Source organism: Arctopsyche grandis, chromosome 13 (genome assembly GCF_051622035.1).
Source record: "Arctopsyche grandis isolate Sample6627 chromosome 13, ASM5162203v2, whole genome shotgun sequence".
NCBI classification, from domain to species: Eukaryota; Metazoa; Arthropoda; class Insecta; order Trichoptera; family Hydropsychidae; genus Arctopsyche; species Arctopsyche grandis.
Genome location: NC_135367.1, coordinates 19,255,904 through 19,400,082, shown reverse-complemented (window position 1 = coordinate 19,400,082; position 144,179 = coordinate 19,255,904). Strand labels below are relative to the sequence as shown.

Sequence of the window (144,179 nt, the reverse complement as noted above, 5' to 3'; positions counted from 1 at the left end):
TAGTCGAAAGATCAAAATAAAATGGGTGCATGGTAAACGGTACATACTCACTTAATTTGCGCGAGCAGGATATAACAGGAACAAGAGGAACAGGCTTTTCCTCCCGTATTCTGCGCGCGCACATTAATAGTGAGTATGTACTTGAGTATTTACGGTTTACCATGCACCCTTTTTTTTTGATCTTTCGACTTAAGATCTATCGATTTTCGATCTTGGCCTTCCGATATTTGTGTTTTCTGTAATTTAACATTCTGGCTCGTCACGAAGACCGATATAATACATATTTAAATTGTATCAGTTTTTCATTTTTCAAAATGGTATTTACATATATTGATCGTTTCAATAAAATCAACGACTTTTCTTTTTAATGCATACATAATTTTCACTTTATTTACTATATACGTAGTAAGAGATTTTGACTGATTCGAACTCAGAATCGATCACTGATCATGTTTTCATGATCTAGAAAAAATGTTTGTGTGTGTGTGTGTATAGCTGTGTATTTTGGGGATATTTTGAACACCGTTAGTCCTATCGAACTGAAACTTAGTATCGGTTTTTGAAATGCTAATCGATATTACGTAATTTTTTTTAAATATTTAAGTTGCCCGGAAATGGTACCTCCCCTTATAGGTGTCCTCTTTTTTTTAAGATTTTGGAATCAATTATCTCCCAAGCCACTGAACGAATTCGACTGAAATTTTTTTACGTGTAATAGAAATTTTAAATTTTATACAATAATATTTTTTAATTATTTTTACGCCAACTAGGAGTAGTGCGTTTTCGTTAGAGAATCAAGGTTTTTTTTATGTTTTTCTCAAAAACCTTTGGGTGTATTGAAATAAAATTTAATATCTAGAGTTTAAGCTTAATACCAAGTTAGTATATACATTTGGGGAACACCCATCAACCGGAAGGGGCAGTTTACTCTTGTTCCATTTTTATTAATAACAATTATAAATATTAATAAATAAATATTAATAACAATTACAAATTTGAAGATGATTGCTCTCATCCGAATTCCAAGACAGTTCGATTATTGGAAAATACTAAAAAAAATCATTTTACGAGACATTCACTTTTATCCATCCGAACATATCCAAATAATAATATGAACATTTATTTTTATTTTATTTTATTGCTACAATCAATTTACACTCGTCATTACAGATCGCTCCAATGTGACGAGTGTACGATAACGGTCAGAAATACAATAATACATATACAATCAGAATACATAGCATATAACAATTAATCGGTACAGAAATAATAATCAAAGAGACATCTATGGATTATTTTTAGATTTTTGTGTACAATTATTATTACAATTTTTATACATATAATAAACACGAAATTATAGAGATGTCTATAGATTTCAGATTACTATGCATAATTTTTACAAATTATACACACAGATTTTGTGACAACAGGAAATTATCTAATACCAATTTTCAGGAACCGTTTCAACAATGATCAGATAAAATTGGCAAACTCTGATAGAGAAACGATCGATTTGGAGTCACAAAACCCCCAAACCTAACCAGCAGTTTGACGAGGACTCGAACCTTCGACCTCAGTGGTGCTAAATATATACGCTACCATTAAGCCTAACTGCTGGCTATATGATATACATGAGATATATATACATGAGATATATATACATGAGATATATATACATGATATATATACATGAGATCTATGTATTGAGGAAAATAAGTAAATTTTTCGACTATCTCTAGTATACATATGTAATACGCATGAATATGTATCCGAACAAATTTCCACGAACACGTTACATTGCATATATTATTTCAAATGTGACACACAATTACTTGAGCATAATATAATAATCCGAGTAAGCATCATTATTATGGTTATTTTAGATGGCCTACAGCACGCGACGCAATTCAACGACACTCTTTAAACGAATCACATAATAAAGTCGACACTCATACGAATTTATATGCATTTCCATTGAGAGAGATTTGCATTCATTCATACTGAAAATCCATTTGTATGCAAACGAGTCGACACTACGCCTTGTACCACACTGCAGGGCAATCCATTCTTCGGTTTGGGAAACTGGTTCGGCGTCAAATCGACAATCAGCCGACTGCCCCAGGGCGCGCTCAGCTAACTAAAAGCCGTACAAACCTACCGAAAAAGCCGCCCGTTCGGACACTGCATTAAGTTCTCGCCCTCGAGGGATATTTAACGTTGTTTATCGCGAACAAACAAACAGTGTCTCGTTTTCCGTGTGTGTAGTATATATCAATTTTCGTGTTGCGTATCGATTTTTCTTCCGGCCTAATTGCCACATCCGGTTACAAATGGATCTATATGGCAATTTTCTCGGGGCGGCAATTAAGGCATCTGAAACGTTTCGTAGTTGTTGATCTATGACAGGAATTGTTGTTTGCTTTGCCCACGTATTTATTGTGCCCTCGTATTTATCTCATCATTATTTATTAGACGCTTTGTCTTGTTGTACAATCGTGTGCACTGCTTCATATAAACGGATGTTGATGTAATGTACCTACGCGAGGAAAAATTATTCTGGGATGATATAGAAATAAAGTATGACATATAAATAAATCAAGTAGTTTCACCTGGAGGGGTGTTACTAATTTAATTTTTTATTGGTTTCTTAAGTCTGATATCGTATTGATGAATGTTTCAGCGTCCGAAAAAATATATAAAACTTTTAAGCATTTTGTAACAAGCTTCAAGACTCACAGACTCAAAGAGTGGTATGTGGCATGTGTTTTTTTAGGTAGTTTTGCACATATTAAAAAAAATGCTAGCATGTCTAGTCTGTACCGTCGCAATCCTTCCCAAAACTCACCCCTTGGAGTGATTTTGGTGATATTTTCTCATTATATTGACGTTGTAGGTGATCGATAACGTTGATTCCCACATTTGAAGAAATGTTTGTCGAAATGTAATAATGACATGAAGATACGCCTCTCACCGCTGGAGTCCACGTACGCGTCCCTTGTCGCACTTTTGAGTGTGTTCTTACTATTATAGTCACAAGAACAGTATATCGTATTGGAATCTCTAGTATGTAACATTTTAAACAGACTAATTTCAATATCAAACGTTAATTTATTTTAAAATAATGTGACAATGAACCCATTAACTGTCAAATAATCATTAGGAGTACTGAGTCACCAAAGCTTACCTATATATTAGCCATTATATTTGAAAGTGGTGGAAGTCTAATTTTCAGTTCCAAAAACACAATTTCTGTTTGATTCAATTCACAAATTGTTATCACTTATTTTATTTCGACGTGTCCAGAATATTGAAAAAGCAAAATAAACGTATTATTATATATTGTGAAACGCAAAACATTATATTTAATGTTTTTTCGAGATATTTCTCGAAATGAAGAAGAGTGGACTTATGCCATTTTCAATTATAATGGCTCATATGTACATATAATATAACCAGCGGCGTGGACTAGTGGTTACAATTTAATGCTTTCGAGCAGAGTGGTCACGAGTTTCAGTCCCACTAGAGTCCCACTGCTGGCCAGACCTTGGTTTGTGACACCACGTTTCTTATCAGAGTTTGCCAATTTTTCTAATTTTCATTGAAAAGGTTCCTGTAAAATTGGCTTCTCCTTCATATCTCTCTTACTTAAAATGCTGCAAAAATTTCTCCATATATGTCACTGTAGATCAGTGGTTCTCAAGTGCGGCCACGGTGGCCGCATGCGGCCACTAGTGGATTTTACTGCGGCCACCAGCGACAGTAGTAAATAATACTAATATTTAAAAAATATATATATATTTTAAAAACTACGAAAAAGTAACTTAACAATAGTAGAAACCAACCTCATCATTGACAAATTAAAAAATATAGCGAAAAGCCTTGTGACAGAAGTTGAAAATGACAATTTTTCAATTTTATCTTCTGTTAGTGATTTGATAGATAAGATGACAGACACAACCTCAAAATTAAAATTAAAACTTAAAATAATAGAGTGTCTTAAATCTCTGAATCTGGAACTTGATAAAAGGTTCGAAGAATTGAATTTTCTTAAAACTGTTTCTTTTGTATCTTCCCCTTTTATTATCATGACAAATGAAAATTTCATAGTACTACAAAATAGATTAAAATCATTTTCAGTATAGAGATTAATTAACTGGGCTAACGTAAAATATGCATTATTAGAAATTAGTCATGATCAAGTACTTAATAACCATTTTAATAATATTTCGGTTCAAAAATTTTGGTCCGAAATATACGTTGACAATGAAACAAACTAATATAAAGATTTAGCAACAATTGCTTTATTAATATTGTCTATTTTTCCCACTACCGTATATTTCGAAAGATCATTAAGTGTAATGCACTTTAATAAAAACAAATTTAGAAATCAGCTGAAAGACGCAAAATTAGAAGCAGGAATGCGGCTTGCATTGGAAGAAAGGAGTACTGAGCAATTTCCATTTGCATTATTATTAAATAAATAGATACCAAAATGTTAAAATTTATTTTATTTTATGAATAAAATTGATCCAATTTTTTTGTAACTTTAATTTATTTGATTAAATTTGGTGCGGCCACCAGACATTTCCATGGGACCACTATTATCACCTGTGCGGCCACGGTAAAATTTCACCTGAGAACCACTGCTGTAGATGTTTGTATGAATTCGCATTGTATAAAATGTAATTATATAATTATAACACACGTTGTTTAATTGGGTCAAAGTGATCGTGCTTCAAAATGTCACAAGTAATCGGAATCGATTACATACATACAAATATCAACCCCCATTTTCCAGCCAGCTGTTACAAGTCCACCGCACACACACGTTTTGAACAAATTAAGCTATCGAAGCTTTTATATTATCATACTACACACTTCAATCCCCATCATAATCCACAAGAATCACACGTTCATACAATAAGGAAAGATTCGATCGGACGAGGTGTGAGGATTAGCGGGTTTTCACGGTTGTCTTCGCCGATCGAACACAAGGCATCGCCTGTATCGTCATCATTGTGTCATCGTTGGCGACAACCAACGCCCCGAAAGCCCCATGACTGATCCCCCATGATGATGCGGGGTGAATGCACCTCTCATTGATTGCGCTTTCGTAACGCGGCGATGATCTAAAGCCGGATGGCGTGCCGCCTTCATCGTGAAATGTTTACCATCGAACACAGATAAATATCGGAAATAAAGCGTATGCAAATGAACCGGCCGAGACCGGTCTCTGACCGGACAAAAAAAAAAGAAGATAAACAAAATGAAGAGCAATCGCGCAAATGCAATTAATTATTATCTTTCGGCGCGACGCGACCCACTGACGTAACCTTTCATCGCGCGTTGCATTTTTAATCGTCGATGTGTTGACGCGACGAATGCACTTTTGATCGGATTTGATTGCACGTATCAAATTAAAGCTTGATGCACTGAGCAGATGCTTAACGCGATGACCGACATGCAATTTGTTAGTAATAAATCTTGAAGTGCGATTTTTATTTATTTTTTTAAAAATACTCTGGGATAACCATCCAGATCTTGCCAACTACAAATCTTGTTTATTAAATCCAGATCGACCGTATCTTGTTGGAGTTTGCCATTCATCATCACATCATCATATTCATATTCATAAACAACCGTCTCGTTCTTCGACGTATTCGTTGGGGGGGTGGTGGCCTCATGTTGAGGGCTTTAAGGGTAAAATTCCTTGACCTTTAAAGCGGGCTTAGATATCACATCATCATTTACAGCTACTCACCATCCACTTTTGGATGAAGGTATCTCCAATAAGCGTCTATTCGTCTCTCATCCATCTCACCCCATACATTTTTCAAATTTCATCCACCCATCTTCCCTGCGGCCTTCTTTTCACCTTTTTACATTCTCTCGGGTACCATTCCACCACTTCTCTTGTCCAACTTTTGTCTATTTTTCTAACCACATTGCCATTTCAATATCTTCATTCTCTACATCATTATTAACTACCCTTTTCATACTTTTCACCCACGTATTCCGTTTCCTATCTCTTTTTTTAGGCCTTACAGGTAAACCCCAATGCGCCTTCCTGGCCAATTGTGTACAAACAATACAGCATTTTTTATTACACAAGACACTGAAAACTCATAATTAAGGAGACATCTATGAATTGTATTGACATAATAGGTAGGATGGTTTTTAACCAATTTAATGGAGGCACCGTTTCAACAATGAAATCAGAGAAATTGGCAAAGTCTGATAGGAAGCGATCAACCTGGAGTCACAAATATCCAGGTCTGACCAGCAGCTCATCTCATGGGATCGGCTCATGGGATCGAACCCGGTGCCTACAGCTTCACATACTTTCCATACATAATGTACTGGACTTTGTGTAACATTTAGCGTTCAATGCTGGAACGTTTCCTATAAAATCAGAATGCTCTCCTTGTCTCGCAAATTCGGCTCATCCGAATTTGTTGATTTTTGATCCAGTTTGTAAATAAATTGTGTTTAAATAAATAAATAAATATATATATGTATATGTATGGTTATATACCGTATGCCAGACCTTGGATATGTGACTTGTGTGATTTCATTGAAACGGTTCCAATGAATTGGCATACCTGTCCTATCTATATCGTCAAAATTCGAGAAAATTTTTTGAAATCATATTCAAATAATGGTGACATAGTGTGTAGGATAATTTTTGCCAATTTGATGGAGGAACCGCTACAACAGTGAAATTAGATAAATTATCAAATTCTGATAGGAAACGATCGATTTGGAGTCACAAATATCCAAGTCTAATCAGCAGAAATAAAGATTATACTCGGAATAAATTCTTTACAATCGAGGTCAGCTCATGGGATCGAACCCGGTGACCTCTCGGTGCTTAGTATCAACACAACCACCGAGCCATACTGCTGGCATATATGAAATATATTTGATTTCAAGCTTCTTTATAATTTAATTTCAGATTATCGAAATGCACTATTGTTGAAACGTAAATATAATGGAGTATTATTAGTACGAGTAACAATGGAAAATTGTAGGTACAGTTGGCTCATTAAAAGATTAGTGAGCTTTGTCACAGCGTGTATGTACTTACATATAGAATAGTACAAAGCACTCTACTGACCACTGTTGTTAATCCTCAATAAAAGAATTGTGATTCATCCATATTAGTAAGCAAAGTAAATGCTGTTTTGTAGATCAGATTAAATGTGTCTCGCGTTCGATACGACCAGTGTATCAATCAATCAACCGTCAAATAAGTATTCATGATACGTTGTACAAACACGGATAAGTCTCTGCCAAAAAAATCACGTGCGTGATATATTATACGTCTTTGTACAAAGCAGGTGTTCGATTTTGTCTGAAAAAAATAGCACATGTCCTCTCGGGAATATCGATGACTCAACGTCATTCAATCGATTGAAGCTTTTATAACCAAAATCCATACCAAATGCTATTTACAACATGTCCTCTATGATTATGAAATGAAATCCTCATCATAGATGTATAGGTATACACAAGCTCCGTTATAATCCTGATTTGCATAAACGTGTGTTATTAATTGGGGCGTGTCTTTCTGCTGCATTTTTTCGTCCATATCTCGAGATAAAGCTTTTGCCTGCGATGCAGTCATCGTATCTCTCGTGTTTATTTACATTTTGATCGGAAACTCGACGCTTTTATCCGGTGTTCTTCTTTTGTGTAGAGTTGCCTCAATGAAAGTTGACCCAAAACCACATTCGAAAAGTCATAAACGACTCTCAGGCTTCTTGTCGATTTATAGTTTCACTTAAAATTGTTATTGTTCGATCTTTTCTGTGTAGATTGATATATTGTTGGGTATATTTTTACACACCCTACAATAGTATCGTTAAATATGTAGCACACTGAGGGATTGTCAGTCTGCTTTTATTTTCAATGAAATCAATTGAATATCATTTTTCAACCGTATTTACTTATTCTGCCTGTATAATTTGGATCAAACTCCTCTAGAAGAGCAGATCTTCTGGAATCCGAATTTGGTACAACTCGCTAATACCCAACTTAACTGTTTGATTCTTCTTTTGTAGCTTTTTAAGCCGTTTGAAATTGATGACTTTCATTAGAACATTCTCTAGTAGTCATTTTTACAAGGTTTTTATTAGTTAGTCTGACAAACTTCCTACACTCTTCCAATCGCTTTGAAACTTTGCCAATTTGCAAGGTTTGGCCGCCGATAGAGTTTTCAATTGCGTCCGCTAAGTCGATGGTGATATATAGTCGTTATAAACACGTTCAAGAATCCGAAAATTTTGGAGACGGTGACAGCTAACCCATTATTTGCCAGTAGCCTTGTTTGTTTGACTTTCCGCCCCCAACTCGTTCTGTCAGATTTTAATTGTTTATTTTAATTTAAACTCCTAAATAAACAAGCTTTGTTCATCAGAAAAACTAGCAACCGATTTAAAGAACGGACCTCACAAAAAATGCAACCGTAAGTATAATGACCCTTATGGAAAGAACACGTTTAAAAGTACGGCACGGGACGCGTATGTAGAATTCAGCAGTGAAATGCGTAATTTTCATGTCTTTCTTATTAATTTACACGATCTTATTTCGACAAGTTTCACCTTTTCTTCAAATATTGAAATCGTCACTATCGATGACTGTCAAAACTGTCAATACAAGAGAAAAATATCACCGAAAACACTCCAGGGGCTAAGATTTGCTAAGGGACGTGACGGTACTGATTTGGCGTATCGGAGTATGTTTATCGTTTCTCTTTCATTTGCAAAACTATCTAAAAAAAAAAAACACGTGCCGCTTGCCCCTCTACGTGTCTTTCTCTTTACTGTTCACCCTATCCAGAAAAATCATCTGAATTTGCTTCTAAAACGAAATAAAGCATCTTCTTAGTCCTCTTTATTATATTAGTTGGTTCCTTTAGGATGAAGAAGCTTAGTATTAAAATACTTACTTAGGATATCTCAATGCTGAAACTTTAAGGAGAGGCAATTTACTTAATCCGCTATTGCTCTAAGTAAATCAAGTCTTGAAGTAATTTTTCAGATCAGAGTAATATCCTAATAGATAATAGTAATATCCCAAGTAGCCCACATTTCTGAATAACATCTTAATTGTCTTCAAAACTTAATCTTCTCAGTGATTTGTCGAACAATCGATCGAGAATGCAACATTCCAAGACCTCGTTATTTGTTTCCGCGCGCCTTGAACTGATTTGTTTTGGGGGAATCGTTTTACGAGCCGAGTCCCTAGCCATATTTTTTCTGTGTAAATATGTATGTGTAATTTCAACAACAACAAAAAATAGTTCACAATGATGCGAACGGAACAGAATTTAAACGGCGAGTCCGTGCAAGCGAACGACGCGGCGGACCATACTATAACAATCCACTACTAATACCACTACCTCAGATAGGGCCGATTCCGGTTTCTAAACTTCTCTATCCAAGTGAACAATATCTTGAATTGTTGATTTTTTTTCAATTTTAGTCTAGTCTAGTCCCTCTAGTCCAATGACGACACGCCACTGACGACATCAACCTATCCAAAGATTAATTTGTAGATCATTTTACTGATCTTTCTAACCAAAGTAATGTACATGCATTCTACTCTCAAGTAGAAATTCTCGATTTTTCGATAAAAGGTACCAACAAAAGGTTCAAATGCACTCAAGCAAGTGCATATGTGCACAATGCGTCTCTTGAATATGGTCAACACTTCTCAATCGAGCTGTGGAGCAAACCTGAATGCTCCCGTGTTCCACCACGTGCCTCCGAGCCACGATCAATCGCGTGCCGCACAATCATTAATGTGTGACGCGAAGGAATCAATCAGTATCACACGAACAAATACCCACTCCACTAGTAATGTACCGTAAGCCGATTTATTATATTAAGTGCTTCGCGGGGCTACGGTACGTGCTTCTGGCCTCTCCACATCCCAAATCCAATTGTTCTTCCATTGTGATGATAAAACGCTGTTTGAAATCGATACACGCGAGTTGGCTCTTTTATACTTTTGTAATAGAGACACTACCGTGCTCGTTAACCTTATCGATGCTCGAAACTATAATACATACATAAACTGTGCATGTCATTTACCTAATTGTAGTTTTCAGTGCAATTCAATTACGATCTCGGGTTGATTCTCTTGGGTATAGTCGACACGTGAGAGAATGCCACTATTAAAGTCCTACTAGGCTAGGGCTGCCATACGTCCCTGTAGACCAGGACATGTCCCGGTTTATAAATCTGTGTCCCCTTGTTCCGGTTCATGAGTTGTCCCTGTGTTCTATCTAACAATGAGTTAGGACACACTGAGTGGTATGGGACGTCACGTGTTCTTAGCTTCCCACTGTGACCGTACATAGTGGGTGTTCCCCAAACCGAATTCGGGTGTACTTGCACGTGCAGAATGCACGTGTATGCATATCCATATACAACCCATAAGTTTATTCAAAAATTAGATTCACCGTTAACGATCACTGTCAAGCAAGGATAAATTATTATTTAATCACTCCAGGAGATGATTTCTGGGACTGTGTATCATGCATATGGGCTGCGCTTTTTTGCATTTTTAAAAGTATCTAAAAAAAAAACACGTACCACGTACCACTTTATTTTCGCCCTTAATCAGACAAAAAAACTAAAGAAAAACAGATAAATGTGAGAATGTATAAGGAGAAATGTACATATATAAGGGCGGCAAGGGGCCAAGGACAAGTGCTAATGCGAGTCGCCAGAACTAATCATATTCTCATCCATGCGCTAGTTTCACGGTCATTTCACCATGTGACCTTTTCACCGTGGGACGAATTCATCGGATGCTCTGCAATTACTTAATCGTATACACAAAGCCGTGCGAAGGGAGCGACAGTCCCGCGCTTAAAATCTGGGGCGTCAAAACCGTCATCAAACATTTGCTCATCCACTCGTCATTGCTCATCTTACCTCAGACATTTTTTTTATAATTTTGTCCACACATCTTCCTCGCGGCCTTCCTTTCACCCTTTTTTATTTTATTTCTTACACATATATACCAGGAAGGCATAATAGCTAAACCCCAATGCGCCTTCCTGGTCAATTACAAACAATGCAGCATTTTAATTTCATAATTACAAGACACTGAAAAACTGGAAATCAACGAGACATCTATGAATTTTAAACTTGTACATAAATTTTATTCGACATTAATCATACGCAAATAGTAGTGACATAATAGGTAGGATGGTTTTTAACCAATTTAATAGAGGAACCGTTTCAACAATGAAATCAGATAAATTGGCAAACTCTGATAGGAAACGATTGACTTGGAGTCACAAATATCCAAGTCTGACCAGCAGCATTACAGATATTCTCAGAATTATTTTTTTTTAATCGAGATCGAATCCGGCGCCTCTCGGTGCTAGGCAAAAGCCAACTACCGAGCCATGCTGCTGGCATTTTCTCGGGTACCTTTCCAGCACTCCCTTTCAAAATGAAAATACAAAAATCGATTCCATAGTTTAGTCTAAATAGCTCGCGAGCTAAGATAATTGAAATAAAACTGCAAGTTTATTGATTATATGTAGTTGAAATCATGAGTCAATTTCCAAACGTCCCTGTTGGCATCTTGACTACTACTATGGCAGCCCTATACAAGGCTTGTATCTTCAGGTAGATAGATTATCCCTGAAGGGAATTAGCCTAGCCAGCCTGCCGAGCAGCTACCGGTTCTTAGTCGAGCGCCACTTACTGACATCAATCACTGCTTTTTATTTGTTTTGATAAGAGCTGAATGCGAGCTGTTATTTAAAACCATCTCCACTACCCACAAGCCAGATGGCCACGGTGTTTACTATTTATACGCACCGCAATCAATCGACCCATTCAACCGTATTTCCCCAATAAAAATTATCTCATTAAAAACTTGTGGATTTTATTGTATTTAATCTCGGATTTGAATCGCATAAAATAAAATAGATAAAAGATTTTATTATAAAATCGTGATGGTATATATATTGTTTACAGTTCATTAGTTAAAGTCATTTCAAGGGGTACAATAAGTCGATGCCTGCTCTTTTATTGTATGTATCTATGTATGTATGTACATAGATCCGATCGTAAGGGTTCAGTTAATAAATCGTACATATCTTTTGTTTGCTGCAATTACGAAAGATTCTTTACCTCCTGGGAGGTCTTTTGATTGCCTGATTAATTTTGAACCCTCATTGTAATATCGCGTTATAATCTTATATTGCTTTTTGATTGTGTTTCGTTTCTGTACGCTACGGAATGAAATCAGTTCATGGGACAGATAATAAATTATTTCATTCAAATGATTGAATGAATGCATATGGAAGAAAATCTAAATTTTAATTCAAATATGTACCTTTTTATTTTATTTATACAGGTTTTTATTTTATTTATACCCATTTTTATTTTATTAACGCGACATATATGGTCAACATTGTACATAAGTATTATTCAAGGCCAATTACAAACATATGTAGTTCATCAAACATTACAATCATTATAGAGATATCTATGGACAAATTTTTGCAGCATTTTTAAAAATCAACAAATTATTTTGTGAGAAATGGGACAGGATTGACAATTTGCTATAACCGTTCCCAATTAAATCAGATAAATAGGCAAACACTGAAAGCAGACGATCGACTTTGCAGTCACAAATCCGAGATCTGGCCAGCAGCAAAGCCAGGAATAGAACCCGTGACCATACAATCGAAAGCATTACATGCTAATCACTGATCTATGAATTGAATATGTACAAGTAATATAACTAAGCTTTTACCATAACCAGTAGTATAATTCGGTGGTTGCGTGAACGCTAACCACCGAGAGGTCCCAAGCTCGAACCCTGGTTTGACATCGATTGAAAACAATTTATTCCAAGTATTTCTGCAGTGCTGCTGGTCAGACTTGTATATTTGTAACTCCAGGTGGATCGTTTCCTTTCAAAGTTTGTCAATTTATCAGATTTTCATTGAAGTGGTTCCAACAAATTGGCAACCTAACCCATTTTCTCGCAAATTTCAAGTTTTCAGCATCTCAAATTTCGCTAAATTTTACAAAATGCTGCAAATTTGACCATAGATGTCTCTGTAGATTTAATTGATATTAGTGTTTGTTTTGTATAATGCTTACAATACTTTGTACAATGCTTGACTATTTATGTAAAAAAATATAAATGGGTGCACACCTTTTAAATAAATAAATAAATTTAACTATGCTTTTCTGCAATTGGATCATATTGTAATGCCACTGTGGTATAATAAATAAATAATAAAATTACTATATGTAGGTATGTAAAATTCGAATAAACCCTCAAATTGTTATTGTTAAACTTTTTTGGAATTACTGTGCTTTTTAGTGAGAATTTTTTCATTTGAAACGCTAAACATGTGCGCCATTTTGAACGTCTGCAAACTCATGAAATAAATTTGAATAAAATAAGTAATCGGTTAAAAATAACACTCGGAATGAATGTATCTGTTGAATTTCAAACATTGATTCCAAAATTTGCCATATGGCACGTTATGTTATTTACACAAAAATAAATATTCAATATTAACGGTGACTTTATTTACAATTTTATATCAAACATTATTTATTATACTGCTTCATATTCGTACTGTGTATTAAAAATAAATTTCTAATATTCTTAATCGCACTATTTTTGTTACAGGTTGCAAATGTAATGATTTCGGCTCGGCGAGTAAAAGCTGTCATATTATAACCGGTCAATGTAAATGTTTGCCCTATGTCGTCGGTCTCACTTGTGACCAATGCGAGGTATTTATTTACATCAATATGTCTTACTATATATACTAAAAGAAATGCTAATTTAAATTATTGACAATTCAAGGTAGGCTACTGGAATTTGGAGACCAGATTAGGATGTGAAAAATGCCCTTGTGATCCAATAGGAACAGATAATAACGTTTGTGATTTTCGTACCGGGGCTTGCCGTTGTCGACCGGGTATTGGAGGAGTTGCTTGTGATACTTGCTTACCGGGATATTACGGCTTCAGCAACAATGGCTGTTTACGTTAGTATAGTCTTACATTTATTGTAAGTTTGTTTTCTATTTCGTTGTGTGTAATTTTTTACAAAATTTCTAGGTTGCGAAGAATGCTCTCCGGGTAAAATTTGTGATCCCGATACAGGAAGATGTATATGTCCTCAGTTGGCTCAAGGAGCTACTTGTACAGAGTGTCGTCCTGGATCTTGGGGATTAGATCCAATCAAAGGATGCAAGGTTTCATTCGATTCATTAATTTTGTAACATATGTACAAATATTATATTTAAAAATTAAATACATGTTTTGATCGTTTTAGTATTGTAACTGTTCTCTCGTTGGTTCGGTGAAATCTCAATGTGATCCTATCAACGGGCATTGCTTATGTCGAGAAGGTTTTACTGGACCGAGGTGTGATAAATGCGCTTCTAAGTACTTCGACTATCCTCGGTGTCGTCCGTGTGCTTGTCACTATCCTGGTACTATTCCAGAAGCTTGTGATAGTAGCAATCATTGTTATTGCGATGAAACAGGACAGTGTCCTTGTAAAGTAAGCATTGTTTTCAATATACAATTTTATTTATTTTAAATGTTTTGGAATTAATTTTAATGTTGCACATTTTAGGCTAATGTTATTGGTCAGAAATGTAACGAATGTAAAGATGGTACATTTGGACTTTCGATTGACAGTCCTTCGGGATGCACTCAATGCTTCTGCTTCGGACGAACATCTCACTGTACACAAGCAGGACTCACTTGGGGACATGTACGACTCAATACACGGAGAACTCTCTCTATAAAACCATCAGTTCAACCTAATACATATGGTTCTGCTATCAATCATATCTCGGTATAAAATGAACTATTTTTCACATATATATATATATGTATATATTTTGATTTTTTGATTTTCGAATGCTTTTTATTATTACGAAATTAGGTTCAAAATACATGTTATATCTACTTTAATAGCTACTGATCTACTGATCATTTTCTATTTTACAATTTAATTTAATTTGGTTAGTAATCATAGTATTATATTATTCTAATGTTAATGTACAGCATAATAGGAAAAAAAGCTCAAAAACCTATTTACAATTCTTATAAATGCTCATAATACATATAATACATAATATTAATTAAAGACTCTCTAAAGTCGATGACCTAAAGCAGATTGTGTTTAGGTAATCTGTGTCTATATAAATATATATTTTAATAGCATTATTATTCTTCAGATAAATAAAATTGGAGATAATAATTTGGATCTATACGCTGAAGATATGAACTTGGATTTAAATGTGACCGGTGGTATCACTTTAATACCCGACACAGAAGGAAACGTAACTATTGAAACCAATTATGAACTACCAGCTCCGTTGTATTGGTCCTTGCCGAAGAAATTTCTCGGCGATAGAGTCACATCTTACGGGGGATTTTTGAAATTTACAATTGAGAACTCCGGCACTTCTGATAGAATTTCAAATATGATTCTAAAACAGTATCCTCTGGTCCAATTGCACGCTCAAGGTCTACTAGTACTAGAGTATCATGAAGTATGTTGAATTTTAACTAGAATCTTTAACCTCCGGTCGTAATCAATTTGATTCATGTTCCAAAATTTATTACAGATTTTCCCTTCACCGAGTGGAGAGTATGAAATCCGCTTTCATGAGTCATTATGGACATTCAGGAATACAAGGGTGGCTTCAATGCGACCGCTCGACGTTGACAGATCAACTCTAATGATTGCGCTACAACATCTCGATGGTATATTTATCAGAGGGACACATTTCACAAATCTGACACTAGCTACGTATGCCTATTTACATAAATATATTGTACATACACGCATGTTTTTATTTATTTCATTATACTTTAATAATTTTACTTCCGTAGATTGTCTGATGTTTCTATGGACACTGCGATACCTATACGCGGTCAACCGGCACCATTGGCTAGTAGCGTAGAGCTTTGCACTTGTCCTTATCAATACAATTCAACGTCATGTCAGGATGCTTCCATAGGATTTTACATACCTCCACATCGGTCTTTCTCAAATGCAAGCGGAACTATCATCATTCAACTCATCAGCAAAGCTCAACCTTGTGATTGCAATGGACGTTCTGATTCTTGCGACAAATATACAGGACATTGCACAGTATGTCTTCAATTCAAACCTTTCATAAGCCAAATCAACTAATGCCAGTTATTATATATTGATTTATAACATAACCAGCAACATAGCTCAGTGGTTAGCGTATAATACTAACAACTGAGGGGTCATGGGTTCGAGCCCTGGCTCAACAGTGTTGCTGGCCAGATCTTGAATATATGTGACTCCAGGTCGATCGTTTCCTATCAGAGTTTGCCAAATTATCTGATTTTATTGTTGAAACGGTTCCTCGCCAAATTGGCCACCTACCTTATATTTGTCATCTCTATATAGTACATAGTTACAACTTTGACCATAAATATATTTTTAAAAATTATCGAATACAAGATATACAAGGGTAAGAATACAAGGGTAATTTTGTATGTGAGAATATTTTGCATATAATACAAGTTGATATGCAACCTGTCTTAGCTTGTCTGTGACGTTTTTAGTTTATGAGCATTTTTTGAATCGCTCATATCTCGTAAACGATCACCAACCAACAAAAATCATTATCATATTCGAATTCAGTGGGTCAAAGTTAGTAAAGATTGGTTAGTCTCCGCTCTGGTAATTTTTTTTGTTGCTCAGTGTTATTAATTTCGCGTCTTGTTGATTTGGTATCTAAAATAATCACACAACTACATATGTGTATTATTTCAAGCATTACTTTACATTTTGTATAGAATTGTAGATTCAATTCTGGAGGTCAGTATTGTGAACAGTGTGCTGAAGGATATTATGGAAATCCAAGGGATGACAATGGATGTATATCTTGCCCGTGTCCTCATTCTGCACGTAATAATGCTGCATCATGCCAAATCAGATCTAACAGATTTGTCTGCTATTGTAAAGAAGGTATTTGTAGCACTTCATATGTATATATGTACACATCAGTGAATGAATCAAATGACAAACTCACACTGTTTAATAATTTCAAGGATATACCGGTGAAGATTGTTCAATGTGTGATCATGGATGGTGGATGGGCAACGATGGCAAGTGCCGTCCTTGTGAATGTAACGGAGGTGGTACTATGTGGCCTTTGAGTGGAAGTCAGCTAAATTGTCACCCGGCAACTGGACAGTGCACTTGTCATCCTCACGTTACCGGTATGAGGTGTGATCTATGTGTCACACCTAGACATTATCTGGATAATTCTATTTGTCTTCGTAAGTTTCAACTAGTTTATATCATGATTTTGAACCAATCATACCATATAAATTTAATGCATTGTCTTTTCAGCTTGTGACAATTGCAGTCAAACTCTCTTGGATAAAGTTGAGCTGATGTCATACGAGTTAGAGAAAGACACTGAACATGTAAAAACAGATGAAATTCCAAAACCGTGGATCGCCCTTTACAAAATATCGAATACCAGTGCTAGTTTGAGAGACGATCTCGGCGATATGTTTAAAGCTATTGATAAAATTAATTCACTGCCTGACGAATATTTTTATGGTATTGGCAGAAAGGCAAAGTCCATCGCTAAACAGCTTCAGACGATGGAAAACAGTTGGAATGGTACCCGTGATTCTTTAGTTGTGCTTAATAAAAATGGTAAATCGTTGTTTGATGATTTGATTGAGATACGAAAACGACTCGAGTTAAAAATTCAAGAGTTGGAAGACTTCAGCCGACATGATAAACATTTAAATATAAATAAGGCATTAAAAGAAGGCCGTAATATGATGCATAAAATAAGAGAACTCAATTTAAAACACCATACAGAAAAGGCAAACAATATTTCATATAAGGTAATAGATTTAAATTTAAATGATTTTTTTTTATATATGTATATATAAATTATCTTATTAAATTAAATTTGATTTCAGTCTAATTTACAATCAACTGTCATTAAAGAAAATGCTTACAAACTTACCGATCACGACAATAAAGTCTCTGAACTAATAAATGATTTCGATCTTTGGCATAATAAGACGGATGACATCATGCGATTTGCCAATTATGCATCTGATTTGGTCGTTAAAGTTTCCGGAATGAATTCTTTACACAATTTGAAAATAAAACATTTGGAAAGTATTTCTCCCGATACAGAAATTACATTTGATGGTGTGATAAAAAAGAGCAGTCATTTGAATGAGCAATCAATGGTTCTGTTGAACGAATGTAAAGACAATATCCTTAATCTTCAAGCTCTGGCTCCGATATTAGCAAATCAATTGAATCATACCATGATGCGAGAAAGTATATTATCGCGACTGAACCCAGAGTATAAAGAAAAATATCTGATTCCAGCCAAAGAACATGTCGATAATCTTACGAGAGTGACTTCCAGATATATAGAGTATGATTAAATTTTAAATATTATTTTTATTTTTATATATATATATATATATATATATGGTATTAAATATGTATTTCTTTAGTCTCTTTACAGAAATAATGCTAAACGCTCGTGATCCATCAAAAGCCTCTACGGCATATGAAAATATTGTTAACAGTATTGAATCGGCCGAATATGCGGGTCAGGAGGCTGTAAAAGCTGCAGAGCTTGCTAGCATAACTGCAGTCGGTGAACCAATATACGGAAATTCGACGAGTTCTCTGCTTTCGAAATCGAAACATTCTAAAAATAGGTCTAATAAACTTCTTCAAAATGCTATAAAACATGAATCCCGTCTTAAAGGTATTATTTTTGAGCTTTTATTAATTTAACATTGATTAGACTAAATATGAAAATGTTTATTCCATTTTATATTACAGACACGAATACAGATTTAGAAAAATTAAAACGCATCGTTGAAAATATTAACTATTTCATTAGAAATATCGCATGGAAAGACAATGAATTGCAAGTAAATACAGCCAATTTGAACAATCAAGATTTCAGGGAAAATCTTGAAATCGCCAATAACAAATCTCGCAGAGTCTTCGAAAGTGTAAAAGCTCTGTATAGTGAAGCTAGCAGTATCAATAATGATATTAAATATAAATTAAAAAAGAAGTTACAAGATTTACAAAGCCACGGAGATGACAAAATTGGCGGAGCAGAAGAAAATGGTACGTTTATATAATTCATCATCTTATTTCACATATTTACAACGACTAGAGTGTTTTAATAACCATAAATCGTCTATATTGAAGTGTCTCAATTGAGAGGTAACATCAGAAAAGCAAATGAGCTTTTGGATAATTTAAAAAAGGCAAACGACTTGAGAGAGATGGAAATAAAATTTGCTAATTCATCGATAGCTGCCAAATTACAATTGTTGAAAGATCAAATTCAAAGAGCTAAGCATGTTGCTGATGGGGTAAATTATCTTTTGAACTATTATAATGCCAATTTATTGTTTATATGTAAGTAACAAAATCTGACTGATACATTTCTATATTACAGATTAAAATTCCACTGCAATCTACCGAAGGCAAAGGATGCTCACGCTCCTATCATCTTTCAAATTTAGCTCCATCTACAATAACCAGCCTTACGGCAACGATATCTGTCACTTCGCTGAATCCGAAAGACTTTACATTGTTTCATTTGGCTAGCTCTAGTACTGGGGATTTCATTCGACTTGAAATCATCAACAGAAAAGTAATGTTTTCGTGGAATCTCGGAGGAAATACTGCATCCATTGTTCATCCTGAAACTTTACAAACATACGATGATTTATCAACGGAATACCGTTGGTATTCAATTGACGTCAGAAGGTATTCATTCTAACATTTATTTTATTTTAAAAGTAGTTTCACAAGATGTTATGGTATTGTTGCTATTTTTAGAATCTGGAACGTCGCAAAACTTTGGGTGTACAAAGTTCCATCAGACGACGGCAATTATTATACAGAATCTAGAGCAGAAACCAATTCAAGCCATTCATCATGGGGAGTTATAAATGTCAAAGCAGGTGATTTGATATGGGTGGGTAGTATTGGGAATCAATTCCAAAAAGGAGTAGGACTATCAGGATCTTTACATAAATTGAGCTATAATGGAAAACAAATTCGACTGTGGAACTTCCATTCACAGCCTGAAAATAGTGTTTGTGAAAGTGGAATAGATGAGTATGTACATATATTTCATTTTTCTATACCATATTTTATTTTTGATTTTAATCATAATGTTTTGTGATTCTGTAGAGCTGAAGAATTCAAAGTTTCTGAACAAAACATGTATAGTTGGAACGGTGCCGGATATTCTGTTCTGCAACGCTCTGATGGACGTCTTTATAATAAAAATCAATTCAGTATTCTTTTAACATTTAGAACCTTCGATGAAAATGCTCTATTATTTTTAGCAGTGGATGAAGCCAATGTAAGCCTAATTATTGTATATAAATAAGTTTTTCAAAATAGGGAAGAAACACTTAGACCATTAGTTTTTGAACTTCCATTTGGATGTTATCCTTCAACTCCTGGATAGTTTGAAATCGATAAACATACGAAAAATATAAAATGTGTCCTATCCTCTTTGAACCAAACCATTCCAGAATTTAAAATTGGTCGTTGCATACGGCTCATTCTTTCGTAGAGGCCATTTTGGCGGGAACGAGAGATCAAGTGATCTGCGCTAGTAAACCATCGGTCCACGAGCGCCACTCACCTAATATCTACGTTACAATATCATCTGTAATCCGGTGGACGATCTGCATCTACTCTTCCCGGTCCTATGCCAAGTTTAAAGCAACATTTAGGGACGATGCCGTCAGTTCTTTAATTTGGTCTGACCATCTTATGCGAGACCATTATCTTGCTCGCCTTCCCTCTAGTGTTCTGGTAACTAGCAGTTTTTTTAGACTTTCAATACTCTTCCTGGTAATTTGATCAAAGTTGGAAAGAATCATTTTCTTATATGTTGTGAAGAGTCTCTCTGAAACTGTCAACTTTTTTAGTTCAGTTATTCTTATACGTTTGCGCGTTTTGGATCGCTTTACGCGTGTCTAGAGGTTGTTGTCTGGAGCTGTGCGATTCTTGTTTTCCTCCAGGTGCCCAAAGGTCACTCAAACTCAGTGTTATAAATGTATTCCTACAAGATCCAGGCACCTAGGTAGATAAAATCGATGACTTCCTTATAGTCTTTTAAACCATTAGACTTTGTGAGAGACTCGAATCAATCAACGAAGAGGGTGTTTTTTTATCACTAGACCCAAGTATTTACTCTCTATTTATATTCTACGAAACATCCATATCATCCTCATTGCTCGCCATTAATGTTGTGTCGTCCGTGAATCTTATATTAGAAATCTTTCTGCCTCCTATTTTTATACCACCTTCCCATCCACCGATTACTCTTCTCATTATGTATTCCCCATACACTATATATTAAAAAGATTAGAAGAGAGTATATAGATTATATGGCTTATTATATGGATTATATTATGTACATATAAAGATACTCAATATTTGCATTTCAGTTGTAATTTTCAAGATACTGGTAATCTAATTGTTTCCACCCAAGCCCGGTTTTTTTGAGTAAAAAATTGATTCTTCTTATAACTAAATAAAATCTTTTCAGAGTCGGTCTGTATCCCTTCAGTTGCGAGATGGTCGTATAGTTTTCAGAATAGATTATGCTGGTGAATCGAAACTCGAAATAAACACCACTGAAAAATATAACACTGGAAAATATGTGAAAGTGCAAGCTGCCAGAGTATTCAATTTAAGAAGGAAAATTGAAAATGGTACATTTTCTATCTGAGTACTGATCGTATTATATTTTTATTATTGATATTAATATTCGTATGTCATTGAAATTGTGTACAGGAAGCCTTAAGGTGGATGACTTGGAACAATTTGGTTCACCGAATCCCCCCGTCGTTGGATCAAGCTCCCTTCCGGATTTAACCAACAGTAAATACATGTTTGGTGGAATACAACCACTTTGGAAACCACCTTCTTTCATAAGATCACTTCCACCTCCGTTTTTGGGATGTCTAGGTGATCTCACGGTAGACGCCGTAGGTTTTAACCCCACAGATACTGCAGTATACTACGGAGTAGAAAGCTCATGCTCAGACAAGGTATAAACAGTATTTTTTTTTAACTATCGTATTGGGCCATTAGGATAATACAAAATGTGAATATTGATCATACATATTTTTAGCCTTTGACATCAGTTGGATTCTACGGTGATGGTTTCCTTGAACTGCCGTCTCATACGCTGCGTAAAGCTAGTAGTTTTGGATTTATGTTCCGGACGCTCCAATTGAAAACATTCTTACTACTGTCAGCACCTCATCACTACTATTTGAGAAACAGCGATGAATTAGACTTTGAACCAGACAATGATGTGCTAAATCAAAGTGAAGGATATTACTCGCTATCAATCGTTGATGGTAATTTACTCTATTATATACTTTTGGGAATAAACTTTGGACTTCTTCTTTGTTGTCGCTTTCTTCATATCTGAAAGCCGGGACCTTCTCATCTTCTGTCGTCCATAATGGTCCTCTAGCCTTCTCGACATCTTACAGCTCACGGTGACTCAACTACCAGTCCCACTCCATCTTGTTGGGAATCTTAGCTTAGCCCATTCATTATCCAAAATTTTATTCAAATGAGTTTGAATTTAATTAAAATGTATATTTCTAGAACTTCTTTGCAAACAGTTTTGTTTTTTTTTTCACTTCTTCTCTATTTTACTTTTACAAATTAGAATCTAATTTTCTCCTCCGAGTCATGTACTGATTTTGAAATATCAACCAATGAGTTTTCATCCTTTCCCTATTAAATTTCACTAATCAAACTTCTGAATTTCTTTTAAGTTCCAGTAGATTTTTCTGTTCAATCAAAAATTCTTTCATTTATCCATATAATATACCCCAAAAAAAGGACATATCTCAAGAAGGCAGAAAGTGGTTAAGAATGTGTGTAATTAGAATCTTTGGCTTTGTTATTTTATCTTATACATGCTTATTTAGGTAAAATACATCTACTGATGAACGCCGGCAAAGGTGATTTAAAGCTAGTGTCTAACGCGAGCACTCTGAACGATGGACACTTCCATTCGGTGAATGTAGTCAAGAGTGGAAGGAAAATAGAATTGCTAATCGACGAGATTGTTCAAGCGAAAGGAACTCTTCCACAAAAAGCTGTAGTGCTTCATTCAATGCCTCTATCAATTGAAGGAAACGCAACCAAAGGACTATTTTTAGGTGGTTTTCCGAGTGATTTGAACGATACCGATATAACAAATCAGCACATCGCTTGTGCGATTCCACTGAGAGGTGCTATCAAAGAACTCGTATTCGACGGAGAGTGAGTAAATTTATTAACATCATTTATAAATCATCATTCTGGATTTTTTCAATGTTTATTCTTTATAATATTAGGATCGTGCCTATGAGTGACGTTGTTCAGACAAATCACGCATCGATCGGTAGATTGGGACCTCCGATGGGTGAAGAGTTTGACATCGGAGCCAATCTACTCAATACACAGGAATCGGAATTCAATCCCACTCTTAAAGGTTGCCGAAAGGTATATTGATCATGTATTTTTCTAAGATACACTTTAAAAATTAAACAATAATGTAGTTGTAACACGCTTTAGATGCATATGTTAATTTTATAGTTCTTATATTGTAATGGTCAAATGGTTTATTGGTATTTCTTTCCTCTGCTTTTGATATCTATCTTCCTCATAATAATTAAATTTTACATTAAACAATTATTACATAATACTTTTACTAAGTTTAAAACTATCCAAAATTTGTTGTGAATATTCCCAAGTTTTTACTTTGTTGTTTTTTTTTCTATGTACACAATTTCAATAACACTGAAAGATAAATATATTTTATTTTGAAATAGCCAAACTGTCAACAGCACGGGGAAAATTGATCGATTTCCAAGAAGATACAAATGGATTCAAGATTGTATTTATAACGATCTCAGATCTTCACCAAGATTTAGCATTTATTATGATAATATTATATACATATTTTTCGAGTCAACTTATTTCATATTTTTAGTCATTTTGTTACCAATCAAAGTCAAAGAAAATTATAAATTATTTTAATTTAATGTGTAGAAAAATAAAATTATGTTACCATGTAGAAGTATACATACATATGTATGTCATTTTTCAGTCGTCTTCCTCCTCTTATCAAATTCGTTGCAAATTAAACTATTAATCAACATTAACCAACGCACAAAAAGTATTTATTATCATAAATACAAACTATTTAATTAAATGTATATTACACGCTCTCTTTACTACGGGAAATATCACTTTCTATGAACATGCTTAATTTAGTGACTAAAATGGTGTTGGTTAAATTTTTTCTTCACTAGATGCATGCTTTATAATGAATCTTCCCTTACAAAAATTATAAATAATATCTAAACATATAAGTAAGTTAATCTTATATATTATATATAATAAGATTTTATTTTATTATTTCGCATTTTACACCATTATACATGTGTACTAATTATTTTTCCGGAGCAGTTGTACAGTTATAGTCTTGAATTTGGTGCTGCCAAATTTGGAGACAAACCCAATAGTTACGCACAAGTACAATTCGTCGGAAGGAACATATGGCATAGAAATCTAGCAATTAAATTCGATTTCAGAACTTTCTATCCTAACGGACTGTTGATTGTTTCATTGGTAATTGATTGCAATTGATACGCAATATTTTTAATACATACTAAAATATTAACAACTCATCAATTCCGATTCTAGGGTAATAGGGATACACCTAATCATGTCGTTTCGTTGTTCTTACGGAACGGAAAAGTTACTCTGTTGGTGAAAGGTAACAAAAAGAGAGAGAAAACAGTTCCTCTTCAGACCAATGATGGACTGTGGCATCACGTACAGTTGACTTCCTACAATAAAAAGGTTTCTATCAGTGTTGGAACTGTCACCGAATTTATAAGAATGCCGAGGAAAGTATCTGTCAATAATATGTTCTACGTTGGCGGTCTACCGAAAAAGCCTTCATTCAACATACCACATCAGGTTTGTCATAGCTTTTAATTTTATGTTGTGCATTACCAACACATTTGTGCATTACAACACAGTTGTGCATTACCAACACAGTCGTCTCACTCGCCCTACCCCCATATTATAAACTAGTATTGTGTCCGTTGATTTCAATGGGTGCTTTCGGAAAGGAATTGATAGACGAATAAAACTAAAGTTATATGTTATATATAAATATAATGGTAGTTTATAGGTGCGCGCATTACACGCTCGTCGATGCAACCCGTTCGAAATGATGAATGAACGTGTGTGTCGCTATATGTGTACGCTTCCGTGCATACTTAGGCGCATCTGACGCTGACGTCACCCGTCGCTCGACGCTCAATATCAGGAGCACATGTCCACACCCCCCACTTATCCGCGTCTCCTCGACACGATCTCACGCTAGATCCCTATAGCAGATGCTTAAAATGCACCCATTGGTCAGAATGATGATACGTTCCTCTAATTGGTCAAAGATTTTAGTTCACGTGGACCACTTGACTCTGATTGGCTGTGCGCCTTGTTCGCGTGTACTTATTTTATTAAATATCTCCATACTTGTCCACGCGTCCGCCACAAACATACATACATCGCGTCTGTTTTTATATTATTTTTAATTAAATTCTAATTATGCTGACAAATGAGGGTAGGTGGCCAATTTAGTAAGAACCATTTCAACAATGAAATCAGATAAATTGGCAAACTCTGATAAGAAACGATCGACCTGAAGTCATATATATTCAAGGTCTGGCCAGCAACACCCATTCAGAGATCGAACCCGTGATCCCTCGGTTGTTAGCATTATACGCTAACCACTGAGCCATGTTTCTGGTTATGAAATAGTACTAAAAAAATAGTACATTTCAATAAAACTCCATTTAATCGTAGCCTCGTTCGATCATATTGCTTTGATACATGTTCAAAATGTATGTTGAAATTTTCCAGATATCCAAGATTGAAGGGTTGAAAGGTTGCATCAGAAAACTGAACGTTGATAACAAATCTGAGGATCTGGTCAAGGATGCGAACCTCCACCAGAACATCGGACAGTGTTTCCCGACGATCGAAAAGGGATCATATTTCGCCGGAGACGCGTACGCAATCTACAACAACAAATTCGAAATTGGCGAACACTTGGAATTGCACATGGAGTTCAAAACCGTCGAAACCAACGGTGTACTATTGAGCGTTGCACATTCAAATTCCAACTCGCCTGCCTTATCTCTGGAACTTCACAATGCTAAGGTAGACAAAACTTCTCATTGTCGATGTGTATACCGTGTGATGAATAGAAAATTAAACATTTCTTTTTTTTTTAGATTGTGATGTCCGTATTGACGACGTCTGGTCGCCATTTTAAAGTTCATACAAGTTTGCCGTCTAAATACGGCCTGTGCGATAATACTTGGCATAATATATCAGCACTGTTCTCTGCCGATGGACTCACAATCCGTGTAGATCAACAGCCGGAGAAGAATGACGTGGGTTTCGGAACTGCTTTCGGTCACACTACGCCTCCGAGCATCAATCAATTTGTGCCGTATGCTCCTCTCTACATCGGAGGATTGCCTGGTATATTATATTAACGACTTAACGAAGTGGAGTGGAAGCAATCAGACTATTAGTATCTTGAAAATGAACTTTCAATCGAAAAAAAATCGTTAGCTGAATAACTTAAGGTTGTGGCTATTTGCAGGTACTATATCTGCAAATTATTGGCTATTTGCAGGTACTATATATGCGAATTATTGGCTATTTGCAGGTACTATATCTGCGACAGGCGCAAAGCCTTCTGCGCATGCGCGTGAACTGTCACTGTTGGCGTGTTTACTGTTAAAATTTTGTTTTAAACCTTTTAAAAATTTTGTTCGAACTCGTTAAGTGACGTAGAGTAAAAAATATAATCCAAATTAGTTAATATTATTAATTGTTAGAAAATTATTATCATATACAACGTATAATACCTGCATACAAGAACAAGCCGCGAACTAACTTAATGATATAAATATATTATAATAACGTGCGAAATTTATTTGCCTCATGTATAATGAACGATTGATTAAACAAGTCTAGCATACATTAAATGTAAGAAATTTAACACGCGCATGCGCAGAAGGCTTTGCGCCTGTCACAGATATAGTACCTGCAAATAGCCACAACCTAACTAAATAGTACATTTTTAAAATATATATAACAAATTGTTTCCACCCCACCTTATTTTTTTTTATTTATTATATAAAGAAATATACATACATACAAAGTCTCTTTCGAAATTATATATTAAATAACTTGTTATGTTTTCAGATGGTGCACCGACGGGTACGCTAATATCAAAGGATAGCTTTAAAGGTTGCATCCGACACATTTCAATAAGAGGTCAAATTAGAGACTGGACAGACATGGACAAATTGCATAACTTATTATTGAATTCCTGCCCCGTAAGGTAGTTGTTTGTTTCTACACGGATCTAACCTTATATGTCAATATATGACAAACAAATCAAATAATAAAAAAAATATTTCCAGTTAAGTTACAAGATGAATCAGCGACATTGACATGTAAAGGAAAGGAATTCCTCCATACATTTCTTCATTATATTTTATTACATTATGATGACGGATCGGAGAGAACTGTATGCTTTGCGCCTAAAAATGGGGTACCAAAGTGTACATATTTATACAATTTTATACTGTGTATAATGATGAATAATTTATTGTAAAATGTGATTATTTTTTCATGACATGTGCCAAAATGAATATATTGTTTGTATGTTAGCCGTAAGTTTCATAATTTATTTTCTGTCATAATAATCGGCATCTACACCTACGAAAACAAAAAAACCCAATCGACTAAATTAGCATTTTGAGCTCATATAAGTTCTATGAATGTTCCCGGAATATTTCTACGATTTTGTACATAATTGTAAATATTTATAAAGTGCATGTAAAGATTGCTGTATAAAAGCCAACTTTCAACATCTGTACTGTAAATGCATACTTTACAAATATGTGTAGTAAGATATTAAATTATTTTTAGTATATGTATTGTATTAGAACAAATGTGTAGACGTAATTGTAGTAAACCAAAGAAAGTCCGTTGAATTGAATGTATGTATGAACAAAAAGATAAAAGTTTAAATTAAGTCTTATTTTATATGAAAATGTATTATACTGCCGATAAATGTATTTATTAAAAATCATGCAGACACTTCCACAACTTAATATATAATGTTTCAATCTTTTAATCATTACCTTAATAATGTAAGTGAGTGTTAATTTGCAATGACGGTTAAACATAATGAGAGAAATTGTATTTTCGCAGTACATTTTATTTTGTAAAATTTCTAATAATTACAACGTTCAAATCACATTTCAAGTCTTTTCATTCATTTTTATAATATTTATTATATAGACCAACCTCGTGGAAATTCAAGATCAAAGCCCAATGTGTTATAATAGTAGTTATAATATAATAGCAAGCTCAAATTGACAAACGTACATATTACAATATATATTTATTACATTCATTATATGTATGAATTTTAATATTTGCCAATGTATAAAAAATCAAGTATTTAAAAATGAAGATACATTTCCTATAATAGTAATAACCGCACCGCCTCGGATTTCAATAATACCAAGCCGGTCGATGAATATACATATTTTTGCTTATATATTTTAATAATGTATCCAAACCAAGCATTAAAAATACATATCGAAGATGAATATGTATGTATATAAACGATGGAAACAATCTCGAATGAATTGTGTGTGACTTGTTTAGATGCTACTTTGGAGAAGTGTTAGACCGTAGAAATTGCTAAAGCGCCATTGGGGTAAGAATACTAACACGTTTGTTTATCGGTCGCACGTAAAACGCCATTTCTCGCATTTACACTAGTGTTTTTGCACACAATTTAAAAATAGTAACATTTTAATGTATTCCCACGGCTATTTTCTAAGTGGAACATAAGCATGAGGCTGAAAAGAAATGATACAGCCTAAAATAGGAAAATGCTGGAAATACCTATGGTCCATTTGTAACATATTAACAATTTATTATTAGAAAAATATACATATGTGTAAAATATTTTTATGGCGAATTTAATTTTTATCAAAAGCACTAAAACTGCCATATACTTTTCAATAAGAGGACTGAAAGTATATAATATTTATCATTAAAACAATCAGTTTTTCTAAGCTTTACGAAAACCCCAACACAAGTAACTCCTCGGATAATTATTATGCCCGCTAATAATTCACAAAAGGAACAAATCACATATTCAAATCACTGAATTATATTATATATGTATATATAAAAAAAAAATATAAAAAATGAGTGGATGCATTAAAATATTTATACCAAACTATTTAATTTGAATAGATATAAAAGAAAAAAAAAACACCTTGTATAACCGATAGATACAAAAAAAAAAATTAACATACAAACATGTGTTGAAACTACAAATAATTCAATAAAAAGTTGAACCAAAATCGGATTTATATAAAACGATATTTTTATTTTCATAATCACAAATCACATACAATTGTAAATACAAATGTCTAAATTATTTAATTTAAAATAATTACATAAAATTTTTAAAAAAATGCTACATCTTAATATAAGTTTCAAACACATGTCTTTTTTAAATACACAGAATTACAACGAAAAAAGAATAACATATTCAATTTTAAACAAAGTTGAACTCTTTCCTCTAACGATATTAAAACATGAAAACATAATATGGATTATTCGCACTTTCTCTTTGAATAAAATTAGCTCTCGTCCATTTTTTTTTCGATTTTAGAAACGCCATACAAAAATTGTTCAATAATATTCAACTAATTCATCACCTATTACTCCATCGGTATTCTAGACACCGACAACAAATGCTGCTTACATTGAAAGGTAACCACGGGCTTGTCTGTTACGGCGACCCACCAGATACACAATGAGAACGATGAGGACGAGACCTCCGAGAGCGCAACCGACAGCGATCGGCACAATATCGGGTACATCAACGTAATCACAATCGTCAGCTAGAATAGCAAAAAATAATTAGCACATGTTACATTACAATAATAGCCATGTATTACATATATAAATACTACCATATCCGAAGGATGTTCCCTTATCAGTGGCGAAAGCTTGTACTTGGAAATCTTTAATAGATACAGTCGAATTTTTGTTGGTGCTTGTCGGTTCCAAAACAATCTCTTGGTTTTTGGCACAACGGTAGCTTCGTTGAGATGAAATTGTGAACATTTCATCGGAATAATTCAATTCGAAGGAGTTATTACCTATACATTAATTTTAAAATAAAAAATTGTAATAAATATTTGACAAGAACTGAAAGCATAATGAATAATAAATAAATTTGCTAACCGCTGACATTCGGGAAAGTGATGGGATCCAGAACTAACTCAAACTTCATATGTGTTAACGAATATTTGTCGATGGTAGTATTCTTCATAAATGATACGGTTAAATTATTGTACGTGTTATTCTCAGATGATGGCCATTGAATGGTTATGAACTGTGTCGTATTATCACAGCTACCTTTTATTACTGTAGTCATATTGCTGTTGGGCAGATCAAACACGGCATATTGATCTTTAAATTCTGAAAGGTAATAAATAAAAATGCAATAAAAAAAACAAATTTACAGAACCAAACCAAAAATACATACATTAAAACTTTCTTATAGCATGCAAACACGAATTTTGTCAAAGTAATCACCGAAATGTTAGATTCAGCATTCAAAATGTATTACATCATTTTTTTTTCATACTTGGGAAAAGTGGCATAGCAGATGGTTCCACTTTTATATTACATATACTATTATATAACATTGATTGAGAAATTTTCGGAATAAATTCTTGTCAATCGAGATCAACCAAGAAACCCGGTAAACTCTCAGTGGTTAGCATTAACGCAACCATCAGTTGTTGACTAATTAATATATGTATTACAGTATAATATTAAAATATGTACATATATTGGATAGTGATTATCAATAAAAATAAATATTGCCATACAAAGTGTTGACTAGAATAATAGGAAATATTTAAGAAGCAGCTTAACAGTACTTAGACACATAAAGTCTTTGGAAAAATAGCTTTTTCACATGAAACATTCAACCAAAAAGAAAAATTGTGAAGCCAGACTAATTAATGACAAAGTATTATTTTTACGACAGAAGTATTGCATAACAACTTTATATAAGAACCGCACAGATTACTTAAAAATATACACCAATTACATACAATGAAATTTTAAAAATATGTAGTTTCATATACAATTCGTTTATTAAATTCCTTCGTCATTTAGAATTATTTATATATATATGTATGTATATACATATATAGGGCGGGTGGTATTTGAGACATAATCATTTTGGAGCGGGACATAGTCGCCAATGGGCCCCGTATTGCTAACACTTTATATAAATAAAATATTATCTAAAACTAGCGGAAATATAACAAACAATGTTCTCTTCTTTCACTGTCAACCAAAACATGTCCTTTTGCACTATATGTATATATTTTAATAAGTCAGAATAAAAATTTCAGTTCATAGAAAATATTCAACAGTAATATTAGATGTCCATTAATTTGGTAGTAATAATTAAACAATATATCGTTCCCTTCTTGTTTAAAAAATAATTTTAATTTGGTACTTGTTTAGTAGTGAGGCTCGCGCTTTACGCTCAAAAATCAATTATTACGCTTCGCTATGTCTTCAAAAATTTTTTTATCTAAATAAAATTAACATCATCTTTCAAAAACTTTCATCCGAATAAATTTGCCTGCTTGAGCAGAGCAAAGTTCTAATTTATTTATTTAAATTAAAAAATTACTATTGTTACGTACACCGCCGAGTAAGTGCAAACGGATTAGGCCGAGTAGCATCCCAGAGACTGTGTGACCGTTATAATTGGTTTCAAGGATTATCTCCAGACTAAGTGCAAGTAGGCTAAGCAATGGCCACCGAATTGGCCGCTATTGGTCCCTTCTCAGAAGTGACCGATAGCGTGGGACTGAGTGTCGTGGGAATACACATCCGGGTACATGCCTAAATAATAGGGAAGTAACCAGACGTCGAAGATGCCCTGAGCGACATATCCATTATAAGGCGGTACTTAGGCGATATCAAGACATTCTGGACGGAGCACTGCCAGTGCGTGTATCTCCTTAATCACCAATAAATGCTGTGAAACGACTTTGGCCTTTTACTTGGATCCTCCACCCACCCCTACGCAACACTATGAAGACACATATCTGAGGTCTGGCTAGTAATACCCATTCAGGGATCGAACCTGTGGCCCCTCAGTAATTAGTATTACACGCTAACCACTGAGCTGTTATTTAAACAATGAGTAGGGGCTCCACGTCACGGCCGAGTTTGAGTCCCCATCCAGTGAGTTGAGATTTTGGTGGTTGCCACTTCACTTCCTTCCCGGCCGTTATGTAAAACAGTTTAAACAGCGTGCATTGAACCACACCGCCATTTCATTCCTTTAGCCCCCCCCCCCCCCCATAAACGCTTTGAAAAGATACCTTGAAAGTAAAACATTAAAATAATTGGTTATTTACCTTTATCAGCATACGTCACATTAAATTGCATCGCCATTTGTACGATCACACAAGCGATACTGCTGTTCTTCTCGGTATAGGCCCATTTTCCCTTTTCCGGAGGTGGAACGGGCGTTACGGGAGCAGTGGTTGTTGTCGGTGGCACTGCAGTAGTTGTCGTAGGAGCTACAGTAGTGGTCGTTACTGGTTCAGGTGTAGTAGGAATGGCTGTTGAAGTTTCTGAAAATAATATTTTACTATTATAATTTTTTTTGCCACTACCTACATATGTATGTGTTAAAATATACTAAATATGTTACAATCGAAGTGTATTTTCAGTTGTAATATATTCCAACTGGCGTTTTAGGTCATTCATATTCGGATACGATTCAACTGGTAAATTATATCTCTACAAGCGCAAATACACTTTCAACAATGTGCGCCAGTTGTAATATAACAGTTAAGTTTTGACACCTCTGATGTTTTTACGAATGCTTTAGAATTCAATAATGAGGTTAATAAATGTTAAGTATCTAATATATAATTTAGAAAGAGACTTTGTATATATTTTTGTAAGTATTTTTGGTTGGGAACATCGAAAACAAAACAAAGTTTCTATGATGACGATTCGATATTTTTTTTTCGATTGAAATAAATTTAATAAAAAAACACAATGAATATTTACTATTAGATTCGCCATGTTTAAGCTGTTTATATTACAAATACCGAGCGAAGTCGGGTAAAACGACTAGTTACAAATAAAGTAATGAGTACCGTATTACGATAACTCTAATAATGTGTTCAAAACAAAAATGGGACTTTCTAACTCAACTTATTTAATCGAGTGACGTTTTCATGAAAACCTAACCTTTATCTTACCTGCTACTGACTTATAGTTGAACTGTATTTTCAGTTATAATATATTTTGCCAATCGGAATGTAATTCGCCATATGAATTAGCTTTATGTGGGTTAGACGGAATATATTCCAACTAGTCAAAATATGTTAAAACTGAAAATAAACTTCAACTATAATGATAGTTGGTACCAGGTTAGATAGAATATATTTCAACTAGTCAAAATATATTACAACTGGAATATACACTTCAACTCTTAACAAATAAAAATCATTGATCACACATACAAAAGATCATATCTACATAAAAATGGCCCGAGAAAAACTATTCCAACTAGTTAATATACATATATTACAACTGAAACTGTAACGGTAGTTGGTACCAGGTTAGTTGGAATATATTTCAACTAGTCAAAATATATTACAACTGAAATATACACTTCAACTCTAACATATATACAAATAAAAATCATTGATCACACATACAAAAGATCATATGTACATACAAATGGCCCGAGATAAACTATTCCAACTAGTCAATACATATATTACAACTGAAACTGTAACAGTAGTTGGTACCAGGTTAGTGAATATATTTCAACTAGTCAAAATATATTACAACTGGACGATACACTTTAACTGTAACAAACATATATATAAAATACAAACAAATATTCATTTTTATTTATAAATAACTAGTGTTTTACCCGGTTTCGCTCGGTTTTTGTAAGATAAACTGCTTAAACATGGCCAATCTAATAGTAAACATTTTATTAAATTTATTTGAATAGTTTTATTTTATTCAAATACTCATTTGTTTTTCTACGAACAAACAATAGCTACATACAAAGTCTCTTTCGAAATTATATGTATATGTATTAGATGTATGAAAATATAATATAATCTAATAAATATTTTTATCTTTTTAAAATGAGAAATTTATTTAAAAAAAAAACATATTTTATTACATCATACTGCATAAATATGTACATCACCACAAATGGGCGTAATTGAAATTCAAAACGTTCCTTTAGTGTTGATAAATGTATGATAAGTGTAAACAGATACAATAACGAGTTATATGTATTACTTTACAATATAATATAAAAGTATGTATATTATATTTATAAAATCTAGAATATAATATAAGTTAGTTATAAAATACTAAAAAAACAAAAATTATTACAATTAAACACATATGTTATGTATGTATGACTTATCGATAAGACAAATATTAGAATACAACAATTTATTTCAATACAAAATTTTATAATCATTAACAAATCCCAATTCACTATCCATAACGATACATTACACAGTTAGTCAAATGAACAATTCAGTCTATAAAACTGATACTTTCCTATCTAAAAGGTCAAAGATGAGGACAAACATAAATCAGTCGATGTATACATACATTCAACAAACAGTCATGAACATATCGGCAAGTTCAAGCTTCACATTCTGAAACATACGAATGGATTGCGAAAAAAGTACGACAAAAAAAAGTCAATGTAAATGGCAAATATGCAAGTGGCATTCGCCGATAGACGGACAAAGAAAAAAAAATGATTATTCATAACTTGTGATCAAACAAAGAACGCCATACAGACGCATAACGATGATAAATACTCAATCCACGCGCATTTCAAAGTGTAAGTTTCATATTTGTGACTCAAAACTTAACCACAAGTGAAAATGCACATGAACCAACCAATAAGTGAAATCAAAACTGATAAGAAAATGATATGTCGTATGTGTAAACATCGGAAGATAATCGCCGTGCTTCCAAATCCAATATTCCAAGTATTTTTATGATTATTCGGCGGTATCGAATGACGAGACAAGACAAAAACAAAACATGTACTAAATTTTTATCGCAAATTCAACTACAATAGATTTTCTAATACAGACGAACTAGTCGAATACGAAATATCCCCCTTGATTTTCAAACAGCTACTCGTACTAACCATGATAGTGATGATTATGTGCACGTATTCCGGAATTGTAATAATGCAATGGTCTCGCGCGTCCTGCAACATAATCCCATAGTCCTACACGGTGCGATTTTTCCACTGAAATTTATCACATTTGAATAAATTTGCACACAGAATCAGCCCACAGAACACATGTATTACGACGCTCAATGATAATCTGATAAATGTTTTATCTGCTAGATTGATTTTTCTCGTCGAACAAGTCATGTGATTTATAATAATATATGTAAATGTTATACATATAAAAAATTGAATGGCGCTCGCACGATTGCAGTGATTATTTTATTATTGTTACGCATTTTGTACGAGCGATTCGGAATATTTATATGTGGGTAACCCCGCATATAATCATCATACATTATTTTAATCGACGGTAGAAAATAATCATAGAAAAATATCTCGATTCAATATTCACATAATGAATTTTGTATAACAGTAAAAATACTCTCGCTTATATACGACCGAGATTTGAAATTTAAATTTGTATTTATTGTAGTCGTGTGCCTCTCATTTTTGAGGATCATGATTATAAAAACGTTTTCTGCCTGACAAGCTGATTCAATATATTCCTGAATTCGGACACACACTATAAAGAGCCCATAATTGCTCGTATTTGTCGGAGACCTGCCTCTTCCTCTTTCCACACCACTGACCAAAACCAGCTTTTCCTCTTCGTGCTATATGGCCTAAAAACTATATATAGAAACCAAGCCATGTGCGCGGCACCTTTTTGGCGAATTTGGCAATCGAGTTTTCGACCTTAAATACAGATTTTAATATTTACTCAAGTAACCAGATATGTTAATTAACACATATAGTATTATTTTAAACAATAAAATACATAATATATCTCGTAGTTTTGGATTAATTGTCAAATAATCATTCTTTATAGTTGTATGAAGACGTGACGTCACATAAACGAGCTTTCAGTCTGGTTCCACAAAAAACCAATTTTAGACTGGTATATATTCATTTTAAGCAAATTGAATAGATGGCATTCAACTCAGTAATATATTCAACCAATTTTGAACCTTAAAACAGTTGAAATAGGCGCATATAAGCCTCAAAATCCCGTGCAAAGTTCAGAAATTCTATGGAAGACGGCCGCGCTACAGACTTGTCGCCCAAAGCTTCCATAGAAGACGGCCGCAGGCAAACGGTTAAAGACAATAGTTCAAAACCAGTGGACTAGTCTTCTTAATATTCAATTTTTTAAACTTTTTTTTACTTACCCACTGCAACAATGAAGCTAATTGTATCATTTTTTTAAAATAATTTAAGAAACGATTGCAAAATAGAGTTCATTCTTGAAAATTCATACCATGACGAGCGGCCCAATTAAATATTCTTCTTTTCATATAAGAGAAGCCTTATCAACGGATACAAAATGTCTTATCTTTAGGTTCTTGAAATGCATTTAATGAATTTAGCAGACACCATACGAAAGAAAAATGCTTGATATGATACAAAAAGAATATGTCGGAATATTTTCAATCTCAAAGAGACGCAATAAGCAATTCTCAAGATTTGTTCCTAGTTGCATCCGACGACGATAAACAGTCAAGAAGTGTTGTATAATCAGCTGTTACAAAGACAAGCAGCGGCCGACTTCCCATCCTGAAATGGATTTTCAAAACTTCGCACCATGACTGTGTGCGGATGACATCAATTACTCGTTAAAGGCATTTCACAACCGAGCAATGAGTAATGCGCGATTTGAAAAATGAATCATTTCAACAATACGACCAGTCGGTAGTTTAAATACTTTGTTGTACACCCACTTACCTACCTACCGACACTTTTTAGATAAGCCGAAATAATGAATACGTAGTATGAAGTATGTAGTATGGAGGGAGTATATGGGGTGCATATGTTGTGATTAGACGCGACCTTGGGTGTGAATGACGCAGCTGTGATTTCACAAGCGATGGGCCCCATCCGCAGCCGGAGTCTGCGTCCGCTGTCACCCTGAAACATAACCTAAAAGGCGATACTGATGTTCCTTACTTATTTGGGGTGGGACGTGCTGTTCAGCAGGAGCCGGAACGTCGGAGACAGAGGCGGGGGCCAACTCGGGTAGCACGGGGGCGGGAGCGGGGGCGGGGGCGGGGACGGGCACGGCGGGGGGCTGAGACCCCGAGGGGCCCGCGACCACCGCAGCCACAGCCACTAAGACCAGCAACGCCGTTCGGCACATTTTCAATATGTTCAACTGATGGCGACGCGCACCGACTGCAAGACACTGACTCTCTCACTGACACGGAAGCGCTGTGCGAGTGTCGCCGTCTCCCTCTCTCGCCGGTGTGTGTGTTGGAGTGCGCGAGCGAGACGGAGAGCTATCACTCGCTGTACAGATGACTGTCAAGTATTAAAGGTAGCAGTGGTGCCAACTGGCAGTGTGATTACTGCGCATTTACCCGCAATACACGACCATTCACCTTTCGCAATTTTTTTTTGCGTTTTTGTTTGATATTTTTAACCTTTACACTGCGTGGATCCTTTATATGATTTTATATTAGAATGTTGCTTTAGTACATATGAAAATTATCGGTCTCCCTCACGGGCCCGAAAGTGAAACGCCCGAAAACGCAAATATCGGAAGGCAAAGTCGAAAATCAAAAGATCTTAAGTCGAAAGATAAAAAAAGGGTGCATGGTAAACGGTACATACTCACTAAATTTGCGAGAGCAGGATACAACAGGAACAAGAGGAATAGGCTTTTCCTCCCGTATTCTGCGCGCGCACATTAAACAAGGCTGTATGACAAAAAGAGAGATAATTTCACCGCATGCCACTCATATATATTATATCGGTCTCCGTGATTTGACAGAATGTTAAATTACAGAAAACGCAAATATCAGAATGCAAAGATCGAAAATCGAAAGATCAAAAAAAAAATGGTGCATGGTAAACGCTACATACTCACTTAATTTGCGCGAGCAGGATACAACAGGAACGAGAGAAACATGCTTTTCCTCCCGTGTTAATGTGCGCGCGCAGAATACGGGAGGAAAAGCATGTTCCTCTTGTTCCTGTTGTATCCTGCTCGCGCAAATTAAGTGAGTATGTACGTGAGTATGTACCGTTTACCATGCACCATTTTTTTTTAATCTTTCGATTTTCGATCTTGCGTTTTCGGGCGTTTCACTTTCGGGCCCGTGAGGTAGACCCGAAAATTATATGTTAATTGTAAATTGCGGCAAGTAAATAAATTAAATACATACGTATAGGTAAACGGATTATTTCGCACATTGTGATATATAGGGCACACGACAATCGTTACGGAATATCTGGAGCTCTAATTATTGTCAGTATGATAGTTCGCGATGAATGGAATTTTTGGGTGCCAGACGTTCTGTGGTCGAGATTTTGGGGACGTGCGCGAGATCGTTTTATGCGGGATAACCACCGAACTATACGCATATAATATAATAACTCTAGATATCACAATATAATTGATTTTTACTTCTTTATATGATTGATTTTTATTTATATGTATTTATATGATCGATTTTTACTTCTTTGTATGATCGATTTTACGCAAGTTTATGGCAAAATGGATTTTTAAGTTTTTTAAAAAACCAACATTAAGTCTCAATAAATTGATTTTGAATTTTTTCGACATTTTCTCCCCCCATCATCAGATTTCATCACAAAAACTTTTAACTTAGTTGTTTCACATTTTGATCCCCTCTCTTTTATAGTGACGATGAAAATTATATATGTAATATTCAGAAAATATTTTATTCTCAAATAAATGATTTTATATTGGATTTGTGACTTTACATTTTTTATCACCCCCCTCATCACAAATCATACCAACCCTATTCCTTCATTTGGGTGGAACCTCATTTATGGACAACTTCTAAGCAAAATTTCGGCTAAAATATAGAGATAAAAATATATTTTGTGTGATTCCAATTAGTTAAAATTTTTATTGTGAACCCAGGAGATAAAATCTCCTGGTTTAAATTTTTATCAATCTGTAGTAAATTCTACCTAGTATTTTCATAATATTGCTATATCCTATAATTTTATATGGTTTATTGCGTGCATTTTCCCATAATTATGATGTATCCATTTAAGTATTTCGATTTACATAAGCAATCTTATCTTATCTCATTACAAACACTCTATAGACATCATATTTATTGATCAGTTGCAATGTTATACAATATTATAAACTCTATCGAAATAGATATTTACCATATACATACATACATAACTAGGAGACCTTGATATTTTCTTTTCAAAAACAAATAATTTTTGTCAGTTTCTAACTGTTTTTTATTTAACATTTATTTTACCTATACATGAATCAACATCATATCAAACAAATGTGTATAGATGTGATTTACAATATTCACAACATGACCCACTATGTCACCATATTTAACGATACAACAATAAAATAAAAAAAATATGATTCTCAAATTTCTTAATATGAAGAAATATGTACATCGTTTTAATCGTGTACTAATTTAATTAGAATAATGAAATAAATTCATGAATTATACAAAATGAGCCAAATATTAGAGGTTTGAGGAGTTAATATCGTTTTTATTGATAAACATTTACGTATGGAGATTTGTTTGATAAAGCATATAAAATAGCATATATATTTTAATTAATTTCGATTTGTTGACACACTAAGATTAGCTTTTCTTAGTTTGGCTCTATCTAATTCACTTTTGACGTTTGAAATCAATCCAACTAGTTAACTTAGGAGATCAACAGTTGCCCTAACTGTATGAGCCCTTCGAATTGGAATTCCATTGTGTGAGTTCTTCTTGAGCGCCTTTGAAAATTAGGATTTCTTGAGACTGCACCACTATTGAGTGTATTCTTCCGGGAACGGTTTATGAATTATTCGGGTGTGTTAGTGTGTAATATCATAATAATACTTAAGTTGGTGTTATTTCATCACATTTTGAAATTAGTTTCAATGAGCTCCCACGAAGTAACTGCATGTGCAAGCTAATAATACAAATATTTGTTTTTTCATATAGATTAGTTGACATTAGATAAATGCATTTTAATAGATGGTGCATGAGTATTGTTCGTCGGTATATAATATAAAAGCATTGTCATTTAAAAATGTCACTAGGGAGTTATAGGAATTATGGGTGATTACAGTGTGTTTAAGAAAACGTGTGATATTATAAACAGTTGATAAAATCAGAACTTTATTTGCAACTAATAATTATAAGTCATAAGAAAAACAGATTTATGATATAATTCGATTTTAATACATTTTCTTTGAGACATTTGTTTTATATGCAAACTCAGCGTATTACTGTTACTTAAATTTATTTGATTCAGTTCGACCCATTTTACTTTACATACATACATTCACCGATTTTTTTGTTTTTACGCAATCTTATTATTAAAGAGTTATTACGATAACTTAAACCGTCATCATATTTTTTTTATCATTTGAACCGATTTTTTCAAAAAATTATGAACACTTTTTATGATAGTACATATGCACACGTTACATTTTAAATATTATACAGAAAAAAAGGTATATCCTTAAAATATCTTTGTGAAAATAATTTTCTTAATATAAGTATATTAATCATATATAAAAGATCGCTATTCCGTCTGTGTGTCTGTGTATCTGCGATAACGCTCGCCGTACTATAATAGTCGTTTCGATTCAACATACATAAATATGAACGTCACAGCTAATGTACCAAACACTGCCAACGAAATGTACGAATATAACTACGAAAGAAAAAAACTTCTATATATACTGTTTGCTACCAATGTTTCCTCTAGGCAAATTAGTCTCTCAGCATTTAGCGCCATCTATTGAAAATTTATTTAATTATTAGTGTTTTATATTGTTTATATGTGGGTAGGTAGGTAGATTTTATATTTTTTTCATATTAAATTAAATAGATTTAAAAGGTATTTGGAAAAAAATATGACCGCGTGCGGATCGAACACAGCACCGACACATTTATTTTAATTTTTTTTATTTAATAACTTAATATGCCATAGCCCATGCGATGGTATTTCGTCGGGTAAAACACTAGTAAAGCAATAAAAGCGCAGGCGCCAAACTAAGGCAACATACGGTGGCGCACCCCCTAGTCCACCAACAGCTCGAAGTGCACCAAGCCAGGCTGCTCGTGGTGGTCGTGGTGGATATTCTTTGCCCAAATCTTGCACTCGATGTTGATCACTATCCCCCCTGGAAAAAAAACAACATAAAACCATCAGCATATATCCCAGCTGCAAATCTCCAAGCTCCAAAACCATCCACCCACTAATTGGATGGCTATGGAGCGACACAATATGAACTATTCACCCGAACGAAGTTGATTGATATCAAGTAAACATATGTATCCATGTAGTATATACAAAGTCAAATATCTATGTAGTGGGTGGATGACTGAGGAGTGACAACATTAAAACTGTTAACCAACTCACAATCATATGATAACAACTTCACATGGTAGCTGAGGTGTGACAATGTTATCCATACAAAACCAGCACCCACTAGATAGATAACTAAGGTGCATCTAGTGCATTATTCACCCATAAAAACAGATATTCGATATTGGCTTCAGATTCAACTCAATATTCGATTCAAGGTAAATAGCTTTGAGTGACAACCAGGTGCATCAAATGGGTATTAATCCAACCTACAAAGACAAATACCCACTGGATAGATGGCCATGGATTGACAGGGAAGGGATATTAGCTACACTTCCAAAGCCAAACATCAATAGCTGGATGAGGATTGATGTATTTTTAATTATTAAATGCTTTTTATTGTTAATAAATTATGTTTGCAATACATCTTATAAATATCTATATAAATAGTTACTGATCTACTGATCATTTTATTTATTAGCCAGCAGCATAGCTCGGTTGTTAAGCTTCTGCTTAGCGTCGTGAGGTGCCGGGTTCGATCCCAGGGACGGGCCTCGAGTGAAAATGAATTTTTTAGAGTATGCTGCTGGTTAGACCTGGATTTGTGACTCCAAGTTGATCGTTTCCTATCAGAGTTTGCCAATTTTCTCTGATTTTATTGTTGAAAAGGTTCCCGGTAAAAATTGGCCAAAATCCTTCCTATATATACAATATGTCACCAATAATTTGTGTTTGATTAATGTGCAATAAATAAGTTTGTGTACGATTTGATAGATGTCTCATTGATTTGCGAGTTTTTCAGTGTCTCGTAATTCAGTTACTTATATAATGAAAAATGCTGCAATATTTGTAATTGGCCAGGAAGGCGCATTGGAGATGCCTGTAATACCTTCCTGGTATGTGTTGTCATAAAAATAAAAAATAAAAATAAAATATTGAAATTATGTTTATTTTTGTTAGTAATTACAGTATTATCTTATTTAAATATTAATTTATAGCATAATATGAATAAAGGCTCAAAAACCTATTTACAATTCATATAAATTTTACATTTTACATTTTATACATAATATTAACGAAAGAATCTCTAAAGCAGATTCTAAAGCAGGTAATTTGTGTGATACAAAGTATGTACACTGCGAAATATTAGCAATGAGACATAAGTGTATCTATGAATCTTTGATTCAGACGAATTCAAAACCCTGTCGAATAAGTTTCGATGTGCACTCATTAGAGTTTGAATGTATGTATGCTCATTGCTCATCTATAGCTAGGCTGTATGTATGCACTAGGTTTCTATCCCAACTGAATACTCGTAAACAAGCCAGCACTATTTAGCAACATTATTGATCTTATCAGAAACTATTTACACACTATAATATTGTAACGTGGGAACATGAGAGAGTATCCATTGTCTAAGTGAATTCGTGGGTGAAAAATAGACACCCCGGATTAGGCTAATGGGACTCAGTAAGTGCTCAGACAAAGGATACACTGGGGTTCTCACAGACCTGGGCGAATTCGTGCGTAAACAACAGACTCGCCAGGGTAGACTTTTAGGTGCTTAGACAATAGACACACTAACGGATTGGTTGTACAACTTGTCCTTTATAGGGAGGTGCACAACGTATATCTAATATTCTGGAGTGAGCAGTGGTTCAGCATGGACCTCTGGGATCGTTGAATAAATACTTTGAAGCGACTTTGGCCTTTAATTTGGATCCTGAACCCACCCCTACGCAACAATACCATGAAATGTAAAAGTTAACATTAATTATAACACTAATCTACGATTGTAAATCCATCCGGTCTAGCTGGATTTTATTTTCACTAAAAAAAATGCACAAACTTATACTCGATTTGTTTTAAAATGACATCAAAATGTGAAAACCTAAATTGGATATGACAGAGTGGATAATACCTACCATAAATAAAATTCCTTTGCATTAATATAGAGTTAATAATTAAGAATCGCTATAGTTAATATGAGCATAATGCTAGATATTTCTAATTGGAATAACATAAAAATAAACTATTGATATAAAGCATGATAGCTGTGATATTTAACTGATAATATTTTACAAATAGTACGTGATAGATAAGAAATTTAAAAAAAAATAAAGTAATTATATATAATTCAATACATTTATAAATATTTCAGATAAGATGCTAGTACAGTGAGTGCATCGTCAGACACAAAATGACAAAAACTTAGTTAACAGTTTGGCTGCTACGATGTTTTTCAAAATCCTAGCGAGAAATGCTATTTAAAAAAATAAGAAATTTAAAAAAATTTTTGAAAAAAAATTATGTATTATTTATTTAACATATGTACTTCATTGGCCGAGTGCACTATAATTGATTGTGCATTTTATTTGAAAAGGGTGCTTGTTATCGCTTTCTCTTTCCTTTTTGCTTTTACGTGCGAGTGAGATGCACTAGATATGGATGCCTATCAGGATTTTGTTTTAAGATCGTACCGTACAATAAGCACCGTCTATAACATTTAAAGCAGGTATTATGTAGCTCACTCTCTCTCTCATTCTGTTTATTTCGTGGTTGCTAGTGCGAGCGTGCGAGTAAGATGTACTAGGGGGTGTCAATTTATAAGCTTGTGATTTATTTTCAAAAGGGTATTATATAAACATTTTAGGTGCATTTAATTGCGCGACGGCTCGTGACCTCTATAGTAAAAAACAGTTTTCTATTGTTTTTGCTATTTTTCTATATTCTATGTACATATATTATTATATATACAAAATTAATTTATATAAATATAAAATGTTTCATACCAGTGCTGCACTGGCTAATTATTCAAATACGACAATGATGGCGTCAACAATGATCGTTGTTAGCAATTATCGACGTTTTCATAAATAACGATATATCTTTATAATAAAATTTTAATTTGCTATATAAATCTATGCATTAAGTTTATTTGACTATCATGGTCGCTCGGTATTGCCTGCTAGAATCCCAGCTACCCATTCTCCGCAAGATTAGTTAATTTCAGTGGCGGCTCGTCTATATGGGCTGCGGGGCTGCAGCCTCCCAGTATAGTACAAATGCATGCTATTTTTGGCATTTGATCACATGATCAACGAGCTATTACATCCCGATTAATCTCTGCAGCCCCCCCCCCCCTCTATGAATTCTCACGAGCCGCCACTGTTTAATTTCCAATTGAAAATTACACAATTTTAATCGAACCGCATCGATCAATTCAGCATGTGATCTCATTGTAATCACATCCCCGCCCCTGTTCACCGCTTAATAATAAAAACCCTGACCTGGTCACCCATCCAAACTCTAGGGCTGAGGCGGTCGCAATGAATATGAAGCGGGTCACGTGTCGCGCCACTAGATTAGTGGGCTGCACATATCACATCCGCATCCGATAACCTCACATATCAGTTCGTTGAATTCATTGCCCGACACGTTTTAAGACGTTGACCCCGCGCATAATTTTGCGCGCCGGTGTGAGGGTTGCCTTAAGCTAGGAAAATCCCACTTCTGCCACCATTTTTTTTAAATCCAATCATGCAATTCCCTCATATTATATAAAATGTATACTTACTCATGGGTTTTTCGAAATATACAGCGACCAAAGGGCTGAGGTATCCATCGACATTAGTGAACGGAAAATAATATCCAGGGAATCCACGTCGAGGAATATATTGGATGGGACCGATATTTTCTTTGTCTGCTGGATTCTCCCCTTCACACGACACCCACACTTTGCCCGCCTGAAACATATCAAAGCAAAAAGTCAGCAATTTATAAACACCCAAGAATAGATCCAGGGGGGCGATAGGGGCAATCTAAATTTAATTACCGTTCAAAAATCGAAATGCGTTTTAATCTCTGAACACAAATTTGGATGCAACGGATTGGATGTTCAGTTATGCTATCAGAAAAAGTAGGAGCTGTTCAAGAAATCCAAAAGAAAGCCACGAACATTGCCTTTGTTACAGCCAAGTTTTAAATTTCAATCAATTTTAATTTCTTCAACTGTTTTAAGTATCTATTCGTAATTCTAACGGTGTAATGAAATAAATTATTTCATTTCTATTCTCATCCTTGAAACACAGAGTGATAGTCGATTCTATTAGCGAAAGAAAAAAAAAGTTAAAACAGATGGGTGCAATCACTTGCCGATTTTTCAAGCTTTAAAACAATATCGTCAATATTTTAGATGAAATCTGAAATTTAAATGAATATAGGAAATTAGATTTTTACCAGAGCTAAATTTTAGTTTTATGGGTAGTTTTCTTTAAAATTTTAACATGGGTTGGTCACATCCAAATTTTTACTTTACGAAAATTCGAACTCGAGATCTTGACTGATTCGAACTCGGAATTGATTACTGATCACGTTTTCATGATCTAGAAAAAATGTGTGTGTGTCTGTGTATTTTGGGGATTTTTTGAACACCGTTAGTCCTATCGAACTGAAACTTAGTATCGGTGACTTAAATTTTTATCGACAGGACGTAAATTTTTTTCAAATATGTATTTAAATTGACCGGAAATGGTACCTCCCCTTATCCCCTTTTTTTAAATTTTTGAATTCAATTATCTCCCAAACCGCTAATTGAATCGGACTGAAATTTTTTTACCTGTAATAGAAATAATAATCTTTATAACTTTATATTTTTGAAATATTTTTATCTGAACCGGAAGTAGTACTTGTACTCTAGAGAATCGAGGTTTTTTATGGTTTTCTCAGAAACCTTTTTTTTATTGAACTGAAATTTCATATCTAGACGTTTAAGCTTAATACGAAGGTACATACATATGTATAAAATTTGGGAAGCAACCGTTAAAATTCAAGTATCATTCTTGTAGCATTGTGATGACCGGAGGTGGGATTTTTCCTTTTAAAAAGGTCAAAAATGCTGTGACCACTATTATGCCCACACACCAGAACGTATCAAGCTGAAAATTTATATTGGTATTCCTTATGTACTAACTTAGAACTGATAAGGTTTTAGTCAGAATTCGTAAAAATGAAGTAGTGTTTTTTTTTAAACAATATTTCATTATTTTATTTTGACCTTTTAAATTATTTTTATTTTCTTGATATAAAGTCATGGGTTGGTCACATCCGAATTTTTATTTTATTTAGTAAACGGATTATTCCGCAAAAAACGATCTCGCGCAAATCGCTTGTTCCGACCAAGTCTTCATGGTCAGCTTTCGTGGCGTTACGACCAAAGGAGCCGTTTTGGAGGGAGATCGGCGCAGAGCGCGCGTCCACGCCTCCTATTCGTTTTCCGCGTCGGTCGAGTGAACATCTCTGTTCGCTACCGAGTTGGTTCCCACCACCGAGTCCCGATCAGCTCAGCCTTGATCGGCAGACGATACTGGAAGTACAGCTTCAGTATACGTCCGGTGAGAAGTGAGGAATTCCTGGTCTCTCTTCGTCGAAGTCAGATCACGTAGCCACGTGGTTGAGTGAGGTTATCATAACCTCTTGAACACGTGCGCGCTAATTTCAAGTCGGACTCCCCCCCCCCCCCTTTTTTGCCCCCTGCTTGATCTCTGGGTATATATATATATATATATATATATATATATATATATATATATATATATATATATATATAGATAAAATACAGTTACCTTACAAAACAGAATTATAACCTGTTTTCATTACTATTCAATTTCCCGCCTTTGTCCCGTATCACCCTCACTTACGCACACTGTACGAGAGAGAGAGAGATATACATCGAGCCGAGCCGACAGCAGCAGAGACCAGACCGCAGACGACGACCTGTAGATCCCTTGGAGGAAACCAGCCCCGCCCACGCTTACCACGAGCTTCTACGAAACCGACTTCCGGGGTGCTCTCGAGTTGAACATCCCTGGAGTCTGTACATTTGGTCCTTCGATAGCCGAATCCTCCAGAGCTGGTCTGTCAACGTCGTCTAAGCCAGGTTGGTCGTAATTAGCATTTTTCTGTTGTTGCTGTGATTTTTGGTCGCCAGCGTCCATTTTGTGTTTTCCGTGTCCATTGTCCTTTGTTTACCCTTTTCACCGCGTACAAGATGGCTGATGAGCATCGGAAAACGCGTAAAGGTATTCGCTCACGCTTAACAAAAAATGCAAACAAATTGGAGGGAGATCTGAGCATTTCCATGCTCAAAATCAGACTTGAGTTAATTAAACCGTTGTTGTCCGAGTTCGAATCGGTCCAAGCTCAGCTTGACGAGCTGGACGAAGCGGAGGCTCGGGCCTCTGAGTCCGTCATCGACAAATTTGAAACGGACTATTTTATCGCCCTCGAGCGATGTATGGAGATGCTCAGAGTGCGGGAGCCGCAATTGGGCATTCCGCCGGTAGATGTCGCTGCATCCGCCATTACACCTGTGCCGCAATCACCCATACCGCAATCAAATATAGCAATCAAATTGCCCCGGTTGGAGTTGCCCACGTTTGAGGGCAACATCCAAAATTGGCCCCTTTTTTCGCAACGCTTCTTGGTCGCGATGGCCGGCGAAACTTCTCAAATCGCCCGTTTCCAATACTTGTTGGCAGTCCTAAAGGGAGAACCCAATCGTGTAGTCAGTGGCTTAGAGTTAGCTGATGATTCCTTTTCCCGCGCTTGGTCCATTCTGGAGCAGCGCTACAACAATAAAAAAATTGTTGTTCAGTCCCATATTAGAGCAATATTAGACGCGGAACAAGTTGCGTCTAATAGTTACGCAAGTTTGCATCGTTGCATAGACGATGCGAACATGCATGTCCGTGCACTGGCCAACTTAGGCGTCCCGGTCGAAACGTGGGACGACATTTTGGTCATGTGCATCACGAGGAAGCTCGATCGATACACGGTTCGACAATGGGAGCTTCAAGCGCCAAAATATGAGGATTGCACTTACCACAAACTCATCGAATTTTTGACGCTCCATTGCCAGTCGATGGAAAATGCCGACTACGTCTTAAAAGGCGAGTCATATCTTCGACCAAGAACCGCTACTGGCCAAAGGGCGGCCGCTTTACATGTGGGAGGGGAAAGCCCCTCCTGCATCAACTGTAGCGGAAGTCACTCGCTACTAGCATGCACATCTTTCCGCCGTATTTTATTTTATTTTATTTTATTTTATTTTAAAAAATCAATACCACAGAGACTTGACAGGTTGCCCCAAAGCGTCAATGTGATTTTAATACAAATAATAAAAATCATAAAAATTACAAAAAAAACATCATAAAAAAAATAATAAAAATCATAAATAAAAAAAAAACATAAGAAAATAATAAAAATCATAAATAAAAAAAACATCATAAAAAAATAATAAAAATCAAGTAAAAAATATTTTCACAAAATAAAAACAAAGAAATAAGATTGTAAAATTTATATCGTGCTATTTAGGATGTGTTCCACCAACTCAACATAACTGGCATCGAATAGGTCCAAGTAATGTGCCAGTAAGTTAAGGAGTCGAACAGCTCTCGAGAGGGGGGAGTTCATGAGCACGTTTGATTTAGCCCTAATTGGTAAAAATATATCATGTTTTCTTAAAACTCTACGATTTTCCGGGGCCCAGAATTTTAGTTTCTCCAGGATAGTGGGATTGTGAATCTCTCCTCTAAGTAATTTTACGAAATGTTTCCCAAGAAATAAATCTCTTCTCTTTGCCAGGGAGTTGAAACCCAAAGATCCCAAGACAAAGGCACTAGGGAACAGATATGGATAAAATCCAAATGTCTTCAGATATAAAAATCTAAGGAATTTCCTTTGGACTCGTTCCAACATTAGAGAGTAACGAAGTTGATAGGGAGACCATATAATGGAGCCAAACTCGAGCACACTGCGAACTAATGTACAATATAAGAGACGAATGGCAGTGAGCCCTAGTTCGGACGAATTACGGATTACGAATCCAAGGATTTTTGTTGCCCTATCACAGATATTCTCAATGTGAATGTTGAAACTCCAACTATTTTCGAAGACTATTCCCAGATCAGATATAAATAATTCTCTCTGAAGAAGAGAATCATGAAATTTATACGGATATTTAATAGGAGAACGAGAACGAGAGTAAGAAATGACCCGACACTTTAGGATATTGAAGGGAAGTTTATTAACATTAGCCCATTCATAAATAGAATTCAAATCCTCTTGCAAATAAAGAGCGTCAGGTAAATCAATTATTCTCTTATAGATTTTTAAGTCATCCGCATATAATAAAAATTTAGAATGGTGAATAGAAGATTGAATATCGTTGATAAATATTAGGAATAATAAAGGGCCAAGATTTGATCCTTGGGGAATCCCAGAAGTGGCAACATACTCATAAGAAAAGCAACTCCCAAACTTAACGAATTGACGTCGATCCTGTAAATAAGAAATAAAAAGACCAACAAGATTATAAGTAAATCCAATAAAACTTAATTTACTAACCAAAATTTTATGATCAACTTTATCAAACGCCTTCTCAAAATCAGTATATATTACATCCATTTGATTATTACAATCCAAAGTGCTGGTTATGTCATTAGAGAAACATAATAAGTTGGTAATAGCTGATCTGGCCGGACGAAAGCCATGCTGCTGATCAATGAGCATACTTTGAAAGTGATTAAAAATGTATCTGTGTAATATTACCTCAAACATTTTGGCTGGCGCTGACAAGATAGTTATTGGTCTGTAGTTCCTTACACAAGATTTATCTTCCTTCTTATGAATAGGAGTTACTTTAGAGCATTTCCATAAATTGGGGAATGAAGAGTTCCTTAGAATTAAATTAAAAATGAATTTTAAAGGTTCTAAGAGACTAACCTCACATCCTTTTAGGATGTAATTAGGGATGGAGTCAGGACCGGAAGAATAAATATTTTTTAACTTTAGAAAGCCATATTTCAGATCGGAAGAGTCAAGATGATTAATCGCTAAAGTGGGGAAAGTAAATTCCGAGTCATTGGTAGGTTCCATGGAATCAGTAGGATTATTGAAAACTGATTTAAAAAAGTCGGCAAATCCATTAGCAATGTTTTGATCACCCTCTAACAATCCAGAATCATTGTACATAATGGTCGACTTTACACGATTTACACGTTTAGAATTGATGAAGTTCCAGAATTTCTTAGGGTTTTTAACTATGGAACTTTCACAATCAGCTACATAAACATTATATGCATTATTAATTAATTTCTTAATTTCCGTACGTAAAATACGGAAATTATTTAAGATAAGAGGATTGCTCGATTTCTTCCAGAGTTTATGTGTTTGATATTTACTTTTTAAGAGATTAATAATTTCTTTAGTAAACCAAGGCGGATAAATCCTTTTACTCGTCACTAATCCTTTCAACCGAAAACAATCATTAAAAATAGAATATATAATGTCATAGAAATTAGAGAGGGCCAAATTAACATCTTTGCACTCATAAACTCGCTCCCATTGACAATTACAAAGAATATCATTTAAATATTTGAAATCAACATTTGTAAATAACCATCCATTTAGGACAGAGGTATTAAGACAGTTATTTATTAAACGAAGTGAGGAATAAGTTATAGTTAATTTTAAATGAATATCAAGAGCAGGATGATAGCTGTCTTCAGGAACCAAGGAATCAACTGAATTTGAAATAATAATATTCTGACAATCTAAATTTGTTAATAGAAAATCCAACATGGAATTATTAAAATAGTTTCGAATAGTATTAATTTGTTTTAAGTTGAATAAAGATATAAAAAAATTAAGGTCATCAGGAAAACAGTTAGAAGAATTCAGATTAAAATCTCCAGATATAAAAATGCGACCATTACTTAAATGTGAATAATTAGATATAATTAAATCAAAAAATCGCTTATAAATATTTGGTGGAGATCTTGGTGGAAAATAAATAGTACATATGTATATAAAAAAAGGAATGTTAACAAATCTTAGTTTTAGCCATACACATTCATGAATGTCCTCAAGATGACTAAGTCTTTCAACCGAAATAATATTTGTATTTTTAACTGCTAGAAGAACACCACCACCTCTGGCAGATCTATCATGGCGATATATATTGAAACTGCTGTCAAGTACTTCGGCATCATGTACAGATGAGTTTAGCCATGTTTCAGTAATAGCAAGGACGTCAATAGATCTAGAAGCGGCGTTGTTGTAGAATTCCTTGAGTTTTGTATTTAAACCCCGCACATTTTGATAATAAAGTTTAATGTTACGGGTCACGGGTTTGGGCAATCGGTTTCGAAGAGATTTTTTTGAGAAATAACCATTCTCTTATGCCAGTACCCATAGGCCAAAATTCAGGATTGATAATTATATTAAAAGTTTCAGTATCTACACTAATTTTAAATGACGAGCACATGTCAGTTTTAGCAACCTGAGAAACGTTGATTCTTTTATTTTTAATTTTATTTAATACGAACTGTTTCACAGTATCACAAGTGCAGTTATTTGCCAAATTAAAAACGTGTACATTCTTCAATTTCGGAATAGTGGCCACCTGTAAAGTTTTATCAGGTGCTCCAGATCCACGAGTGTATGGCAGTCTCCCGGAAGAAGTCCCAGCGACCTGACTGAACGAATTTGAAGGATCTACAGTAGAAGCAGAAGCAGGAGCACAAGAGACAGGAACATAATCAGATGTTGAAGCAGAAGCTGATGTAAGTGTAGCTGAAGATGAAGATGGCAGAGGTGAAGCAGTAGAAGATAGCGCTGCGACCTGACTGTAAGATTTCGCAGGTTTTATAGGAGAAGGAGGAGAAGCAGAAACAGAAACAGTAGAAGCAGAAACAGTAGCACACCCAGGAGTAGATGCTGAAGCTAAAGCAGACGCGAGTGAAGTTGAAGCTGAATAAGGCGGAGGTGAAACGGTAGAGGATGCCGCTATAACGTCATACGGGCATCTGACAGGTGTTTGTTTATGTACTGTAGTATTGTTACATTCAGTTGACAGTGTGGAGAGTTCTCGTAATGTTACCTCGCCCGATTGCAGAGTTGTAGGTTCAACAAAAACAGCTGGAGCCAGAGCTGCTGGAAAGGGACGACACATCATCCTCTTTATTTCACCGACATCAGTGTGGATAGTCTGGAGGGACTCCACAGCGATTTTTAGCGAGGCCAGGTTATTAAAAGCGACGCGTGCGATGGATACTATATTTTTAATTTCGTCGCTGATGTATCGCACCCTGTCCTTGGTAAGGACATTGGCACCAGATCCTTTTTTTGAAAGGTCCGCGAGTATTCTCTGGCTTATAGTAACAATATCCTCCATGGTAGAATGCGAACGATTTAACACGTCCAGACACAACGATAGCACGATATATATGAGCGGTGATGAGCGTAGGGCGGCCGCTATCAAACATAGGTTATGTCTGAACTGTCTGAGACCGGGTCACATGGTTCAAGCGTGCCGAACCAAACAAAGATGCGTGCGTTGCGGTCGGGCGCACCACACGCTCTTGCATGACGCAACGGCGTATCAGGCTTCACCTTCAAACAAGGTCAAAACTTCCCAGAGCCCCCAGAATTCGAAGTACGTCAAACCCGTAGAACCGGCGGCGGTTTTACATTCGGTGAGACACGCGACGCCTTCACATTCCCGCACCGTTTTGTTATGTACCGTAGAAGTACAAGCACGCGGCCGTGATGGGCAGTTGCATAAAGTGCGGGCGTTACTTGATAATGGCTCCGAGGTCAACATAATGTCCGAGGACTTAAGAAGGCGACTCGCCTTGAAGTCAAAAAAGATGGACGTCAACCTGCTGGGAGTAGGTTTAAATAGGACGTCCATCTCCTATGGCGCGGTAGTGCGCATACTACCGCGTCTCCCCAACCTAAGCGCCGGCATGGACATTGATTGCGCAATCATGTCCGACATTACGCATCAACTGCCATCGCGCAATGTGTCTGAGATACGGAGCCATTTGCCGCTTCATCTTCCCCTTGCTGATCCGTCATTTGATTCTCCCGGTACGGTTGATATGGTGATGGGTAGCGACATCTATCATGCCATATTGCGCAACGGAAGGCGCACCATTTCCATTCCCTCACGCGGTGACAGACAAGGAAGCATAACCATGCTAAACACCGCGTACGGTTGGATTTTAGGTGGTTCTATTGCCGCTCCCGCATCTTCGAACAATGCACGTAGCTGCAACCTCTCACTCATGCGCTCCATCAGAGCATTCTGGGAGCTAGAAGAACCGCACCCCTCCAAGGTAGGGTTAGATGAGGGTCATCCCGCCGAGCAGTCATTCATACATGGGACTACTCGCGATTCTTCGGGTCGGTTTATGGTCAGACTGCCATTCAAGGCAGACAGTCACTTATTAGGCGATTCACGCACTGCGGCGGAAAAAAGATTCCGTGCGCTTAAGGGCAGATTTGCTCGTAACGAACAATTTCGCAATCGTTACGAGGCATTTCTGCAGGAATTTATCGATCTGGGGCATATGTCGGAGTGCAATTCAGAATCCGTCCCAAATTTCTATCTCCCTCACCACGCCGTCTCCAAAGAAAGCAGCCTCACTACAAAGCTACGCGTAGTGTTTGACGGGTCGGCAAAGTCATCTTCGGGAACATCTCTAAATGACGTTCTCCATGTCGGTCCACGAGTTCAGGACGACATATTCGACATTTTATTACGTTTTCGGCAGCACTCAGTTGCAGTGACTGCGGACATCGAAAAGATGTACCGACAAATCAGGGTACATCCAGATGACCAACCATTTCAACGCATTATCTGGAGTTTGGGTAAAGGGGCGCGAACGTATCAGCTAAACACTGTGACGTACGGCACTGCCTGTGCTTCATTCTTGGCAACCCGTTGTTTGAGGGCCTTAGCCGATGAACATAGGGCGGAATTTCCCGAAGCTTCCACAGTGTTAAGCAGAGACTTTTACGTCGATGACTTGCTCTCGGGTGCCAGTAGCGTCCAGGAACTCACAAAACTGGCCGAGCAAATTAACTATATTCTGGCTCGGGCTGGTCTCCCTCTTCGAAAATGGGCTTCCAACACCACTGAACCCATCTCCATAATACCCGCTTCCGATCAGGGCACCGATCACTGCCATGTGATCAGCAAGGACGAGACATCCACTCTCGGATTGAACTGGCACACCAAATGTGACACGTTCGCTTTCCCCATCAATCTGAATACAAATGCGCAATTCACGAAACGGAATATACTAGCCCAAATAGCGCGGTTGTTTGACCCACTGGGCTTATTGGGCCCTACCATCGTTCTTGCAAAACAGTTAATGCAAGAACTATTCCGCGGGGGCCTCAATTGGGACGAGGCTATTCCCGAGAGATTAGCGTCCCAATGGGAGATTTTCATATCACAATTGCCCAAATTGAGGGACATAATGATTCCCAGACATGTTTTATTACCTAACCCGGTGAGCATTACGCTACTCGGGTTTTGCGATGCATCGCAAAAGGCATACGGCGCATGCATTTATGCGCTGTCCACCGACCGATTGGGACATCGCGTCTGTAGATTGTTTTGCGCAAAATCTCGAGTCGCCCCCTTAAAGACTTTGACTATTCCCAGATTGGAACTGTGCGGCGCCCATTTACTTCACACATTGGTAGAGCGAGTTAGAGTCGCAATCACCGTTCCGATTGACGAGGTGATTTTATGGACTGATTCTACCATCGTGTTAGCTTGGCTCAAGGGTGAATCTTCACGTTGGACGACCTTTGTGTCCCATAGGGTAGCCAAAATCCAGTCAATGAGTGGAAAGCATTCCTGGAACCATATAAGTTCCCAGGACAATCCCGCTGATTCTTTGTCTCGAGGATTCATGCCCTCTGAATTACAAACCATGTCATTGTGGTGGAATGGACCCAAATGGATCCTCCAGGACAGGAACACATGGCCAAAGAGCCAGCCATTGAAGAGCCTCAAATAGAGGCTAAAGGGACGCGTGTAGCCCTAGTCGCTAGTACTAGTGACTGGGAGTTATTATCCCGATACTCTTCGTGGCACACGTTGACCAGAATTACTGCCTATTGCCTACGATTTATCGCGGCGTTGAGAAGAAGGGGGTCCATTAGTGGTCCACTATCGCGTACCGAACTAATCGCCGCGGAAACTAAAATCATCAAGCACGTTCAGTCGCGATTTTACAAAAGGGAAATTGCCCTACTCGAATCAGCGTTGCCAATTCCTAACAATCGCCTGAAGGCCTTAAGACCTTTTTTGGATCCAGAAGGTGCCCTACGGGTGGGAGGGCGATTGAGCCACACTCATTGGCAGTTTGAGCGCAAGCACCCTCTGATTGTTCCAGCTAAAGCCCATATTACGGAGTTGCTAGTTAGAGCCGCTCATGAACAATTACTCCATGCAGGCACACAATTGGTGTCCGCCCACCTTCGAGAAAGGTATTGGCTAATCGGGGGGAGAAACACCGTTAGTCGCGAAATTCGAAGGTGCGTACGGTGCTCCCGGGTCATACCGAGACTTCAACAACCCATAATGGGAGATTTGCCAGCATTACGCACTGCCCCGGCACGTCCGTTCCTTAATTGTGGCGTAGATTACGCCGGCCCGATCCTCATCAAGGAGAAAGCGTCCCGAAATCGGTCTTTCCTGAAAGCCTACATCTGCATATTCGTTTGCCTTGCTACCAAGGCTGTTCATTTAGAGGTAGTGCAGAGTTTAACGTCCAGGGCATTTATCGACGCACTGAAGAGATTCATATCTCGGAGGGGGCTCGTGGCTGAGATCTGGTCCGATAACGCCACTAACTTTATAGGAACCGATAGAATGCTCACTAAACTGCTAGCATCAACCGCTCATAAGCAATCGCTACATTCATTTTGTTCTGAAAAGGGAATGAACTGGCGCTTCATTCCACCACGGGCTCCGCACTTTGGTGGGCTGTGGGAGGCCGCCGTAAAGTCAATGAAGCGCCACTTAAAACGCGTCATGGGTAGTACAACCGTAACGTACGAGTCTTTGAATACTCTAATAATACAAATAGAAGCCGTATTGAACTCGCGACCTTTGACCCCGTTGTCATCTGACCCTTCCGACCTAATTCCCCTCACTCCTGGTCATTTCCTAGTTGGTGGGCCACTGATTGCGCTACCTCAGGAAGATCTGGTCGATCAACCCTTAGCGAGGGTGTCAACTTACAAGCACCTGCAGCAGATGTTGCAGCATTTCTGGAAGAGATGGGCCCGAGAGTACGTCACGCTACTGCAGCAGCGCCACAAGAGTGGCTCCAGGGAGTCACCCAACTTGCAGCCGGGGGATATGGTGATAGTCGCCGAAGAAAACGCACCTCCCTTGGAATGGCCCATGGGACGGATCCTAGCCGTTCATCCTGGCCACGACGGAGTGGTGCGAGTCATCACCATTCGCACAGTAAAGGGAGTTATCAAAAGAGCAGCTCGGCGAGTTGCTCGACTGCCTGTTGAGCAACATTCGGTTAATTTGTGCAACGGAGTGGCGAGCGTTCATAACGTCCCACATTAAAGTTGGCGCGTTATTTGTATCTGTGTTGTGGATTCAGTTTATGTGTTTTAACTTAAGTTTTTGAGTTGCTTTTCTTTTATGCTTCTCTTGTTGGTTTGATTGGTGCTTTGTAATGGAGCTATCAGGATAGATTGGGACATATAACGGTTGAACAATATTGTTACCTAGCATTGGTGTTGGTTATTTGTTGGTGTTTTGGTTGTTTGTTTGTCTATTTTTTGTTTGTTTCTTGCCGGCTTAGTCAGCTGCTTATGTAGGATGGGAAACTGACGGTGGACTAATGTTATTTTGTTTGCTGACTGGGTTATTTTGTTGTGTTGTTTTTTATTTTGTTGTTATTTTTTTGCTTATTTGCTTGGTTTTTGTGTATTTCATTAGTCGCTTGTGCACCATTAATTCTTGTTTGTTTTGGAATTCGATCCTCTGACTTCCAACGGGGGGAGTATGTTCCGACCAAGTCTTCATGGTCAGCTTTCGTGGCGTTACGACCAAAGGAGCCGTTTTGGAGGGAGATCGGCGCAGAGCGCGCGTCCACGCCTCCTATTCGTTTTCCGCGTCGGTCGAGTGAACATCTCTGTTCGCTACCGAGTTGGTTCCCACCACCGAGTCCCGATCAGCTCAGCCTTGATCGGCAGACGATACTGGAAGTACAGCTTCAGTATACGTCCGGTGAGAAGTGAGGAATTCCTGGTCTCTCTTCGTCGAAGTCAGATCACGTAGCCACGTGGTTGAGTGAGGTTATCATAACCTCTTGAACACGTGCGCGCTAATTTCAAGTCGGACTCCCCCCCCCCCCCTTTTTGCCCCCTGCTTGATCTCTGGGTATATATATATATATATATATATATATATATATATATATATATATATATATATATATATATATATATATATATATATATATAGATAAAATACAGTTACCTTACAAAACAGAATTATAAACTGTTTTCATTACTATTCAATTTCCCGCCTTTGTCCCGTATCACCCTCACTTACGCACACTGTACGAGAGAGAGAGAGATATACATCGAGCCGAGCCGACAGCAGCAGAGACCAGACCGCAGACGACGACCTGTAGATCCCTTGGAGGAAACCAGCCCCGCCCACGCTTACCACGAGCTTCTACGAAACCGACTTCCGGGGTGCTCTCGAGTTGAACATCCCTGGAGTCTGTACATCGCTAAAATCTCGATCACGGAACATCTGGCACTCTAGTTTACGTTAGTACAATATTTTGGAGATTTTGGGTGCCAGATGTTCCGTGAATTGCGCGAGATCGCTTTTTGCGGAATAATCACCGATGCTTTGATTTCTATATAGATATGAAATATGTATTTTTTAACGTTTATATTTTCGTAGTATTTTTATTTTATAGTAATTTGTATATTTTAAATATAGGGTACCATTTATCGACCCGGCAAATAAAAAGAATGCCCCTCTCTAAAATAGCTCGCACGACAGATTCAGTTTTCACCCGGCAAATCTAACGTCAAATGGGTTGTCAGTAACAAAAATAAATACCGACCTTAACCTAATCTTAAATGAATAGGGCCAACCCTAACCCTTAAATAAATAAGTGTTGGCTGCTAAGATATTACGATTACCCAATGAAAATGTAACTGGTTATGATTTCACTGAAACGTCAAATTTTATTTTTGTTACAACAATTTCCGGCAACCCGTTTGACGTTTGATTTGCCGGGCGAACGCTGATTCTGTCGTGCGAGGTATTTTAGAGACGTTAATTTTACATTAAATTTCGTTTTGATATTTGTCGTATAATTTATTTTATGTATAATATTTGACTTTATTGATTCATTGTAATATCATTGTCTGTTTCAAAATAAACAAATATTATGTACCTGGCTATATTAATTGATCCACTGGCAATTTTTCGGTTTTTGGTAAAAAATGTGACGATTTTATTTAATAAAACAAAGAAAAATGTTCTTAACTATTTAATTACATTATATTTATACAAATAAATAACAATATATTATAGATTTATTAATATTTAGTCGTTCCCCTTTTATTTTTCACTACGAAATTCTATTGGTCGAGAGGCGGTGTAAGAGACAGCATGTAAGTCTCTTCCTACAGCGGACCAACTTTAAAAATATTTTTTCAAGACGCTCCAAACATTTTTGATCAGTTTTGAATCCGGAGAATTTCCTGGCCTTTTCAAAACAGGGAATTCCTCCCATTCGAGATAATTTGTTATCACCCAAGCTCGATGGTAAAGAGCGCTATCATGCATAAAAATGCTATCAGGATCAAAGACACCACCAAGCTTTATGTGAGGCACCAGACGTGTCTTAAGCACTTTTAAATATTGGTCCGCATTCGTGAACCCATTAACAAAATAAATGGGCCCTGGACCTTATTCGCTTATGTCTGGGGAGGATTTTTTATTGTGCTAATGGCACACGAGGGTACATAACATTCTTGCGGGCTACAACGAACCAACAACTGGCTCTGCGTCATGGAATGAAGGATACATTCATCGCGGAAGGATCATTCCTGCAAAAAAAAACAACACGAACATATGAATTCGGGGGTTGTAACCGATTAGTTGAGTATTGGAATAAATAAAACCAAATTACCTTCATACATTCTTCAGTCGAGAGTTCCAGATATCTTTTGGCAAATTGTAGCCGAGCTTTTGTCATCCTGTCGTTCAGGAGAGGCTTTTTGGTCGGTCTGTGGCAGTGCAAGTTTTGCTCATGCGAACGACGTCTGATGGTCTGACTTCGAATACATTTTTTAATTTGGATCGTGGTTATCGACTTATCCTCCCGAGCCTTGGCAAATCTCGGGGCTGTTTTTCATTTTCGGCCACATTTTTTGACCCTTTTTGTTTCAAGGTAAGCCAAATCTGCCACTTTCTTCGATATCTGCTAGACTGGACTAACGGATACACCCCATATTTTGAGAAATTTTTCGTTTAGAGACTTTCCCCAATTCCAAAATTGCCATAATGGCTAATTTTTTTCAGCTGATATATCTGGACCACCCATTTATTTCTGAAAATCGATTTTTCATTAAATAAACATGCAATGAGAAATAATTTTTGATAAAATAAATTTAATTCACCATAAATATTCACAAACAGCACTAAGTGATACAAAATCACTAAAATCGTCAATTCATTTCGCGCAAAAACAACGTAGATATGTATGTAGTTTCTTCAGTGGACGCTCGAAGACTGTTATGAGGATACACTTGATGTATTTCTTGCATAATTAAAAAAGGGTCCGATTTTTTTTGTACGGTCACGAGAAGTCACAATAAATTATGGAGTATTAGGTGCATACAAAAAAAGCATTCAGTTGACAAGGTGCTCTCAAATATAAAAAATGTGAATTTCCGCATATGGCAAATGGGTCAAGTAATATGGCCAGGTACTGTACAAAGGTTTTTTTTTTAATATCGCCCCCTTCCCCCCTGGAAAAGTTTCTGGATCCTTCTGTGTAATAACATAATGAAAAGTACTAACTGAAGGATGATGGTCATTCCTAATATATGCCTTCAACTCCTGAGGCATAATATTTGGTAAAACATCCGTTGAATTATATGTTTCCGGTTTCCGGTTGAATTATATATATCTGAAATGATAACCCAAAATAAGTTTATCGATTTTAATTCACAATCAAAAGATAATTATTCCCCAAACTCGATACAACTGCCAACTAAGATGAATCTAGACACGCTTATAGCATACATTGAGTACGTCAACACATTTAAACACATGGCCATGTATACATATGTAAGCATCGTTTACCATTCTTGTACTAAATATTATCTGGAGAATATTTCTCATATGTACAATTGTAGTGACACGTCTATTCACATTTACTCAAGTAGATGCTAACAAAAGTAGCATAGTTTTGATGTAACAATTTGACCTATTCTGTCATCAATATGATTCATAATAGTTTGTGTAAAGTTTTCATATCTAGATTCCATTTGAGTTGTTCGTTCAGCTATGGGGCATGATTTATAGTGAATTTTGGACACATTGTTCAACTTGAGGAATATGCAGGGAGCTGACTTATGATAGTTGAAATTATTACTGGAGGTACAGGGATGCCACTTATCCACAGACACATCGCACACCTTTCCACCTTCCGGTGGGCTTTTATTATGATCACAACTGACACGGTTATCAGTGGCACTAGTATTCTTTTTGTATGCTGCAAGTGTAAAACATACATATGTGAGTGAAGTTTATCAATTGAAAATATGCACACATACCATTAAAATGAAGCATATAATTACTCTTTAAGAAAGTTTCAATCTCATTGGTCCAATAGCTGACGTTTCGTTGATCGCTGGCCTTATACCAGATGAGTGTACTGTCGAGGGACTCCGGAGGCATGGGCCGGAATCCAAGACCTGGAAAATTAATGAAATAAAATAAGTCATAACTCATATATTACATAATAATTCGAATATACTGATTTATTATTTGGGCAGTACAACATTAGCGCGGAACATTTAATTCCGGTCGTTCAAAAAATTACATTACTTTTGGGCAATTTAGCGAATAAACATTCAAAATAAGCAAGAAGCTATTGAGGGTATGGAAACGAGGGTGACTTAGAGGCTAATGTATAATACACATCTCATTGTGGTCGTTGAAACTGAAATACTATCTGTATACTCAACAAAGGAAAAGCGTAGTAATGCACCAGTGGCGTAACGTGAATTCCAGGCGCCCCCCCGCAAAATATTTTACGGCGCCCCCCCCCCCCCCCATATACACATATTATTTTCTTTTCGGCAAAATAATTTTTCAAAATACATACCTTTGCGTCAGGAACAAGATGATTGCGGTGGCGATATCAGGAAATGACGAATTTATAGTGTAAAAATCACAAATGAAGAGCTTTGCCAAATTATGAACACTGTCGATCTTCTCTATTTTTTCTCTTAAGCACGAACGAAAATCAAGCACCTGGTTAGGTAGTGACTTGTCAAAGTCATTGACATATTGTATACCAGTAACATATTGGTCGGCTAAAGATTTGGCTTCACGATATAAGTCGTCATCGGATAATTGAATGAGATTTTTACTTTGTAGGAAGGCGAACTTTGAAATAATATCGTTAAAAGATGTAAAACGAACCTTCAATTGCATCAAGGCTACGTCTAGTGCCGCATTAAAAATTGTTATTTCAAACTTTTTCAATGAATCTTGGAATCGTGTATCATTACTAAGTTCATCGAAGTGCTTTTTGACAAAAGATTGACGATTCGATGTCAATTTTGGCTCCAAACCCCATTTTGTTGCAATCGTTGATGAAATCGTTACAAATTCTTCAAATGTATTCCTAAAACGATTGAGATTGTCGTATGCATTTTTAATCATCGACTGAGCACTGATAACATCGACGTTTTTTGATTGTAGGAGCTTTGATACAAAGTTGAGAGGCTGAAGAATGTTATCAAAAAGCACGAGTAGGAGAATAAATTCGAAACTTTCCATTTTCTTTTTTAGTCCCTTTGCTTCTGATTGTTCATCCTTTCTTTTACTTTTTAAAATTATTTCTGTAAGACATTTTAAAACATCTGTATATGAATATCGAAGTGCATTGATGGAATCTAGTCTTGAAGACCAACGAGTAAGGGTTCAATCTTTTTAAAGTAACTGATGGTGAATTTTCCTTAAAAACATCCCACCTGTTAATGCTGACAGCGAAAAATTTATAAATTTGTTCAACCACATCAAAAAAATAAGAAGCTTTTGGCACATCAGATACGGTATCTTTAATGACGAGATTTAAATTATGAGCTGCACAGTGAACGTAATGAACGTTTGGTTCGAGTTCAGTTATCTTCTTTTGTAGACCGTTGTATGCACCACTCATTACTCTGGTACCATCGTAACCCTGTCCTCTACATTTCGCAATATCTAGTCCTTTACTTGTCAATAAATCCAAAATAATTTTTTTTTAACCATCTGCACTTCTGTTTTTAACATTAAAGAACCCAACGAATGATTCTTTAATTTCAACATCAATTGGACGTTGAATTTCATCTTTTTGAACAACAATGTATCGAAAAACAACACTCACTTGCTCAATTTTACTTAAATCTTGAGTACCGTCAATTATGATTGAATCTATTTGTGTCGTTTTTTATTCATTTTCTATTTGTGTCGAAATTAATTGGATGATTTCATTTTGAATTTTCGCGCTCAAATAAGTCACAAAACCTGCCTTATGTTTGGTTATCAATGATTCCAAAAGAGGATCATAAGTTGCCAGAAGTTTAATAAGAGAAAGAAATTTTCGAAATGCCAAATTACATTTGGCCAATGTTAATATTACATTAATAATACGATGAATCACTTGACGCCAGTAGTTTACACGACTTTTCAATTCTGACGAGATATATTCATCAATTGTCTCAGAATTTTTCCACAAATCGTACGTACAACAGGATTTACTGTGTACTTGAGATTTTTCGTGAATTGAAAGTCCTCTCCAGTCTTGTATGCCTTCAACCCAAGAGGAATTATAATATTTATTTTTTTTGTCAGTAACCAGTTTACCGAGTAACCTAGCCACGTCCTTTGTATTTCAATTACAGACTGGTTGGTCCACTTAAAATATTTTTTAGAAATGCATCTTTTTCCAACGAGGTCTCGAGGAAAAGATACAAGATCAGGTTGACAAGTACCGTGATTCAATATAAATTTCCTCAGATTAGTGTCATTTTCTGTCAGCTCATTTGTGTAATGTCCTCGGTCAGTCGGATATTTTTCTTGAAGAAGGAACCTTATAAATGAATCGACCACTTCACCAGAAATGTTTGAGGAAGAAGAGCTAGGCTCAGTCGACTGAATTTCTGCAACAGTTAATTTCGCCGTATTATCCGTAACTGCTGGTTCAATTACATCGGTATTGCTCAAAGGAGAGCTAGGTTGTTTATCTGATAAAACTGCTGGAGGACTTAATTCCACTATGTCACTAGAGGCTTTGAAAAATTTGTGGATTTTAGTCAATTTCGATGAACTCGCGATTTGAGTATATTTTCGCTTTCGAGATTCTGCTCCACTGAATTTTTTCTTAAAACTACTCATATTAAAAAAATATATGTATCGCGAAAGATTTCTCAACTACAGGGATAACACAATGGTACACTTCACGTCACTTTACCCTGAGCAATGATTTAGTTTTTATATACAATGATCAAACACGTTTCAGGAGCTAGTTTTAATGATAATCAATCGCGATCCGATTCCAGAGCGTGTTCAAAATCAACTGAAGAAAAGTCTGAACGAACACAATGATTTTATGAGTAAAGTTGTAAAATTGACATATTTCGGTCGCGTTCTATGATTTATTAATGTTAAGACGTTATACTTGAAAAAAAGGTCGACCCATTATAAAACCGACATGCTTTTGACTTTTATGACGGTCTGCAATGAAATAATTTTGGTCGGAGATTTCAATGCTATTCTCGAAAATAAATACAAAGTTGCAAAATTTTATTGGTTTTCACGCCTCATTTAATTTTGTGTTATTGTTTTAACGTTTAATATGTATGTACAAAAGTAGGAGAGAATTCTCAGATACATGTACATAACATAAAACGAGATGCGAATAGTTTGAAAAATAAAGTAGTGTTTAAAAAATTGTCACAAAAAAATTTACAGAAAAAGTTAAAAAAAATCAGTGAAAAAGACGCGCCGCCTAGCGGCGCCCCCCCACATTGCGGGGTCTGCGGGCGCGGTAGTTATGCTACTGTAATGCACTGTTGGATAGCTCGGAAAAAAATATTTAATTTTATCTACGGACACTATTTAGATAAGCCAAAAAAAATAATACGCAGTATGAACGTTTGTATGGAGTATATGGGATGCATATGTTGTGATTAGACTCGACCTTTCGTGACTCCTCTAGGTCTGCGTCCGCTTTCAATCTGAAACATAACCTAAAAGGTGATAATAATATTCCTTACTTGGTGCGGATGGGGGGGTGGACTCGGCGAGGGATTGAGACCCCGAGGGCCCCGCAAACACCGTAGCCACAGTCATTAAGACCAACAACGTCGTTTGACACATCTTCAATATGTTCAGCTGATGGTGACAGCGACTGCAAAACACCGGCTTTCTCTGTGCGAATATCGCCCTTTCTCTCTCTCGCCGGTGAGTATGCGAGAGCGCGAGAGCGAGACGGAGAGCTACCACTCGTAGTACAGATAGCTGTCAAATGACAGTGGTGCCAACTGGCTGTGTGATTACTAAGGGACGGCGCTCAGAATGCTATTGCCCAAAAAAAAAGGATTCGGTGATTACATCACAAATGTGAATAACCAGGATAACCGCCGCTACGAAAATCGCCTGTCTAAGGGCTAAATCCGAAAAAATGAGGAAAGGTGTATTGCGGGTAAATGCGCAGTTATCACTAGTCTTCGTCGGTCGCGTTTCCATTTCCCAATGAAAAGAGTTAACTATTGTCAATCACTATTGTCCTACAAAGCTAGAGAGCAAAAAAAAGTTGAATCCCTCTTTTGGTAAACGGGTTACATCCCAAATGTGAATCCCTGCAAGTCTCCTGTCGCACGAAAATTCGTCGCACAGGAAAATTGCCATACAGAAAACTGCCCAAATATTGCTCAAAACTGTTCAAATCTCCTAAAAAAAAGCATTTGCTGAGCAATATTTGGGCAGTTTTATGTAATTGTGTGAGCTCGGTTTCTCAACAATAACTGATATAAAAAACTAAAAAACGAGAAAGTCTTACGAATTTAGACAAAGAATTGAGTGTAGCTATATCAAATATTCTAATATTTTTGAAATCTGCAAAATCCTACAAGCTCAGGTATCACATTAATTTATTTTTATATTAAATAAATTCCATTTTGGTAAGGGTAATTTCAGTTATAGTATTTCCATGTATGTATATATTTTTTCTTTAATTATTTTTTTTCTCTAATAATTTAATTTGTAATAAAAATCATGTCGATATTTTATTTATTTTATTTTTTTATTTTTTATTTTATTAATTGAAAAATCAACAGACAGGATGTACAGAGATAGGTATAAAAAACACAAAAAGTAAATAAATAATATATGTAACACCCGAGTCCAATAATAGATTTTTACAAAAATGAAAAAGATAAATATAAGGAAAACAAATTAAAAAGTAAAGAATAAAGGCATGACAAAATATGTAGTACATTGCATAATTAAACTATAGTATTAAAATATTTGGAAAAGGTTATAAGATAGAATATAAGAAGAAATTGAAATTTACAAATATAAAAAACAAATGAAAAAGGTAAATACAAAATAAACAAATGAAATGGAAAGGAATGAAAGCTATAATATGATTAAATAGCACATTACATAACTAAACTAAAGTATAAAAATAATGGAAATATTGGAAAAATAGAATAGAAGAAAAAATGAATCAATCGGTCAAGATTCTCTTGATGTTAGACCTGAATTGATGTAGGGAAATACCAAACAGATCAACCTCATTCAGCTCTCCGTTAAACATACGATAAACGCGCTGCAGATAAAAATATTTTTGGGAATTAGTATTGAAAGGATCAAGTGAAAAGAGTGTAACGCGTCTAGGGTATCGAACTGGGATTCTGAAATTAACCTTATTCAGTAAATCAGAACAATCAAGGAAACCATTTATGAGCTTAAAGAAGAATATAGCATCAGAATGTCGTCGCCTGACAGAAAGATTGTTAAAAGAAAGGATTTTTAAAATGTCGGAAACAGTAGAATGGGTATAGGTAGGAAAAAGGTAGCGTAAGGATTTAATAAATTTAAGTTGAGCTTTCTCAATACAATTAATATGGGATAAATAAAAAGGTGACCAGATAATTGAGGCAAATTCAAGGTGAGACCTTACAAAGGAAAAATAAAGTAATTTTAGTACATAAGGATCATTAAAGGGTTTTGTTGAGCGGAGTAGGAATCCAAGAGATTTAAATGCTTTGTTGGTAATAAAAGAAATATGTTCAGAGAAATCTAGTTTATTATTGAGTATTACACCAAGATCCTTAATAGAAGATGACGTGTTAAGGATTGAATGATTTAATTGATATTGATTAGTAATAATTGACTTATTTCTAGTGAAATTTAAAATAGAGCATTTTTCTAGATTAATAAAAAGATCATTATTTAAACAATATATAGAGAATCTATCTAAATCTTCTTGTATCTTATGACAATCGTCTATGGTGTATATAGGTTTGTAAATTTTTAAATCATCAGCGTAAAGAAGTATAAAGGAATGTTTGAAGATGTATGAGATATCATTAATATAGAGTAAAAAGAATAAGGGACCTAAATGCGACCCTTGTGGGACACATTTAGGAAGGAATATGTCTAAGTGATGATCTAAAACCATTGAGAATTATGATTTGGTGACGATTTAGTATATACGAAGAGATCCAACGAAATAAATTTCCTCGGATTCCAAGGGACCAAAGTTTATTGAGTAAAAGGTTGTGATTGATTTTATCAAAAGCTTTAGAGAAATCCGTATAAACGACGTCTATTTGGATTCGTTTGTCCATATAAGATGTGAGAGTACTAGTGAAATTAAGCAGGTTAGTCTCTACCGATCTCCCCTTAAAAAAACCATGTTGTTCAGGTATAATGTAGTTTTTGAAATTGGAGAAAAGGAAATTATAGATAATTTTTTCAAAGATTTTACTAATGACAGATAGTTTAGATATAGGACGGTAATTCTCAATAAGATTCTTATCACCTTTTTTAAAAATAGGGGTGATGTAAGATAATTTCCAATAGTCAGGAAATTTACCGTTCGACATAGAAAGATTGAAAAGGATTGTTATGGGAAGAGATAATGGGACAGCACATTTAACAAGGAAAAAAGAAGGCAAACCATCACAACCCGCACCAAGATTAACATTGAGAGAGTTGATGTGACTGAGTACAGTAGATAAGTCAAAATGAAAAGTAGATAAGTTACAAGAAGAAGTATCTGTATTAGAGATAGAAAGGTTAATGGTAGAATCACTATTGAAAGTGGAGTCAAAATAGTCAGCAAAAATGGTACAGATTTCAGAACCATGTGAAGCCGACTTATTTCCATAATACATTACGGAAGGATATGAAGAGGAGGTATTTTTTTTTGAATTTATATATGACCAAAATGATTTGGGATTAGTTTTAATATTATTTTGAATAAGAGAAATATAATTTCTAAAGCAGATTAAAGAATATTTTTTAATTCGAGCTCTTAATAGTGAAAAACTTTGATAATCTAAGGGATTTGAATAAATTTTAAATTTTTTATGGAATTTGTTTTTTTCTTTTATTATTTTAATAAGAGACGATGTAAACCAAGGGGGATATTTGGTACGCTTAGATTTAAGAGTAAAAGGGACGTGGCATTCAATAATATTTTGTAAGGTATCGTAAAATTTTTTACAAGCTAAATCAATATTTAAATTGGACAAAAGTGAATTCCAATTGATATCGCTTAAAATTGGAATAATTGTAGCATAGTCAGCTTTTCTAAAGAGGAAAGTTTTATTATAATTATAATTCAAGGGTGAAGATTTGTTGTAAATTATTGAGATGCAAAAGGATAAATGATGAGAATCTTCATGGATTAGCGTAGAGTCAGCACGAGAAATATATAAGGGGAAACTACTAATAGCTAGGTCAAGAATACGATTATTAGTATTTGACAAATAATTGTATTGATAAAGTTTATTATAAGATAAGAATTGAGTAAAGGAAAGGGAAGAAAAATTAATACAATTGGAAGGAAATAGATGCAGATTTGAGTCGTATTTTGTCCAATCAATAGTGGGAAGATTGTAATCACCGAGTAAAATGAATCGATCCTCTGGATAATTGGTTATTAGATCAGATACTTTATTTAAATGGGTAACTAATAGAGTTTGGTGAGAATTACCAGGAGGAATATAGACAGTACAGATATTTAGTTTAAAAAATTTAGTGGTAATAGTAATCCAAAGGTCTTCTGTGGAAGTTAACCAATTATTTTGAATGACAGAGGGTAGATTATTTTTCACAGCTATGATTACACCACCACCAAATATTTGGTTATGAAGAGAATAATCTCTGTCACGTCGAAACACCTGATATCTGGCATCAAAAAACTCACTATTATTGAATGAGTCATTTAGCCAAGTTTCTGATAGACAGATAATATCATAATTATTAACTAATACATTTTGAAGAAAAGAGTCAGATTTAGTTCGGAGACCTCTGACATTTTGATAATAAATGACAAGACGATTAGAAGACATTGTAAAAAAGGAAGTAGATAGAGCACGTACTGATATAAATATAAATATCCATATATTTTATATATTTTTTTGTCGTTTAATTTTGGTGCACCGCCATTTTTTCTCATAATCAAAAGTGCACCGTGACTTCAAAAAGGTTAAGAACCACTACTTTACGTCAAAGCAGGTCATTTTCTACTCCTTAAAATCAAAAAAAAAATTGTGACATCTCTAGCTTCTATTTCGATAAATTTATTTTTATGATACATTTTTTCGACCAGTGTGGCGCATTAGAGACTGCTGTAATGCCACAATTGTCCAAAACTTAAACTTAAATAAATATGATGTGGCGGCTCGCTATACGACATGGTCGAGTTTGGTCACCTTCCTGCGAGTGGGGACCAACTCGATTGTGTTCGGAGCTAGCTACCTCACTCTGCCTTCAGCTGCTATAAATAAAACACGTGCATCAACATGCCAGTCGTCTCATTCGTCCATCCCCTATAATATAAAATAAATGTCAAAGCAGAATATTCTAAACTTGCTGAAATTTCCTTGAAAGCTCTCTTCCCATTATCTTCAACTTACTTTTGCGAAACTGGTTTTTCCTCCATGAGCATTATTAAGACAAAAAAATAGAGGAATAATATGGATATTTGGTCCCCTTTACGTGTAGTATTAATAACAATCGAAACAAGACTTGATGAACTTGTAAATAATAAACAGATCAGATTTTCGCATTGAACAGTCACTGTTAGCTAATCATAATCATCATCTACAGCTATTCACCATCCACTGCTGAATGAAGACCTCTCCAACACGCTTCCACTCATCTTTGTCTTGCGCCACACTCATCCATCTCACCCCACACATTTTCCTAATTTCGTCCACCCATATTACATGTGGTCTTCCTTCTACCCTTTTGTATTCTCTCTTGTACCATTCAAGCACTACTTTTGCTCACCTTTCGTTAATTCTTCTAGCCACGTGGCCCGCCCATTGCCATTTCAATCTCTTTACTCTATCTACTATGTCCACTTCTCTTGTCATACTTTTCACCCACGTGTTCCACTTCCTGTTTTTCCTCGTTATGCCGAGCATACAACGTTCCATACTTCATTGAGTGCATTGAACTTTCTGTAGCATCTTGGCGTTCAGTGTCCAAGTTTCACATCCATACGTCATCACTGGCAAAACGCATTGATCGAAGATCTTTTTCTTCAGGCAGAGGGGCATTTTTGATTTAAAAATAACATTCATTCGTCAAAATGCACTCCATCCTAATTTCATACCGTCTTTATCTCTTTATCAAATGTATCTTTATCTCTTCATTTTTACTACCGGACATATCAATTATTTGACCTAAATATAACTGAAGCTGTGGCGTTCTTAAAATTGCAGCTAACAACCCCACATAGGGTTCCGGCACTCCCTATGTTTGAAGAGCGTTTACTATTATGGCTAACTGTGTCGAAGGCTTTCTCGTAGTCGATGAAACCTAGACACATTGGCCGTTGATATTCGTTGGCGCTCTCGATTAGTTCACTGACTACTTGAAGATGGTCCATCATGCTGAAATTTGCCCTAAGCCCTGTCTGTTCTATAGGCTGATTTCCATCGAGGATATTCTTCAACCTTTCTGTTATAATCTTTTTTTGAAGAGCTTATAAACCGCTGAAAGTAGACTGATGGGTCGTTAGTTCTTGATGTCATTTTTGTCTCCATTAGCTAATATGGTTTTAATTTAAACAAATGTAACTTAATTAAAATTATTATTTAAAAATATGTTTTTTTGACTTAATATATTTTAAAAATATATATTTTTGACTTTATTCAAACACCAGTCCTTGTAGTTTGGAAAAAAAATTACTAGTCCGCCAAACTGAAAAGTTTGGGAAGCACTCCTCTAATACTCTAATATACATACATATGTGCATGCATACATATTATTTCTTTCCAAAAATAAGTATGTACATAACTTTTTTCGGTTTCCAACGACAGATATATTTTTTTTAACATTTATTTTACCTATTCGTGATTCAACATCATATCAAGCGTATGTACATAAGTGTGTAGATGTGATTCACAATATTCACATGACCCACTATGTCACCATATTTAACGATAAAACAATATAACAAAAAAATATGATTCTCAAATTTCTTGCAACTATGTATGTATGATACATTTTTTTATTCGTATATTAATTTAATTCGAGTTATGAAATAAATTCATGAGTTAAGCAGAATGATCCAAATATCAGTCAGGTTTGAGGAGTTTTGTTGATAAATAAATTTTAATGAATATTGAACGTATGGAGGTTTGTTTGATAAGATACATATTTTGAATAAGTTCCATTTGTTCCCAAACAAACATTATTTTTTTTTTAGTTTAACTATTTTTATTTCATTGTGGAAATTAATCCAAAAATGACTTAAAATCATCTGGTCGCTAGTTATTTTGGGAGTCCATGGTGGCCCTAACTGTATGAGCAATAGCCTTATCAGCTACATATGTATGTACATATATACGTACATAACATTTCAGAACAATAATCAAAAAGCACCAATATTTTATTAATTTCATTCAAGTTCATCAAATAACCCATTTCTGAATCGTGGTTCCTAAAGATTCATCCTATCCATCCAAGATTCATCTGACAATGAACGACTATGACATGACTAAAGATTTTATGGTTTCCCCTACCAATGACATAAAATTGATTCATTGATAAAAAAAAGCTAGTGACTCGTTTTTTTTTTACTGAGATGGAAGCAAGTAATTATTACAATTCACAATTTTAATATGCTTACATATTTTAATCAAATATGAATTATTCGGGTGTGTTAGTGTGTATATGAATTAGTAGATATTGATACTTGAGTTGATGTTATTTCACCACATTGTGAAATCAGTTTCAATGAGTTCCCACGAAGTAACTGCATGTGCAAGCTAGTAAGTAATACAAATATTTGTTTTTTCATAAAGATTAGTTGACATTAGATAAATTCATTTTAATAGATTGTGCATGAGTGTTCGTCGTTATATAATATATAAACTCGTTGTAATTTAAAAATGTTGTTAGGGAGTTATAGGAATGGTGGTTGATTGTACAATGTGTATAATAATTGTTGTATAAGAAAACATGCGAAATTATAAACAGTTGTTAAAATCAGAACTTTATTTGCAACTAATAATCATAACAAATCATTAGAAAAACATATTTATGACATAATTCGATTTCAATACATTTTTTTTGAGACATTTGTTTTATATGCAAACGAAAAACTCAGCGTATCACTTTTACTTCAATTTATTTGATTCAGTTCGACCCATTTTACTTTACATTCTCCGATTTTTTTGTTTTTACGAAATCATATTTATATTTTCAAGAGTTATCACAATAACTTTAACCGTCATCATATTTTTTTTATCACTTGTACCGATTTTTTCAAAAAATTGTGAACACTTTTTATGATAGTATACACACGTTACATTTTAAGGATTATACAGAAAAAGGTTTATCCTTAAAATATCTACTTTGTGAAAATATTTTTCTTAATATGTAACCGGCAAAAAATATTTCATAGCATTTATAAACGGGATATAAATAACAATTATATATTACAACGAAATTCTAAATAAACAATGTACTTAATAGAGATAAATTGTACTTAACAGTAATTAATAGATTATATAATATACATATATAAATATATATGTATAACAAATTTTCGATTTTAAATTTTTTTTATTTATCGAAACGCTCAAATTCAACTAAAAGTAAACTTTAAAGTAACGCACTTATTATGAAAATCTACATCGATAAAACAATAAAATTACCAGTATATTATAATATAGTATCAGAAAGGAAATAGCCAAAAACTATTTCTACCTTTATCCTAAATGAAAGGGAGTAAATAGCAAACCTAATATAGCTAGACGAGTGTTTATATATTCAGTAAAATTATTTAATTCTGTATTACTTAAAAATTAGCTTTTTAACCATAGTCTATTGACATTGAAAGCTGTTGTACTTACATATATACAACCTCTATCGCAAAAGTACCTTCTGCTGAAAAATATTGTCTTAATATATTTTTATTTTTTAACATAAGAAAGATCCTCACCCCCTCTCGATTGTGTATCAGCAGAAGGTAGACTTTATGATTATTTTTTTTTAACTCTCGCAAAGTAAAGCGACGGCTGCTTAACAGTTTCTCAACATTTTGCATATGTATAGATACATAAATACATATATATATATATATATGTTATAATTATATAAACAAGAAGAAAAACAAACGTATAAAATATAGCGCATCGCAGACGCATAAACGAGGGTGTCTAATCCCACCTCCCCCCTCCCGTTTTGGATATTTTGGAAAAGTTGTGCGGAGGGAGGAGGGGGTGGGGGGAGGAGAGCAGTTCGATTCGCTTCGATAGATAAGAAGTAACTTTTACTGAAAAAAGTAAATAAAAAGGTTGTGTGTGGGGGGGCGGTTATTGGTCCAAGCGGGACGGAGGGGGGAGAAATAAAACAATTAGGATGTTTTTATAACCACTATGGATGTTTTATTTAATTTCTTTTAAAAATGTTTACATTAAGCATAAATGAAATTGTTTTTGGTATGTGAACATGAGTGTTTTTTTTGGGTGTAGCATGCGCGCAGTCAGTAGGCGAGCGGCGAGCGTCGTGCGGAGGGGCGGCGGGGTCGACGGGGGGCGGCGGCGCGGGCCCCTCCCCGCCCCCCCGCACCCCCCCCGGGCCCCCGGACCCCCGGCCGCGCCACCGCCGAGCGGTCCACGTCCCTGTCTCACATCCGTCCTCACAAGACGAACGTAAAATGTATGTATAATTTTTGTTTTTAATTTAAATTTAATCAATGTTATGTAATTAATGTTTTTTTTTTTTGGTGGATAGTTCCCTAAAAGTATAACTCTAAACTATTATGGAGTACAGATAACACTTAAGTACGTACATACTAACTATTTATAACAATTTCATTAATTTATTAATGGATAGGTAATCTCTTTTTCTGCGTTTAAAACTAGCGTAACAGTGCTTAACATGTAGTGCGGTCCGCCGCGGGCCGCGGGCCGCCGCTCGGAAACACACTGCGATATATACGTATATATATATATATATATATATATATATATATATATATATATATATATATATATACACATATACATATATATATATATATATAGATGCACATATACACATACACTTATATAAATATATATATATATATATATATATATATATATATATATATATATATATATATATATATATACATATATCGAAATATATATAAAGCGTGCACTATCAAAAAACTATATATTTATATAATAAAATAGTCTTGATAGGGGACGTTTCATAAGTATGCGTATATATATATATTTTATGTGAACGAATACAACTCACAATTTTTTTAAGGAAAAAAATCTCTATGTATATGTATGTATATATATATATATATATATATATATATATATTTTTTTTTTTTTATACAATCATGACAACGAAACATTATTTACACAACGAAACTGACCGTTCGATTGTATATTATGCATGTAGTATGTCGGCTGGGAGTTGTGTATGTGTATCTGTGTATTTTTTTATTATTATTATTATTTATGGCGGTAAAGAGCACAAAGTGTGATTATACTGATTAGTGTTTGAGTATGTGTGTGTGTGTGTGTGTGTATGTTTGTGTTTTTGTGTGTGGTATTTATTTGGGTCTTGTCTAGGACAAGACAAGACGAGACAAGACAAGACATGACATGACAGAAGCGCCCTAGGGCCGCGAGCCGCGCGGCACATAGCTGAAGCGAGCGTACCCACTGACAAAACGACTGTACGGCTAGAGAAACTAACGAGTGGCAGGGCAGAATTGAATATTTAAATTAGCTAGTGATTACTTACCAAGTCAACTAATTAATTATCGATAATTAAATCATTTTTTTTTTAAATATAATTTAATCCATTATTTAGTTTTATATGAATCTATGATATTACCTAAAGACCGACACCCGGTGGTGAATTCGTCTACGCGCCAAGCGCCAGGTTACTGCGCTCCCCCCGCTGCCGTTACGTTATTAAATTTAACATTTTTTTTTTTTTGGGTAGTATTTAGTGTATTCGTTTGTTTCGGTTTTAGTACACGCACGTTCCATCCTTTAATCGATTATTTTTATTATTTTATAGTAGTTTTATTAAATATGTTAACGTATTAAAAAGAAAGGCCTAACGAAATGAAGGTGAGGCGCGGCCCCGCCCCGGCCGAGCGCCCCCGCCGCCGCGCCGGCCGGGGCGCAGGCGCCGAACTAACGCAACAGACGGTGGCGCGCCCCCTAGTCCACCATCAGCTCGAAGTGCACCGAGCCGCGCCGCTCGTGGCGATCGTGGTAGATGTTCTTTGCCCACGCCTTGCACTCGATGTTGATCAGCACCCCGGCTGAAAAAAATAACACAAAACCATCAGCATCCATCCTAGCTGCATACCTCCAAGCTCCAAAACCGACCACCCGCTGGTTGGATGACTGTGGAGTGACACAGCATGAGCTGTTCACCCGTGCGCTGTTGATCGATATCAACTACACTTACATATTAACCAAGCCAAACGTCCACTGGGTGGATGGCAGAGGAGCGACAACATTAAAACTGTTAACCGATTCACAACCATGTGATATCAACTCCATTTACATAGATGCAGTAACTCAATGGCTGAGGTGTGATAATATTAGTCGTCATGCACTGGGTGGATGACCGAGGAGTGACAGCATTAAAACTGTCAACCAATTCACAACCATGTGATACTAACTCCACTTACTCAATAGATGAGGCGTGAAAATTGTATCCATGCAAAACCAGCACTCACTGGATAGATGACCGAGTGGCATTATATAAACTGTTCTCCTAGGCGCAATCAACCGATACTAACTACACCTATACAGCCAACCATCCACTGGGTGGATGGTTGAGAAGTTATCATTTAGATTATTTATAACTGTTTATCCAAGGGAAAATAAGAGATACTAGCTACGCCTACAAATTCATCACTCATTGAGTTAATGGAAGGAATGACACCATGTTAATTGTTCATCCAAACGCAGACAGTGGATATTAGCTTCGGATTCAACTCAATATTCGATTTAAGGTAGATGGCCTTGACTGACACCCAGGCGCAGTAAATGAATATAACTCAATCTACAAAGCCAAATATCCACCGGGTAGATGACCACGGATTGTCAAGCAACATACTACACCTCCAAAGCTAACAACCACTAGCTGGATGAGGATTGATACTATGTTAGCAATGAGACATAAGTGCATTCACTTCATCTATGAATCTTTAATTTATATGAATTCGAACCCCTGTCGAATGAGTTTCGATGTGCCCTCATTAGAGCTTGGATGTATGCACATTGCTCATCGATAGCTAGGCTGTACACTTGGTGTCCATCCTAACTGTATAAAAAAGCCAACACTATTTAGCAACTTAATTGATCTGATCACTCAAACTATTTGCACAGTATAGTTGACTATAATACCATAAAGTGTGAAATATAACATTACTTATAATAATAATCTACGATTGTAAATCCATCCGGTATATTCGGTCATGTTGTCACCACTACAACATATTACATAAACTTATACTTGATTTGTTTAATGATGGCATAAAAATATGAGAACCTAAATTGGATATGACAGAGTCGATAATACCTACCATTAACCAAATTCCTTTGCATTAATATAGAGTTAATAATTAACAATTCGCTGTAGTTAATATGTGCATGCTGGAAATTTCTAATTGGAATAGCATAAAAACAAACTATTGATATAAAGAAAGGTAGATCTGATATTTTACTGATAGCATTCTACGTGATATAAGAAATTTAAAAAAAATTGAGTAATTATCCATCATTCATACATACATACATACATAAATATTTCAGATAATATCTTAGTACAGTAAGTGCATCTCCACAAACAAAACGCTTTAAACTTAAGAAATTAATTTAATAATGTGACCCTTATCGAAAATAGCATTCTATATAAAAACATTTTAACTATCTATATAAATCTCTTGAAAATTTCACGTATAAAGTTATTTTGAATATCATGGCCACTCGATATTGACCGCTAGAATCCCATCTGCCCACCGCAATGCATCGATTCCCCGCATGATTAGTTAATACCCAATTGAAAATTACGCGGTTTAAATTCAACCGCAGCTACCAATTCAGCACATTATCTCATTTTAATCACATCCCCGCCCGAGTTAACCGCTTAATAATCGAAAGCGAAATCAGCCGGAGCCTTGACCCGGTCACCCGTCCACCCCCTAGGGCGCATTGTGCGTGTGCATCAATATGAGATGCACACGATGCAGGGGGTGGCCGGCGATGTAGGAGGGTGGTGGTTCGGTTGCGATGGTTATGGGCTGAGGCGGGCGCAATCAATATGAGGCGGGTCACGTGTCGCGCCACTAGGTTAGTGGGCTGCGCATGCGCGCGCATATCACATCCGCATCCGATAACCTCTCACACCGGCTCGTTGAATTTATTGCCCGACACGTTTTAACACGTTAACCCCGCGCATAATTTCGCGCGCAGGTGTGAGGGCTGCTTTAAGCCAGGGCTTTGGAACTTTCAAGCTCGCTTCCCCGTGTGCTGTCACTGATAAACAGAGACAATGAAAATCCCACTTACGCCACCATTTTTTTCTTAAATTCAATCATGCAATTCCCTCATACACACATATATTATATGAAATGTATACTAACTCTTGGGCTTTTCGAAATATACAGCGACCAAGGGGCTGAGGTATCCATCGACATTCGTGAACGGGAAATAATATCCCGGGAATCCGCGGCTAGGAATATATTGGATGGCACCGATATTTTCATTGTCTGCTGGATTCTCCCCTTCACATGACACCCACACCGTATCCGCCTGAAACATATCAATTCAAAAAATCAGCAATTTATAAGCACCCGAACCAAAATGGCGACATGTCAATTTACACACTATCAATCATTAATATATTATCATGACATAATGAAAAGTACTAACTGACGCGCGATGCTCATTCCTAATGTGTTTCTTCAAGTCCTCAGGCATAATATTTGGCAAAACATCCGTTGAATTATAGAATTCCGGTTTCCAATTATATATCTGAAACGATTACCGAAAATAAATTAGCGATTTAAATTCACAATCAAAACATCATTATTGACCAAAACTCAATACAAAGATGAATCTAGATATGCTTATAGCATACATTAAGTACGTCAACACATTTAAACACATGGCCAATTAAAAAAACTATCGTATAGTAACATCTATTGTTACTATACGATACAATTAAAAACAAATTACACATAAGCATCGCTTCTCATCCTTGTACTAAATATTATCTGGAGAATATCTTTCGTGTATATACATATGTAGGTATATAATAGCAGTGATACTTCTATACACATTTTCTCAAGTAGATGCTAATAATAGATATGTACATAGTTTTGATGTAACAATTTGACCTATTCTGCCATGAATGTGATTCATAGAAGTTTGTGGAAAGTTTTCATATCTAGATTCCATTTGAGTTGCTCGTTCAGCTATGGGGCATGATTTATAGTGAATTTTAGTTACCTTGTTCAACTTGAGGAATATGCAGGGAGCTGACTTATGATAGTTGAAATTATTACTGGAGGTACAGGGTTTCCACTCTTCCACAGGCACATTGCACACCTTTCCGTCTTCCAGTGGGCTTTTATTATAATCACACCTGACACGGTTGTCAGTGGCACTAGTACCCTTTTTGTAGGCTGCAAGTGTCAAACAAACACGTGAGTAACATTTATCCATTGAAAATATACACAGATACCATCAAAATGAAGCATATAATTACTCTCTAAGAAAGTTTCTATCTCATTGGTCCAATAGTTGACATTTCCCTCATCGCTGGCCTTGTACCAGATGAGTGTACTCTCAACGTTGGACTCCGGAGGCATGGGCCGGAATCCAAGACCTGGAAAATTAATGAAATAAAATAAGCCACCACTCATATATTACATAATAATTCGAATATACTGATTTATTATCTGGGCAGTACAACATTAGCGCGGTACATTTAATTCCGGTCATTTAAAAAATTACATTACTTTCGGGCAATTTAGCGAATAAACATTCAAAATAAACAAGATGCCATTAAGGGTATGAAAACGAGCGTGACTCTGAGGCTAATGTAGATATCTCATCGTGGTCGTTGAAACCGTAATGACATCGTCTACAAAAAATGTTTATTCAACAAAGGAAAAGCGTGTTAATGCACTGTCGGATAACTCGGAAAAATTTATTCATCACAAGTCACAAATGCGATACATTTTTCCGACGAAGTTGAAACGATTCCTCTCATAGATTCAATTATGAATCATTTACCGTATTTATTATCTCATTTATAAACTATCAATTGATTGTTTTATTAATTTCAGTCATTTACCTGGGTTACTGCCGATGAGTGACTCGGATAATTGCCATTTTGGCGTCCGATAGTCCAACGTCTGATAGAATACGGCCAGCATGGCAGCGAAAAACCCAATGAGTACCGCATAGAACACCAGGTAAAATAATAAAATTTTTGCTGAAAAGAGAAAAAAAAATCACATTATTAAAAATATCACAATTTATCAATATATTTTTATTACATCAGGGAAGTTTGCGTTGTGTCGAGCTCTGTGAATTACTCGAGTTTTCATAAACGATTTCGTTGACATGTTACACAATAACCTTTACCTTACAAAAGGGTAAAGGGTTTTCCTCACGGGTCAAACGTACGAAACGGCATAATAACATATAAATCAAACATTTCCATTTTTACACGCGTCCGAATAAATTCCTTCACTCGAATCGAAAACCTATACAATGAATAGATACCTTTATAATACGGAAAATGGGCTTTGTTCGTTTTTTCAAATACATACGTACGTACATAACCAGCATTATAGCTATGGTTGCGTTAATACTATCCAACGAGAGGTTCCCGGGGTCGAGCCCCGGGTTGACCTCAATAGAAAATAATGTATTCCAAGTATTTCTGCAATGCTGCTGGTCAAGCTTGGATATTTGTGACGATGTTGATGTTTTCCTATGAGAATTTGCCCACTCATCCGATTTCATTGTTGAGATGGTTTGTCATCAAATTGGCAAAACTATCCTACCTACTATTTGTCACCACTATTTGAATATGATTTCAAATTTATAATCTATAAACTTATATATGTAAAAGTTTAAAGGAACTCGTAATGGCATCATGATAAAATATAAAATAAGATATATGACAACATATGTATTTCAACAATGAATTTTTATTTACTGAAATCTAATCTAATATCTAATTTCGAAAGAGACTTTGTATGTATATTTGTTTGGTTCGTAGAGTCCGTGACGTTCGATTTAATAAAAATACAAATGGATATTCAAATAAATTTAATCAAATGTTTACTATTAGATTAGCCATGTTTAAGCGGTTTATATTTCAAATACCGAGCGAAGTCGGGTAAAATCACTAGTATACTATAAATGTGTAATTATCATACAAAAAGCTCAATCATTGTTTTTTTTATACATATATTTACCATTCTACTATTACAGGCTATCTCAAGGCGACATCTATGGCCAAATTTGTACATATTTACTGTAGACAAATATATGGTAGGTGGCCAATTTGGTGAGGAACCGTCTCAACAATAAAATCAGATAAATTAGCAAACTCAGACAGGAAACGATCGACCTGGAGTCACATAAATACATATATGCAAGGTCTGGCCAGCAATTTCAAGCCAGGGCTCGAACTCGTGATATGAATTATATGTGATATGAACTATTGGCAAAAACTATAAACTAGCAGTTATCATATAATAAATCCACCGCGAGCACCATTCATCATAATAAATTCATCGCGAACAAGATTAAAAGCACAAAGGCTACGGTGAAAATTCGTATTGGGCATTTTATCCATTGTTGAGAAGATCCTTTGTTATCTTACATTTAAATGAAGTCACGAATGAAGGCTACATCTACGCTAATGTAATATTAAACAATGCAAGTGAAAAATTGTCGTACCTATCTAACTTAATTAATCTCCGTCACGTTCCATAAATATCATTATGATCCTTAATGCTATTTATAAAAGAAAATCATCCTCCTAAGACTGCGATATAATTGGATTTTTCCGCTGCGAAAATTCTCATCCACGTAAATTTTTTTTGTACAGTATAAAATGCACGTGGCGTTTCGAGTGCAGAAGGGGAAGTACGACCTCGGGGCGCCACCGCCCATCGATCTAGCCCTCTTCAACCCCCCATTTCCCACCCCCTGGACGAATGGGGTACAACCCCATCCCCATCCTCCCCAACGACCGGTCGTCGCTGTGGCCTGGAGCTAGCCACCGAACAATAGAACCCGTCCGCCTGAAATGTATCCCACGTGAAAAATGAAAATTTGATTAAAACTCCAATCCACCACGATGTAAAAATTGTATACGAGTGCGTTTAATTTATTATACGATTCATTAAAATTTCACACTGGAGTGAAACCAACGACTTTTGACAGCTGTCAGGTTTTGGCAGCGTGCGCACGAGATGGAGTTTTCTTCTGCGGTACGTCCAATTTTCCGGAAAACTGTGTGCCTTTTCTCGCCTCCTATAAAGCCCTCTGGTGAAAGGGGGAGGTATATAGGCGCCACTTTGTAACGATTTATCGGCGCCAATTTGCCGGCACTTTGGACGCTCAATGCCGCAAAGCTTCAGAAGCTTCGCCGAAAAGCTGGAAAATATCAAAAGGTCGCTTCTCCTAATCGCGATCACTCAACAAGCTTTTTTTCCTAAAATGATTTATATATCAAATATAAAATTCTTTTAATTTGAACGATGGAAAAATTCTCATATTATACATAGCCGTAATTGCACGTTGGCTATTTATAATTGCTGATACGTATCATCCGAGTGCCAATTTATGGGAATTTATACGTGCGTGACACGGTCGAATATGGAGAAAATTCCTACATCATCATCATATTATCGTAGATGGTACAAATTCTTACATTATTCATGGGTACTCTTAGTTGTATGCGTGTGCGTGCAGACATTCAACAACACAACAAAACGTGTTATGTAATACTTTGTGATAATAATTTTTCTTTTTATGAAAATTTTCGTCGTTGAAAATAGCTTTTCATTACATTTTTTCCACCCTGTCATAATGAATTCACACGAAGAAGATAGACGACCCTGCAGTGTCTTTTTCTCCCTATAAATACCGCTTAATTAAGACAGATGACGCAATAATTAAAATAAATAAGATTAACGGTACACGATGTACATAAAAAATTTTATTCCATAATTAAGATTTTAATTCAAAAATAATTACTATCAACTGTTTACAACATCGATATAACATCCGTTATGTGTTTATAATACTTATAGATGATCCACATATTTATACGTCAAACATATTCCATGCATAAATAATATAAAAACATTGTTTTTCATAAGAAAAGTACAAATTTTCTATGTGAATAAACAAGCTCGAAACTACATATAAAATTATATTTATTGCACACACATTTCTAGATAGTTTGATCGATGAAAACAAAGCTTTGTTCAATATTCGTCCAGTCCACATCAACAAACATATTTTTCTATTAAAGTTGTAATACTAAATTTGAACTCAATCTTCATCATTGGTTTTTATGTTTGCTTTACAATCCCCAGAAAATATTCTCAAACTAGCAAGTCATAAAAAACTTTAACAATATTACACAATTTGAACCATAAACCGATTTAGACTACGACCCGCCCGTCAGACTAATCCGATGTAAAAAAATACACGACAACATTCGTAAAACGCCAAAAGCAGAAGTGGAAGCCTAGCTGTCTCGCCTACCTTCCTAGATTATTGCACCGTCAACCGGAAGAACGGAGGGCGGAAAATGGGGTAGGAAGCAAGAAAATGAGGGGTGGGTGGGTGGCTTTTCCGGGGGGTAGGAAAACGCCGGCAGCCGTACTGGCGCCGACAACGACAACGCTAACACCCCCTCGCTGCACGATTCTCTCGAAATACAACCTCTCTCATTTATATTGCAACTTGTGCACTTTCAAAAATCGATACAGACATCATGCAACTGATTTCATTCGGAAACAGCACGCAAATAAAATCGAAAGACGTCTAAAACGAACATCCGGCGATTCGCCAAATCACTCTAATAAGACTATCAAAAACACACTCAATTCAATCCACAAAATATTTACCATGTATGTACGTACATAGTATATATAGATACTGGCCGTATTTTCAATGAAGATCTATCGACTCTACTTCACGACAAAATTCAGATCTAAATCAGGGCTTGAAAGTTTCCGATTTTTTTTTTCAAAAAAGTTTCTTGTGAAAGTTTTCCGCCTCTTTCGACAAATCGCTTAAAGCCCCATAACTTTTCCAGATATTTTTAATCAACCGCAACGTTTCAAATTACTCTCCCTTAAATTTTCAGATCCTTTTTCTCCGCTTTTCCTACACGAGAAGCTTTAAAAGAACGAAATTCGCAAAAACGAGTACATTTATAAGAAAGCTTCTTATAAAATCTTCTTTTGAGTTCTTCCAAATATACAACTCATATTTCTGATATTATGTTTCCATTTAGCCACAGCGTAGTGCACTGAAAGAACTATTGCATACCAGTAGATAGCTTGTGGGTTCAAGTCCGGGCGAAATACGCTGCTGGTAAGGTTATTAAATATACACTGATCGACCTTCTCCTGTTAGAATTCTCCAATTTTATAGTTTAATAGTGGTGACAGATACAATATATCTGTATCCTAGCCCTCAGGTTCTCGTAAATTCAAGTTATAAGCATCTCGAATTTGTTGAATCATATAAAACGCTACCTACATAATGTATTTGTTGCAAATTCGCTATGTATATATTTTTTTTGATTATCCATAGATGTCTCTATAATATTTTTATATTGCTATATTTGAAAAATTATTAGTACTTATCTAACCACATGTGTCGCCATGGATTAGTTCTTATCATGGTACATACATATAATGTACATATGTAAAAATAAAATTTGAACTAAAATCTTAAAATATCAAACCATATTAATGTAGATATTATATATGTACATATATATATACGTGAGTAGATGATTTAAAAACATATTCACAGTATATAGAAAATTTACGTATAAAGTTGCTAAATTTCAAGAATCATTTCTTACACATTGCATAAGCACATACATAAATATTCCAACAACCCATAAAACGATCAATTTTCCTAGAACACAATCCACCATATCGTACACATTACTAAATTGCACGTAATTGATGCAACTGCGTCAAACGTCATCGCTTCGAGACATGCAATATCCGATGACGTCAAAACTGCAGCACCGAACCTACATACATACATACATAAACGTCAAACATACCCTTGTCAATTTTTAATGTTACGCAATGCAGGTACACATACATACATACACATAACCATCAACAGACAAACAAAAACGGTTTTAATTTGACCCCAAGCTGTACGGTCATGCAGTTTAGAAAGTTGTCGGCCCCATTTCTGAAGTTTTTATCGCAGATGCACTCGAGGGGGAGGTGGGGAGGATGGTATAGGGGTCTTAGAGGGGAAACGGGGGGGGAACACGCCCCTCAGACGGGGAGCCTTTGCCCCCGGTCGATATGGGGCGCCGCTCGTGACGCAACCGCCCCAGTTACGTAAGTCTCGTCATACAAACACACTCCTTACATTATATTATACAACCCTTGTGAAAATCCACCTGATAATAAATATACAAGTTGAATAATTACGCGATAACCTGTTGCGATATTTTTGCGTCATCGAATATCGAAGTTTTAAATATTGGATATGAAATTGTGTTGGTGGAAAACGAGTACCTCGGTAATTGAAGGGAAATCGTTGCATAATTGAAAACCGAGCGCCGGTTCTATCGAACCGGATTAAGCGCAGACGTGGTTTAATAATTCATTCAATTTGTGTCGGACATGTGAAGTTATTATACAAGCCAAAGGTCGGAAATTTATATTTGCCGCAAAATATAAAAAATGAATGCATTCACAGCACGTTAAAGTTGGACGTAAAATTTTAGCTACATATTGTATTTTGCAGCAAAATACGATATAACTTTTCTATGTGGCAAATGTTAACTAATTCAACCAATTAAAAATTTGTTTAGTAGAAAATATGGTGAAATCAACCCCCAATAACATGATATATCGGTTACGGAAAAAAAATTTAAACAATGTTAGAAGGGTAAAGAACACAAAAATACAAGATAGGGCAATCTGTTTTCGTATGTAGATTTTCATTCTGTTTTTTACCAAAACTTTTTTACGGAAGGTGTATAAAATTGTTTCAATGTGATGGAAATTTGCAATGCAAAACTGCACGAAAATAAAATGGCACCTCTCCCTTGAGAATTACCTCACGAACCCAGCCTGTTTCATACTATTTCCGTGTTGTAGCAAGTTTGACTACATAAGCATATATCTCTATCTTATTATCTCTCGCAAATTCGAGTTATTAGCATCTCGAGTTTTTGCTGATATTATAAATATGCTACCCACTTCGAAAAAATTTGACATTTCTCGAAATATCAGCATAATCGAATTTGTCCATATATGTTTCTATGGTACTGTATAAATTCTACGATGTTTAGACAAAAAAGCGCATTGTAATTTAACTATTAGGCTTTCCTGGTTATATGTATATGTAAATAAATATGTATAAAAAATAATTAAAATGAAAAAGTCTAATAATAAATTTCAAAATTTGTACTCCATCTCTTGAGATGCAGTAAACATTTCAATGTATATTAACTTAATCGCGTTTTATTGAAGTTATTTTTTTATTTATTTTCATCGTGATCACTGCATATCAAAGTGTAAAGCATATTAATTTGTTTAGTTTTGTCTGTGCACGATTTCATCGTCTGGTCACGCCACTCCAGGTAGCCATTTTTATTTTCGTAACTTTTTTACGAAAAAGTCAATTATAAAAATGCTGTATTTTCCATAAATAAATTCAGAAAAATACACAAAAAAATATTTTTCATACACCTTTAATGAACTGAATAAAAGAATTGAATAAAAAAGTTTTTTTCAGAACTGAAAAGGTTAAATATCATCTGTACAGCAGAATCATATAAGTTTTATAAAATTATTCATACTCGGTGGGTCCGGAATATTAAATATTATTACATTTAAATTCATACATATTCCAGTCACATTTAAAAAATAATTGCAAGTGTGACTAGAATACGAAAAAAGTTGGAAAATTCGAGCACCTTTCGCACTCATATAATAAACATTTATTTTGTTCAGCACCTCATTTGTATTCAATGCGCAAAACTGTATTACTAAAGTCTCATTTCACATCTACACAATATCAAAAACAAACCACCCCTTATATAAAAATGTACAGATAGTATTAGAGTACATGATATTACAACGTTAAATTCACCAACACCGAATATGGAAATAATGTTCGATCGAAATCGATGACCCACTTTCGCAGCCTGTATAGTGTATAGGCTCCAAAGCTACAATAATAGCTCAATTTATTCCAGCAAAATCGTTTCTGAAATTGTTCTATAAAATAAGCAATACGAAAAATTGTACCTACGTAGCTCGCAAAACGTATAAATGTACCTTCTTACAATATATTAGTCGTCATTAATCTTCAGCCTGAAGCATTATTTCATTGATTCCTGCAAAGTGCGACCTATCCATCTATTTTCGGCTTAGTTCCACTCTCAAAAATAAATTGCCCAACTTAATCTTTGACCGGCTCTGTCAAATGTTAAAAAATTTATACGGATCGATGAAATCACACACACACACACACACACAACAATCCTATCGACTTTCAACTTTGCTTTCGACGATAATGTAATCCGAATCTGCTCTTAATGACAAGGCGGAAAAGTTTTCGATGTTTGTATTAAAAATCTAAAAATATTTACATTTATGTTGTTTGGTTAGCCTTCGAATATGATTAATCGCTTTCATTGTTGACGAAATTGTCAATTCATGGTAAATAATTTTTATCCGCGTTTATATACATAGATACATACGTACATTAGTACATAGTCGCTTATATTGAACATATTCGTATACAAATAAAATACATTTATCATAAATGACGATATCGCTTATTATAATGAAGCTTAAGTGAGACGAAACAAAGTGGGACTGTCCTTAATTAAATTACATTTACAATGCCTTCGGTATTATACTATAAAAAGCTGTACCTGTGAGTATTATTTTTATATAAACACTTTTTTTACTTTCAATGAATTTAAAGTTGTAAATAAGTTTCAAAGTAAAAAGTGGTGCTTAAACCGGGTGAAGTGGTGAAAAAAGGGTCACGGTCTAAAAAGTTTTTCCTCTCTCTTGGAGAAAAAACCATTTTTTTAACAAGTAAAACCGTTTTAATTTTCCTCCCCATTTTCCGACTAATGTTTCTATTTCCAGCTGTAAAACGTCCCCTAGATTTTTTATAACGTGTTCACTCGTTCGTTAACCCGTAACGCGTCACCACATAGATATTGAGTTTTACGAATTTGAACGGTTTCAATTATAGCGTATCGGATTTCCCGGGATATATCCATCAAATAAAACAGGAATTGAAATATATCCCATATACATATATATGTATATGTTCCAACACAAACGCAAGTTTATCCGAAATTGGCGAACTTCCGGAAAATAGTTGAACTCCCTCCGGTACTTCAGAATGTGATAATTTTCCATTACTATAATTGAAAGTATTGATTAAGCCGCATGAGAGCTTTTCTTTGGGCTAAAAGCTTCTATAGATTTCATCCCATCGATAAACGATTGCTCTGCGAAAAATTGAATCAAGTTTTATGTTTTCTCCTCCTCGATTTCTCACAAATTTTAATTATTAGCATCTCGAATTTATTGAATCTTATAAAAATATGCTGCCTACATAGTGTATTACTAGCAAATTTTCCGTCTCAAATAAATTTGTTGATTGTCCATAGGTGTCTCTATTATATTATGTATATACATACATATGTATGTCATTTTATGATTGAAATCTGGAAGTAACTATGTATGTTTAATAGATACTTTTGTACAAAAATAATCTAACCATATGTGTCGCCTTGGGGTTCCTAGAATTCCTGTCATGGCATATGTATATGATATATATACATACATATGTATGTATGTCATAAAAAATATACATTTGTTAAGACAACAAATTAAATACGCCCAATTTTCATTAAACATAAGAAAAAGTTATACTTTTCCTAACACCAAAGTTCCGAATATACATGTATTATTTATTTGAGATATATATTAATGCAGATAAAACATAAACACGGACAGTTATAAAATTACAGTTTGTAATTAAAACGTTTTAAAGGTCAGGAATGATCATTTTATTTTAGAGATAACCCCCTCGAAAAAATATTACTATCTTTTATGCATATTACTCATAACACTAATCACACTTCCGACTATACATACATATATTAGATACGAAAAATATTAATTGTAATAATCCAATTTCATCACTTGATATTCTCAACTTTAATATTTAAACCCAAAGAAACGGTATAAAAATACTTCATATCAAAAGTATACTATTTTAAAAATAATAATGATAAAAAAATTAAATACACAACAGATATGAATACATTGGCACTGTATACAGAAGTGAACAATAATTGTATATATGTACTTGAGTACATATACGGAGACTTACAAACACACATTATGAATCGTAATATAAAATACGCAACATTGAGATAAAATAGGTATAAGTCAACGTCAGATTAAGAATGAAAAATCCATTTCTGCCACACCTTAAACGCCTAGCACAGGCCGTTGAACTACCCCTATATTGCGTCACAATGCATTTATGTATTTATATTGCACAACTATAAACACACACACACATCCAAGAACTTCAATTTGAATTTAGCATACGTTTGAAAGTACTTTCATATTTATTCTAGCCATCTTTAGCATACATATTTACAAACATACATGTAATTGAAGAGACCAAAATATCCGCTTAAGCGCCTGCAGCAGCCGGAACGGAGAATTCAATTAAATTCTAATGCCTTCTTATAATTAATCACCATGTCACGGCTAAGTGAAATGTCTCATCTGAGGACGACTTTGAACACGCATACTCACAACCCCTTATAACGTTGTTTTAATAACAGCGAAACGACAATAAAACCGACCCCATCCCAATCCGACATCCCACCACTTCCACCGCCGACAATTATATTAACCTGGTTCTGCGCAAAGTTTATTTAATTATCCCGCAACTACTTATGTACATATGTATGTATGTACATACACCCAGTACGATTATGAACAAAAACAAACAACCTCTGGGAGCACTCACGAGATTAACCTTTAGCTCGATACTGCGTCTATTTTCTCCCCCCAACAGGTAACGAACGCAACAATCAGATCGATGAATCGCACCCGGGATGTAGATGTATGCATGTACGTGGGTGGCATCCCTTTGGGGATTTTTTTTAGTATTATTTAGATAGGGTCGCTTTTCTTGGGTCCGAATGAAATATAACCGACTTAATCCGTTGCGAAGCCGCGATTGGTTTACGATACGGTTTTATGCTCGGGCAATATTGCCCCGACCCGAAAAATGCCCCAGTTTTTCCAACCCATATGCCGAATTTCGCACTAGAATTTGTTTGCTCTGAACATGTGTGTGCGTGTGTGTGCGGGTCTCCTCTGTGTTTCCTTTTTCGTAGGTACCCATTTTCCTATGCCCTCTACGACTCCCTTATCCCCATTTTTCCCTTCCTTTCCTTCTCCTGTCATTCCGCGCTTCTCCGCAGTGTCGCAAAGCTTTTAAACTCCGAGCACATCCATATTGTCAAGTGTTGGATGAAAAAAGTGCGAAACAGAATATATATATTTCGATAAAAGAATATTCGAAAAGGAGTAAACACACTTTGCATAAAAAGAACATCAATACATCTATTGAAAACATTTTTTACACACCCAAGGTGTAAATCGAAGTTTTTCTTTATGTGCTTTGAAAGCACACCCCCTTAAATCTATTTACTATCAAATCAGTCAAATTAAAGTGATGTTTGAAATGTAAAAAAAAAAAAACACTCAAAAGCCTCAATACATTCGAACGCAATATTTCAAATATTCGTTCATAAAAACTCGATAACTTTAAGAAATTAACGCTGAAAGTAAATATGAAGTGATTGAATAGAACCATGAAAAGGAACTCTCTAGTATTTATATTTTTTAATACTCTAAAATTTAATTCCAAAAAGGCAAATCCTTACAATTTGAAGGGACTGGGAATATAAGCAAATATTTAATATCTAAGCTTTCGCATGGCAAATAAAAATACATATAACCATATCAATCTACACTTGATATTCCCATACAAAATTTGCACAACCCTAATCAACCGTTATCCGCAACATTATACTACAATTGTTTATTTTACTTCAATTAAGATAAACCCGACTCTCAGCAAAGAGGTTAGGCATTATAATTACTGGATTAGAGATAACGATATTGACCAGCCTCGCTCAGTAGCCAATCAGATTTAACGAGCTGCTAAAAGTCAATTTATAAGCACCCCAACATTCGTCTACATATTGTTATTATCATTACATCGCACCGCATCATAAATACACTATTGATTCGGCCCGTAATAGACAAGCCTAAATTGCCTTAATTCAAAGATTTACCCAACATGTTATTAACGAAGAACTATAGCTAAGCATTTCTTTCCGAATTAAAAATACCAGAGATGTTGTTTTTCAAAGATTCATTTATTTCACCACTGTCTTATATACACATGTATAAATTTGTTTTGTGAAAATCATTGGAATTAACAATAGTTTAATTTGTTATACGTTTTCATAAATTTCCGGATACTTTGAAGTAACACTTGAGACATAATGTACATATTCGCATTATGTCACAAAACCATTGCATTTTTTAACATAAAATGGTTATTTTCCCATGATGCCATTACAGTTTGTCCCTTAGCGACACCTATAGTATACAAGTTGTATATATATAAATTTAAAGATTTTAAATTTGAAATTATATTCAAATAGTGGTAGAATGTATCCGAAATAGTAGAATGTTTTTGCCAATTTGATGAGGAAACGTTTCTACAATTAAATCAGATAAATTGGCAAACTTTGATAGGAAACGAACGACTTGGAGTCACAAATATCCAAGTCTGACCAGCAGCACTACATAAATACTCAGAATTAATTCTTTGCAAACGAGGTCAACCCAGTACTTGAATCAGGGAACCTCTCGGTGGTTGGAATTAACGCTGGCTTTTGTTATAAAAGCATCATTCTAACGAGTAAATAAGATTTATAACAGTTCTAACGGCGATGTATTTCCATTTCGCTTCATGAATAAGCGTACCTCTACGGCAAAACGCGTTTCTATTCTATTTAGATACTTTTAAGTTATTTTATATTCGAACAACCCACATTAGTACGCCATGAAACGTGTCGCCATTAATTCATCGGCTTGTTAACACGCGGACCCGGCGGGGGCCTTAAGGCACTGCGGAGGCTCTTGGGGGGGCGCTCCGCCCTCTCTGGCCTCCTCATTAACGGCCTCGGAGGGGTGGTTCGCTCGAGAGGGTGGCGAAGCACAAAGACTAATTTTCGATTTCCTGCGAATAGGCGCTGAGTGGAACAGAGGAGAAGGGGCGGTGAGAGTAGGAGAGTTCCGGAGAAGAGATCTCCACCTCTGCCCGACATAAATCAGTGAGGCAGCCCAGTTTCATAAATGCTAAGTGGCAGAAAGAACGACCAAAGGCCTCCAACGCCTCGGAATAATTTATTGCGATACGCACAGGACCGGATATAATTAGAAGGTGGACCGCAGAAAGTAACGCATCACACCACACAGTCGATTGTCGATGGAAATGGCGAAATGGCGAACCCTTTCCCTTCAAACGCTCGACTAATTTTCTTGTTATCTATTCACCCACAACTTACCATTTTGTACAATTTTGGCACAGAGATATCTTTGTCAATGGTAAAAGCCGACAAAAAATTTACGAATTTGAGAATACACACATTATATATGACATACGTGAGGTATATTCCATGAACTTCTCGTAATATGAATTTTACGATAGATTTAATTTGTATATGTACATAATATAGAGAAAGGTAGATACTCTGAGTGATATTAGTCGCTTAAAGGTAGCAAGAAGAATACAGACCTTTTTCTAAAAACAAACTTTCATGTCGTAATTATAGATGATTCATCAAAGGTCTTCAGTTAGATATACAGATCAAAACACACAAAGAAGAAGCATTCTAGAGCTTACAAACAATATACATATGTACTTGTACTAATGCAATATTTATTTTTAAAACAATTGACATCTTGAAATATCTAGCATATTTGAACATAATCATGAACACAAAAAAATATTTTTTCTAATCCTGACCTATCATATTGACTATTAGAAAATCATTTACTATATCCCAAAGACGTTCACATAAGAAAAATATACAATGCTGGAAATTTCCTTTTTTTATTACTGAAAAAAGAATAATGTATAATATTGCATTGATATTATGTACTTCTGAAGTAGTGTAATATCATAAAAAGGATTACCATTAAATAAATTTTCATTGTACAATCCAATGTCTGAAAAATTACCCTTCCCTAGACATTTCATTATTTTCTTACAATAAATCCCTATATTAAATATGCGTTTAAAAAAAGTATAATATTTCACGCTTAGAACTTCTTCTAATCGCCGATGTGGGAATATGTTGAGAAGGGTTCGCTTGATTTAGGATCTCCAGGATCATCCGACGCGAAAGAGGTCCTGGGCGCGATTTATTGTTGTGCTGAACTACTGGATTTGTAGAGCCATATGTAACCATCAAACATTACGATGCTACGCTTTTTTTTGCTGACAAAAAAATAGTCAGAAAAATTACTTCCCATTCCGATACAAGCCTCCCATTTAAACTAAGCCTTCACACAACAGCATACACTGCTGATAATTTAATTCCGACAGGCGTGAATAATAGCCGATGCTTTTGAAAAGTGCTGAAGCTGCATGAAATATGCTCGGACTATTATAATATATCAAAACTTTTCAAGATTGTGACAATTTGACGGGTTTCGCACACACTTTCCACAGCACTCACCAAATCGCACACCATAAAACTTTCCTTGCCACACTTCAAAAACAATACTTAAAATAAAATACGATACTTGCAAAACTCGATCAAATCCCCTTGGTTTGTTAGACTTAGATTATATCCTGATTTTTTTTCGCCTTGCGAAAAAATTCACCTTAAGAAAACATCCCACCTTTTTCAAGTCTCATCTGTCACTTTCGATTCGAATGGAACGAAAACCTTATTCAATTAAGCCAAGACGCTGTTCAACTTCAAGGAAAACCTTTTGAAAAGGTCATTATTTTAAAAAGCTCTTCTTCTTGTTATTATTACATTTTTTTTCAAATATTCAAACTATCACGGATATATTAAGACGTATATATATACATGTATATATGTACATATAGCGATAAAACATTTTGAAAACCAAAAAAAAAATATCCAAAGGTCTGAGAAATAATATAATATTTTTTTCTTTAATATATTTAATCAACGAAATAGTGTGTATTAAATTTTGTGTTTTTATTAATAAAGGTCCATAAATTTGATCAAAAGTTTATTCATAAAGTGAAATGATTATACATATATTCAATCAATGTAAATGAATAGAAATAAAATTTGTATGATATGCCCAAAAAAACCTTGCAAAGTTTAAACAAGCAAAGGACCAACCAGTCGAACAAAGTACATATGTAGAGGTATAGAAGACTATAAAAAAATAAGCTTCAACTGAAAATAAATTAAACGAGAGCGTCCAAAGTAGGGTAGTAACGATTTTAGAAGGCCGAGTAATAAATTCACATCGGCTTTCTCGACACATTTTCCACTTAACCGGCTCCATTTCCGAACCAAATTTTCCATATAAAAATTTATCACTTAAAAATACCTCACATTCCTCACGAAAACCCAAACCAGCATCTACATGCGTACATATACATACATATAAAGTGCACAATCTATTCAATACAGTCTTCGCATAACGTCACTGGGGGAAAATTTTGGGGTAGTAGCCACGCGGTCCACGTCACACCTGACCTACATCCAGCTTTTCCGACTTGGTAGAGTGTATTTGTTTTCTGTCACCTAGGACACCCCGCCATCAATATCGCGCAAGCAGTAGGACGCCACTAAAACGAGCTATTTATAGGGTCATCTGGGAAAAATCCATAAGGAACGTTCCAGATTTCCACGAAAGGAAAAAAATAATCACGAATACTGTGTGTATACGTATATGATATGTACATTTCGAGAAATTGTTCCAGTGCAAGTCGAAAACAATAAAAAAGAAACACAAAATACATAAAATATTCAATGCACGGAGCAGATGTAAATGCGAAAAGTTTGACGAACGTGTGCCATCGTCGAGATGTGAATGTGAGATATTCGTTTGCACAAAGGAGAACTTTTCACTTTATACTCCTCTCTCACGCGATATTAACAACTCGGCAAATGTCAAGCGTTCCACATTACATATAAATAATGAATATTGCAAAGGATTGTATTTGTCTACATGAATATGTGTATGTATGTATAGACTTTGAGGAAAAGCAATCTGCTAACACTCGAGATTACATTCTACAATTCTAAAAACGAAACACTATGATATAGTACGAAAAATAAATCTTATCAATGTTAATACTATTTATAATCAAAATGTGATATAATCAAATGCGACAATATTTGACCTCATTAATTGCGCAATCTATCTATATATGTACATATAAAAAATACTGATTCATAATTTAATACAAATGAATTTCTAATGCATATAATACATATCTTTCATTTGTATTTAACGATACCTATAGAATAATACAAAATTTATATAGGGTGCAATTAATCAAGTCATAAATTGCTATTTTGTAATAAAATAATTTTCATCTATTCACACTTCGTATATAATTAACATAATAAATCAACCAAAGCGTAGCTCACTGTTAAAGGATTTTTTATCCGTAGAAAAATGTATTTAATTTTCTTGATGATTAAGGGTAGCAGCAATATACGATCGCTGCTGCCAAGATCTGAAATATTTAACTATCAAATCTAAATCAACAGTTTCCCATTAGAGTTTGTCAATTTATCTAACTGAATTATTGTACAGTGACGGGAAAATCAGCATCCTATCTCTCTCCTACAAATTCGGTTAGTCCAAATTTGTTGACATGTGCTTGCGATTCGGAATTGATATTAATATTACTGGTATAGCCATTAAATACCAGTAGATATGTAGGTCCTGGGTTTCAGCTCCGGCCAAATACGCTGCTGGCGAGGTCTTGTGGCTGTCAAAAAAACACAGATCGACCATCTCCTATTAGATTTTTCTAGCTAAATTGTTGAGACATGTTTTATTATCATCAAATGTTTTATTCAAATGTCTAATGTTTTATTATCATCAAAATAACATAATAGCAATTTTTTTGTATATCAAAAAATTGTTTATTGTATAATTGAAAAATTGTTAGTACTTATATTTAAAAATTAATCTAACCATATGTGTCGCCTTGGGGTAATTCCTGTAATGGCATATATGATGTATGTATGTAAAAACTAAATAAAAAAATGTATAAATATTTCGTTAATTTTTTTCCGATATGAACACTAACGATTTACACACAGTGTCGATTTAGTATGACCTCACATGTCACTTTATTATAGCATAATACATATCATGTCGTATTAATTTATTTACATTGTTAGTATTGTATATGGAAAAGTATACGAAACACTGTTCATTTGAAAATCCATTGACCCAGGCCCTATGTACATACATAAAAGCCGACGTAACATGACGCAATCGTACTACTAAATTAGTCATTGTCATACCAATACGCTACATAGAGAGGGAGACCCGTCAATAATACTCAAAAATGCATACACGGAAATCAATCGTGTGTGGCGAGGTTAAACCGGCACAACGGCTCGGTTTTCCGTATCCGGAAAACGGTTCGGATCGGATGGGTCAGTGGATTTTCCACCAGTCAGTCGGTGGTGCAACGAACCGATGCACCGGAAATAAGTCAAGCGGCTAAAATCAAAGCACTTGTTCGCGGCCGGCGTATGGGGGGCGAGGCCTTGGACCGGGGGGGCTCCGGAGTGGGGCGCGGGGGACGCAGGGGGCTCAGGGGGGCGCGCGCCTCAGGGCCGCTGTGCCGGGGAGGGGGCGCGCGCCGCAGTATTGATCCAGGACGCGCTAGCGCCGAGAGCCTACCCTACCTTTTCCCTAATGCTACCGTCAAACTGTGGCTCGGAACGATTTTTAGATCATGTACCACAATTTCGAACAAACGCAAGAGTGAAATCATTTCATACACAACCCTGAATATGCACCCTAAATAGACAATATGGCTAACTTAGTACGAATAATCGCAAGCATATGTAACAATCAACAAATTCGGACCGGTCAAACTTCCGAATGAGGGAGGGGATACTGATTTTATTTTTAATAGAAAAAATATATTTTAGCATGATGCCACTATGAGATTTACCCCTGAACGACATCTAATCTTAATTCTAAATTTTAAATCATATTAAAATAGTGGTTGGATGGTTATGTCAATTGAATAAGGTATCGTTTCAACTATGAAAATAAATTTCATAGTTGTTTTTCAAAGTAAATTTCCGGATACTTTGAAGTAACACTTGAAATTATATTCAAATAGTGGTAGAATGTATCCGAAATAGTAGAATGGTTTTGCCAATTTCATGAGGAAACGTTTCAACAATTAAATCAGATAAATTGGCAAACTTTGATAGGAAACGAACGACTTGGAGTCACAAATATCCAAGTCTGATCAGCAGCACTGCAGACATACTCAGAATAAATTCTCTTCAATCGAGGTTAAATCAGGGCTTGAAACCAGGAACCTCTCAGTGGTTAGCATTAGCGCAACCACCGAGCTGTTGAATGTATCGGAACCATTACATCCATAAATTGAGTGATAAATAAATTGACAGGCGACGGTCGATCTGGATTTAATAATCATCAGCGATAGACGTACATTATCATCGACGAAATCGAATATATTTTCAATTTTTTTACGTCTCTGCTAGTAATAAATCGCTTCACTTCGTAGTGAATCATTTAATAATATAAGCCCAGAAATTAGACTCGGAGATTGCCTCTCGCGTGTTAGACGATGACTTACATTACTACGAGAAATTGAATGAGATTTTAATCTGAAAATAATTATACAGTGGTGAAAAATCATTGCATCATATTCATTTTTCATATCCGTCATCTAATTTTAATCAACGCGATATCCTACACCTTTGAAATCAAGTCACCCTATGTTCCTCCGATCGCGACCATCAGCCTATTTCAATGACTCTTAAAAGTCACTTGAAAATTTACCGTGTGTAATATCAGCTTTTCTTCTACGTACATAATAATCGAGATATTTTCCAGAGGCTTTATTTTTTTATAATTGTATATCACATACATAATAGATCCAATTCCTATCGAAATATTTGCCAGGGAAAACCTGTAATAAAAAGTACTAACTCTTGATTATATTAAAAAAATTCTGTTGATTCTATAAGAATACATACAAACATATGGCATCTAATTTCGAAGAAAAGAACTGCTAACCGTGTTTAATCTGTCAATAGAACATCCATCTTAATTTATTTACACAAGTCTTTTAATTAGAACTTCCGGAAGCTAAAGAAAATACGCAATCTCAAAATACAACACTCATATATGTACTTATGTACATATGTATATGTACCCAATATCTTTTCAGGAGAAAATCAAAGCCTTTCAAAAACATACATTCTTACTCGAGCAAACTTGAGCAATTTTCCTCAATAGTTCTAATTTAGGTATATGTACATATGTACTAATAATCACTCCCATAAGCCACTACAGGAATTCTTGCTTTTTATATATATGTATGTACCTATATATATAAGCCTTACAAACACACACTATAAAATTATTTTTCCAAGATTAAAATGCCTTATCTGTGCGGACAAATACCATTAACTGCCAAAGTACATACAACAACCAATGAAACCACTCGAAAGACCATTTAGATCACGAAAGAGCAACGCAAATGTTGATTTTTACAACTTTTCAATTGTGAAATTACGACGTCGATTAATAATGAATTATATGCGAATACCGAAAAATACCATTAATACAAATTAATATCGCGTGACAAAACACGCATTTTCCCCAATATACCTAATACATACATAAACACATTCATGAACTGAAACATTACATATGTATTCACTTCGGAGAATATTAACGTCTCTTTGTATCCGATATAAGGAAACAAAACCGACTTAATCCCGGGTGAAACAGAACAGGAGAAGAAGAAAAAAATAAAGAGACTTCCAAATACGGTCCGTTAAGGGTTAACGCGACGAGAATCGTACGGTGGTTAAGCCTTTTCCTTTATCATAAATAAACATCAAATCCCCACAGCGTTCCCCGGCAAACAAAAGAGCTTTATAATTTAATTCCTTGTCCGTTCTTTTCGCGAAAGCTTCGAGCGAAAGCTCCAGCTCCGGCGCTACACTTTATACATATAGCACTTCTTATTTTTCGCATTTGAATCCGCGTGAAATATTGCAAATGAGATTTGCTGCACGCCGGCGAAAGTTTTGTTTCGTTATCATTGATAATTTATACGTATGCTGGCGCTCGCTGATATTTAAATTTATACATATTATTCGCGAGCGAAAATACCGTAAAGAAAATTTAAAATGGTAATCGGCCACTACTTAATCCCGGCGCCCTTTTATCCCCCGGAAAAACCCCCAAAAAAAAAAAGGCCGCATTTTATTTTAAAAAGAACCCTATTTACCAACGCGCATGGCTTTATCAAAATGGATCGCATAGAGCGGCGAAAAAAAATTACTTTTCAAAAATAAATTCAAATAAAATATACTTTTGATACAACTTGTTATATTTCAACGTCGTTTAATAATAGACGTGTTCAAAATATGCATGTATATTAAGCTCATTATAAAAGAAAATCACTGATAATAATTTTCCGTCTTACATTTTTAAAGCGTTCAAATATTCTATATATAAAAATCGCTTCACAATTGATGTGATGTAATTGAAAAAAAAAAAAATTCGCCGAGATAGCGCAAAAAGAACTAATTAAAAAATCGCTGAAGCGAATTTTCAATTGCCTCGTTTTCCACCCTATATTCAAATTACGGCAATTAATTTCATTTTTATAGCAATTCTTCAATGTGACGGTGAAATTAAGCCCCGAAAATCCCCAAATTCTATTATTCGGGCCGGGGCAAAGTGCCGGGACGTGTTTTGATTAAAAAATAAAAATAAAAATCGACACGATTCAAAGCAATGCCAGAGAGCTCTATAACAACCCCGTCTATTCTCCGACGATTCTCTGCCAACGGCGCGGAATCTTGAGAATTCCAATATTCGAAATAGCTCAACTAAACCATCCACGGCTCTATTCTGTGCTGGTAAATTTTGGAATTCGCACGACTCCAGTCGGAGGATATAAAGCTTAAATTTTTATCATTTCGTATGATACCTACTCGAGACGAGGCGAACTTCCTTTTATATAATATTACCTAATACTCTATATCACAAATACCTAAACGTAATATGTAGTTCGGCGCACACAATAAATGTGAAATAATCTGTAGATAGATCACTTATGGCCCATTTCGACAATAATGACACCATTACATAAAAATTACAACATCTATAAAACTCTTTTTAGTGCTGACAGTAAACAACCGGAACTAATGATATACCTGTTTGACGCTAAATAGTTTAATAAAATATTAAGAGAGGCATTAAATATATCACTTTTGCCAAAAAATTAAACATGTACAATGGTACATTTTGAAATAATCTGTACTTTTGAAAAGTTCAAAATGAGGCAATTTTTTTACAATTTTATTTAATTAATTTATATTTTATCATGGTGCCAGTACAGTTGCCCTAAGCGACACCTATGTTTTAAATTTGTATTCATATAAATTTATACATTAGAAATTCGAAATTATATTCAAATACTAATAGGTAAGATCGTTTGCCAATTTGATGTGGAACAATAAAACCTTGTTAACAATGAAATCAGATAAATCGGCAAACTCTAATGATAAACGATCGACTTGGAGTCACAAATATCCAAGCCTGACCAGCAACACTGCAGAAATACTCGCAATTCTTTTCAATAGAGGTCAAACCAGAACTTGAACTCGGGACCTCTCGGTGTTTAGCATTAACGCAACCACCGAGCTATACTGTTGGCATTTGATATTACATTATTTAAATTAAAATATTTAACAGGTGTTTGAGCTTATTCTCCTACTATGTCTTGAAATTTAAATAAATGTCACAGGACCGAAATAGATAATGGTCACAGGACCTGTAACTATCAGAACTATAAAACTTATTGTGGATAAAAAAAAATCAATACTTACAGCAAAAACTAGCATTTATAAAATTTTCAGAGAAGGAACATTTTTTTTTAAATTTTAAATTAAATTAAAATCGAACACTGTATAAATTTCAACACAAATAAAATAAGTCTCACGAAAATAATTTATTCTTTAAAACATTTTTTCTGCAAACATGTTATATTATTAACCCGGATTCAAAATATGCATTTAAAATATTATCTTGCTAAAATTAAAATCATAATATAGACAAAATATTCTCCTTTATTCTTTGTCACTCGCATTAACATTTACCCTTTTGGCAATATTTTAGCACCCGCAAGAGCGCAATTATCACACTCATTTGCGTAAACGTAGGATATTAAATTGCGTTCGTTCAAAGTGATACATACACACACATATGCATCATAGTAAGAAGTGGTCTTCGCTGTCGAGAGGTGTCTCGTTACCGGCCCATCGACTAATTAGATCGGGGCCGACGACAGGGTGAGAGGAGAAGGGGTGTGCTACGCCCCCTGGGGGCGCACGGGGCGCTCCACCGAAACACCTTTCAACGCCGCCACTATTTATAAACCGATACGTTTAATTAAGCGAGTGCTCGTCAACACTCATTATGCGTGTCACTCTTAATAGCCGACACACTTTTCTTCCACAAAAACACTCAAAACACACACTTTTTGTGTCTACATTTTTTTTTTACATGAAACATATACATATTAGGGGTAGGTGCATATTTTCGATTAACTTTCACATAGCATATTTGGATCAATGATAATTTATTAGCCTGTTGACTTACAGTCAGTAAGCAGAAATTTATGAAATTTCGTATATAAATGAAACTACATATGTACTATCAATGGCAAAAAAGCAATAGTGCAGTCTGCTGGTAGAGCTATTGCATAACAGTAGAGATATCGTGAGTTTAAGTCCCGGCCAAATATGCTGCTGGTGAAAACTTGTGGTTATTAAAACACAGATCGACCGTCTCCTGTTAGAATTTTCCAATTTTTCTAGCTTAATTATTATGGCGGATTCAATAAATCGGTATCCTCTCCCTCAGTTTATCGCAAACTCAAGTTTATTAGCATCTCGACTTTGTTAAATGTTATAAAATGCTAGCTACATCATGAATTTCTTGCAAATTTGCTGTGTATCAAAATATGTCTCTATTTTTTAATTTTATGTAATGCCATTCTTTGTACTATTTTTATTTATTAAAAAGAATCTAAGCATATGTGCCTTGGGATAATTCCTGTCATAGCACATACAAATAATATGATGTATATATGTAATTATAAAAAAATATATTTGTTGAACAGCAATTCAGAAGAGATCTCAAGCTAAGCTGTATAGGTATAATGTTCTATATATGTACATTTGACTTTAGCTACTTAATTTTTAATTAAATTTAAGCATTCAAATGCTTCCATTTCCACGTCCTTATATTTCTAGCTAGTGTTGGTGGATCGTTTAAAAATTTTAAGTGAAACCTTGGAGCCATATTTCTATTTCGGGTCAGCCTTGCGAATATTGATCCACATTTATGTATACAATACTTTCTCACACACTATACTGAGCATGGAGCCGACTGAAACATTGTAATATACTGAATTTTTCCACCAGAACTAACTAGCGTATCAATCACTTAAATTGCATCAAAATATATATATATTTATATACATATATGCGTATATATCAAACTATTATAAAGAAACTTTCATGGAAACCTTTTCCACAAGAAAACGACACTTGTGGGATTTATTATAAATGTATCTACGAGTATGTGCGAATATACATAAATCATCCGTCAAATGAGAACAAGAGTGTGAACGTGTTCACTTTCGAATGCTATAAATAAAAGCGCAATAATGAGAAACAAATGATGTTATTGGGGTTAAATAGTTCGACATCATCCTAATGCAGATCCATGCGGGAATAATTGAACTGCGTTCAACAGTAAGCATGTTTTCATGACGGTATTCGTATGTAACCAACACGAAACTTAATAATACTACCATATATGTATGTATATTACAACATATCATTCAATCAACAATAACAAAACATTTAAAATAAATTACCAGACATTTATCCTGCGATCAATACCATAACGCGGGAGGATGCGGTACATGCAGGCCCTTGGATCGTGCCCCCCCCCCCAGAAAGATCTTCAAATATTAATATATTTTAACAGTCTTAAGTGTGTTTAAAAAAATTCTCATAAATAGTCACGGTTCTTAAACGCTCCTTGTATACTAATATTTTGTTTATATCCTAAAATTCGAAAAGCAACGCTATGAGTAGACGAATCCGAGTCCTTTCATTGTTTTTTTGTGATTATTGAAATATTTGCAAATTTAAAATCAAGGAAGGAAATTTAAAATTTTTGAGTTAATTTAAAAAAAATGGGAGCCCTTTGGTAACTTTTGCATGTGGGCAAATTTCTGGTCACTCCACTGATATTTTATCATACAGATAGCTCTTATCAACATTCATTCAAAACATAGGAGATTATATCCTCTATTCATAATAAAATACAATGAAAGATAAAAGGAGTATCCTTTTAACCAAAATTTAATAATAGTAGCACAACTGTGACTCATATCAAATCTATAATGTAGTATTGAATCATTTACTGCATACCTATTTTCCCCGACCGATAAAGTTCAAAGCTCACGTCTAAAATATCCCAAAATAAACTTGTCTCTGAAAGCATATTCTGAATTCGAAAAATGCCCATCGATTTTCATATTATAAGCACATCACACGAAACGAAAATAAATTACCAATTTCGAAAAAACCAACACGTAAGCCAAATGTCATTCGCTTTCCTTTGGGAGGGTGAAAAAAATACGTTACAGACTAATTTGAAATATGCTCTGATAAATACACGAGGAAAACACATTTTTCCACGGTCATTTCGGGCGATGATGATAAAATATCGCCGACGGCCATTTTGGTTTTCGAAACGCACAAATCACCTGTAAATACACAATATAGAATCCACCTTGGAATCCACCAAAATAACAGGTCACATTTGACTTACCAATTTAAATCATCAACACCGCCGCTTTTTGTTTGAATCCAATTCACATCACGTTAATCATAATAGCGTCAATCACCACCAGAATCATATACATACATCCAGATCTAAATCTCAACGCGCATAACTAGACATATGGACATTTCTAGTTCAAATCGATCACTATTCTCAACACCTGCTTCTTCTACCTATAAATAGTCGAGAAATCCACTGTTGAACTTTCACATTTTCCATAAGAATAATAAGAGGATGAAATAAATCCGACTTGAAATCGATTTGCATTATAATAGCCTCGAAATATATAATCCGAAAGCTTTGGGATTAGCGGCGATGTCATAGGTTAAATAAACTCGGTCGTTTGGTTAGATCTCGCCATTTTTAGGGGCAGGCGGGAGGATTCCCCGAGAAGATGGCCAACCTTGGTGTTAGGTACACGGAACCTTCCTTCCTTCGAAAGCCTTCAAACTTCAAACTCTGACATTTCCCAAATGTAAACCTTTCACCTTTCGCACCCCGCAATAGTCAACGGCAATTTTTATCAGATTAAAATTCGACAATGGCACGCCTCGAAGCGTAATCAACGCGACCTTCATTTTTTACCTTTCGTACCTACACACATACATATATATATTCAATTCGTATCTACACTTTGCTTCGCGATGACCTAATTCAGAAATAATTACATCGGACGATTCAAGAGGTAAATTTACGAATCGATAAAACAACCGGCGGAGTGTCGAGTTAGTAGGGCGATTTAAATCGGCACACAAGTACCTACATATACATATAATATAACCGAAACTAAAAAGAAAATTGATTTTTATACAAATTGACGCACTTAAAATAATAATAATTGTAATTTACTATCGTAAACCTTCTCGCCATCGATATTCTATCAAAATTACAAATATGCATATAATATGCTGCATAAATAGATAACATCTACTATCTTTCATTAAATATATTTTAATACTTATTAAAACAGGTTTTACAACATATTTCATTCTTTAAATGTATTTACAATTTATATAATAATAAAATACATTTTAATACTTACTATAGCAGGTTTTACAACTCGTTCCGAACAAACACTACTACTGTTAACTATGTACATACATATCCGGGTCGCTCTAAATGCAATCGTTTTATCACATTGTAACTGCAATATTTTATAAATATGCATTATAATCATACGCTGAAATAAAACATTAATCGATTTTTAATTTCATTTTTATTATTGACACATTTGTACGGCTTCATTTCAAATCGATCCATTCCTCCTATCGCCTAATTTCAAACAAAGAATCTCGATGCCGAAACATTTTCATCAATTCATTCAATTGAATAAAATGAATAATTTAAGCGTTTGCTCAAGATTAAAACCTGAACGGATAATTACTTAAATCAAATCAGTACAAATACAATATCATCATCTGAACGCGACAGCTTTGGTTTATACCAAATTGAAAAATATTTAACCGCCCAGAAATACATCATTGATCGATTGAAAAAGTTCCACCTGTCCCATACAATTGAATCACAATCACTCTCAGCTCACATACATACATACATAGAACGATCGATACGCCTGTATAGTATATACATACATACATATAATAGATTTGTTCGTTCCAAGAAAATTCCACACAAATGTAAGCGTGGCGATATAAAATTCATCAAACTGACATCACAACGTCGGATCAATAATCGAATGTCGAAAAACCTACCAAAAACATGCAGACCGAGCTGGCTCAATACCTGAACACGGTTCTTTACAGAGAAGGGGGTAGTACATGTAGGGTTGGTCCTCGAGGTCGCGACCACGACGACTTAACATTCCAAGGCTGTTGGAGGGGTGGGGGTGGGGGGTTAAGGGATGGGGCGTCGTCAGGTGAGGGTGTGCGTGGGTCCACGGCATAAAAACGGCAATTTATGAATATCGTAAAAACAAAAGTTGCCCGGAGGGTGGTTGGGAGAAAGTTGGGTTTTCTTGCGAGCGACACACAGCCGCCGGCATACATAAATCTAACTGGGTCGTCGTAAATGCGGCGAGAGGGGAGGGGATGGGGTGGTTGAATCACCCTTTCGCGACCGCTAAATACGACCACCCCTGTTTTCCGAGAGGATTCAATCACGAGCCTCAAGGACGACTCCTCCTAGAGCCGCATCGAAGCGAGAGTGAAAAATCGAAGACCTTCCAGAACGATTCTCGGAGCGCTTGCTTCTATGCAGCCTCCATTTAAGCGATCAACAGTGCTTATTTAGCGTTGATTAGCGACCGTTTTGAAACTGGATTTGCTTACGCACGCATATCACAAGCTTGATCTACATTGACGATGAGTTCTTGCGAAATATCTATTAGCGAGTTTACTCGTTATAATTTTTTTCAAAATTATATTCAGACATTTAAGCGACTTCGTCTATTCTTGATATACTTAAAATATATCGCCTATGAATTAAATAATACCAAATAATTATGTATTGTGTTGCATTAAAGCTATTTGTCTTTTAATTATATTTCCCCATGATGCCATTACGGGTTTCCATTACGGGTTCCCCTGAGCGACAGCTATGGTATAAAACTTATATAAATTTATGAATTATAAATTTAAAACTATATTCATATGGTGATGACATAATGAGGACGGTTCTTGCCAATTTTATGATGACCGCTTAAATAATGAAATCAAATAAATTAGTAAACTTTGATAGGGAACGATCCAAGCATGACCAGCAGCACTGCAGAAATACTCCGAATAAATTCTTTTCAATCGAGTTCAACCCAGGGCTCGTACCCGGGAACCTCTCGGTGGTTAGCATTATCGCAACCACCGAACTATACTGCTAGCTACTTCATATACTTGATTCATCTTAGGAAATGTTCTCTTATTTGCCGATTTTATTTGATTTATTTATGGAGAAAGTTCCTTGGAGAAATTTTAATCCGCAAATATTGTTAATTTATATCCTCTCCTGCATTTAGACTTCTGCATTGTGAAGCAATCGGAAAAATGTATTTTTCAAATCATAAATGTGAACCAATTTGATTTGAACTAAAACTTTATAGTCACAAATATCCAAGTGTGACCAGCAGCACTACATAAATACTCAGAATAAATTCTTTGCAAATGAGGTTAACCCAGGGCTTGAACCCGGATACCTCTCGGTGATTGGTATAAACGCAACCACCGATCTATACTGCTTGCTCTTATTCAAAAATATATAAAAATTTTGTATGCTGTCACACAAAATGGCCGTAATAAACGAATTATACTGCTGTTATAAAATATTTTGCTCCCACAATTAATGAATTTATATTGTATAGACAGACTTACGTAACTTAGTTCCTTTAAAATTACTTACGTAATATACATATGTATATAAAATATTCCACATTTTCATAAAGAAATTCATGTTTTAATACCGCTGAAGTGCTGTTTAAAGTAAAATAATAATTAACACCCTTACATAAGCTGTTTTATAAATCATAATTTCAACCTTAACCTTTTGCGCATACTTAAACCATTAAAAAACGAAAGCAATTTTCACGGGAGTGCCCTATATAGTCATGTACATAAACCGTAAAAAAATAAATGTTCAACGATCGTAAATACGAAGTAATAAAGTCAACATCGTAACTGTCGATTTATTTTCGCATAAATCTTCACGACTTACTCAAAAAAAAAAATCTCATAAATTAAACATCACACCCTATTTCCCTACACAAAAAAGACACACACACACGCAAATTTTTCCGAAGTTTCCCAAATGTGGACTTGTTTTTCAGGAAGTGGGCACGACGAAAATATGGATTCCTGTATTTGCGTGTGTGCGAACACACGTATGTATATATATTCGGATGAGCTGGTGGGTGGGTGGGTGGTTCCAGGGGGCCAAATGCAGGCGGCGCGAGGCTGAGAGTTCAAGGACAGGCAGCCGCCCCACCGCCTGGCCGCCCAGCGACAGCCCTGAACGAACCCTCAACTCCCACATCTCGAGCGTGGACCTTGGACCGACACCAAATTCCCAGATAGGCCTGATCTAAATTCACCTCGAATACAAAAGCGATACTAAATATAGACTAATTTAAAAATACAACCCCCAAAGAGACGCCAGCTCGTTCGGAAAAAAAATCATCCCTAATTTAAGCCACCACTTGGTATGCATACGTGTGTATATATGTACATATGTATTTACTATATTCGCTCCTTTTCGGTTACATCAAATAACCGAGCAAATACGTATGTACATACAAACATATGATGCTCGTAAAATTCGCCAATGGCTACGAGATTCCGAGATTACATATTGCGAACGATCCAATCTTGGCATTATTACATCACCATTATTATTATTAAAATAACAAATACATTTCATAGTAAGAAATGTTTTTAAATTATGCAACAATAAACGATAGATGTCATCAATTATTTCAATATATACATTCATATATTTATATATATTCATTGAATATACATATATATTGTTGAATGAAAACGATTTTCTTTTTAGTCGTTGGTTTTTGCTTTGTATTGAATTGCCCTTATATTTCCCTTCGTGTGTAAATATTTGAATAAATAATGTTCCGTAAAAATAGACTTTAAAAGTAGGTGCATGCACGCAACCCGAATTAACTGAGATAAGCCACCCTATATTTTAAGCACGAAAAAGGAGGTTAGTAAAAAACGAATGGATTAAACCAATTCCGATATGATATCTTGAAGGTTGAACGTGCGTGATTTTTCCCATTAATACACTTCAAAGCCTTTCCATCTATAATTGAAGAGCTTCCGTTACAAAATGTTAAGACAAGAAGACGATGAAATCGTCTGCAGAAAATTTAGTAGGTCGCAAACCGCGCATTTCTACTCTCCTCCGCCGCCATTCGAGTCGAAAAATATAATAAAAGATAAATCCCAAACCGAAAAATGACTCTCTCATTGTCAAAAAAATGAGTTACGAATGTTCTTTTTAATTTTCTGCAACATTGAATCCACCGAACAACGCAAAGGGGAACGCACGAAATATAGAAACGCTCACACTTTTTCCGAGTGGAATACATTTTTCCGCCTTCTTTTTTCCATCTTCTTCTTCTTCTTCTTCCCCTACCCCCTAGATACATACGTACACAATCGAATTTCACTTGGCCAAAATACGAAATTGTGATTTTATTCAAGATCGAAACGCTCGACGACATGTCGGCCGCGGACCGATTCAAAATTGATATATGCGGCACAAGAAGCACCGGGTCAATTGAAAAGGTCGTCTGCGATTGAGCATTCCGAATGAGAGGAGAATTCGGGAATATTTAATTTTAATAACGCCAACACAAACATACACACATACATTCATACCACCCGACAAATCCAGGGCTCAGGCAAGAGATATACGGCCTGGATAAGACGCTTCCCGTCAAAAAGATACAGCCGCGATTAATATTTCAAAAACAGACAGACAGACCTTTATCTATCGACGGACGCTGATGATGATGATGTAACATCTAAACCCAACTCGAATCTTACATACATACATTTCCAAATCGATCGAACACAATTTGCTCGTACTATATAACTGCATACTGCCCGAGATGAGTGAAACATTGTTAAAAACCGACTATATTTCATTCCGAATCAAATTATATATGTACATATGTACTCTCGATTAACCTTAGAACACGATATAAAATTCAAACGGATCGATAGTGGGTCCATCGCCCTATCATACTGCACGGCGATAAACTAAAGTTCAATGTTGGTCCGGTGATAAAGTTGCATCTGAAACTCTCAAGTGATATTGATTAGGCGAAACGCGAACGGCGAGGAAGATCCATTAGCAGTTGATCGATGGTAATTCTCACGAAGGATATTCGCGTCCGAGGGAGATGAAAACGAGACCAACGGACAATTATTAGTCATTAACCTGGTCGATTTCGACTCGCATAGTTATGTACATATTATCTACATACATACATACATTGTATGTGGAAGGAGGACGCAATGCGGACCAGTTTAATAAGTTCGCGCGACGGTTACCTACCCAACGAGAACCACTCACTTACTTGCACAGTACTCTTAAGTTAATTAGACAATTAGTACGAGGCACGACTAAACGGCCAGCGACTAAACAATGCTAAATCGAAAGCGAAATCGTTCAGCATATACGTGTTACTATACTTTGAATGAAAAAATTAATAAGGACACGAGACGCCTTCCGACTATTGATCACGTAACGGTATATATTATATGTATGTACGGCAGACTTTAAATTTCATTTTTGAACTGAATACAATACAATTACATACAATTTTTAACAAAAATGTCGTAATAATAATATATACGTATATATAGATAATACCGACTACCAAATAGTTTAATAAATTTGACTCATTCGTTTAAAATTTTAACAAAAAGCAAACTTTTACCATTTTTCATAGGGCGTTTCCTTACAAAAGTGCCACTATAAAAAAATAGAAGACGTCGAACTCTATACATATTTAACACTAATCGATTTCAAATTGTGTTCTGATGATTCATAAAGCGTTCCATTTTACAAAATAGCGTTTTTTTTTTTTTACTATTCAATCAAAGCACACATTTGGACGTGTTATGTCACAAGCTACAATATAAAATTATTGCCATAGAAAATTCTAATTCAAACTTTAAATGGTCTCAAATCAATAATAACTACAATGGACACATTTGATATTTCATATACGTATGTTCATACGTATAGACTTTGAACATTTCAAAGCTCCTTTGATCGTCATTATGCAACTGCAACGATTCAACGAAAATTATACCATGCACTAAATGGCACACAAAACATATGTATACATATATATATATATATATATATATATATATATATATATATATATATATATATATATATATATATATATATGTATATATGCATACATACACACCACTTACAAAATAATTACACACTTGCAAACGACGAGATGTCGCGCTCTCTCTATCTCTGTCTCTCACCAGACAGCCGGACAGTCATCGATCGTCATTAAATATACTTACATATTATTACATGGCTCAGATTCGACCATTGTCCGGGGAGTGGATCTGGGAATCGTGGAAAACACCCAGACGTACGCGATCGCGAAAAGTCAGTTACGTAAATCCCGAATTTTCACTTCGATCCGACGGGGACGGGGCGGCATCAGCGCCATTTTACCCGTCAGCTGGTCCCAAATCTCAACTGGACCAAATCTTACATACATACATACAATACATTGAACGAGACCGAGGAAAGATGCGAAAAAAGGGCGACCGATCGTCTTCGACGGCGACACTGGGGTTACGCAACCGGAGGAATAAGTCTGCACGTGTGTCTCGCATACATACATACTTATGCATATCGGACGTTTTTGCACGCATCTGATTAAATATTTGTGTGTAATTTTAATACGTGTGTGCGGTTCGATTGTTAATTCAAGATTGTGGAATTGATACCCGTGTGCTCGCCCATTCTGTCTTCAATACGACACTGTCGTCGTCGGTTATTATGCGGATAATACTGACTGTCACCAGCCGTTTCATCATGTATGTTGATGAAGTTAATCATCATATAGGAGTCTCACAAAGTAAATTGTTAATCGCGCATTGATTAAAATTAATCGTTTGCGTTTTTTTAGTATTACTAGTCGACGTTGAAATTGCTAAGTACATACAAAGACAGTTTTATGTATGTACATAGTTGCACTATGTACAGAAAAAATCTCCTTTCATACTTACATAAGTCTGCTTAAAATCGTCGTATTCATTATGAAATACACACATTTTAAATATGTTAAAAAAAACGATTCTTTTACAATGTCTAGATGTATAAAATCAATGCTTGATATAGATCGAATTAAATTTTCCAAGGAAATCAGCCCGTTGGAAAAGCTTTCAGTAGAATTTTCGGTACGCGCATGCGCCTTTCGTATTCCGCCATGGTTTAAATTTCGGACCTGTACATCTTTCTAAATGAATTTTATCTCATTTAATACGAAAATTTCAAACATAATCATTAATTTGAAACATTAAGAATATTGCTTTACAGTTCTATGCCCAGCCAAAAATCTAACAGTGGAAAATTTTTCAAACTTCCGCATATAAAACCCATTCCATTTGAAAAAAATTAATGATGAAATACATTTATCTATAAATAATATTCCATTTAAAGGCAAAGAATATGAAATATTTTATTTAAAGGCATTCAACTTGTATTAAATACAATTTCATCATTATGTAATACATCGACATGCTTCTCCCCCCATCTAAAAATATATGTACATATGTACATAAGTTGCATTAAAATTTGCAAGGATATATTCTATAATTTTACTTTAAAACCCAACCCTTTTCACATAGAACATCTCGCTCGATTCCTCCAAAAGTCTTCAATCTAAATAATCATAAATAAATTAAACAAATTCATCGTAAATCAAATAGCATCGTTGTTGCAAACGGAACAAAGAGTCTTTTCCGTAGATGGGAATACGAATCTATTGAAGATTATACATTTTATGAAAATTCAGTTACGCAACGTCGCCCAATCGATTCGTGAGATAATTTTTCGCCGGACGTCGATTTTGCGAACACCGAGTGTTTAATTGAAATTGTGATAAATTGCGTTTTGCTTTCGGCCCGCGTACAAACAATCAATCCCATTCCAATTTTATCATCGCGACATAAAAAGTGACCATAAACATCATCTAAATTATCACAATCGGACGCATCGACACACACACACACGCCGAAATCCACACCCGAAATCGACCAAAGCACATTGCACTTACGCAATGCACTCGAAAATAATCTCCAAATATAAAAACCAACCGAACCCATCCTCAAATCGCCCGAAAGAAAACCTAACCTTACACCCACAGAGTTACGTCATTGTTCGACAAACTGAAAAAAAAGCCGGCAAAATTCGACGGGTCGATAAAAATAAATAATTTTAAATTCAACATACATCCATATAAGATAAAACGTCTAAATATGTACACCACATCCGTTCATGATTAAATATGATATCATGACACCGCATCCGCATCCGGAATCCTAATAAAAATTTCCCGCGCCCGACTCTCGTCTGCATACAATTTTTAAATCAAATTCTACAAAAAATTCACACCCATCATCAAATTGAAAATTTCACACCCCAACCTCACCCTCGAATACCCAACCGACAAATTTCATCAATTTCGACCGAATTCAACCACAGTTTCATTCATGAAAATCGAAAGGAACAAAAAAAAAAAAAAAAATCACCACCCGGAACAATACCAGACCTGAAACATGCAACATTAAAAAATTCACCTACAAAATTCTAAACATTTAAAAATTCTTCAAAAGCGTTCAAAAACCGACACATTTAATGCAACGGAATAGTACTGAAAAAAAAGCCACGCAACATACAAATAATAAATCAAAAGTGAAAAGTCCGGATTTTGCGCCCGATTTCGATCTATATTGGCTTATTCGAGCAAATTTCGCTCGAATTTGACATGACGCGCGTTACATAAGATCCGCGTGATAGGGGCGGGGGTGGGGGGTGGGGGGCGTCGTCTGAAAAGTGACCGACTGAGTTAACGAAGGGGTGGCGCGCGCATATACTTCAAAAAAGGTGAAAAAAATGCGAAAAATTTGAATTTTGTATGCGTTTCGGCGGGGCGATCGAAAGGGGATGCTATGCGGTGGGCTCGGGGACCGCGCGGCGTCCGGCCGCAGAGTCGCCGGAACTTGGCGTTTTCGCGTGAAAATTTCCACTCACCCCAACTGGTGCCAGTCCGGCCCAGAAATTGGCTGGTCTCCGAGTTCCATAGGAACTGTCTGAAGCTCTCCCAGCCGCTGAGCTCCGGCGGCGGCGCGTAATACTGCTCCGTCACCTTCTTGTCGGCCATGCCTGCGGTGTGGGTGTGCGGCCGGGCCGAAGCTCCCGGGTAGAGGCACGCCGCGCGCAGCCGCCCGCCCTTCGATCGGGGCCGCGGCTCGCGCACGCGCAATCCGCCACAAACACCACAAGATGGGCTGAAACACAAACGGTGTACGTACAGAACACGCTCAACAATCTTGGATGTGTACGTGCGAAAATACGGCGTCCACACGTGATGGTTAGCGTGAGCGGCGCGCCTGTGCGCGTGAGCCGTGCTGAGCTGTGTGCGTCCGTGTGTGCGAGTGTATGTGCGCGCGTATCCGCTCTCTAGGTGCGCGTTCCGTCCCCGACACGTTCGGAAAATAGGAAAAGTTGAGAGTATACATCCATACATTCAAACGTATATACATACATACCCGTACAATATACGTGTAACGTCCGTCGAGACTCTTCTCTGCTTGTAATGAGTCCGCGGTCGGCGAGTCTGAAGACTATGTATGTGTGTGTGTGTGTGTGTGTATGGTTTTGGAATGTTGGGTGTGCGATATTATGTTGAAAAATCAAAGCAGTGGTGGTAGTAGTACATAGTAGTAGTAATAGTATTAACGGTATAGTGGGCTGTCGAAAGAAAATTTAGTTTGGGAAAATGATATCGATTCTAATGAAAATATGAGATCTAAGGGTGTGCGTCGTTTAATATGATGCTGGGGTATTCATTAAATTTTTGCTAATGAGAGGAGTTGAAATAATATATATATATATATATATGTACATATGTATGTATATCAGTATTCAATAAAGTCCGCCAAGATAAAGTTTGAGGTTTCGATTTTGAAACGTTCGAACAATACTAATAAAGTAACAATACAAAAAATCAAAGCAATAGCAGTAATAGTTCAAACAATATAGTAGGCTGTCGAAAGAAAATTCAGTTCTGGAAAATGTCATCGTTTCTAATGAAAATATTAGATCTAAGGGTGGGCCGTCGTTAAGATGATCCATCAATCGGCCAGGAAGGCGCATTGGGGTTTACCTGTTAGGCCTTCCTGGTATACATATATGTGTATATAAAAAAATAGAGTTTTGCAAAAACAAATTTCGTATTCGCAATAAGTTTAAATTATGTATATTCGTATACATACATTTAAATATACATACATACAATATATGTATGTATGTATGTACGTATGTAGCCATTAATTCAATATCCTCCACAGTTCTCAAGATCCTCCAACAGTCTTAAGACCTTAAACTCTGCTTGTAAGATGAGTTTAAGGTCTTAATATATACATATGTATGTATATTGACCAGCAACATAGCTCAGTGGTTTGTGTATTATGCTAACAACTGAGGGGTTGAGCCCTGGCCAGGTGTTGCTGGCGAGACCTTGGATATATGTGACTCCAGGTCGATCGCTTCCTATCGGATTTTGCCAAATTATCTGATTTGTGACCATTATTTGAATTCAATTTCAAATTTATAATCATATTATATATGTATATTCATATGCATATATTTAGTTTTTATGTATATATATTTATATTTATATTCATGGCATCGCCTTGGTAAAACCGTGGTAAAAATAATTTAAAAACAAAAAAAATATATGCATGTATGAGGTTTCGCTCTTGAAATGTTCGAACAAAATGAAAAAAATCAGATCAGCAGTAGTAGTATAGTGGGCTTTCAAAAGAAAATTTGCTTTGGGAAAACGTTATCGATTCTAATGAAAATATGAGATCTAAAGATGTGAGTCGTTAAGATGAATGAGATACCGTTAAGTGAATTTGAGAGTACATCTTCTTCTATTATTTATATAAAAATGCATCCTTGTTTTTTTTTTTGTTTGTCACCATGTACATATATAAATCTAGAATTTTCATTTTAGAACCACTAAATTTTATACTCTAAGTTAGACCGTAGACGGTTTTCGGAAATGGTCCAATAGAAACCTCCCGACTATACAATGTATATATGTAATTACACCTAACCCTACATATATTTACATACAAAACCGCGTAAAAAAAAAAACATTTCATTAGCTAGTTGAATAACTTCACTTAATTGTACATTAAAAACTATAAAAACATAGTTCTGATTCTTTACAATCACTAATACGTATATTTCGTGATCATAAATCATGTTACTTTGACAAATTATCAAATTACACCAGCTGACCTATGTACACATGTACATATGTATATATAATAATAATCGAAAAAAAATTGTTTAATCTCATGTATATACATACATACAAGATGTACTGTGAGGATGCGGCGGTATTCGAAATGAGAGTTGCAAATACAAAATTCGTTTAGCAATAATTAAGCGGTAATTGGATTTCGCTCTGCGCTTTTTAAACCACTTCTTTCGGCTGCGAGCGTTTCATGTAAAGGATTATAAATGGAAATGAAAAAATTATCAAATAGAAAACGCTTACCTTTTACGAAATTTCCGCGATTATGTAACGCGCGAAATTTTCAGAGACAATGAATTCAACCTAACCCGACTTTGCCTTTAGTAAGCCACCAATGCGGCTTAAACATTTATGTTTTAGAAAATAGATTCAGATTACAGAGGTGATTAAGATCCACGTTGTGAATTGTGTAAGTCTATTTTCAATAAACTGTTAAGAAAATTTCTTGGAAAAAGCCGACATTACCGTACTAAATTGACACTTTCCTATACTAGATCGATAAATATTTGCAAAATTTTATCATGAACTTACTTTACTAATCTTTTTTTTAATATAATATCGCTTATACAAATATTACAATCTTAAATAACCAACAATATTAACTATATTTATAAAAAAGATACGCTTACTTATTTGTACATATGATACATGACTAAAATGATTGATAACATAATCAAGATTTTATTTACAACGCAATAATAATGTGAATTCAAAAGCGGGACGCCAATTTCAAATTCAAGCAATCTTTTTTAAAATTAAATTAAAAAAGAACAGTTCAAAAACTTCCAGAAAGGAACACAATTTAATAATAATAAAAATTATATTTTAATTTAAACGTAACCTACCTCAATCTTTATTCAATATTTTTATTAAAAAAGAAACCATTGAAACTCTCTACTGTAACCAAAAAAATAATAATTCAAGCATTATTTTTAATGTTTAAAAAGCTCAACGTATAAAAATCTATAAATACATATAATCAATAATAGAATTTCCCCGAATGTGAAGCCATCTAAACTATAAATAAAATTCACATATGATACAAAACACAATTTTCATCAAAATTCCATTTTATAAAATACATAAAAACAAGTATTTATTTGTCATATTATATTCATATCTACATACATATGTATATATATACATATGTATATATATATATATATATATATATATATATATATATATATATATATATATATATATATATATATATATATATATATATAGGGCCAAAATAAGTCGCCCTTAAAAGTAGCTAAATAAATAGGTATGTGCATATCCAAACACATTCTACAGACATAAATTACAAACCGCAAGCATACAAATGGCATGCAACAATCAATAAATTGAAATATCCGAATTTGCGAGAGGTGGGAAAGGGGGATGACGATTTCATTAAAACCGTCACAACAATAAAGCTAGACAAATTGGAAAACTCCAATAGGAGACGGTCGATCTGGATTTAACAAACGTCCAGATATTGAAATAAAAATCAAATAAATTTTTCGATTCCGTACACCGACGATATGTGCCATAACAGGAATTACTAGACTATTTTTGTACAAAAGTACTAACAATTTTTCAAACGTAACAGGCCATAGAATACAATAGAGACCTCTCTGCCGGTATGCAATAGCTCTGTACCAGTGCACTTCACCGTGGCCATAGTACATATATGTAGTATAAGATGAAAAACATAGAATACAATAGAGACATCTATGGACAATCGACAAAAATTTTGATATACAGCAAATTTGCAAGAAATACATTAATTGCGTAGGTAGCATATTTTTATAAGATTTAACAAAGCCGTGATGCTAATAACTCGAATTTGCGAGAAACTGAGGAGGAGGAAGGCGATCTATCAGATCCGTCACAACAAATAAGCTAGAAAAAATTATTATTTTGAATAAAAACACCAATAATTTGTTTTTACTACCGCCATCTATGTATAAAATTAATTACTACCAAACGTCACCGAGATTAAAAATTTTCGGACTTGAAAAGCTTCTTAAACTAATCGCCATTACGATAGAGATAATATTTTATCTCTATCGTAATGGCGGAGGATCCATTTACTTATATTGATGACCAAAATGAACAATATGGCAAAGTATGAAAACGATCGTATAAGAGGCAAACTTTTTCCTGAATTGTAATCGTAAGTGAAACGTAAAGGAGGTATGTAAAAATCGGAAATTCTAACAAGGGACGGTCGACCTGTGTTTTAATAACCACAAAATGTCACCAGCAGCCTATTTCGCCGGAACTTGAACCCACGACCTCTCTACCGCTATGCAATAGCTCTTTGCACCAGTGCACTTCACCATGGCCATAGTACATATGTATATGTAGTATAAGACGAAAAAAAAAGAGTAAAAACTGCGCCGAAAATTTTCCACGCTTCATTCCTGAACAAGTCGGATAGGAAAATTTATCTATCGCACGACATAAATTCAATCTTCTCCCACTTAGCATAATTGTGGAAACGTAATAAATAATATACATACATACATATACGTTGCTGCCGAGACTGAATGTGATATTTTCCACCTTAGTGGGCGTAAATTGTCGGATATTACTCTAACCCAATTTATCTGGTAGTCTGCACTCATCATTGTTTTCATGATTGATTGTGATTTATGAGTGAAATTTTGATTAACTCTCTTCCATTTGGACCTCACAGGGATGTTTTGTATTTGTAGTTGTTTCTAATTTATTGGAATTGGCTGCAGGTGCAAGGCATTCCTTATGATATATTTTTTTAGTTGATATTTTTACGTCAACTGTTATTATTAAATGCTATTTTTTATGTTTATGTATGGATGTATTTATGTTTATGTTCAAATGTATTTTTTTTTATGTATAATTGATTAGTATATTATTTCGCTAATGTATTAATTTATGTTTAATTGTTATTTTGTTTTGTATTATATTTTTTGACCATTATGGCGCTTTAGGAATTCCTGTAATGCCACAATGGTCCGTTTAGAATAAAATAAATAAAATATAAAATATATAGTGTATTATATGTGTACATACGTACATACATATGTTCGCGAAACTGCTGGGGTAACACCCCAGACTGGCTGGTTACATAAGACTACCAAGTTCACTACGCTTTATTATAATACCCACCTCACGTGAATGCAATTCCAATACTTTGTATCGAACAATCTACTTACATACGTACATACATACATATATACATATTTAGCATAATCTCAAAGCTTCGACGATGGATAATATGTGACATTTATAACCAGACAACCCGAACCACACACACACCCACACAAAGCGCACTGTTACGTTGCAACCCAATATTGAATTTGCGGAGCAAAGTCCAGAGAGCTAACCGGGATTTCCGGAATGCCCAATTATGTAAATACAAGGAAATGTACTTATCACACGTGAAACCCCAAGATCGTTCGAATTACATACATACATACATACATAGATTGGGTACCTATTATTTGCGGTTTGCGGTAAATCATTAACCGAGAGTCCGAAGCTCTCGTACGCACATAATAATACAATAACTCGAGTCCCGTTTAATAAATCTATCCACGGTTTCTGTCGGTGATTATCTAATATATATCCCCTTAATTGCTTACAACAATGGGACGCTTATTGCGGGCCGCGCTGTACATATGTATGCATACGTACTGTAAGGGGGGTGAACTTCGTTTTAAAATTTGGCCACATCCCAGCGATTTATTCGAGGGTGTGTTTCTTTCGGACGTACCTTTCCAGACAACGACGACGATATTGAAAATTTTCCGGTGGCCGACACCCAACTTTTCCGATTGTAATTGAGTGTGCAATTGATAGGTGTTACCGTGCGTGAAAGATACTCCTTCGAGAATGATCGTATTTTATTCGATTTTTCTTTATATCAGTATTCGCTTAATCCATAGCTAAAAATCTAATCACTATTTCAATAGTGAACGATACGATATTTACGATATCTAGTAGGGTGAACGTCGTTGGCTTAGTTGTCGAGTGTTTCACTGTATTATGTAACCAGCTGAATTGATCGGCGTTGCTCGAGTGGATAAAAGTTCATGGGATAATACACCGAACTGGCTGGTTCCTATTTTAGAACTGTAGATTTGCATATTTGATAAGCTAACACACAATCTTTGTAAAGTAGAATGTACATATGTGTATAATATGTAACTATTTATGCCAATGATCAACTAAAATATTTTTAAACTTCCACCACATATCTACATATATATGTATATACATATATAGCTTACAATATACATAATATTATAATATTATAAAATTGGAATTATGTCCGTAATATGTAATATTAAATTAAATTTAAAACAAATCTTGTTTTGGTTTCATTTTAATCTACAACATATCTTTATCAAATATAAAAATACATATTATCACGTAAGAGTGGATAACATATCTTCATATAAATGTGTTACGCAAACAAACATTGATTTAATATTTCAATAGTTATAAGTCCATTCGATTTTTCAATTAGTATTTCAACTGAAGTTATATAATATTTATAATAAAATATAAGTGTGTTTGATTTAAATTTCTGCTGCGACTTAACCAATAACTGGTTAAAATTTTGATTTACACCAGCAACATAACTCAGTGGTTAGCATATAATGCTAACAGCTGAAGAGTCACGAGTTTCACGATCCCTAAACCAATATTGCTGGCCAGACATTGGATACATGTGACTCCAAGCCGATCTTTTCGTATTAGAATTTGCCCATTTATCTTATTTCATTATTAAAATGATTCCTACCCAATTCGCCACCTATCCTGCATTGCCACCATTATTTGAATTTAATTTCGAGTTTTATTAATTTATATATAGTATATATGTATGTATGTACATATGTATATACATAAATGTACAAAATTGACCATAGGTGTTACCTTAGGGGCCATCCCGTGATGACGTAATGGTACAAATATTTTTTTAAATAAATAAATATCATTTTGAGGAACCTCCTCAGACCTGTCTTTTTTTTATTCTTTGTAAAAAAAATATTTTTGTAAAAACTCTTTTATTTGGTTCATTAAACTGACATGAAAAATATTTTTTTGCATTTTTCTGAAATTATTTATGGAAAATGCAGCACGTAATTGTCTTTTTTATGAGATAACAACGAAAATAAAATGGCTACCCGGAGCGGCGTGACCGGGCAGAGCATTGTGCACGAATTGCCATATGACTTGATTCTCATACGCTATATGACAACACTGACTAAAAGTTCTCGATTAAAATAATGTAAAATAAATTTAATGTCCACTACAATCAGCTAAAGCGGAAGCTAAAGGGCTGTACTTATTTGGTCAGTAGCTTCTTTTGATTTGGTCAGTAAGTAGATGATCAGTAAGCTATATTATCTGTCTGTTTTTGAAATAAATACTCAAAATAATAAGAAACTTACTGACCGTTTATTACTATCCACATATATATGCATAAAGAAAAGTGATGTCACTAAATTTTCGCAAAAGCTACTGACCATTTATAAAAAAATAACTGACTGTTAAAATATTGTTTCTCAATTAAACTCTATAATATGAAGTAGTAAATATATTTTTGAATTTGAATTACCAATGAATGATTGAAAATGTCTTGATTATAATTTATAAAACCACTTCCTATGATATATTGTGAATATTATTACAAACCATTTCATCATGAAATGATTCATTTTAGTATGACTATCGTTTAATTTTTTTTAAATATATAAAAATTATACATATAAATCGTATGTATGTATCTAAAAAAATGATAATCAAATTTACAACACCTGATAATTCCTCTGTATTTCCTCGAAATTCACCCAATTTAGATGCTTGTTAGTTGAAATGCACTAAAACAACCTTCATGCCACGAGTGTTGATTGATGAATGGCCATGATGATGTTTAGTATATAATATTCGAACCAATGAGCCCGGGGCTGAAATAATTAGCCCTTCGCGTATCAAAATTTCATAATGAATTGCAAATCATTCCACTAATTTCATTCACACACATCCAACCGATCGATTCCTAACTCATCACATACACAATTCTTACAAAACTAATTGTGATGACGTGCATATATAATATATTAATGTGCTGGGTGATTTGAAGCAGTGTGTACGTACTTCCCCTATACGTTTCCGGCATATCGATTTGGACCCCGATTTTCTTGTATTCCATGCATTGTACGGCGACAAAAATGTACCCTAGAGTAACGATTTAAACGCTGGATAGTAGACATGTTACGTCATAGTGCAGACACTCAGGCGGTATGCTGCACTGGATGCAATTTTCACGCGAAAAGCGTACGTGGAAATATCGAGTTATACTCCATCGACTGTAATAGTGTTAAATAACAGCAAAAAAAGCAAAAGTCTTCAAACTGCGTCAAACCGAATCACGCTTTAATACGATTCGAAAATTAGCATCATCTAAAATTCGGGTGTTAAATAATTCTAGACTTACTTCCTGTTCAGAATCGATGTCAAGTTTTCGTTGAAAATTTTCAGTGAAAAAAATTTCATTGAAATAAAACGCGATTCAATTGTTCTATAATTTTATTCGAATGTTTAAACATTTCGCCGTATCAATTTATTATTTTTCCGCCGCAAAAAGCGGGGGATGAAATGCGATGGCGAAAATATCGTAAAACCGTCGCGGTGCTCACTTTCATATCTGGACCGTAGAACGTGCGAATAATGAACAATCAAATCGCAATAAAAAATAACGAGATGCCCCTTTTTAGCCCCGGTCTCGCTTATATTTTCTCGGATTATGGTCGTTTCGGACGCTGTTGCAATTCGTATAGAATTTTATAATATATTCAGCATCCCTTGTTTTATTCTGTAATATCTAAAAACGACCCTCTTTGTGTGTAATTTCATTCGGACGTTTGAAAATGAACGAATGTGCGAGCCCTTATTAAATATTTCTAGTTGAAAACGCCGAGATTTTCCTTGTGTTCGGGTAATCGTTAGGATTGCATAATAAATGAAAAATATATTTAATTTAAACATTTTTCGCAGTGCTACTATAGACATCTATTGAAAAAATGTAAAAACTTTATAATTTTTTTTTTTTCAGTATAAAACATTTTAATTTTTAACAATAATACGTCATTATCTGCTGTATTGTAAATAATGTAATATTAATAATTAATAAATTAATTTAATTTCATTATAAAAATCAATGTATAAGCTTCTTACGTAATATGTAGAAAAATCAATAAATAAAACATTTTTATAAAATTCTGTAGATGTCTCAATCTAATTTTTGTTAAAGAGACATCTATGCCGAATTTTCCTCCGGAAGTATAGTTTAAAGCGGAACAAATTTTGTATCCAATTGTTGCCATTTCAAATGGATCTTTTCAATGAAAAGTGTGGGAAAATTAACGTATGTCATGAATACTATTCCAATAGGTTTCATTTAAAAATCCACTATACCCAATCGATTGTTATTTTTTGCGAATATGCTCACAAGTGTGTACGTACATACGATTTGTAAAATAAAATCCAAACAATTGAAAATTACGCTTTGAACCACTTCACATCAGATTGGTTTACCGTCAATTACAAACGGTACGCCAACGTATTTGTATGAGCGTAAGAATACGCACAACGGTCGTTTTTCTTAATATTTTCCAACATCGGATGTGCGACCGGTCGTTTAGTGTCCAATTTCGTCATTCCGGCTAATGTCAGCTCATGATGGCTAGAGACGCGCAATGGCCAGAAGCTGTAGCCTGGTCGTCGGCTGAGTAATTTTTTCACTTAGTAAATTGTCGGTGAGACCTTGTGAGTGTATCAGAGTGACCTGAGAGCGTGAAACGTCCACTTAGTTGTCCATAAATTCTGCTCGCGCTTCTTCCCCTAATCGCCCGTCTCCTGAACATTGACAAAGTCGTCCTATGCCTATCCGGTCATCCGGGCCGAATTCGCACTTTTGACACGTGTCAATAATATGCTCGATTGAAAAAACTAGATAAAAATAAACAATGACGCCATTAAATGTGGTTACAAAACTAAAAAAAAATTATCTCTCATTAAATGTTTCAATACTTCATACATTGATATAAAAAAATCAAAATCAATCAGTCTACATACATGTAATATTTGTACTCATTCAAATATTAACAATTTAGGTGATTTTTTACTTTATCTATGTATGTACGTACTAACAATAGATAAAGTTTTGTGATCATGCGAAAATTCGAACTCGAGATTTTGAATGATTCTGAATCAGAATATGGTTCGATCACTGATCATTTTTTCATGATCTAGAAAAAATGTGTGTGTCTGCGAATTTTGGAGATTTTTTGAACACCGTTAGTCCTATCAAACTGAAACTTAGTATAGGTTACTGAAATTCTTATCGATACGATAAGAATTTCAGTAACCTATAAAGTTGACCGGAAATGGTACCTCCCTTATAGATGTCCTCTTTTTTTAAGTTTTTGAATTCAATCATCTCCTGTACCGCTTATCGAATTAGGCTGAATTTTTTTACATGTAATAGAAATTATAAATTTTATACATATATATTTTTTAAATATTTTTACCTCAACCGAAGGTAGTACTTTTAGAATCTAGATTTTTTATGTTTTTCCCAGAAACCTTTTAGATTATTGAATTGAAATTTCATATCTAGAAGCTTAAGCTTAATACTAAGTTATGTATAAAATTTGGTGAGCATCCGACAACCGGAAGGGGCAGTTTACTCTTGTTCGATTTTTCTTTCACTATATATATTTCGACCTCTTTAACACGTGTGCTCTTCATTTTTAATTTAATCGCAATTTCATCGCTTTTTTATATAATGCGTGATATAAGTATTGAAGTATTTAAATTTAATTTTAATCAAAATATATAAATCCATAAAGTTAAAATCATCTATCTTTATTTTAAAAATCAATTCACAACGTCTTCTCCTTCTTTTACTTTCAGACTTGAAAAATGTATTGGAGTATTTGTTTTACATCTATTATACATAGAGTATGTGTCCCAAATTCTTGATAAATTTTATTCCATTGAAAACACCTGAAAGAAATAATAAATTATCATCTTCTATATTTTGCATTTTATCTCGATCACTTAATTTTGAATTAATGGTCGTTAAATAAAAAAAGTAAATTGGTTTATGATTTTTAAGATTAAATGTGGTATTTGTATTGAGTTTATTATTTTAGCTTGAGTTTAGTATATCTGAAAGTTTTTATTTTTATTTTCATATTATTACATACATACACATGTATCTAAATTCATTCTCCCATTGCTTTTATTTTTTTCTACATTCTTACATGAATAAATTGAGGCTATTTACATAAACATATCTTGAAGAAGAATATGAAGATATGTTTGCATTTATTTGCATTCCAATAAAATTTATTCGAAAGAACGAAAGACACTTTAATATACCTATTACATAAAAACTTTGTCACAATTCGTCGATATTTCTTCAATTGGAAATTCCAAAGACGGTAAAAATCATTATTTTTTCCACATTTTCAATGGTTATTTATTTACAATGGTTCATGTTGTATTTTTATTCACCACAGTAACTGATCCTACCTTGACCTTTACAAGGAATGAAATCACCGCGTGTACAATCCGACCAATTAGTGTGACCCCATCGGATATCGCGACGTATCATTCAATGGGGGATTAGCGATGATTCTGGTTCAAGTCACAAAATCATTCATCAACATCAAGCGAGCACACACTGAACTCGTGGTCGTGTCAAGCTGCGATCGAAAGCTAACTGGAAAATTCTGCAAATACCCCTTATCGATGCACGAATCAATGCAGACAAATTGAGTCATGGCTTTGTGTCTGACTTTTGTTATATTAAATGAATTTTCCTGTTTTTTCTACCGTCTCGATCTGACCTATTAAGATGGATGACATTATGTCAGCGGCCCTGCACACTTCCGGTCATCCGTAGGCGGGAATTATCTCATTCAAGTCTCTGCATTCAAATTTTATTGTCGCGTCGTGTGTATATAGTACACGTGGCGTTTGCAAAATCTAATAAAGTTACGCGTTTGAAGATATACAATTATTGTTAAATAAATCCTTCTAGAATACGATACTTTGTACATACAAATGATCTTTCTTTCATAAATTAGAATTCTTTAGTCATACATTGTACGGACAACAATGATCTTGGAACTTCAATGCAGTCACATACATACAAACATCTATCCTTTCAATTACGGAAGAAAAACTTAATATGCAAGACATGTTAAATTTTTACACCATACTTCAAACAATCATTATACATATTCTGTAAGCTGTTTAGAAAATATTTTGGTCATAAATATAAAAATATAAGGCATTAACAATATAATCAATTCTTATATAAATGTTGATAATGTGAATTATGAGTGCAATATTATATTTGTCTAATAGGTTTTATGGGTACATTTACAGGCAAAAAATTAGTAATTACTTTTGTTAAAGCAATTAATTGGCTTCTCATACCAAATTTTGAGATAAAATTGCGAAAATTTATAGACCACTGATCTACATAGCATCGCTCCTATCGTGCTTTTGACCTTTTTGAGATGACAAAGTAGGGTTGTTAAGACTACATATGTATATATTTATGGTTGTTGAGACTATAGATATAAATAAACATTTCACAGTTGCAATTTGTGGGATTTGTTAAAAAAAACTAAACTGTTAAACTGTTAACTAGAGTTTTCCATTTCCTATATACATATAATGAATGGTGGAAATTCTATTATATTTTTAATGTCAACAGTTTTTAATATTATTGTTAATATACATAATGTTTCAGTATAAGTGTACATTTTGTTTGGTCATGAACATTCTAGTTTGTTCGTACACAAACTAATCTGGCCTGTTAAAGTGTACACAAAATAACAAATTGACAAATGAACTATGCAGTTTGTCAATGCACAGACTAGTAGGCATGAGTTTAAGTATTCTCAATCGTTTATCTCATCCTCTATGTAGGTACGTATATGAGCCATGATATTTGAAAATGGCAATTGGTTGAATTTGTTGCTGAAATATATATTTACAAAAGTTTTCAATTTTCTAGGTATTCTTAATGGTGAAAATTCTATAGTCTATTTTTCATTTCAACATTTTTCATTATTTTTATTAATATAATGTTTCAGTTTAAGTATACATTCTTTCTTTCATGAACATGCTAGTTTGTTCATACACGAACCAATCTGTTCAGTTAAAGTATACACAAAATAACAAATCGACAAACGAACTATGCAGTTTGTCCATGCACAGACTATTAGGCATAAGCTAAAGTATTTTCAATCACATCATATCTCTATATAAGCCGTGATATTTGAAAGTGGCATAAGTCCACTTTTCTTCATTTCGAGAAATATTTCGCAAAACATTAAATATAATGGTTTGCGCTTAACAATATTTAAAAATACTGATGGCCTGTACTTAAGGGCTGGCTTTACCCGATAAGCAAAAGATACGCTGCATCAGGGCGCCGTCCCAAAAGGGCGCTAAAATGATGTTTTTATCGTTAAAAAAAATCGTCAATTAATTTTAAAATGGAAATCAGAACATCTTTTAAGATGGGTATTGTTATGTACATAAATCACTATAAGTAATTTAAATCTATATATTTAAAAAGTAATGTCTGTTTGTCTGTCTGTCTCGTATAGGCTCCTAAATCACTCAACCGATTACGATGGAACTTTCTGGATTTGTTGTATGCATGTCCGGCAAGCTTACTGTAAAAAAAAATTGCCCAAAAACAGGAATGAGTGGCATTGCAACGCGATAATTTCAAATGTTTTCGTGTTGCGACCTATGTACGTTGTTAGGGTAAAATAAACAAATAATTGAATAATTTAAAATGTGTTCACTGCCTGCATTTTTCCGACAAATCGGAACGGGAACGAGAACGGGAACGGGAACGGGAATTGCATGCGTTATTGTGGCATTGCAACGCATACCGGATTCAGCTAGTTAAAAATAAAAAGGGCTCAAAATTCATATATGTAAATTAAAACGCGGTTATATGTCTCACGTATGTACATATGTATGTACATATATGTATGTAGGTATATGCGTGATTGACAGGGAATATACCCGTATATGTTGATTGAAATATTTGACCTTTAATATGCTCAATTTTTTCTTAAATTTTAATGAACTTTGTAAAATGGATACTTTAAAAAATTGCACCAAATTTAATTTAGTTTCATTTTTTACCATATATGTATGTACCTACGAGTAACTATTATACATACAACATACATAGGTACATAAATAACAAATTGAAATGTTTTTTTTTTTTTTTTTGAAAATAATGTAAGGACGCTAAATAGAAGTTACATCAGGGCGTCGAAGCAACTAGAACCGGCACTGTCAGAATGTATGTAGTTATGTGTAAGCTATTCAAATACAGATTGAATGAACACATTCACATTCAAAGTCACAGAGATGGTTTATTTATTGAAACCGTTATATAAAGCTGACCCGTAAAACCCTTGATATATTTAAATGAGGCCACCACCCCAAGGAGTGTATATGTAGTCTGGATGACTTTTCTCGAGGACGAGATACGCAAGGTAGGTCAGAATGGTTTCGGGATTGCGATTTCTTCGCGAATGTCCGAATCGGAAATGGCGGCTCGCTTCAGGGGAAGATTGCGAAATGGCGTCGCGTGGCGCCACGAGCGCAGCAGCCGTTGCAGTTGCAGGTGAGTGACGTCATTGCGGTGCGCCGACGCCCGCCATTGTGGGGGCGCTGGTGGTAGCGCGCGCGTGTTCGCTCTTCACAAAGGATGTTCTCATATAGTGAGGTGAATACGTTCAATGGTTAATATCCGGTCACTCCCACAAGCAACGGCCCAGCTCCCGGACCATTCCAACCGATAACATTGTACGAGCGTTCAAAATGGCGTCCGCCAATCTTCACCGTCAGAACACTCAGATTCGACCATTTCAAAAATCACAAGATGGTCGCACTCACCTATAGCCGAAACGTTAACATCGCCGATGTAGTGCTAAAAAAAGTGCTGGAACGCTGAATTCACTAAGTTTAACCCCCACCCCTACGAGCACACACAAATTATAATCTCTGATGATTGAAAAAGTGTAATAATTTGTATATAAAATTATTATTTTGAATAAAAAATCCAATAATTTTATTTTACTACCGCCATCTATGTTTAAAACTAATAAACGTGAACGACTATCTCGCCGGGCAGATATCAAACGCGTCTTACACGATATGTTTGCATCATCGTAATGGCGGAGGATCCATTTACTTATATGATGACCAAAATTAGCAATATGGAAAAGTATGAAAACGATCGGATAAGAGGCAAACTTTTTCCTGAATTGTAATCGTAAGTGAAACGTAAAGGAGGTATGTAAAAATCATTTCTTCGTTTCCTATATAGGAAAGAATATGGGTATTACCCATATCTCTACCCTACTTCTTTCCTTTTGGACATGCTTGGGTATAATTCCCTTGAACTTCGGAGAAACTTCTCGTTAATTCGTTTCGTTCTCCAGCTATTGCGTGGTAATACGTCATGCCCGTTGTTGCTGGAACAGTTGGGACTTTATGTCCCTAATAATTATGTGCGTGGTAGACATCATCGTTTGATGGTTGTACCTGCTGCTCGCACAGTTCTTTTTCGAATGGCTCCTATTCCAAGAGCTATTCGACTTCTCAATGAAATCGTTGCTGCTGTCCCTGAATGTGATATTTTCCACCTTGGGGAGCGTAGATTATCCGATATTATTTTAACATATTTATCTGGTAACCTGCGCTCATCATTACTTTCTTAATTTGAATGTGATGTATGAGTGGAATCTTAATCTACTCTCTTCCATTTGGGCCTCGCTGTGATTTTATTTTTTATTCTTATTTTGTTTTATTTTATTTTACTTTTTCTTTCTCCTTTGTACATTTTTATATACTATTTTAATTTTGTTCAGTGTAAACAAAGAATGGGATTTATGGATTTTATTTTTGATTTTTACACTTTTGCTATTTTTTTTTCCTCTCTGAATGATGTATTATTTTCCTTTTGTTACTTTTTTTTATTATTTTATTTTACCATGTTTTCTGCTTTTGCTTTTTTCCTTTATTTACAGTTTACTTGTTTTTATATATTTTTCAATTGTAGGCCATTGTGGCGCATTAGGTTCTTCCTGTAATGCCACAATGGTCCAAAACTATTAAATAAATAAATAATTAATAACCTTAAGAACATTAATAACCTCCTTAAAGTACTACGCAATGCTTCATGTTTCTTGTTTGCAGACGACGTTAAATTATTTTTTGCTGTTAAGGATGAGAGGCAAGCCTCTCTCCTTCAAGCGGATATTAACGCTGTTTTAGAGTTCAGTTCCAGTTTAGGACTTGAACTGAATACTAGTAAATGTGCCATTATGAGTTATGGACGTGCGAATTCGCTGTATTGTCACGGATATTCCATTGGATCCGTATTGTTGAAGCGTGTGGAATCCATGGTCGACTTGGGTACCACTTTTGATCCTCAATTCACCTTTCACAACCACATCAAGACAGTCGCTGACATTTCCTTTCGTTTGGATTTGTCTTGAGATATGCTAGGTTATTCTCCAGCCCCATGTCTTCTCGCTTGCTTTTCAACTCGCTTGTTAGAAGTAAGCTAGAGTATAATGCGATTGTGTGGAATCCGAATGAAGCAAACTACTCTCTTATTATCGAAAAAGTGCAAAAAACATTTCTTCGTTTTCTATATAAGAAAGAGTTTGGGTATTACCCATATCTCTGCCCTACTCCTTTCCTTTTGGGCATGCTTGGGTATAATTCCCTTGAACTTCGGAGAAACTTCTCATTAATTCGTTTTGTTCTCCAGCTCCCACGTGGTAATACGTCATGCCCGTTGTTGCTGGAGCAGTTGGGACTTTATGTCCCTAATAACTATGTGCGTGGTAGACTTCGTCATTTGATGGCTGTACCTTCTGCCCGCACAGTTCTTTTTCGAATGGCTCCTATTCCAAGAGCTATTCGACTTCTTAATGAAATCGTTGCTGCCGAGACTGAATGTGATATTTTCCACTTTAGTGAGCGTAACCCATTTATCTGGTAGTCTGCGCTCATCATTGTTTTCATGATTGATTGTGATTTATGAGTGGAATATTGAAACTGGCTGTAGGTGCAAGGCATTCTTTATGTTATATTTTATATTTGATATTTTTACGTATCTGCTATTATAATTGCTATTATTTTTTATGATTATGTATAGATGTATTATTGTCTGTGTATATACATACATATGTTTATATTTATTTTTCTTTCTCTCTTTTCTTTTATAAGACATTCCCTTCTTTGTTGTTTTTTTATAATTTGTAATTATTATTATTAGTTATTTGTGTATATATATATGTTTTGTTTTTGTTGTGTCTAATTTCTTTAGTTATTATTTTGTTTCGTTTCTTTTCTGTTATATTTTTGACCATTGTGGCGCATTAGGAATTCCTGTAATGCAACAATGGTCCAAACCTTAAATGAATAAATAATAAATAATCGTTGAATTTTTATATTAGCTAATAATGATTTTTTTAATCTGTTTGTGTCTATGGGCGAAATCAGACAGCGGTGTATGTGGCACGTGGTTTTTTTAAGATAGTTTTAAGTTTTAAATGTGACGTTCATGGCACTTGTGCATGAGATAGTCCTTTCAAACCGACACATTCGACCTATGTCATTGAAATTGTATGGTGGTATTTATCCTTGCTTGACAGTGATCGATAACGAATATGGGATATACCCAGTGGTGTAGTCGGGCCAGGTCGCCGCCCTGGTACTTATATTTGAGCCAGGTCGCCACCCTGGCACTTGATTGATATAAACATTGTTTTAATAGTCATTTCTAAATTCACATGTTAAAATTTGATAGTTTTTTGACATGTATGTATGTATGGTTTTAGCATTGCTAAAAGCAAATGTTGCTGTTGACACACAAACACGAATTATGGAAGTTTTTATAAAATATAAAAAAATACATCATAATTTCAACAAGTAAGAATATTTGTAAATTATTATTTGATTTTTTTTTACAAATATTTGAACTACCAATACAATTAGGATACACCTTTGTTTTAGTAAGGAAAACAGCGGAAGGGGGATTCCTAAAAATTAAACACCGACCTGGTTCTTTTTTATTTAGCACTACACCACTGGATACACCGTTCTCGAGTTTTCAATATATCATTATCATCAATAAATATATCATTATCATCATTATTTACAGCCATTCGCCATCCACTGTTGGATGAAGGCCACTCCAACACGCTTCCACTCGTCTCGGTTTTGCGCAACTCTCATCCATCTCACTCCACACATTTTCCTAATTTCATCTACTCATCTTCCCTGCGGTCTTCCTTTTACCCTTTTGCATTCTCTCTGGTATCATTCTAGCATTTCTTTTATTTTTATTTTTATTTTATTAATTGAAAAATCAACAGACAGGATGTACATAGATATGTATAAAAAAACAAATAGTAAATAAATAATATATTTAGCATCCGAGTCCAATAATAGATTTTTACAAAAATGAAAAGATAAATATAAGGAAAACAAATTAAAAAGTAAAGAATAAAGGCATGACAAAATATGTAGAACATTGCATAATTAAACTTAAGTATTAAAATATTTGGAAAAGGTTATAAAATATAATATAAGAAGAAATTTAAAATTTAAATATTTTGTTCTTATTCTTATGTATTTTAAAAATAGATGTTCATTGAAAATAATAATTATTGTAATTTTTTAACACTCCAACTTTACAGACTAAATTTAGCATTTAGCATTCAAATCGAATTCAACATTTTACAATTCAAATCGAACCATATAACATGCATTCTTCAAAGTTTTTGATGATACCGAATATTATATGTGACTTTTAGTATCAACATCCAACCAATTCGTTTTCATAATTTTGAACCAATCATGAAAAACGTTTAAGTTTAATTTAATCATTAAGTTTAAGACTACTATAAAAGCAAAAAAAATGCAGCCATACTTAAAGTTAATGATTTTTTTTTCAATTATAGCAAAAAGTATATGTGAACCAATTTTTCATTTTTATTTTGGACATGTCTCGTTTTGAGTTTGGGGGCCTCACATGTAATATTGCCTAGGACCTCAATTCATTTAAATCCGGCCCTGATTGAATATGTAGTCATTTCTAAAGATATTAACTACAAATACTAGCTTACTACCCCGAGGAAAAAGCTCAAGTCATAGCAAATGTAATATATTATATCATATTTTTCTGCATTTCCTTTTTTAATTTTATTTTTATGTATCTTTCCCCTCTTGTTTTCTTATGTATGTAGACCATTGTGGCACATTGGGTTCTTCCTGTAATGCTACAATGGCCCAAAACTATAAAATAATGAATATATAAATATATTACAATAGAAGCACTACAGAAACAGAAAGATTTGAATTACTGAATTATTTATATAGATACATTGCCCATACATACATACATATGTGGTTATTAATAATAATTATAGTTGAAATTAGCACGAAAATTTTATTTATCAAATAAAGACAGAAAAATTCCACAACGTTCCAGAACTAATGCTAAAAAAATGAAGACTACATTTCTGAATAACTCACTTTTGTAATGGTAATTAAATTTTACTTCTTCGCGTCCATCTTATTCGAATACTATTCCACACTGCTTATGAAATACCAAAGGTTCCTTTTCTGTGTCTTTATATTTTGAATTCTAAAATCTCTTTGGTATCAATGCCTCAACTCAAAAAGGCTCATCAGTCTATAAGATCTGATATTTTTGTCTATCTTGGCACAGTCAAAACTTCTTCGGATACCTTCATTCACTCATCCATACAACGTGCCCACACCTTGATCCGATGCATTTCACTAAATGAATTTTGTATAAATCTCCAACATTTAAAAATTTTGAGTATGAATGATGATCAGCAATGATGCTGTTCATATTTGGGTGATATTTAAATAAAATATAATATAAAGGTGTGATGCACGTGCAAGATTGGATCCGTGACGACCTCGACGGTCGCGTCCTCAGGCTCGCGGCTCATCCTCATTCATGACGGCAGGCCGGCCGTAATGACGGCCAATCAGCAAAACTAGGCTGATTGTCGAACGAGAAGCTCGTCGCCACTCAACCAAGTGAGCCAGTCCGCTCCAGGAGTCGACCGAGAAGTGCAGCCGCCCCCGTGCGGCAAAGCCCAATCATACCCAGCCCCCCTATCATGACTCGGGACAAGCGTCTCTCCAAGCGCATCTCCGAGCTGAACAACATCGACCACTTCAACCAGTACTACAGGTCGCCGGAGCACATCACCACCAAGGAGAGCTTCAAGAGATTCCTCTACAATCCCAAAACCGGGGAAGTGTTCGGCAGGACCGGCTCCAGTTGGTGTAAGGGCGTTCATACATATTATCACACGGCCTGCATGCATGTCCTTCTTTCGCTAAATAAGTCATTTTGACTATAGTGCACTTAGTTTCGCATTATGTTTTGTAACAATACTCGTGTTTTTTAACGGTTATTCATGAATATTCATCTGTATTTATATTATATAGTTTTACGTGCGTATATGCAAATTGCTCGGATGAAGTAGAATCCGTTCAGAAACAGAGACCGCGAAAATTTGATGCTAATTTTGTAGGATCGCAGACCGAATATGCAAATAATTTAAATTTAAGTATTGCGAAATACTTTTTTTTACTCAAATGACCAGTAAAATTTTACAATATATCATATAAAACGATATAAAACGATATGATACATATACAATATATCATATCGTTTTATATCGGTCTGGTGGCGGGCCCGAATGTGAAACGCCCGAAAACGCAAATATCGAAAATCGAAAGATCTTAAGTCGAAAGATCAAAAAAAAAGGGTACATGGTAAACGGTACATACTCACTTAATTTACGCGAGCAGGATACAACAGGAACAAGAGGAACAGGCTTTTCCTCCCGTATTCTGCGCGCGCACATTAAACAAGGCTGAATGACAAAAATAGAGATAATTTCACCGCATGCCACTCATATATATTATATATACATAGTACCGTTTACCATGCACCCTTTTTTTATCTTTCGACTTAAGATCTTTCGATTTTCGATCTTTGCCTTCCGATATTTACGTTTTCCAGCATTTCACATTCCGGCCCGTGAGGTAGACCCGTTTTATATATATATGAATTCACTTGAAATATTCAATATCAAATCAAATTATGAAATTAAGTCACAAATCAAAAAATTAACATTATAATTGGTTTAGTTTTACCAGGTTTTTATTTATTAATTGGTAAGAATGGCAATAAAATTATACCAATTTAAAATTGCCGCGTCTATAGAACCATCTATCGAACAAAAGTTATACTATTTAATACTAATAATATTTTATATATAGTTTTTAAAATATATACATAGATGGCAGTACAAACTAAATATTAAATTAAAAAATACTTTTATTTTAAATTTTATAAAACTGAATTCATCCAAAATAATATTTTACTATCCATTACGACTACTGGATGAAGGCCTCTACAATTTATTAATAAAATTATTATTTATCAAAGGCCGAAACATCTTTACATCCATGTGTTCAAAATATAAAAACGACAATTGAAGTTTTCGAATTTTTTGTCCTGATTTTTTCATCAGAAATATTTTTATGATGATGACCTTTAAAATGCTTTGAAATTAAAATTCATGTGTGTATTCATCACATGTCAGACATTCACATGAACTAAAAAAAATATATTATTAAAATAAATTTAATTATTTGAGTACGTACTACAATTTTAATTCAACTAGTAAAACCTGAATACTCAAATAACCATAATATTATCATCGATGTCAGTTTGCTGTACATATGCTAATACTTGACACACTGCAACTTGATCATCGACCGTGACCCCATTGTCGAAAAATACCATCCAAGTTCTATAAAGTCTTATAACCATCAAGCTATGAATTATGCATCGAATGGTTTCATACGCACATACATACATACACATGTACATTAAAACAATTTATTCACTTGACAAACACTATTAAGATTTTCAATTGTGCAAACTTCCACATGTTTCAATTGTGTACCAAATAAGCGTTTTAAATTACACGATCGGGTGATCTTTGTGTATTAATTGATATGTTTATTTGCATTATTGAGTTGTAAAAGTTGTTTATGTTGTGTCTCGGGATCATATTCGCAAGCAATTCTAAGAACTGCATTGAGAAATACTTTCGGATCAAATTTCCGTTTCATCGTCAGTCATCCAGTATTTTTGCAATATCTTTGTACGAATCGCCAATACTCAAAAGTACATAACAATGTTCAATGTAATAATTATGGGTTAGATCAAAATGTTGCATCACATAATTCACCTTTCAGTTGCGAGTCCAAAAATACTAGAAAGATGAGTAGATATGTATTTAAATCTTTTCATGTCTGAAGAGTTGGGCCAGCTGCTGAAACTGTTTGCTCGAAACCTTTTGAATTCGGTCGAATAAGTTAAATAATTTTTAATATTTTTCTATTATAAAGAATATGATCTCGATTGGATAATAATGATGAAAACTTTTCTCTGGCGTTAATTAATATATTTAAAAAATTGCCAGTCGCTTTTATAGAAATTGTCATAAAAATGCCACAAAATATCCCAATAAAAATAGTATGTAATATAATTTGATAAATTTCCATAGAAAAACAATTAAAATCGGCAAATCTTAAAAATACTAAAATGTTATGAAGAAGCGCATATTTAATAAACAAATGTCTTCAATCATCGGCCGACAACCTTTTTTTAAATTAAACCTTATTTTATTCTATTTTTATGAATCTATTGCAGAATCCACAACTAAATTCTCCTGAACTTTTATTCATTACATCTCCATTTGCAATTTGTTTCAGAAAAAAAATCATTCAGACTTTCTTCTTGGGTTTATTGTGTACTTACTGCTATTTCATATATAATATTTCATTTGCTCCGTTGATCACATGACACTTTTTAAGGAAAACACACAGAGAGGTACACGACACATGCTTTTTTAGGTAGTTTTAAACATGCAAGATGTACTGTAGTACGCCAAATCTGTACCGCTGCGTCCCTTCGCAATCCTCACCTTCGCAATCCGTCCCTTCGCAATCCTCTTAGAGTAATTTCGAAGATAATTTAATCTTGTATTGGCATTGGTTTGACTGTGATCGATAACGGTTATTCCCGTATTTGAAGAAATTTACGAGAAACTTTTTGAAATAATAAGATCGTACAAAATAATAATGTCGTGAAGATACGCCTCTCACCGCTGGAGTCCACGTACGCATCCCATGCCGCACTTTTGAGTGTGTATTGAGTGTATCCCATTACCCAATTTTGATCACTGTCGGGTATTCATATTCCTAGAATGATAAATCCTGAAAGGGTTAACTGAAACGCAGCACAGATGTTTATGACTACATAAAATGAATATACATATGTATATGTACATACAAGTACAAGTTTAACCAATCACGTTCTCAGAAAGCCATAATATTTACCGACTTAAAATACACTCGAAGCACTATTTGCATTTCTGCATAAGAATGCACCGAGACGGATTGGCGTTTCGATTAAAATATTGCATTTCTAGTACAAATTGCACATCATAATGATGTTTCACACTCCCAACCTCGACGCCGTCACTCAATCAGTTAATACAATTGCATAATTAATGACAGAAATGTATGTACGTATCTATCGGATTGTTTCTACAAATTGACAATTGATACATAGCGCCTTTACTACGTGGATACATCGTATGCATAATTACTTCGGTATGCTAAAACATTATGAACAAATTATACAAATATACTATGACGAGACTTTGATATACGCTGAAAAAGTCATTATGAAAATATGGCATTTGTTTGGTCATTAGCGTCATACCACACTTCGAATCAGTGACTTTCTTGTAAATTTTAATGTTTGCGCAATTAGTAACTGCTTCTGTTTCTGAATTTTAGGTTATATGGCGTCATAAATTATACGTTATATACCTGAATGATTATTTAAAAAGTTTGATTAATCATAATTACTATCCAAACTTTTGTCAACAGGATAACTAGCAGCTTTTTTTAAATATGTACAATATGTATTTACATATGTATGTTACAGTTGAAGTGTATCTTCCAGTTGTAATACAGTTTGACTAGTTAGAATGTATTCCAATTAACCTGGTAATAACTACCGTTATAGTTGAAGTGTATTTTCAGTTCTAATATATTTTGACTAGTTGGAATATATTCCGTCTAACCCACGTAAGTTGATTAATATAGTGAATTACATTCCAACTGGTCAAAATATACTACAACTGAAAATACAGTTCAACTATAAGTCGGTAACAGGTAGGATAGAGAGGTTATGTTTTCGTGGAAACGTCATTCGACTAGTAAATTGAGTTAGAAAGTCACATTTTTGTTCTGAACACTTTCTTAGAGTTATCGTAATTACAGTACGCATTACTTTATTTGTAAATATTAACGCATTATTGAATTCTAAAGCATTCGTATAAACATCAGAGCTGTCGAAACTCAACTGGCGCACATTGTTGAAAGTGTATTTACGCTTGTAGACGTATAAATTACCAGAATTTCATTAAAATACGAATGAATAAAAATTCATTCTAAAACGCCAGTTGGAATATATTACAACTGAAAAAAACTTCGACTGTAACATATTATATATAACTACATTATATTATTCTTGATTCTTATACTCTTTCTTAATTAAAAATGCTAGAACCATATTGAAACTATTTGTATATTCTCCATGAAATTGCTTGTTTAAAAATATACCACAGATTATTTGTATCACACATTTTTCAAGAAAAAATAAAGTTAAGTTGAACCTATTAAGTAAATAATTCAATTTGAATTGATAAATGTGTAAATTTCATTTTGATTTATAGCAATAGTCACTGTTGAGATCAAACGTTTCCACGAATTTTACGACTTTCCAATAAACGAACGAATTTATTAATTCCATCTGCTTCCCACTTCTAGAAGATTCGATTCATTTTAAAATGATTCCAATTTAGAGCACGAGTCTTGACACTTTGCTCCTAGCTGCAGATTTAATCTCCAATCCAATCCAGCATATCAAATCAATTTTTGAAATTAAAACACTGAGAGTACCAAACTCTTAGCCCCGGTCAATTATGATCCGTTGACTCACGCGACTGACCCGGTGACACGACAATTAGTAAATTCAATTCGTAGGCTCGTTCTCGTACATCAAAAGAAACTGGTCACGGCTTACTTATCCATAGAGTGCATCTGATCTATTCATAAGCACCGAATATTGTGTTTAATTTTGGCACTCGGGTTTGCCAAAGTCTACGGTGTGCGAACCCCTCCTCTCTGGCAGGTTAGACCGGTTCGAACAACCGGTAAACCTATGTGCCAACGTTCGATATATTGTAAATCTTTATAGGAAAAAATGTTAATAAGCTATGGAGAATCTTTCATCTCATATCTTGAATATCTAATTCTTATATTCGAAGTATACAAGGATAGTTTTCACCCTAGACATAAATATGTATGTATCGATATACCTATTATTTTTAAAAATATCAATAGACACTACTGCATACATAGCATAAATAGAAAAGACGGTTACAAAGTTTACCATCATACAATAGTATAGCCAATGGTCATAAACTTGATTAAAATACTAATAATTATTTAACAGATTGTGGTCATTTATAATAAACTATCATATTATATTATCAAAAAGAGAAAAAATCACTGTTTCCATTACGTAACCTTATTGAAAATCTTCATATATAAATGTCTATTAATTTTTTATTGTATTAAAACTGCTAATTTTTGTATTTCTTTCTCTGGATTTCATTGTTTTTGATTTACACATTTGATTAAAATATTCAGTACTAGAAGGGGGGTGGGAGGGTACATTTTAACCCTCCATTATCTAATCAATATTAAATATTATATTATATGTTATCTTCTTCTTTTAATTCATAAAAATGAATGTCTTTTTGTTTATCCGATATGCAAATCTAGTTTTGTTAAAATTAAAATAAAATGGTTGTTGGAAGCACATATAAATTTTTCTGAACAAGCTTTCACCCAACTATCCAATCAACTCCGGACAATTCAGATATTAATAATAAACAAATAAGCATTATGCAGGAGACATAATTATTTTTCTTCTGTGCCCCCTTTTACAAATTCTGTTTCCACCTTTGCTCGGAACGAATTTTTATACCGAAACTATTTGATAATATTTTAAAATATGATTGCAGATAAAGAAAATGACACATACTTATGATTTTCCTTAATTTTCCATTGTTTTATTTAAACCAAGTAAAAATACGCGGTCACACATTTTTGTTACCACATCCTGTTATGTGGGAATATATATTTTTTGGGTTAGTATAATGCAACAACATATCAAAAAAATAGTATATATGTATCTAGCACCAGTGGTGTACCTAGGGTAGGGGCTGAACCACCCCTTTCCACGCCAAACCAAAGAAAAATTGAAAAACAATAGAAATTTCTTCAAAAAAAACACTATTGAAGTAGATAATGAAACTGGATTTAAAAAAAAAGTTAATCTATTCAACCTCCCTTACCATATTAATTTGTAATTAATCAATTATAGCTTCAGCTTTAATTTGTAAATATTTTATACATTAGTAATAATAATAAAAAAATGTCAAAGTTTCAAAACGATCGGGAGACTATAGGAAAAGATACTGAATCGTTTACGAAGTAAACCTAATAAGAGGCCTTATAAAAATAATCAAATTAATCAAATTGAGTTAAACCAGATTGTGCAAATAAGCTTATTCATACTCAAATATTATTGCAAGATAGGTCTTAAATAGTAACAGTGTATAATACAAGTATCATCCTTATCTTTCACTGATAATACATTTTGAAATTCAAATTAACCATGACCTACGCTCTTTATCATGATTCATGTTCGTTCATTCATTATGAGCATTAACAATTTCACAATTTTCTGAACATTGATGCAATTGAAATATTTTTGTTTATAACATACATAAGTATGAATAGATAAGCGCTGTTAAAAGTATTACATCACACCGACAAACGTGTATTCACGTGGATGATTATTTTGCCAAGAAATCACAGATACGTGATCTTGTTGATTTGTCGACATGTATACTTTATACGGTATCGAAATTATTACACGGCTATTACACTTTCTATAAATCAAGGTTGTTTTGCGCAAATTGAGTTTTCTCTCTAATTGATTTTCAGTGAATCTTAAAGTTTTCGATCATGTTTACTTCAACATATTTGCCGAAGTAAAAAATCTGTCATCATCTAAAGCTTCGTATATAAAGAAGTAATGATAGGAAATACCTTTATAATATATACCTACATACGTTAAAAAGGTTGACTATCCTTATCGAGTGTGATACACTTATCAATATATGTATGTATCTATATAAATATATTGTATTAGTTTACCTATGCGATTATAAGAACACAGTAGCGTTAGATGATTCTTTTATTTATTCAATTAATTAAATTCATAATAATTAAACATATTATTATATTATAAATATACATATTTCCTTATTACCACAGCTACTACTCATATTAATACTACACTTAGTGAATACATATTTAGTTCGAAAACCCTGACGATGAATCACAAATAGAGAAATTAATAAATTAAATAGAAAGGTGCAAATGAAAAGGGTGAGCATTTTCTGTCATGAGTGTAATCTTTGCAATCAAGTCCAACTCATAGTAATAACTAAATAATCTTTTAGGAAATTCATACACCTGAAACTGTTAGGACAGGTTAGGTTAAATGCGTCTTTTTTCATAACATTGGTATTTTAACCAGCATCCGTCCACAAGAAGTGGGTCGAAAGTAATTCAAAAATAGGCGAAACTCGGCGTATACCTATTTTTGGTTGTTTTTGTGTATACCTCAAACCGCACCGATATTTCATTCAAGATTTACGATTTCAACACTAATCAGTATGCCAAGTTGAATACTGAAAGTATTTGAATCAACCCAATGAACTTATTCCCTGAATTATATTTTTAGGGAGTCTATGTGAAAGTTTGAGACAACCTTTATATCCAATATACATACATACATATTTATAAATTATTGTTTTAAATTATTATTTATTGTTAACCTTAATATCCAATATACATACATATTTATAAATTATTGTTTTACTTTTACTTTAAAACAAAAATAAAATATGTACATATGTATACATATGTAAACATTATTATTTAAACCTCCACTTACAATTAGCGAAGACTTACAATTCAAGTCATTCTAAATCAGATGTCTATAATTTAATTAGCTGCCCTTCGTACCCTATTGTACTGCGATTGAAGAAAGGAATTTAAAAAGTTCTTCCACAGATTAACTTTTATGTTATATTTTCTTACTAGTAATGTAATATACATTTGTAATTATTTTACGACTATGCATTATAACATCATGATAAAAGTGTAGCGTACTTAAATTTAACTTTACGCAATAATATGTACGAATATAGACTGTATTGTCATCCAATTTCCATAGCAACGGCTTCCAAAAAAAATTTAAAATTATATGCTTTATAATAAACAATAAATCATTTCAATTATATATATATATATATATATATATATATATATATATATATATATATATATATATATATATATATATATATATATATATATATATATTCTTCACTCTATCCACTATGTCCACTACATGACAAGGGTAGTGGACATAGTGGATAGAGTGAAGAGATTGAAATGGCAATGGGCGGGTCACGTAGCTAGGAGGATGGACGAAAGGTGGACAAAAGAAGTGCTTGAATGGTACCCGAGAGAAGGCAAAAGAGTAAAAGGAAGACCGCAAGGAAGATGGGTGAACGAAATTAGAAAAATGTGCGGAATGAGATGGATGAGTGTTGCGCAAAACAGAGACGAGTGGAAGCGTGTTGGAGAGGCCTTCATCCAGCAGTGGATGGCGAATGGCTGTAAATGATGATGATGATGATATATATTCCAATAATCCTAGTTGTGTGGATTAAATTTGCAGAATATTTTTAATTTCATAATTCAAAAAATTATATCCCCGGCAACCTGATTTTATTTCAGTTGGTGCTAACTTTATTTATGATTTTTTTAGAACTATGTATGTATATATAGTAATTATTTTTAAGAGCAATACATGAACAAGTGAACGTTCAAAATTCATTGAAATCTAAGATCGAGCTACTATTTAACTTGCATTTATCTATTTAATTACCAATATGAAATTCACTATGAACGTAGCTGCCAAGCGAAAGTTTATTTTAGACGTACAACAACAGGTTTCCAGAAATCCTTGGAAACCCAGCGCTGGAAGTTCATATAATAAGAAGACTCGTCATAAAAACTACCACTGCTATCAATGCCTATTTTGAATGGTCAATAAATGGTAGTGCAACTCTTGGAACTGCTATAGAGTATGATCGATTCAGGTGTTCTTAGGACTGCAATACATTTGAAAAGAACGCGTATTCCCCCACCACCAGCACCCCAGGTAAAGGCTGAGTCTCAGCATCGCGTTGAGTCAACGTCAGCTCGGAACCGGCCGGTTGGAAGTTGGAGGTTGGAGTCCGTGTGCCACAACCGAGTGCCAACTAACTGCCAATCGAGCAGTCGACAGTCGTGTAGTCGAGTAGTC

General features: G+C 34.8%; 4 protein-coding genes across 5 annotated transcripts in view; 2 read left to right on the top strand and 2 right to left on the bottom strand.

Moving 5' to 3' along the window:
- Positions 1-9,688: 9,688 nt before the first annotated feature.
- On the top strand, positions 9,689-28,472 carry LOC143921624 (laminin subunit alpha-1-like). Its single transcript, XM_077444978.1, has 34 exons — positions 9,689-9,830; positions 9,894-10,039; positions 10,307-10,358; positions 11,567-11,651; positions 11,767-11,870; positions 13,684-13,790; positions 13,864-14,047; positions 14,121-14,257; positions 14,338-14,568; positions 14,644-14,868; positions 15,254-15,571; positions 15,647-15,831; positions 15,915-16,176; positions 16,857-17,028; positions 17,112-17,342; positions 17,416-17,927; positions 18,006-18,478; positions 18,561-18,820; positions 18,898-19,194; positions 19,279-19,445; positions 19,532-19,845; positions 19,918-20,199; positions 20,275-20,449; positions 21,650-21,815; positions 21,898-22,154; positions 22,238-22,469; positions 23,055-23,391; positions 23,466-23,613; positions 24,583-24,744; positions 24,820-25,098; positions 26,050-26,349; positions 26,424-26,676; positions 27,409-27,547; positions 27,630-28,472. The coding sequence occupies exons 1-34, from the start codon at positions 9,689-9,691 to the stop codon at positions 27,631-27,633; spliced, it is 7,338 nt and encodes a 2,445-aa protein (XP_077301104.1). The 3' UTR covers positions 27,634-28,472.
- Positions 28,473-29,173: 701 nt separating this feature from the next.
- LOC143921389 (LAMP family protein lmp-1-like) lies at positions 29,174-37,934 on the bottom strand. The gene is made up of 5 exons (XM_077444661.1): positions 37,535-37,934; positions 32,700-32,918; positions 30,490-30,726; positions 30,216-30,404; positions 29,174-30,143 (listed from the first exon to the last, which is right to left on the bottom strand). Exons 1-5 carry the CDS (start codon positions 37,722-37,724, stop codon positions 30,001-30,003), a joined length of 978 nt encoding a protein of 325 aa, XP_077300787.1. The 5' UTR covers positions 37,725-37,934; the 3' UTR covers positions 29,174-30,000.
- Positions 37,935-75,755: 37,821 nt separating this feature from the next.
- On the bottom strand, positions 75,756-120,277 carry nrv3 (sodium/potassium-transporting ATPase subunit nervana 3). 2 transcript variants are annotated; one of them, XM_077444659.1, is made up of 8 exons: positions 120,156-120,277; positions 114,109-114,365; positions 80,142-80,282; positions 79,551-79,670; positions 79,292-79,467; positions 78,713-78,814; positions 78,424-78,592; positions 75,756-76,089 (listed from the first exon to the last, which is right to left on the bottom strand). In XM_077444659.1, exons 2-8 carry the CDS (start codon positions 114,236-114,238, stop codon positions 75,986-75,988), a joined length of 942 nt encoding a protein of 313 aa, XP_077300785.1. In that variant the 5' UTR covers positions 114,239-114,365; positions 120,156-120,277; the 3' UTR covers positions 75,756-75,985. The 2 variants fall into 2 exon arrangements, with proteins under 2 accessions (XP_077300785.1, XP_077300786.1); XM_077444660.1 differs by lacking the exons at positions 114,109-114,365; positions 120,156-120,277 and adding an exon at positions 111,801-111,861.
- Positions 120,278-144,033: 23,756 nt separating this feature from the next.
- nrv2 (nervana 2) overlaps positions 144,034-144,179 on the top strand; it is a 17,319-nt gene continuing 17,173 nt past the window's right edge. Inside the window, exon 1 of the mRNA XM_077443703.1 lies at positions 144,034-144,179. This exon is cut by the window's right edge and continues 226 nt beyond it. The gene's annotated coding sequence lies outside the window, so the exon portion shown is untranslated.

Excerpts from the sequence above, each read along its gene's own strand:
- LOC143921624 (XM_077444978.1), top strand. The coding sequence starts at position 9,689 with ATGCGTCTCTTGAATATGGTCAACACTTCTCAATCGAGCTGTGGAGCA. Across the intron at positions 9,831-9,893 it reads TGACGCGAAGGAATCAATCA|TGCTTCGCGGGGCTACGGTA; the intron begins GTATCACACGAA and ends TATTATATTAAG. Across the intron at positions 10,040-10,306 it reads ATAGAGACACTACCGTGCTC|GACACACTGAGTGGTATGGG; the intron begins GTTAACCTTATC and ends ACAATGAGTTAG.
- LOC143921389 (XM_077444661.1), bottom strand. The coding sequence starts at position 37,724 with ATGTGCCGAACGGCGTTGCTGGTCTTAGTGGCTGTGGCTGCGGTGGTC. Across the intron at positions 32,919-37,534 it reads GCACGTCCCACCCCAAATAA|AAACTTCAACAGCCATTCCT; the intron begins GTAAGGAACATC and ends TATTATTTTCAG. Across the intron at positions 30,144-30,215 it reads GGGAACATCCTTCGGATATG|CTGACGATTGTGATTACGTT; the intron begins GTAGTATTTATA and ends TTGCTATTCTAG.
- nrv3 (XM_077444659.1), bottom strand. The coding sequence starts at position 114,238 with ATGGCCGACAAGAAGGTGACGGAGCAGTATTACGCGCCGCCGCCGGAG. Across the intron at positions 79,671-80,141 it reads ACTCATCGGCAGTAACCCAG|GTCTTGGATTCCGGCCCATG; the intron begins GTAAATGACTGA and ends TTAATTTTCCAG. Across the intron at positions 78,815-79,291 it reads TATTCCTCAAGTTGAACAAG|ATATATAATTGGAAACCGGA; the intron begins GTAACTAAAATT and ends TAATCGTTTCAG.